The sequence below is a fragment of the Diceros bicornis genome, chromosome 14 (genome assembly GCF_020826845.1).
Source record: "Diceros bicornis minor isolate mBicDic1 chromosome 14, mDicBic1.mat.cur, whole genome shotgun sequence".
Classification (NCBI taxonomy): domain Eukaryota; kingdom Metazoa; phylum Chordata; class Mammalia; order Perissodactyla; family Rhinocerotidae; genus Diceros; species Diceros bicornis.
Window position 1 is genome coordinate 41,854,407 of NC_080753.1, and position 107,812 is coordinate 41,962,218.

At 44.4% G+C, this 107,812-nt stretch overlaps 2 protein-coding genes and 1 long non-coding RNA gene across 4 annotated transcripts; all 3 read right to left on the reverse strand.

Annotated features, from left to right (window-relative positions):
- Positions 1 to 33,964: 33,964 nt before the first annotated feature.
- Positions 33,965 to 106,946, reverse strand: LOC131414023 (butyrophilin subfamily 3 member A3-like). Of its 2 annotated transcripts, none has more exons than XM_058555065.1 (11): positions 106,851 to 106,946; positions 105,759 to 105,900; positions 101,847 to 101,936; positions 101,243 to 101,590; positions 99,538 to 99,819; positions 97,808 to 97,987; positions 97,611 to 97,631; positions 97,495 to 97,521; positions 96,567 to 96,593; positions 96,081 to 96,107; positions 33,965 to 34,685 (listed from the first exon to the last, which is right to left on the reverse strand). In XM_058555065.1, exons 3-11 carry the CDS (start codon positions 101,923 to 101,925, stop codon positions 33,982 to 33,984), a joined length of 1,695 nt encoding a protein of 564 aa, XP_058411048.1. In that variant the 5' UTR covers positions 101,926 to 101,936; positions 105,759 to 105,900; positions 106,851 to 106,946; the 3' UTR covers positions 33,965 to 33,981. The 2 variants fall into 2 exon arrangements, with proteins under 2 accessions (XP_058411048.1, XP_058411047.1); XM_058555064.1 differs by lacking the exon at positions 33,965 to 34,685 and adding an exon at positions 92,374 to 94,527.
- LOC131414034 (butyrophilin subfamily 3 member A2-like) lies at positions 37,548 to 46,725 on the reverse strand. The gene is given in 8 exon segments (XM_058555070.1): positions 37,548 to 37,677; positions 37,767 to 37,787; positions 37,964 to 38,143; positions 39,696 to 39,977; positions 41,401 to 41,748; positions 42,005 to 42,135; positions 45,078 to 45,226; positions 46,514 to 46,725. Coding segments are annotated over 6 exon segments (951 nt in total). The 5' UTR covers positions 42,084 to 42,135; positions 45,078 to 45,226; positions 46,514 to 46,725; the 3' UTR covers positions 37,548 to 37,636.
- LOC131414040 (uncharacterized) lies at positions 57,479 to 62,280 on the reverse strand. Its single transcript, XR_009222095.1, has 2 exons — positions 60,552 to 62,280; positions 57,479 to 59,085 (listed from the first exon to the last, which is right to left on the reverse strand). It is a non-coding gene; the product is annotated as an uncharacterized LOC131414040 (long non-coding RNA).
- Positions 106,947 to 107,812: the final 866 nt, after the last annotated feature.

Consider the following 107,812-nt stretch of genomic DNA (forward strand, 5'->3'; position numbering starts at 1 on the left):
AGGGGGAGGAGGATCCCAGGGGACATGAGGGCCTGATACTTATTAGCGTACAGTTCTACGGCCCAGAATCCATTTTGAGGTGACTCTGTGATTCCCCACGTCCATTCTGTGTCTTCCTCACAAACCCCAAGCTCCCAATAAGTCCTGTCGCCCACTTCTCCCTCCCACTAACGTCTCCCTGAAAAGGAGGACTCGTGGGCCAGCACATAAGGGTCAGGAAAAAATTTTCCAGGTGTTTTAGGGAGATCATCCTGTGTGTTATTCCTCCCCACACTTCAGCGATCTTCAGACAGAAAGCGTTCAAAGTAGGCAGTGTCTGGGTCCAGAGTCACGTTAGCTGCAGAAAGAGCACAAGACAAGAGAGAGCCAGGTCAACTCTGGCATCCCAGGGCCCTCAGTGATGGGAAAGAGGGGAAAAGAAGCTGACCCTCACCCACGAAGTCCCATTTCTTCCTCCTCAAAACAGCTAGAGTGATAAGAACCTCCCCAGATGTCCTCAAGGACAGGTTTCAAAGAGCCACCGGGACAGCTTAGAAACTTTTACGAGAAGATCATCCAAATTCCTGAAATCCAGGGGTCCCAGGTGCCTGGAACAGGGGTGTCTAATCAGGAATCCCCCCTTCCCACCCTATCCTCTCCTCTCCCACAGCATTTTGTACAAATCCCTCACGTGTCATCACTGCACTGTTATTGTTTGTTTCATGTTTCTCTCCTCTACTAAACTAGGACCTGAGAAAGTAGAGACTGTGTGTGTTCATCACTGCATTCTCACTGTCTAGCACTGTCAGTCCCTGGCTCCCAACTGGTGCTTACTAATGTCTGCAGAGTGAAGGAATGGAGAAGGTCCTGCAGAGAGCCTTCAGTCGCCCCTCTCTGCCAACCTGAAGCCCCAGGGGATCATGCACAGGGGCTATTTGACCAGGGCATTTTGGCCAACTGTGTAGGATCCCTGATCTAATCAATACCCATTGTTAACAGGCTTTCCCAGAATCTTGTAGCTTAGAAGAATTATGTGGGAGAAACTCTTATGTGTTCACTAAACGCTAGTCCCTGTTTTCCTGGCAACACAGCAAGACGACATTTCTCAGCCTCTCTTGGGTACCCAGGAGGAGAGTTGGCCCCTTCCAGGCCTGGCCCATGAGAAACTTTCTGCACAGTATTTCTACCCCTTTTCCTCTATCTGCTGCCTGAATGCAGAGCAGAGTGATGCCCTAGAAAATCTGTGTGGAGCAGAGCTCTCACCTCCCCGTATGATCCGTCCTGAACTCTGAAGAGATGGAAAAATACACTTTGTTATGTTTAACTAATTAGACGATGGGGTTGTTTCTTATAACAGTTAGCCTACCCTGACCATACAAGCCATAAATGAAATCAGGTCCTTTTACAAGGCTGTTTCTGTGGACAGTTTTCCTATGTGCTGGATACTGAGGACTCACAGATGGTAACACACAGTCCCTGTCCTTTCAAGGAAATCAGTCTTGAGACAAACCAAGAAGCAAATAATACACTTCAAAGAGAAAGTCTATAAAATCCTGTCAGTTATTCCCTCCAAAAGCCCTCAAATCTGCCCTGTATTTGTTTCACTTTATAATTGATTGCTTTTCTCTTAAGTATGCTTATGAGTCAGTCTCTAAAGCTCAAACTATCTCTTTGGTGGTTCATCTGGAGCCCACACCACAGACCCAAGCCCCTCTTTGCAGCATCAGGACTTCCCTGCCTGGCCACGCAGTAAAACCAGCCTATCCTCACTGTGTCTCTAATTTTATATTTGTTTTCCATCAAGTTCAGCACTCACCTTCATTTTGTCAAATCCAATCTTCAATTGTCAGTTCCCAACTTATTCCAATTCTCAGTAACATTTGACATAAACATTTTCTCCTTCTTGATATAGTTTCCACAGATTCTGGCATATATACCCTCCTGGGATTTTCTTCTTGTTCCACTGGTTACTTTTCTCAGTCTCCTTTGCTGCATCTTCCTTTTCCCAACCTCTGAATGTATTTTGATCTTGTGTTCTTTTCTCTCTGAACACTCTCCCTAAGGAATTTCATCTAATCACAGGATTTTAAATACCAAATGTGCATACATAACTCCCAAGTCTCCAGCTCCAGTGTCTTCCAGGCACTCCAGATGGATATATCCAGTTGCCTACTTGACTCCAGTCTAAAAGAGAACTATTAATTTCCTCCTATAAAATCCCTATTATTCCACCCAGGTGCTTGGGCCAAAAACTCAAGCAGGACCTATCAAATGGACCTGTCAGTAAGTCTTTTTCAAATCTTCCTTCAAAAGATATTCCAAATCCAACAACTACTTTTCACCATCTTCATCAAAGCCACCATGATATCTTGCCTGGAATCCTGCTGTAGCATCCTAACTGGCTTCCTTGCTTCCCATCTTGCCTCTCTATAGTCTACTCTCAACACAGCAGCAGCCAAAGTGATCTTAGAAAAACGTAAATCAGCTGATGTTAGTCCCCAGCTCAGAAGCCCACAATGGTTTCCTATCACACTTAAAATAAATCCAAAGACATCACCATCGTCTGGAACATGTTTCTTGATGTGATCTTAGCTTATCTCTTGCACCACATCTCCTGTCATCTCTAGGCCCACTCACATTGCCCCTTCAAGGCACACGGGCCTCCTTTCAGTTTCTCAAGCACTCTGGATCTTTCCCAACTTGGGATCTTTGTATCTGCCGCCTACTCTGCCTGGAAAAGGGGAAGCCTTGTGTCTTAATATTTTGATTCCTTCTTATCTATTATGTCTTATCTTAAATGTCATCTCCTGAGAATGACCCTCCCAGATGTCCCTCCTTTATTAAGTGTTCCCTCTTCATTCTCTATTCCTGCATCTGGTTAGTTTTCTCTATGGCCTAGCATATGAAAAGCACTTAGTAAACACACATTGCATAAATGAGGCCATAATAAGAGAAAAACAATACATTACAAAGGATTGTCTGAAGCAGAGCAATGCAGGGAGAGTAGAAGATGAAGTTAAGGGCTACTTAGAAGGAAGAACTGACAGGATTGCCTAGCCTATTAGAATGGGATGATAAAGCAAGGAGTCCTGGATGACTGAAGTTCTTGCTCGGGCCATTGAGTAGATAATTGTGCCATTAATACAAATAGCAGAGAAGGAGAAAGAGTGAGAGCGTATTGGAGAGGTGGGGAGAATGTTGAATTTAACTTGGTCTGAAGTGCCGTGAGACAATTTTTATAGACAAATTTTAGGGGGCTGGTGGGAAGTGGAGTTTAGGAAAGAAATCGAAATAGAAATACAGGAGTACTCCATATGTAGGTTTCCCAAAGAGCACATAGAGGGACCCAGAAAACACTGAGTAATACCCCCACGTAGGAGGTAGACAAGGAAGAAGAGTCAGCATGTCTTGAGTCAGAATTAACCAGCTGTGAGACCTTGAACAACTTACATGAAATTACTGGGCCTTCTTCATGTTAAGCATAAGGGACCAGAGTAGGTCTATTCCAACTCTACACCATATGAACATGGGCATGTGGGACCAGACTCCCTGGGCTTGTGTCCCAGTGTCACCACCTCCTGGATGTATGATTTGGAGCAAGGTTTTTACTCTTTTTGTAGATTAATTTCCTCCATTGTAAATGGGCAGAATAACAGCACCTACCTCTTAGGGCTGTTGTGAGGATCAATAAATGGGAGAATATACATAAAATTGTCAGATCTATGCCTGGGGCATGGTGGTAGCTGCTCAATAAATGTTAGCTATTTAAAAAAACAATTTACAAGACTTTCTTTAGCCCTCCTTTCTAGGGTTCTCCATGGGGGAACCAATTATGAAGTGGTCCCTCTGCTCTGAGGAGAGATGTGCTTAGGTGGACAGAGTTGCTGGGTCTCCTCTAAGATGCACATGACCCACTTGAGACTGAATGTCATTTGAGTGGAAGCTTTTTAGTTGTACCCTTAGGCCTATGGTGCTGAAAATGTCGAGGAGTAGAAAAATCCAAGGGAGACAGTAGAGGGGGAGTGCTCTGCAAAAGAGAAAAAAAAAAAAAAAGGTCTAAACTGATGGAAAAAGGTGCAGATGCTGAAGTGGGATGGGGCAGAACTTGGTCTTCATGCTGCGTGGATCTTCCCTGGGCCTCCATCCATGGCTCACACAGCCAGGCCACTATTTGGAGCTGTAAGACGTAGAAAGAGCACTAAGACATTTGCTTACAGAGTTCTGGGCCTGAGACCTTAGGAATGAGATGGCCAGTCACCAGCATAGGAACAAGCTTTTCTCCAATCTGCAACAGAAAAAAGAGAGGTGAGTGCTCCTTGGCCAGATCCAGACCTTTCTTGGCCTTTTCTGTGCCCTGGCTGCCTTCCTTTCCCTTCCTTGGTGCCCTCTTTACTCATATCCAGCACATGTCTAGCTGCCTCTCATCATGATCCTCACAAGGATATGTCCTGGGAGAGGGAGGCAAGAGGAAATAGAATCTGCTCTTTCTCCTGCTTGGTCCCTGAGCATGGACTTGGACTCCACCGGGAGCTCCTTACTCATCTCTTTTCGCTCCCTAAATTAGATGGCTTTGTGCCTCAGTATCTGAAAAGTATCAATATCTGCAAACTCATGTGAAGATTATCATTACATGGGACACAGCCCTGGACACAGGACATAACTATGTCGGATTCACCCTTCTCTTCCCAGTGACCATGGCCCACTCACTCTCCTGGTCAGGAACTTGATCCCATCTTCTCCTTCCTCTTTTCCAAGCCTTAATACAGTGTCCTGCATCCGCAAAGTGTGGCCAATGGCCTGGAAAGCTGTGTCTTTGATTTAGTTAGCAAAATGTAGCTAGTCCTTATTGGAAAGCCAGATGGTAGCAAGCAGGGACACCAGGTAGTAAGATGCTGTAACACTCCAGGATAGAAATGATGAGGGCTTTAAGCAAGACTCTGGCCTTGGGGTCAGAAAAGAGAGGAGTGCATTTGATTACTACTATTAATAACAGCTAAGACTTACATAGAACCTACTATGAGCTTGGCTTTGTGCTGCGGGCCTTACCCATATTAACAACACTAAGAGGTAGATGCTCTTATATAACACATTTTACACGTGAGGAAGCTGAGGTCCAGAGAGGTTAAATAACTCACCCAAGGTCACACAGGTGGTTACTGGCTGAACTGGATTGGAGTCCAGGCAGTCTGGCTCCAGAGTCTGTGCTCTAAGCACGAACTTGAAGGAAGTGCAAATAGTAGCACTTGGCTATTAGTGAGATGTGGTAGATGAAGCAGAATGAGAGGAGTTGAAAATGATTCTTAGATGGTGTCATTCACTCAAACAAAGAGGGAGGGCAGGGCTGGTGGGAGTTTATTTTTGGATTCACTGACTGTGAGATGCCTTCAAGGCCAGTAAAGGAGGGTGTCCAGTATGCATTGGGCTGAGGAAGTGGGTGGGGCTGGAGATAGAAACCCAGGGGCTGGTGGGGGAGCAATGGTCAGCTTATAGGGTAGAGCCCTGAAAATGGATTGGACCCTGCAGGGAGTGTGTGTAGTATGAAAACAGAGCCCAGTACTGAAGCCTGAGGATGATCAGCAGTTATGGAGCAAGAGGGGCAAGAATTCTGAGAAGGAGCTCCCCAGGAGCAGGGAAAGAACCAGGAGAGGGCACTGGGAGTTGGTGAGGCAGATGCCAAATTAGGGAGGACGACCTACTCAGGGAAGTCGATGAAGAAAGGAGAGAGAAATGCATGTGGATTTAGTGACTGGGAGGCCATTGGTGACCAGCAGGAACCATTTCTATGGTGTGGTAGAGGAGAGGGCAGTTATCATGGAAGAGAAGAGAGTGGAGGCCACACATGTGTTCACTTTGCTGAGACCTTCGTTGTGTGGAATTAGAGCCCTAGAGAGGAGTGAGGAGGAGCATATTGCCCAGGGAAGGGAGGAGGAAGGAGCTGGTGAAGATGGAGAAGCTTGTGCTTGTTCTAGCTTGTCGTGTGGCTGAAGACTCCAGTGCAGCCATCCAAGGTCACCCTTCTTGTAGCTCACACTCTTGGGTAATCTATTCCCCTTGACTCTGGGATGAACCTGTGACCTGCTTCTACCCAATAAAATAGGCAAAGGTGATGGGCAGTCACTTCCGTGAAGACATTGTTGTATAAGAATCTGTCTTGCCAGCTGACCCACTCTAGAGGCTCTCTCCCTTCCTGGATTTAAAGAAGAAAGCTGTCATGGTAGGACGCCAACATAGCAAGGAGCTAAAGGTGGCCTCTGGGAGCTGAGAAGATCCTCAAGCCAACACCAGCAAGAAGTTGGAGCCCTCAGTCATACAGCTGTAAGGAAATTAATTCTGCCAACAACCTGAGTGAGCTTGGAAGTGGATTCCTCCCCAGTAGAGACTACAGGTGAGGAGACCACAGCCTGGCTTTGCAGCCCTGTGAAACTCTGAGCAGGGAACAAAGCTAAGCAGTGCTTGGGCTTCTGACCCACAGAAACTGTGAAATAATAAATGGTTGCTGGTTTTTTATTTTATTTTTGTTGTGAGGAAGATCAGCCCTGAGCTAATATTCATGATAATCCTCCTCTTTTTGCTGAGGAAGACTGGCTCTGAGCTAACATCTATTGCCAGTCTTCCTCCTTTTTTTCCCCAAAGCCCCAGTAGATAGTTGTATGTCATAGTTGCACATCCTTGTAGTTGCTGTATGTGGGACGCGGCCTCAGCATGGCCAGAGAAGCGGTGCGTCGGTGCGCACCCGGGATCCCAACCCGCGCTGCCAGTAGCAGAGTGCGCGCACTTAACCACTAAGCCACGGGGCTGGACCTGGTTGCTGTTTTAAACTACTAAGGAGGTGGTAATTTGTTATGCAGCCATAGATAACTAATATATAAGGAAGGAAAACAAGACAGTGAGGTCAATGATGAAGATAGAAGCAAAAGGAATAATTTATGTCTCTAGCCCTGACCACTTGCATGGTCCGTACACTTGGTTATCCAACTGCCTACTTTACATGTCCACTTGTACCTAATAGGCTCTCAACCTTGACAGAGCCAAAATTGAACTTCCCATTCTGTGGGCTTTCAGGTTTCTATCCCGCCGTCCTTCCCCACAGCCCAGTCTCAGTTTAGCAGCTGAAGTAAATTCTTAAAACCTTAGTCAGATTCAGTCCCTCCTCTGCTTAAAACCTGTGGCTTAGAGACAAAGCCAAGGCCAGCATGTTGGTGTTCAAGGCCAAATCCCTCTGTTACTGTCCCTTCTGATGCTCCTGGTCACTCCCTGTCCTCCAGCCACACCAGCCTCTTTCTATTCTTCAAACACGCCACACATACTTCTTTCTCTAGGCTTTGGCACTGCTGTTCTCTCTACTTGAAATGCTTTTCCCCCAGGTGGTCTGTGACTTGCTCCCCTACATCATCACCACCCTATTGTAAATTGCAACTTCTGATGCGATGTTCCTTACTCTAATTGATTTATCTCCTGAGCACTTATCATCATGTGCCACACCATATATTTTACTATTTATTTAGTTGTCTTGTGTGTGTCCCTCCACCAGAAGGTAGGTTCTTGGAAAATGGGGAATTGCTGTTGTGTTCACTTTTGTGCCCCGGCGCCCAGCATAGTAACTGGCACATTGTTACCGCTCATGGATCTTTATTGAGTTAATAAATGAATGAATGAAAGGGCTGAATAGAGCAGCCCAGAGGGAAGCTGGAGAGTGAGGGGTCCAGGATGAGTGTGAAGAAATAGCCTCAGACGGGAGAAAGGACATGTGCTCTGTTGAAACCAGAGGAAACAGACCTGGAGGGGCAGGTGCAGATGGTGGGGCAGGAAGTGTGGGACCTCCCCCTCTATCTTCTCTCTGAGGTGGGGGGTTGCATCACCATCAGAGACGTGGGGAAAGGATGTGGTGATGAGGATAATGGCTAATGTTCACTGATCACAGCTATGTGGTACATTCTGTACTGGGTGCTCTCCACACCTTGTCTCATTCCTTAACATCTGCTCAGAGTAGGGTGTAATTACCTCAATTTCTAGGTGATGATAATAGGTTCAGAGAGGTTAAGGAACCTGTCTCCATTTGTCTGAGTAAGTAGGATAAACAGGGGCCAAGCAGGTGTGTTAAACAGGCAGAGGAAATGGGCACAGACGGGTGAAACTGAATGATGGGTTTGGGGCACTGCAGGATGTGTGATCAGGCCAGTGCAGGATGGCACATGGCAGGGAGTGTCCAAGGTTGGACAGAAATAGGAGGACTGGACTGTTGAGTGCCTGCGATGCAAGGATAAAATGTCTAGTGATTGGATTTTATCTTTTAGGGTGGTGTTTGTTCATCTGAGTTATGTAAAAAACTTGCTTAGACAAAAACTAATTTCTAGATACATCTGAAAATATATCTTCAATCTCCTGAGGGAACCAATTTGAAATACAACATTAAAAGTTAAAATCTGGGGCCGGCCTGGTGGCACAAGCAGTTAAGTGCACGCGCTTTGCTGCAGCGGCCCTGGGCTCGCCGGTTTGGATCCCGGGCGCGCACCGACGCGCTGCTTGTCAAGCCATGCTGTGGCGGCGTCCCATATAAAGTGGAGGAAGATGGGCACGGATGTTAGCCCAGGGCCAGTCTTCCTCAGCAAAAAAAAAGAGGAGGATTGGCAGATGTTAGCACAGGGCTGATCTCCTAACACACACACACACAAAAATGTTAAAATCTGCCAGTGGGGCGTTCATTTGTCACTGATGGGATTATAAACATAGCAGTGAGCTTGGAAACTGAAACCACTCAGTGATAATTGATTACAAGGATGTTAACCAGGTGATACAGAGTTGGCTTAGGTTGTGTTTGTTTAGATTCAAATTTGACATTAAGACAATTTTTCAAAAAAATTTGAAAATTCTTTTAGAATTTACAAAGCTCTATAGCATCTCCCTCCCCAGTAAGACTGCAGAGGGCAATAGGAAGCCACAGGCGGTTTGGGAACTCAGAGGAATGTAGTCAGATGTCTGTTTTAGCAAGTATACTCTGAAACTCTAGACTACGGACAGTATTGTATTAACTTTTAAAAAGCAATGCGTTGTTCATGCTGGTTGCTTTTCAGATTTCTTGTCTGTTTCCTGGTATTTATTTAAACTAAAAGTCTTAATAGGAAAAGGACAGCAGTAGCTCTTGGAGGAAGGGAAGCAGAAACCAGAGAGGTAGAGTGGTTTGTTGGTGAAGCTGTGAAGAGAAGAGCTGTGGTAAACTGAGTCCCAGGGATCTGTGATAAAAGAAGAGAGGAAAATTGAGGAAGGCGGTGCATGCTGAGAAGGGGCCCTGGGCTAAGCAGTAGAAAGGACTTGCCCTGAGGGGTAGGTGGGAAAGGAGCCCACCTGGGTGTGTGGTGGCAGCCTTGAGGAATCAAGGGTACACAGGAGGAGGAGCAGGCTGACAGGAAAGGATATGGAGTTCAGCTTTGGACACAGGTTTTAAAAATCTTTGGGGCACCCGTGAGGTGTGAGCCAGAGATATTGGGATTATACGGAGAAATCCAGATTGTGTAGAAGTGAGCAAAGCCTCAGGGGAAAGAATCAGGTTAAAGGCACATATTAAATGAGGAAGATGAAGTCTTCAATTAAAAACAAAAATTCCATTTTACTCACCATCCACTTTCTGGGCTTTTCTCCAGGTTAAAGTTGAACAAAGAAACCTCATGAGATAACTGGCACCTGAGAGGGTCCCAAATCATACACAGAGGAGAGGGAAGCACAGAACTTACTGAGCTCTCTTTGGAGTTTCTCTGCAAAAGGACAAGAAGTAATCAGTACCGTCTGTCGGGGGAAGAGGGAGAATCTCCCTGTGCCCTTTTCCTTAAGGTTCTTATGGCTGTCCAAATAATCAACAAGACAGGTTAGCAGGAGAAAATAATACCAAGTTTAATAACATGTATACATGGGAGAAAGCAGGGACACTGCGTTTCTCAACACAATAGCAGAAATTCTCATCTTAAATACCATGTTTAGCCAATGACAAAGGAGGATGTTTGGGGTGGGGGGAGTCAGTTACAGGAGATTACCACTAAAGCACAGTAAACAAGAGTAAGGTTATTATGCAGATTTAAGGCCTCACCTTCCACATTGATAAGCCTCTAGAAATGAGGCCATGCCCCCCTCTTCCCAAAACAGAGAGGGAGATAGCTTTACAAATGGAGATTTCTCTTATAAATGTAAATGATTGTCTGGCAACTCCTCGCAGGGCCATTCAGAGAATGTGACCAGAGAGAGAGAACTTCTGATAAGAGGGCCTTGTTGGTGCCTTTTCTATTGTAACCTCTATCCTACATTATCTTTACAGCCATCATGATAGATCAGTTCCAGGAAGGAGCCACCATGTCAAATTCTTTAGGCAGTTAGTGGGGGAGGTCAAATGGGTGCACAGTAGCCCCCTCTCTCTGCCTGCAGAGACAGGTCAGCTGCAGATCCAGCAAACACTGCTGCTGAGATGGGAGAAGGGAAAATCCAGGGAGGCCATGAGAACTAGAAACGGGCTAGTGTGTGGATGTAGCAGGAGCCAGAGTGGAGAGCTGCCCCAGGAAGGACATCCAGGGGGCCTGGGAAAGACAGAACCCTGTCAACAGGAGCTCCCTTGAGCCCAGATAAGGCCATAGGCTAGGTAAGGTTTTACAATCTTCCTTCTCAAGGTTCTAGATTGGTGTTTAAAGCAGATAGTTTCATTCAATAAGCATGCCTCACTGTGTGCCAGGGATTGTCTGAGGAGCCAGGGGTGCAATCAATAGAACACAGATCCTGCTGGCCAGGAATTCACAGCCAACTCATTCAAACAGCAAATAATTACCATTCACTATGTGCCGGAAATCATTTTAAGTGGTTTGTTTATTTATTTATTTATTTATTTATTTATTTATTTATTTATTTATTTATTTATTTTGTGTGTGTGTGTGAGGAAGATCAGCCCTGAGCTAACATCCATGCTAATCCTCCTCTTTTTGCTGAGGAAGACTGGCTCTGAGCTAACATCTATTGCCAATCCTCCTCCTTTTTTTTCCCCCAAAGCCCTAGTAGATAGTTGTTATGTCATAGTTGCACATCCTTGAAGTTGCTGTATGTGGGACGCGGCCTCAGCATGGCCGGAGAAGCGGTGCGTGGGTGCGCACCCGGGATCTGAACCCGGGCCGCCAGTAGCGGAGCAGGAGCACTTAACCACCAAGCCACGGGGCGGCCCCTCTAATTGGTTTATACACACGTGAACTCTTGAGTCCTCACAACAACCCTCGGAGGCAGGCACTGTTCCCCTCATCACCACCATCCTCATCACGCTCATTTTACAGATGCAGGAAGTGAGGCAGAAACAGACAAAGTGACTTGTCACAATTAGAGAAGAGTGCCTCTTTCTAGACTTTGAAATCAGGCTATTTGGCACCAGAGTCTTCTGGTGATGAGAGGCCAGGGACACTTCCAGGAGGGGGTGGCCTCTCAGGTGTGACTTGGAGAAAAACAAAGAGAGAAAGGCTAATACAGATAACACCCCAGTTAAAATTTGAATTTCAGATAAACAACAAATAATTTTTTTGTTTAAGCATGTGCCATCGGCGGGCCCCGCGGTTTAGCAATTAAGTGCGCGTGCTCCGCAGCTGGCGGCCTGGGTTTGGATACCGGGACGCACCGACGCACCCCTTCTCTTGCCATGCTGAGGCTGTGTCCCACATACAGCAACTAGAAGGATGTGCAACTATGACATACAACTATAAACTGGGGCTTTGGGGAAAAAAAAGCAGGAGGGTTGGCAATAGATGTTAGCTAGGAGCCGGTCTTCCTCAGCAAAAAGAGGAGGATTAGCATGGATGTTAGCTCAGGGCTGATCTTCCTCACCAAAAAAAAAAAAAAAAGTATGTGCCAAATATTGCATGGGACAAATTTAAATGGGCATTCTGTATTTTTATTTGCTAAATATGGCAACACTACCCATCATTCAGGCTTTTCTTTGTATAAAGATTGCTTGTCAGGGGTTGATGGTGTGGAGAAGATGAGACTGTAGAGCCAGATGGGGGCAGGTCATAGAGAGCCTTGGACACCATGCTTAGTATTTTATACTTTATTCTCATAGAAGGATTTAAAAGGGGAGGAGATTAGAGGCCCAGATTAAATGTGTGCTTTATGAAGGTCTCTCCCAGGACAATGTGGAGGAAGGATAGGAAGGAAATAAGAAGCAGGGAAGCTACTGTGACAGTCCAGGGGAGAAATTACAGTGACTTGGACAGAGGCCAGGGGGCTGAAGAGGAGGGGTGGTTCCAAGAGGTAGTAAAGAGAAAGAAATAGGGCTGGCTTCACAGGGGTGTCACCTGTGCAGTTGCACAGGACCCTGCACTCAGAAGGGCCCCACACTTGTCTTAATGCTCTGCTGTTGCCATCTTGATATTCTTAATAATTTCATCTGTGAACTTGTGGGTTTTTTTTTTTTAAGATACTTCCGTAATTCTGGGGTGAGCAAGGGATTTTTTGTGTGTATGTGTGAGGAAGATCAGACCTGAGCTAACATCCATGCCAATCCTCCTCTTTTTTACTGAGGAAGACCGGCTCTGAGCTAACATCTATTGCCAATCTTCCTCCTTTTTTTTTCCCCAAAGCCCCAGTAGATAGTTGTATGTCATAGTTGCACATCCTACTAGTTACTGTATGTGGGATGCGGCCTCAGCATGGCCGGACAAGCGGTACGTCGGTGTGCACCCGGGATCAGAACCCGGGCCGCCAGTAGTGGAGCGTGCACACTTAACCACTAAGCCACGGGGCGGGCCCCATTGTGGGTTTTTTAATTAAGATAAAATTGACACATAACATTATATTAGTTTCAGCTGTACAACATAATGATATTTGTATATGTTGCAAACTGATCACCACAATAAGTCTGGTTAATAACCATCACCACACATAGTTACAAATTTTCTTTTTCTTGTAATGAGACATTTTAGGAACTTCTCTCTTAGCAACTTTCAAATATACAATGCAGTAATGTTACATTACAGCCCCATGACTTATTTATTTTATGACTGGAAGTTTGTAACTTTTGAATCCCTTCACCCATTTCATCTACTCCCCACTCCCTCCAGTGGCAACCACCAATCTGTTCTCTGTGAACAAGGGGCCCCACATTGTCATGGTGCACTGAGCCCTGTAAATTATGTAGCCAGCCCCGGATAGAAATGGCACTTTCTAGAGGTGGAGTAGAGAGAATGAGTTTTCTGTCATGACTCTAAGGTCCTGGTTTGGTGACTGTGGTGACAGTGCCACTGCTGGGTCAGGGGAGCCAGGAGGAAGAGCAGGGGAGACAATGACGGCAGCTCAGTTTATGTTGCATTTGACGTGCCTGTGGGACATTTAGACACACACCTGAGGCATAAGCTTTTTCAAGTTAGTGTTATTGTTTTCTTTGGATAAATACCTAGAGGTGATATTGCTGAATCATATGGTATTTCTCTTTTTAATTTATTGAGGAAGCTCCATACTGTTTTCCATAGTAGCTGTACCTATTTACGTTCCCACCAACAGTCACAAGGCTTCCCTTTCTACACATCCTCACCAACACTTATTGTCTAATCATTTTGGTGATGGTCATTCTAAGAGGTGTGAGGCGATTTCTCATTGTGGTTTTGATTTGCATTTCCCTGATGATTAGTGATGTTGAGTGCCTTTTCATGTACTTGACGGCCATCTGTATGTCTTCTCTGGAAAAATGTCTATTTAGTCCCTCTGCCCATTTTTAAATTGGATTGTTTGGTTTTTTGCTGTTGAGTTATACGAGTTCTTCATATATTTTGGATATTAACCCATTTCAAACATATGATGTGCAAATGTTTTCTCCCATTCAGTAGATTGCCTTTTCCTTTTGTGGGTGGTTACCTTTGCTGTGCAGAAGTTTTTTAGTTTGATGCACTCCCACTTGATTATGTTTGCTTTTGTTGCCTTTGCTTTTGGTGTCAAGTTCAAAAAATCATCCCCAAGATCTATGTCGAGGAGCTTACTGCCTACATATTCTCCTAGGACTTTTATTGTTTCAGTTCTTACGTCTAGGTCTTGAATCCATTTTGAGTTAATTTTTGTGTATCGTGTAAGATAATGATTCAGTTTCGTTCTTCTGTTTGTGGTGGTCCAGTGAGCATGTGTTTTAAGTGAAATCCAATGGACCAACAAAGCATGTTTATGAGGAAAGGATCTATTCACAACATATGTGTTAACCTTTCCTAGCCACTCCACACGCATATAGCATTTATGATGCCCCATGAGCACAGATTTCCAGTGGATCCACATGCTTAGGAGTTCAGCAAAACTCAGGGTGTGTACAGGGTAAACCAGTTACATCTACAACTGAGTAAATGTAATAGTTACATAAAATGCTGACAGCCCCTAGAAGTCCGTCTTCCCTTTTAAAGGAAACCTTGCTTCAAATGCAAAAAGAAGTCAATGGAGTTCTAAGAAACATAATACTATCACATCCTTTCATGTGTTTCTTCCCTGTATTTGCCAAAAATTTGTGATGACAATAAGGACATAGATGGTAAGGAAAAGATAACGAAACCCATAGTTCCTTCCACTCTTTCCTTGCTCTTCAATACCTAAGAAAGTGTCGGTAGAATGTACACATACCAAGAAGAGAAATGAAAACAGTTGAGTAAGTTTTGTGCAGGGTTTCCACTGTTCTGGTAAGAATGGGATATGTGTACAAGCTGTGAAATACAATCGATGCAAGTTTAGTTATTGCTCATGCATCAGATGCTCTTATATTTGCATTTAAAACTAACATTGCACACTATAAAGATGAACAGTAAATTCGTGATAATAGTTCAAAGTTCTAATGTTTCTTTGATTAGCACAGTAATAACTAGCAAATAAAAGCCACTAGAAAGAAGAGAAAAGCTTTCTATTTTAGTAGTTTTAAAAGCACTTATTCCTGCTCTGTGAACAAGGGGTCCCACATTGTCATGGTGCACTGAGCGCTGTAAATTATGTAGCCAGCTCGGGATAGAAATGGCACTTTCTAGAGGTGGAGTAGAGAGAATGAGTTTTCTGTCATGACTCTAAGGTCCTGGTTTGGTGACTGTGGTGACAGTGCCACTGCTGGGTCAGGGGAGCCAGGAGGAAGAGCAGGGGAGACAATGACGGCAGCTCAGTGTATGTTGCATTTGAGGTGACTGTGGGACATTTAGACACACACCTGAGGCAGATGGAGAACAGGACTGGGCTTGAGAGAGAAAGATGGGTTATCCACAGAAGGGGGCCTCACAAAAATGGCAAAGACCATTTAGGGAACAGAGAGCGGGAAAAGAGCTGTGAGGGGAGACCCCAGATGAAATGGGGAGCAGCGTGGAAGGCAGAAACTGAAGTTAGGGCAAGATGTTCCCATGACACTCCAGGTGCAAGAAATGTCATGTTTCTTAATTTTCCTAAACAAATTAAATTCTGTCCTGGCATCTCATTTGAAAGATTGGCAAGAAGCTGTCTACCTAGACATTTTGCGTGGCTCCGTGTTCCTCTGCTGATGGAGCAGTACTCTCGAGGTTTACACAGTTCTGCAAACTCCTTTGGTTTCACAAGATTACTACCAAGCACCTTAACTGAGAAAGGAACAATGTGTAGGCAGCCTTCTTTCCTCTTTCCTGCCCACCTCTCTTGCTGCCCATCTTCTACTGCAGGCATCAGAGGTGGATTTAGAGTGATGCAAATAAAACTTAAGTTTCAGAGCCTCTTCCAAGGGGCTGTACTTAATTTATATGCATAATTTTGTATATTTTCCTTAAAAAGGGACCTAAAATTGTATAAGCTTCAGGGCATCAGAAGGCACATTTTTTAACTTAGATACTGCATAATGTATACACTGAAGCCCCAGACACACCGGTAAGGTCGTGTGCTCTAGGCCTGGGCGTCTTGATTGCAATGTGAATATTACAAAATTCCTCTGACGCCATTTTCATCAGAGCTATTTAGGGAGGGGCTACCAAGCTGGGGAAAGTGAGAAAACTTTTGAGATATGACCTCCCTGAAGAACTGTTGCTATTTCTATCTATTCTAGAACATGCAAGGTATACATATATTGCTAAAAGTATTGCCAGCTGCTGCAACAAATATCTTCCAAATGTCAGAGGCTGAACCCAACAGTAACTGAGTTCTTGCTCACATCATCATCATGAATGCAGGTGCTCCTGGCTGGCAGGCAGGTTTCATGGTGTGACTCCTTTCATCTGACTCCCCACCTCCGAGAGTACAGAGTCCTCTGCATGTAGCCAGAAAGAAGGAAGAGAAAGGGCCCACCTCCTAAAGGCTTTGGCCCAGAGGGGACACACCTCACTTCCACCCATGTTTCATTGGTGAGAAACAGGCCATGGACCCACCTGGATGCAAGGGGTGCTGGGCAATGTATTCCCTGGCTGGACATCTAATTACCAGTGATGTCTCTATATTACGGAAGGACAAAACATGCATTTTGGTGGACAGTTAGGTTTCTCAGCCTCAGTGGGGAAAGCTGCTATTCAGACCACACATCAAGAGCAAATCCCACTTTCCAATTACACTGGGAAGTGCAAATAAATGCTGCAGACTATCTCTTCCGCTTCTTTTTTTATTTCCTGTGGGGCTATTGTTAGCCAAAAGAGAAGCGCTCTCCAGAAATGTTAGTCTCAGCGCCAGGGATGGTAATTTCTAACTGACAGAGTCAGAGCACTTGTAAAGGCTGCTCCGGACACTGAGTAAAGCACATATCTTTAAACCCTATTAGTGTTTGTTTCAAACATAGACTGTACCTGAGGCCAATTTGTGGAATTGGGTAGTTTGACTTCAGGATATCCAGTCTCCTCTTGGTGCTCAGTTTCAGATGCCCAGGGCCTGCTGACTTTTTAACTCTATTGCTTAACAGACAAGCTTCTTCAAGGCAAGGCCCTTATCTATTTCATATTTGCATACTTGAAAGAATGAACTTATTGCCTGAAAGACAGGGTTAAGGTGCCCAAACCATTGATTAAATAAAAAGAGAGAGAGAAAGAAAGAAATTATCATCCTCATTTGCCTTAAAACACATTTGTTCTACTTCCTTTACATTGCATTTGAAGTCTTTTATTTCTCATCGTGGAATAAAAGGCTCTCTCCTTCCTTAAACAGACTTCAGGCAATAGGAAGTGGGGGGGAGTCTTCTGGTGCAAAGGAGTCTTCTCATCCCAGGATTATCCTTTATCCACATCCTGCCCTGGAGTTAATCCTGTTTTCAACACTTTCTCTTAATGCAGAGAGAGTGAGAGCAAGAGCCCTTCCTCCTCATGTTCTTTCCCCACCTTCTTGCTTAGCAAGATGATTAAGCTGCTCTGATTCACAAAATAGGGAACCTCAGACCTCAGACAAAATAGTCCCCCACTCAATCAGTGGCAAGAAGTTACCATTATTATAAGAAAAAAAAATAGGGGCTGGTTCCAAGGTGTAGTAGTTAAGTTTAGCATGCTCCGATTCGGCAGGTCGCGTTCATGGATTCGGATCCCAGGCCTGGAACTACATCACTCGTCAGCCATGCTGTGGCGGCAACCCACATACAAAACAGACGAAGATTGGCACAGATGTTAGCTCAGGGCAAATCTTCCTCAGCAAAAATAATAATAATAATAATAATGGTAATAACATTTACTCTGTACTGGGTGTATGTGTATTAGACAGATTTCTATTCCAACGATGCCTCAGAACAAACACCAAACATCTCAGGAAATTATATCAACACTTATTTTTCTTCTTCATGGGTCTGTAGGGTGACTGGAAAGCATCTGGTCCCAGGTGAGCTCATCTGGGCTTGGCTGACCAGGTTGGATTCCAGGCTGGAGGTTGGGTTCTGGTCAACTCCAGAGGTCTCTTCATTCTGGGACCAGGAGCTACAAGACATGTGCTTCTCCCAGTGCTGGCAGATGGTACAAGCCATGCAAGCACATTTAGAGCCTCTATTTCACCGACATTCCATTGACCAAACAAGACCCATGGCCAAGCCCAAAGTCAATGAAGTGTGACGCTGCAAAGACTCATGGCTGACAACAGGAGAACTGGGGGCAGTGAGTATCCACCACAGAGTTCTATCCACCACAGGAGAGAGCCCTGACCACTAAAGTATCATGTGCTAAACATAGAAAACCAGAAATACACATCTGCACACAGACATACAAGCACATAGAGCATACATAATCCCACCATCAAAGGAAATGCAATTGAAATACTTTTCTCGGGGTCTCCTACCATTCACCCAGATGCTCCAGCCAAAACCTAAAAGTCATCCTTGCTTCTATCCTCCTCTCTTCCAGCATCTAATCCATCAACAAGTCCTATCTCCAAATAAATCCCAAATCCATCACATTCTGCAATTCCACGTTCACCACCATGGTCCAAACCTGCATCATCATCTCTTGCATGGACAACAGCAATTGTTTCCTAATTGGTCTCCTTCCTACACACTTGCTCCTGCTCTAGGCCCCCACCACAGGGCAAACTCAGCATGTACCCAACATACACAGACACACCATGTACCCACCACACAACAGACAGAACACGTACCCACCACACCACACATAGAGTGAACTTTATCATGTCAGGCTCCTACCTATATCCTCCATTTGTCCTTGTCATTCAAATAACATCCAAGTTCCTCACAAGACTCCAGAGCACTGCTTCTCTAACTGTAATGGGGATATCAGTCACCTGGGGAGGGATCTTATTAAAATGTAGACTGACTCAGTGAGTCTGGGGTGGAGCCTGAGTTTTGGCATTTCTAGCGAGCTTGGTGCTTCTGGTTCACGGACTCTAGTGGAAGACCCTGTATGATCTGGCCCACCCCTTCCTTTCAGCCACATCCCCTCACAGGCCTTCTCTCTGTTCCTCTCCCCCAGAGATCTCTTCCTGCTCCAAGGACTCTGCTTCCTCTGCCTGGTGCTCCCCTCTCAGCTCTGCGCCTGGCTTAATCCTTCTTGTCATTCATGTCCATGATGAAATCAACCATCACCTTCTCAAATAGGCTCTTCCTGACCACCCAAGCCCCCAAGCCCCATCTTGCTTGGGATTTTCTCAACCTCAGCACTGTTGACAGTGGGGAGCTGTTCTGTACATTGTAGGATATTTTGTAGCATCCCTGGACTACCTCCGGCATTGCCATTTAGTGTGTGTCATAGTCAGTAGTGTGTAGGAGATGGGAATGAAAACTAGTTTTATTAACTGCTGATTACTGGCTTATTCTTTTACAGGCACTGTGCTACTGTTTTGTACAGGCATTGTCACACGTGATCCTGGAAACATCCCTTTTCAACGGTAAATGATGCACTCATTCTACAGATGAGACACCTGGGGCTCAGAGAAGCTGAGTAACCTGCCCCAGGTCACTGAGAGAGGAAGGAGTTGCTGAGATTTAAAGCCAGAGGTCTTATCCCCAAGTTTCTGCTCCTAACCTTTGTACTGTTCTGAATCTGCATGATAACAGAGAAAACAGCGGACAATTATTCAGGTTATAGATATTACAACAGAAACAAACCACGAAGGAAAACACTGTGACTTTATGGGAGGGACGCAGCAGTGTGCTATGCCGCCTGCTGGCTGTTTGTGAGCATGACGCAGCGTAACAGTTGCATTTCCACCAGACTGTCAACGCGATGCTTTTTTTTGAAATTTTCTTTTTTTACTTTTTTTTTATTGCGGTAACATTGGTTTATAACATTATATAAATTTCAGGTGTACATCATTATATTTCAGTTTCTGTGCAGACAACATCATGTTCACCAACCAAAGACTAATTACCATCCGTCCCGGTACATGTGTGCCCATCTGCTCCTGTCTCCTCCCTCCACCTTCCCCTCTGGTGACCACCAGTCCGATCTCTGTATCCATGTGTTTGTTGCTGTTGTTGTTAAACTCTAAGCTTACTCTTCAAAAATGACCAGCAGAAGAGTTCAACAAGGATTTGCTGAGTGAATGTGTATCATTCGATACATGTCAGATTAATTTGTGGGTAAATTTTAGTTGAATCATAAAGTGTGGGATTTAGAAAGAATTGTAAAACTCAGCTAATTTAGTTGCCCACAAAGTGCAGAACAACTACTGGCAGCCATCAGATTTCTGCTTTAACATTCCCCATACAGGCAGCTCACTACCTCACAACATGGACAAAGCTAATCGTGAGAAAGTTTTTTCTCCCACAGGGCAAAAGCTGCCGTTCTGTGCCTTTCACATTTTGTTTGTAGTTCTGCTCTGTGGAGCTAAACAAAATTAATCCAATCCTTCAAACATTACAGCTCCAAATATTTTGATTACAGTAATAAACTCTCAATTTCTCTTTGCATTGTTCACATTTATGGAGCACTTGCTAAGGCCTACAATAACTCCTTTGTTCCTCACCTGAACCGTATGAGGTGGGGGGCTGTTGTCCCCTTGTCACAGATGGGGAGACTGCTCACAACCCTCCCTGACCACCCCCTCCCCACCGCTGCTCTTTATTTCTCTTCCTGATTAATTTCTCTCCATAACATTTAGGTCATCATCTGACATGCTATATATGTTACTGATTTATTTTCTCTCGAACTCTCACCAGCGTGCCTACTCCATGAGGGCAGACTTTTTTTTTTTTAAATTACTTTATTGAGGTCATATTGGTTTATAACATTGTGTAATTTCAGGTGTATATTATTATATATCAGTTTCTGTATGGACTGCCTCGTGCTCACCAATAGTCTAGTTTTCATCCATCACCATACATATGTGCCACTTTATCCTTTTCACCCACCCACCACCCCCTTCCCCTCTGCTAATCACTAATCTATTCTCTTTATCTATGTGTTTGTATATCTTCCACATGTCAGTGAAATCATACAGTGTTTGTCTTTCTCTGTCTGGCTTGTTTTGCTTAACATAATACCCTCAAGGTCCATCCATGTGGTTGCAAATGGGATGATTTTGTCTTTTTATACAGCTGAATAGTATCCCGTTGTGTATATATACCACATCTTCTTTATCCATTCATCAGTTGATGGGCACTTGAACTGCTTCCATATCTTGGCTATTGTGAATAATGCTGCAATGAACATAGGGGTGTGTAAATCGCTTTGAATTGTTGATTTCACATTCTTTGGATAAATACCCAGTTGTGGGATAACTGAATCATATAGTATTTCTATTTTTACTTTGTTGAGAAATCTCCATGCTGTTTTCTATAGAAGCTTCACCAGTTGGCATTCACACCAGCAGTGTATGAGGGTTCTCTTTTCTCCACATCCTCTCCAACACTTGTTATATTTTGACTTGGTAATTATAGCCATTCTAACAGGTGTGAGGTGATATCTCATTGTAGTTTTGATTTGCATTTCTCTGGTAGTTAATAATGTTGAACATCTTTTCATGTGCCTGTGGCCATCTGTATCTCTTCTTTGGGAAAATGTCTGTTCATATCCTCTGCCCATTTTTTGATCAAGTTGTTGGTTTTTTTGTGTTGAGTTGTATGAGTTCTTGATATATTTTGGAAATTAGCCCCTTCTTGGATACATGATTTGCAAATATTTTCTCCCAGTTTGTGGGTTGTCTTTCCATTTTGTTCATGGTTTCCTTTGCCTCGCAGAAGCTTTTTAGTCTGATGTAGTCCCATTTGTTTATTTTTTCCTTTGTTTCCCTGGCCTGAGTAGACATGATATTCAAAAAGATGCTGCTCTATCCTGTTGCCTCTGTGTCTGAGCTCTTACATGAGGATCACACTTTCTGGTGACATGTTATTCAGAATTCCCACAGAAATTGATTTAATAAAACTGTAAAACATAGTAAAGGTTCATTCATCTTGACATCCCCCAAATGTTTCTCTTCATTTCATCATGAAAGGTAAATGCATATTTTTTTTTTTTTTTTTTTTTTTTTGGTGAGGAGATCAGCCCTGTGCTAACATCCGCCAATCCTCCTCTTTTTTTGCTGAGGAAGACGGCCCTGGGCTAACATCTGTGCCCATCTTCCTCCACCTTACATGGGACGCCGCCACAGCACGGCTTGCCAAGCAGTGCGTTGGTGCGTGCCCGGGATCCGAACCAGCGAACCCCGGGCCGCCGCAGCGGAGCGCGCGCACTTAACCGCTTGCGCCACCGGGTCGGCCTCGGTAAATGCATATTTTTAATACCCAATATTTCAGATTGAAAATAAAATAAAATGTGGGTAGGAATTATTATCCAACTGGGTAGTTATTGCCAGGAGAATATGAAACAGTATCTGTAACACACTGTAACATGTAAAGTACCCCACAGATGTCACTCACTGCTGTCCAGAAAGTCACCTTTTCCCTTCAGTAACTTACTTTCCCCTCCCCCGCTCTTTCCACCTCATTCCTCCTCCAGCCCTCCTCCTCCCCCTTTCTCCTCCTCCCCCTCCTTCCTCTCCTACGTCCTCTTTCCCTTTCCTCCCACTTGACCCCCTCCGTCTCCTCCTCCTTCCTCTTCTCTCCTCTTTCCTCTCCCTCTCCTTCCCCCTCCTGTCCCTTCTCCCCTTCCCCTCCCCCTGCCCCTCCTCCCTCTCCTTCTCAGACGATAATCTTGAGGTTTCTCCGCCCCCTGGTGGTCAGTGTGCGTCACTGCATGAGCTGTGTGCCTAGCCAACAGTCTCCTCTCTCAAAGGATGTAGAAGGAGAGGCCTCTAAACAGGAAGTCAAGGGCTGTGCACAGACGCGGCTTTCCCCCCGCAAAAACCTTATAACAGATTTGGAAGGTCCCGTGAATAGGTTTGAATTCTGTATGCCACAAACTCAGGACTTAAATTTGTATATGAACTGAGGTTTGTTTCAGTCCCCAACCCCTTTTCTGCTTAATGGCAGGACCTTGATCTTAGTCAATCAGGCTACACCTAAGTCAGTGGGCTTTGACTTGATTCAGGACTTCATCAATTAATTTTGGGGGTCCCCGTTTCCTCAACTGTATCTCAGTTTGGGGTGAAGAGGAGAGCTCTGTCTTGTCCACGTTCCTGGAAGGGTCACAGGCTCTCCATTGTCATCTGTCCCCTCGGGCATCTGCCTCCACATCCTTGTGCCCTGGTTTCTCAGCCTGGAACCGCGCACATCCCCGCTTCTTTCCTGCGCATCCTGACGAGGTGTCCTCGGGCCTCTGTGCCCCTCAGCCACGTCCACACCCAGCGAGCGACCCGGGAAACCTGCGGAGCTTCCCTTCCAGCCTGTAGTTCCGCCTCAGGCCCGTCCTCAAACCGCTGAGTCCCACTAAGTTCCTACATCTCTGTTCTAATGTCATCTCAAAGCATTTTTTTTTCCTACTGTGACCCACAGTAAGACATACATTTTATATCGTAGCTTAAGACACACATTCAAATTTATATATGCTGTATGCTTTTATAGTTCCATTCTGTTCTAATTGATTTTTTAAAAAATGTTGATCACTATTCAGTATATTGATTTCATAATCCATTAATGGACCAGGACCTACAGGTTGAAAAGCACTCTTCTGTGATTAATATCTTACGATGCAAACATTATGCCTCAAGTCCTGCAGGTCTCTGCTTTTGTTACCCAAAAGACAGAGTTTTGAGTCTAGAAAATTTACTTACAAATTACAGTTTTTGACCTGGGTTTTTAAAAATAATTTTGAAAATTAAAAATGCAGTTATTTCTCTTCATATTACTGCTGTAAGAACCCTTTTGTTTGGGCATGAGGCAGAGCAGCGAGTTTCCTGATGCAAAAGGATAAACACACGGGTTAGCATTTCTTGGTATTCTTTTGCCTACCCCTCCCCCCATATCTATAAAATACCACACGCCACACTCCTATGTCAAATCATTGTATAGTTGTGTACTAGAGTCCCAGGGCTGCACAAAGTGCCACCAACTGGGTGGCTTAAACAACAGAAATTTATCATCCCGCAGTTCTGGAGGCTAGAAGTCTGAGATCAATGTGTCAGCAGGGTTGGTTCCTTCCGAGGGTGATGAGGGAGTATCTTCCCCAGGCCTCTTCCCTGGCTTCTGGTGGTTTGCCTGCAGTCTTTGGCATTTTTTGGCTTGTAGAGGCATCACCCCAAGGTCTGCTTTCGTTTTCACATGGTGTTCTCCTTGAGAAACTTGTCTTTCTACCTCATCCCGTGGAGAAAGAAGCTGGGTCAGTTCTGTGTTTCCTGCTAAAGGCAGTAGATCTCAGAAATTCCATGTCAGTGTCTGTTAGAAGGACCTCTCTTGATTTAAGTCAACTGTGATCCCATCTCCTCTGGAGAGTCTCATCTCTGAGCTCTTTCATTTAACATTATTGTTACTGCACAAAAACGGGGTTCTCCTACCCCATGCACTTAAAAGAGCCAAATAATTATAACATCAGCTTTTGGGAGAGAAATCAGCTTTATTCTGAGAGATTTATCTGCACGGAGACAGGGGGCATGTGCCCTCAGATCTGTCTCCTTGATTCAGAATTTGGGGCAAAAGGGAGGAGATTAGGGAAAACAGGCTGGTCTGTGGAAACACTAGTGGGACCGGTTTTGATTGGTGGGCTTCTAGCATTTATGGTAAGGTTCTAAACATTTATGACAGAGTTCTAAACATGTATGGGGAGGTTTTAAAATTTATGGTAAGGGGGGAAGGAATTTTAACACCAGATCTTCCTGAATGACAGACCTCACTTCTGATGAGTTCAACTTTTAAGTTCTGGTCATGTCTTGGTCCTTTGGTTCCGTAGGGAGGAGAATCTTTTGTTCCTTGGTCATTTCAGGTCAAGATTTCTTCTTTTGCACATGCTCTTACTACCGAGCAATGGGCTCGCTCTGCTGACTGTGATCTCAGCCAATTAATCACAACGAATTAGGGTCAAGAAACGAAGTTTTAATTCAATTAGCCAGTATAATTGGGCAGATGACAGACTAATGTCTCAAAAAAGCCATCTTCCAGGGTTGTAGAACCTCGAGGCAGTTATACAGAGAAAATGGGCAGTGAGGAGGGGGTCCAGGGATGTTGGTCTCCAGGCGTGACGGGCTCCAGGTATCACATTGTTCCATTCTTCGGTTAGCTGTGGTGGATACCTTGTAGGTGTGTTTCCCACCTGTGGTCAGCCAGTTCCTGGAGAGAAACTCATAGAAGAAAGTTTTAATTTATCAAGCTATTGGGGATTACATACGTAAGTGGAGGCCATAAATCAGGAGAGCATGTGAATTTTTTTAGAGTATGTGCAGCACAGTGAGTAGTCACACAGAGGAGGGGGCGGGGCCTTTTAGCATAACAAGATGGCCTCACTTACGCTCACTTACACTCTGGCTTCGTGATTTGCAAATTTTCTGAAAGGCAATTCTTAATCATTCTGTTGATGTGATGGGATCCATGGAAATGGTCCTGGAGGGCCTGCGGTTACATTGTAACTATACATGAGCAAAGGAAGAGATATAAAGACCAAGGTTAAAGAATGGTAGTAGGTGTGGGAGAATGGGCTTGGGGCTCAGAAGACGCTAACTGATTCCACACTATCAGGTGTCTGATTGCTTTTTCGGTTTAAATAGTAAGGAAGATTTTTCTCATTTAACAAGAAGTTCTGAGGTGGGACATGGGGAGGATATGGTGAGGCGGCACTCCACAGCCATCCTGCCTCCTGCTAGTGGTCTTTTCTGTACTGGAGAAGCAAGAAACTACAAACTACATTTCTCAGGTTCCATGTAGCTATGATTTTGGAAAGATTTAGCTTTGTGAGATGCACTCACATGGGGTTTTGAGGATGGAAATGAGGCAGGGGGTGCATTTCTGCAGTTTCAAGTGTTGTTTTGAAGTCAAGTACCTGAGAGTTATTGTAAATATTCAATAAGATTACCTTTCAACCTTGTTCCTAATGGAGACATGGATGAAAAGAAGTTAATCTTGTCAATTTGCTGTTTTCTTGTTTAAACAGAGGGATGACTCAAGGGTCACAAGGATTCATGAGCTTCTTTTATAGAAGAAAGAGAATGCCCTCAAGGAAGTTACGATCACCAGATAACCAGCCCCCAGCTGCCATTGATGCCCAGAAGTCAGATTGGCCAAGAGCTTATGTGGAGTGAAAGAAACACAGATTACACCTTTGTTTCTCTGAAACTCCTCTGGCCAAGCCCCTTAGCTCTATAAAACCCCTGCTTTCTTCTCTTGTTAGGGCAGATTTGAGAGACTATCCTCCTGCCTTATGGAATTGGCCAATTCGAATAATCCTTTCTCCATTTCCAAGCACCAATGTCTCAGTGATTGGCTTACTGCGCATCAGGCACAGGAACTTGAGATTAAGAGGTTTGGCATCGGTTTGGTTTTCCTTTGAGGTGTTAGCAGAGGCCTCTGTGACCCATGATTGACTTTGTAGGAGTTGAGAGGCGAGCTGGAAGGCATCTGTTTTGCTGGTGTGGATGGTAGCAGATGCTGCTCGGTTCTGGAGCTGGCAGCAAGCAGAGCTTCCTGATGGTGATGGTTTTCTTGGTTGTGGCAGTGGCATTGTAGTCCTGATTGTAGCAAAGCCAGCAGCTCCCATCGTGGCTCAATTCTGCAGCATAGCTTTGGGAGTCAGTTCTGAATGGTCAGTATAGAGAGTACCTTGTAATAAATCCTTTCCTACCTACGCAAGCTAAAGTCATTTTGTTCTCTGCAACTGAACTCTGCCCAACACAGGGGACAACTCCAGGGCAAGTCATCAAGGATCCAGGTTCTTTCCATCTTTATACTTGCAGGCTTAGCAAGTCAGATTAGCTCTCCTCACGGTCACAAGATTGCTGCAGTTGCCCCTATGATCATATCCAGACCTAGTAACATCAAACAAAAGAATTTTTTTGTTTGTTTTAATTGTTTTTTTAACTGAAGCATCCCCTGAGTCTAGAAAAGTGCCTGTCACATAGCAGGCCAATAATAAATATTTGCTGAATGAATGAATGGGTCACTAGAACCACAAAAGGGCCTGTTTACTTTTCTGCTAAGAGGATATAATAGCCTACACTGCCCCCAAAATGGAAAGAATGTTTCTCATAAAGTACCACACACACACACAACACAGGTTGAGTTTTCATATTCTAATGCTTTTGCTTCTAACAAAGCAACTCAAACTCAGCTAAGGGGAAAAAAAAGTATGCATTATATTATTATAGGGATACACTGGTAACTTGTGGAACTCAAGAATAGAGCTCCAGCTGGGCCACCAACTATGGCTGGGGACCCCGCAGAGGCAGAGAGACAGGCAGGCCAGCGGGCCTGGCAGTTGTTGCTGGAGGCCACCAGACACTCTCGTCACTGCTAGGCGCTCGTGTCTACTGGCTGCACAAGCTTGGGCCTTGGGCAGCAGTGCACATGGGACAGCAGGTCCTCTGTCTGCCCAGAACTGCACTGCCCCTTGACACTCTGGAGACGGTTCCAACACCCAGAGAGGAGCAGCTGCCTCTGTCTCCAAGAGAATGCTTTCCACCAGCCCAGGGATCTAGAACGTTTTTTTGTAAAGGACTGGATCTTGTATATTTCCAGCTTTGCAGGCCACATGGTCTCCGTCATAACTACTCCTGTAGCACAGCCACAGATGAATGGACATGGCCATGTCCCAATAAAACCTGATTTACGGGCGCTGAGTCACAAAAATAAGTAAACGCCCCGTCTTCCTCCTTAGCAGAGGGACTGTGGTTTTTGACCAATGACGTCTCCAGCCCCACTTGACTTCTCCTTCCTCCTGGGTAAAAATTACTGAGATACCCAGTCACTGAACCACCCCGCTTCCTGACAACACCCAGTCCAGAACTGATGTCTGATTTCCTTACACCTTCTGAGAGTAATAAGCTTCTCCCAGCTCCCTCTTAGCTGGGTGCCCCATGGTTCATCTAGTGGGCACTCTCCCTGATACAGGGAGTTAAATAAACTGAACTCTGATCACAGGGGTTTTCTTAGAGGTCTTTCGTCAGTGGACTTTAAAGTGTCAGTAGCCTCACTTTACAGCAGAGACAATTAAAGTGAAGAGTCCTCAGGGAGTCTGTCCTCTGAGGTAGGATTTCATACAAGAGACTGCCTTACCTGCCTACGAGTAGCAGATGGTCTGGGCCGAATTTAAAAGACATTGTCTGAGAGAGCAAAATGAACTGGCTGCCAGGACAGGAACTCACATCGAAAATCCTAGAAGGAGGGGCCAGCCCCGTGGCATAGTGGTTGAGTTTATACATTCCGTGTCGGCAGCCTAGGGTTCACCACTTCGGATCCTGAGCGCGGACATACTCGCAGTTCATCAAGCCATGCTGAGGTGGCATCCCAAATAGAAGAGCTACAACTCGACAACTATGACACACAACTATGTACTGGGTATTTGGGGAGAAAAAAGAAAAAGAGGAAGATTGGCAACAAATGTTAGTGCAGGGCCAATCTTCCTCAAAAAAAAAAAAATCCTAGAAATTCATTGGTCCAAAGCACAAACTCTGATGAGAAGATTCATTTGAAAAATTTTTCAAACAATTTTTTTGTAAATGTAATGCTTTGATCATAGCTGAGAGGGGTATTGTGTCAGTCAAATTGCCTGTTGTCAGATTCATACCCCACCTTTCCCTTGCTCTGCTCTGTGTCACAAGGATCTACATTTCCCAGGGTCCCTTGCCCTCTGGCTTCTGGGTTAGCCAATGGCAGGACTGACAAAAGATTGGCATGCAGGAGGAAGGCAGAAACCAGGATGTTTCTCCTCCCTCCCTGCTTCCTGTAGCATTTTCTGCCTCAGCTGCATCCATTCTCTGGAGATCCTCCCTCTGGCATCCCAGCTCCTGCTGCTCATCCCCGGGGCATCCGCAGTCAACGTTCCAGCTCCCGCTCTGGGCTCTCAAGCCACCTCTTCCCACTGTCCCCCCACGTTTAGGTAGTTTTCTGCTTTTGCTAATCTCTGGGTTACCCTCCTGTGAGTCCCCATCCTGGCAGCCAGGAAGCTTACCCTCTCCTTGGGACTCTGCCTTTCCCTCATCAGGTTCCCTTCCTCCACTAACCACTCCACACCCACCCCAGAGCTGTAGCACTTCCCCTCCCTTTCCTACTTTCTAGAATTCACTTCTGCATTTCTTTTCTCCTCTGACTCTCAAATGATGATCTTCTGCTCATCTCTCTTGTCTCCAACCCCATCATGGGCACAGTCACAACCAGAGAACAAACTGTGCCGAAAGCAGAGAAAAAAAGTTTCTTAGCCTCCTGTAACTCATAGTGTGTGGGGCTGCTGGTCCCGGGACCCAGTGCACTCTGACCACAAAGTCCCAAGATTTTCAGTGAATGGTTTAGAGCACATGATTGTCTGGCTGTGGGTCACCAGCCAATGGTATCCGTGAGCCTACTTTTTCCCAGTTACTAGGTACAATATACAAAAATCTTTAAGATTTAAAATTGCACAGTTGCAAATAGCCTTTTGAGATGATCTGGCCCTTTTATTTCCTTTTTCTGTTTGCAGAAACAGTGTTTCCATTTTTTTTTTATTTATTTTTTTCCCTAAACCTTGAGATTCCCTGCAGATTGTGGGGTTGCTGCTAACTAGGAAGAGAGGTCTGGTGTGTAGAAGTGTGTATGGAGTAGAAGACGGTGTTGGGTGGTGGGGAGGTGATGAGGTAAACATAAGCAACCCTCTTTCCTTAGCCAAAGGAATCTTGTCCAAGTTGTTCTCCTTGTGGGGGCCGTGGAGAGATGTGGGGGCCGTGGAGAGATAAGGGGGAACACTGGGGGGGTTGGAGGGGTAGAGAATAAAGCAAGATTGCAGCTGCAGGAGTAGACTGTAGACTGTGTCATTCATTCAAAAACAATTGAGGGAGAGATGCTGAGGATACTGAGAGGCAAAACATCTTTCTCTCAGGGAGATGGCATTCTAGTGGGGGTGGGAAAATGGCAGCAAACAAAGACTTTCTAGTTGGGCTTCATCCTCTGCCTGTAGACGGACTGGTTGAGTCCAACACTGTAGCCAGGTACCTGAGGGGTACTGTAGATAGCAAACCAATTTGCTGGTTTGCTTGTTTAACTTAAGAGGTGACTCAGAGTTCTCAAGGATTTGTGAATTTGTTTTCCAGAGGATTTGTGAGTTTGTTTTGCAGAAGAAAGAGCATGCCTTAGGGAGGTTGCGATCACTGGATGGCTGGCCCTCAGCAGCCCTGAAGCCCAGAAGTCAGATTGCCCAGTGACCTCTTTGTTTCTCCAAAGTTCCTCCTGCCAAGCCCATTAGCTCTATAAAACCCCCATGTTTCCTTTTCTTGTGGTGGCGGATTTGAGTGAACCCAGGCTCCCATCTACTTGTTTTAGCCAATTCAAATAAATCTTTCTCCATCTCCAAGCACTGACATCTTAGTGTTTGGCTTCCTGTGCATCAGGCACATGAACTTGAGATTGATAGGTTCGGTGTCAACACCCCCTACACACACACAATGCTCCCCTCCAATGTCCCACAGACCACAATCAGGTCATTGTATAGATTTATTCTAGAATAATCTTCCTGAGATGCATTTCTTCACATTTCCCTCAAGAATCATAATGCTTCCCCTGGAGGCCTCCAATTCCTTTCTAATTCAACTCAAAACTGTGCAGTTAACATACTACCAATTAACACACTAGCAATGTCTCCACAGTTTCCTTCAAGGACTGGGTTGCTCTTAGGAAGAGACAGAAGAGGGGGCAGTGAGAGTGTAAGAGCCTGGCCTGCCTGCAGCCTCTATCTGAAGAAAATAAGACCCAGGGGTTCTGGGGAAGTTTCTTCCAGAAGTATCCAGTGAAGCCAGGCCACAACCCCTGTCATAGCTGACCTGAGTCAGAGAGAGCATGAGGAGGACCCACTGAGTGGGTCCTCTACCCATGAGGTAGCTTAGCAGGAAACCAGGTCCAACTGGGTTGTGCCACTTCATATCATGACAACCAATCTAAATCATTCTCTGTCTTGAGAGGAATAAATCTAGAGAGTTTGTTCCTTTCTTTGAGTCACCTTCAGCTGTAGATCCTTTCCAGGTGAGGCCAAGATATCTTGGCACTCAGAAAAGATATTTCTACTCTGTCCTGTTCAAATTCCAAATTACTGACTCCTGGAATCAGTGAGCATAGAAAAATAGTTTTGTTGAGTTGTTAATTTTCAGGGCTGTAGCAATAACCAACACATGTATCTTGCTGCAAGAGAACAAATTTCTCAGAATAAACAGCATCAATAAAACTGGGCCCCCAAAGGCACTGGAACAAGGATGAGAAAGCTGTCCTAACTCTTTCCATCTTGAACCATTCTCTTTGCACATCTACAATGGTTTTGCTTTGGTCTAATCTCTCTGTAGGTCACCTTCCTTGTGCTTCTCTAGACCACTCTGTGGATGGAAAATGCCTTCCCACAGCTCCCATGCATACCTGCTACTAACCAGGTATAGCTACTTACATATCACTGAGCCATTCAATCAAAATGTGCAAGGTATTCCTTCTGGCCTAGTCTGGGTCAGGTGTCCATCCCAGATCCAGTCCATGTCAGGGGGCAATGGGACCACGTTATACGGGCATATATTGGAAGACAGGAAGTCATGACTGCTAAATGGATAGAGGTGGAAAGAGGGCAGACAGGTCTTAACAGGCATTCACTATATTCTCGGAGAAAGAGCCTTGTAAAAAAATATGCTGTTGATGCCCAATCTCAAAGTCCCTTGTTTCACTATGGGTAGACAGTTTCTGGCAAGGTAACAATTTCTCAGGTGCCTGCCTTTCTTCTCCACCTTCTCCATCAGCAATAATGTTTCCTCCTTTGCATATACACAGCCCAACCTGGAAGAGCAGAGGAGTTAACACCCTCAGGAGCAACCTCAACCAATAGAGGAAGGAAGTTGTGAATGAATGTCCCAGGCTCCCCACCCCTGCTAGGAGGATTCTGAGGAATAGCCCACAATTTCACGTTTTCTCAGAGTGCCCTGGGTGGGACCTAGCCCAGTTGACCACATGATAACCAACTAATTAACGTACCCTCTATGCCATTTTTCACCTAGTTGGCCTTTCCCCTTTCATTTATTTCCAAACTTGGGTTTCCTGGGATCGCTTTCCAGATGGACTACCTGAACCCAAGTCCTTGACACAGAGTCAGCCCTTGGGGAACCCAAACTAAGAGATGGGATAAGGTAGAAATTTCACCACACACTGTATCCAACAGTGAGAATTATCTTCTCTGGAAAGGTACACTCTGACTTGCATACCTGATTCTAGTAAGTGAAGAAAAGGCTACAGACAAAATTTCTAAAAATCCACAAGCATTTCCAATCGTGGAGGCCCTTAGTCTACACAGGGTGCTACCAGGAGGAAAGACTCCTCCTCCTTCAGAGTGAGCGAGACTGTGACTATGATAAGTGTAGTAGGCTAAACAGTCCATACCATCATCTCTGCAACCTGTGAATACGATTCCTTACATGACAAAAGGAACCTTACAGATGGAATTAAGGTTTTGGACCTTAAAGTAGGCAGATTATCCTGGATTCTTAGGAAAAGTATCCTGGATTAACCGAGCGGACTCAATCTAATCACATGAGTCCTCAAAAGTGGAAGAAGGCAGAGGAATCAAAGAGATTCAATGGAGGAAAAACGAGGAAAGATGCAAAGATTGAGAGGAACTCAATCTGCCATTGCTGCTTTGAAGACGGAGGAAGACCATCACAAACCTAGGAGGGCAGCAGCATGTAGAAGCTGGGAAGAGCCCTCAGCTGACATCCAGCAAGGAATGGCAACCTCAGTTCCACAACTGCAAGAAACTGAATTCTGCCAAAAATATGAATGATCACGTAAAAAGATTCTTCCTCAGGGCCTCCAGAAAGTAACTCAGTGCAGGCACCTTGATTTTAGCTCGGTGAGACCTGTGTGGGACTTCTGACCTACAGAAAATGTGAGGTAATAAATTTGTCTTGTTTTAGGTCCGAAAATTTGAAATAATTTATTATGACAGTGACAGAAAACTAATAAACTAAGGATTTTTTGAAAATGTTGCAATGAAGTAAACTGTGAAACTGTGATGAGTAAACTGTGGGGGCGTAAAATCTAGAAAAAGTTCAGTGGAAGAGTAAAGACTATTAACAAATTTATTGAACAAATGTAACTTGACAACCACATGCCTGGTAGTGGGGAGACAGTGGTGAACAATAATAGTGATTCTAATGAAGAGTAGCCTTTCCCTGTATCCATCAAATGAAAGGAACATCCGTTACCATCAGTGAATGATCAGGAGTGGAAGTATCCCTTTCCTGGAGATGGATTCCACAGTGTGATAAAAATACCACTAAAGTTCATCTAGCTTCCTTCCTCCCAAATTCCTATTCCACAAACAATCTTTAAGTGTTAAGTAAGGCTTCCCTGAGACGTTCAAGTGGGAGGATTGGTTCTGGCTCCATGATCACGCATCACATTGACAGTGGGTGCACATGTGACCATTATTAGTGAAGGGTTTGGCCTCTGGTCCCCTCACATCCTGCGTGATGCAGTCCCTGTGAATTCACTCACTGCACCACGTCCCCCTGCAGACTCAATCCAATGAAGTGCTGGACCTATGGCTCTGACAATCGACCTTGAAGGAACCAAGTGGAGTGTGGCCTCCATAGTCACTCACAGTGATCCTCATCCTGAGGTGCTCTGGGGAAGGAACCTCAGGGCTGCACATGGTCCCTTCCCCTGGGGGCTATGGGGCAGAAAAAGGACAGCCTAGGATGTGCAGGTGGGACAGGGGCCAAACGTCTCGCAGCAGCACAAATTTCTGTGTAAATTATATAATTTACTTAACCTGGCTCTGCCTCAGTTTCCACATTATCGAAATAAGACTACCTCACAGTGTTGTTGTGAGGATTAAATGAGTGAAATTCACTAAAAGCATTTAGCACAACACCCAGTACATTTTACGTTATCTTTTGAGTTAATTATTGTTGTTCAAATCCCAGCTGTCTTTCACTTGCTGAGTCACCTTTGGAAAGTTAATTCAATTTTCTAGATCCTATTTCCTTATCTACAGAAAGGAGAAAATAAAGTGGTATCAAACTCAACTGTCAAGTGGAATAATGGAATTAATATTAGTGAAGTGCTTCACATAGTGTGTGCATTTAGTAAGTATTTTATTGTTGTGATGAGTTGCTGTTAAAGAGGAGACACTCAGCTCCAGGCTGGGCAGGAGAAAGCAAGCAGGATACTTCAGCCTGAGGGTCCCCATTCCCATCAGCAGAGCTTGGGTTCACTGGGGTCTCCAGGGAAACATCAGACACTAGGTCAGTAACAAGGGAACTCTGCACTCCTGTCTGCGCTGGGCAAATGGTCAAGGCAGTTAGATCCCTTGTCTTAATTCTGAAAACAGGGCACACAGGCCCAGAGAAGGAGGTGTGCAGGAAGCTGTAGATATGAGATCCATCCAAGGCATTGTGGAATGAGACCTCACCAGTCTCATAGTCCAAGAAAACTCCCACTTTTTGAAGGGGGTTGGCAACTTCCAGGATGGTCTGGGAGTAAGTGAGAGGATGATAGCCTATCCACTTGGACAGCCCCAGAAGCCAGAATCCATTCTCAGGTGAAATTTTAACCCATTTTTTCCTCTCCACATCCTCCTCACACACCCCGACATACCACTCTTCCCTGTCCCCCACCACCACCTCCCAGAAATGTCTCCCTGACGTGAATCTGTTGCGGCCAAGAACACAGTAATGCATATCAAATCTCTTCAGGTTGGGTGGCAGATTCCGTCGTATGATTCCCTGCCACAGGCTCCTCCGGTCCTCAGAAACACGAAGTTTGGGATATGCTGTGTCCGGATCCAAAATCACATCCACTGCAGAAAGTTTAAGGATTGGCTGTGGAGTCAGCTTTGTTCCTAGACCTCAGGGCCTCAGCTTTCAAAACGTGGGTCTGGCTGAGCAGGTCTGATTCCAGAGCCTGGTGTCCCCAACCTGCCCTAAATGTCACCCCCTCAGCAATACCAAAAGAAAGGCTCAGGGGTCTTGTGTTCAGTAGAGTAGAGTGCTGAGGGTCAGGGTCTGCCTAATCCAATATCTCAATCTGGCTCCTTCCTTCCATCTTTTTCCTACTTCCCTCCCCAAAATGACTCTGCCCACCTGTGCTTTATAGTCACATAGATTTTCATTTCAATCCCTGCTCTACCACTCATGAACTGAGAAAATTTGCTCTCCTGCAGTCTCTTTTTCCATAGACCCAACTTACATAATACCTTTTAGCCTCAATTTCCTTATTTGAAAAATGGGGATAAAAATACTAATCTCTAGGGTAGAAAAAGGTCTTTCATATGTAGCCCAGGGCCGGGTGTGGAGAAGTGCCTGATATTATAATAGCATAATAGCATAGGCCTTCTCTGTGCTAGAGGCCATGCTGGGGGCTTTTCTGTGCTCCCAGATCCACTCTCCAAATTTCTCTACCCTCTTCTGGGCCCCAGGAATGTATCCTCTATGGACAACGTCACTGGGCTTTCTTGACTCTGGTTACTTGTTGGGTTTGGCCAATGGGAGGTACTAGCTGAAGATTGGAAGGAGAAAGTAAGAGATGCACAGCATTTAATTCCCCTGCTTCATCCCTGTCAACCTCAGATGGTGATGCTCTAACAAAGGCATGACTCCTCTCAGACAGCCGTGTCCTTGAGCTACAGCTTCCTCTGGGCTCCAGTAACTGCTCCCTCGCCCTATTCCTTCAAGTCTAGGGTGGTAACAGCTTCTCACTAGTGTGAGCCATGAAGCACTTCACATTCCCTTGTTGATTTCCCTTAACCCCGCTCCTGCCTTTCTAAAGAGTTCCTTCCTGAACTTTCTTCAATTGTCCAAATTGAACGTCATCTCTTTTTTATATTTTTTTATCAAAGCACATTCATTACCTCATTTACTCTTTACCTCAACTCTCACATAATAGAGATTACGATCATCATTTAAAAATGAGGTGACTAAAGTTCAGAAACATTAAGTAACTTGGGGACACACAGCAGCAGGAGGTGGCATAAGAAGCTTGGGCGAAGCAAAGATCTTTGCTCATTGCCTTCTCTACTTGAACATTCCACATCCTCACTCTCCCTGCTGTATTAGTTTGCTCTGCCTCTCCTTTCCCTCAGCTCTACCCCTTATGCCTCTTCCTTCCTGTGAAGATCTGTGGAATCCCAGGAGAGCAATTCTCCCTGCTTCTCTGGGCTCTCAGCGGGAGCTGATGAGCACACCTTTGTGTGGGAGTTGGGCACACCTTTGAGGTCAGGGCATCAATTCATCCATCCAGAACTCACCCTGTCTTGGAGACTTTTCTTCCCAGAATCTCATGAGTTGGGGAAGAAAAAGGGAATGTCTTCCCTCAGCTTGTTGTCCTAGGGAACATACAGTGATTCACTCACCAGCTTGGAAGAGGGCCATCTTTGATTCTGAAAGGCAGGAGACATGGGTAAGGAAAGGGCATTATTTCTGTTCTTGCCCCCACCATTCTCCTCAGTAAGCCATTTCTCTTTCCCTTTCGTCAGTCTCTTCCAATGTCCAGCTTCCTTCCTCTACGGCTCTGCTGCATCAGGCATAGAACCTCTCAAAAATGGTGGACTTCCCTCCTTCAGTCATGCTGGGGCTGCAGGCGACATGTCCAGGCCTTGCTAGGGTGTGGGCATGTGTGCTAGCATGGTGAGGGGTGGCAGAAAATGCCCAGACACTGTGTCTGGAAGGTCCTATCTGAGGCTGCAGAGAAGTGTGGGTGGTATCCCCCACAGAAAATGAGTCGTTGGGCTAGATCTGATTATTCCTTCTGGGAATGCCAATGGGTCACACAGCAGAGAAAAGATTTAAATGTTTAGTACACGTGTGCCAGGAAACTCAGAGAACATCAGGGTCACTCACCTCCATAGGTCTGAGACTTCTCTCCACCTACAATAGAAGAAAGGTAGAGATGTCACCGGAACTGTGTCTTTTCTGAGTCATGTCCTTTCTCTTCTTTTACACCTACCTAATATTTCCCTTTGACCTCCACCCCCACCCTTACTACATTCTCCTTGGGCCTGTTCAGTACTGTCCTCCTCTCTCCTCCTTAATATCAAGTCTGAGAACATCAATTGCATGCTGATGATACCACAGGCACCATGTAAGTGCCTTCCCAGCTGAGACCCGGCAGATCTATTCTGTATGTATCTACACTCCCATACCTGGGCGCAGGTGTCACTGTGTGTACACGACTATGTGTGTGTGCACTAGAATCCATCTGTCTCAAGCTGTATTACGTCCTGCCTACTTTTGAAAGAACTGGACAACTTAATGAGGAAATTTCACATACTGTTTTTTATTAAAAGCAGTTCTAATAAATCTATCACAACTGAGCCATTGTGGCTATTTCTTTTTTAAAATACACTTTTTTCCCCTTCCCTGTTTTTCTCATTCTTTTAATTCTTACATTCTTTGTTTCCTTCTCAGCAGCCTACAGATTATGTAAAGCAATTAGTTAGGTTCCCAGCATAGGGAAGGCCCTTCATCTAGAGAGTTCCATCCCCCTGCTCCTCCTTTCCTTTCAAGTGCACCCTGGATGTTCCCTGGTGCCTTGCTGGGCTGGAGAGTCTATGGGCCCCTCCTGGAGAGAGATTGAGGGCCCTTTTCTCTATTAAAAAAACACAACTCCTTGTGCTTCCCCAAATCAGAAACCCTTCTTTTTCCCTCCCTAAAGGCATCAGGGACATTTCTCAGCCCTGGGCAGATTTAAGGATGAGGACAGAGCAGGGAAATATCCCAGCACAGAGTCTTAGATGTGAATTCAGAGATAATGTCAGAGGCACTCACCAGCCATGAGTAGGAACTCTCTCTTCTCTACAATGGAAGAAATGTGAAGAGTCATTAAGATGCTTAAAGCAGCGATACCCAGACATGCCAGGGTCCCTGGGGGAATCAGAACTTACCGAATTCACGCAGGAGCTTCTCTAGAAAATAAGCAGGAAAAAAAATTATTGTTATGGGGATCCATCTGGGAGAACTTCTGGAACATAAACCTTACAAATGACCCAGTGAAGGGTTGGGTGCACGGGGTTGGGCAGGGTCAGGTTCTTGGGTTCCCTCCCATAAACCATCGCAATAGCTTCCCTTCCTGGTCCGATACCTCTTGCCCTTCGTTCTAAATCCTTTTCTGCTTCTTCTCTCTCTTTTTCCCGGGATAGAACCTGTTTCTCCTTCTACTTTTGCCAGAGGAAGTAACCCATCCCTGCGAGAAGCAGCAGCAAGACAGGTAGGGTTCCAGCCAGGGTTGCCATCCAGGTACTGGCCCTCCAGAAGAAGGGGTCTGCAATGGAATGGAGCTTTAGCCTCTCACCCCCAGGGCAGGGATCACAGAGTTGGTCTCAGGACATGAATGTTCCTTCTCCTTCTAAAGTATCAGGGAACTTTAGATAAGACTTCGGTAAACTCTTACTATAACATAACGATATTACTTGTCTTGAACTGTCTGCTTCTCACATCTGAATATGAGTTACTTGAGCATCACAATCTTATGTGTTTTCTAATTTAGTTTTTCATATGTTACATTTACGTGGTTCAAAGATCAAAAAAATATAAAAAGTCATCCAGGTCTCCCATCCATTCCCTCCTCCCTTTCCCCATTTATTAACTTCTCATTAATCAGCTTAATATGGTGGGTGGTTAAGAGTAGGAACTTAGGAGCTGGAGAGCCTGGGTTCAAATTCTGGCTCCTCCACTGGACTGGCAGTGTGATCTTGGACTAATTACTTAACCACTCTGTTCCTGGCGTCCTAATCTGTAACATGGGATAATAATAGTACCTCACTCATAAGGTTAAAAAAATTCAATTGATGCTTATAAAGTGCCTGACACATAGTGAGTGCTATGCAAGTGTGTATTAAATTTTAAAAATATAAATATATTCTTATATTTTCTTGTTTACACCCAAGATAGCATTAGATACAAACTGCTCTGCATCTGGCTTTCTCTTTATCTTAGAGAACCTGCCATATTAGTACAGAGAAAATGTCTGTGTTTTCTCTCCCAGCTGTGCAACATTCCATTGCATGCCAGTTTCCCATTGATGGACATGTTCATAGTTCCTAACTTTTTGCTATTATAATTACTGCTGTAAGAAATCAACTTTTCATGGTTTATTTCATAAAAATGCAAGCATTTCTGTCAGAGAAATTCCCAGAAGAGAGATTTTGGATCAAGAAATATGTGGTTTGGAGAAATACTGCTATATTGCTGGCATTAGAAGTTAATGCCAATTTATACCAAAAATATACCAAATTATACCAACAAATGTCTAAGAGTAACAATCTCCCCACAATCCTGCCGTCATAATATGTGATCTGCCGCCTTGGTTTTGTTTTCTTTTCTTTTGTTGACAATTTCACAAGTAGAAAATATTTTAACACGTTCCTCTATTGAGAGAGATGAGACATCATCTCATGTGTTATTTCCTTTTCTGTGAACTAATAATTCATGTACTGTGCTCATTTTTCTACTGGCTTGTTTTATATTTTAAGGAGAATAGTTCTTTCTGTAAGATATGAGTTGTACATGTTTTTCCCATTTTGTCATTTGTCTCTGCTTAAGAGTCTGATCTTTACCATTTTCCCCCAATTCTCACTGCCTGTCACAGTTTCTGCCACGTAGGACTTAGGCAGTAATATATGTGACAAAAATACAGCTTTATGGGGAAAAGAAACATCCAGAAACATGCCTGGAGTAAGAAAGAGGCTCAAGATCCCTGCTCTGTGCCTCATATTCACTACAGAGAGCCAAGACAGCAACAGAGAATCACACATTCTCCTTCTTTCAATAGCCATAGCCCAGCACCATTTACCTGAGGCTAAGCAGGTACTGACCTCCAATGGAAATCCTGGCGGTCTTTTCCTGGCTGAGGAGGGGATTTCTGATGATACAGGATACCCCTTCCCCAGAGCTGTCTTTCACGATCACAGATGATGCGATTATATACAAGCCTTCTCCATCTGCAACCGAAGATGCTGCCAAAGCCGGCATGTCTTCTCCTGTGGCATCTCTCCACTCTATTTGGAGCTGAGGATACCAACCGGTGGATGTGCACTCCAGACGGATCCCTCCATCCTCATAACCCCTCATTTCAATGTGAAAATCAGAACCCAGGGCTGTGGAAGGATAAATGAGCCTGAATTCTTTGGAGCCTCCTTTATCAGGGAAAGTCTCAACAAGAATTGAATGACACACTCACATTAGGTAATTCAAGAGGGGTTTCATTAAGGAGCTGTTTACAAAAGCATGGTCATGGTGAGGGGAAAACTACATGGGATAGAGAAAAACACCAAGACCAGGAACAGTGGAGCTGTTACTACCCACCCCAAAACCCAAAGGGAGGAGGAGAGGAAGCCATTTTAAAGACCTAAAATAAGATGGCAATGTAGAGAGGGCTTTCTTAAGAGGAACGGTGATCTTCAGGAAGCGAATGCAGCCAGCTAGAGGTGGTCCTGCAGGGAACAAGCCATGAGGATAAGTGCCTAGTCCTCTCTCTCCTCTCACCCTCCTTCCATCTTCTGCTATGGCTCCCCATTAGCCAAACCCAGCCAGAAGCCACAGGGCAAGAGAGTGATCTGAGAAAGAGAAATGCAACCCTTGACGTCTGGACATCTGCCTGGTCTTGGTGATCTCCTGTTGAACATAAGCAACTTCATTGAACATCAACATCAGACAAGGGCACTTTGTCACTATGATGGGTCAAGACAAAAACATGACCACTCACACAATCGTGTTTGAATATAGAGAAAAATATGAACACTGTCCAAACCACAATCATGACCAAACATTTCCCTATCCTGGCTATGAGTGACTGCTGCTCCTTGACCAATTACAATTTTAACCTCACTCTAGTCTTCCTCCAAGATAAGACGTCTTAAGACAGCCACCCACAGAATCACACCCTTCACCTTCCTGACAGCTTCCAATCCAGAGAAAGCCCCACTTCCATTTACCCTCTCCCAACTCCAAACTAACAGAAGCCCAAGTTCTATACCAAGTCTTCTCTAACACCCTCTTACTGAGACACCCCATGGTTCCCACAGGACATGCATTCTCCCCCCGCTGCAAGAAGTATAAAAACAACTTGGTCAACTCCGGGTGTGTTCCTAGGGGCCTGTCGTGGGACAACATTGGCAGCACAGATGCTGTCCCATAGGTCAGCCTCCCAGGGCCCACAGCAACATGCACCTGGATAGACTACTGAAGCTACCTGGAACACAACTGAATCCAAACACCTGTGTGCCACCACGGAGGAGATGTTTCCTTATCCTTCCTATCCTCGATCTTCCACTTCCCTGCTTAGACCGTGGTGGCCAGCATGAGGGAGCTCTTTACTTGACGTTATAGGGTACAGGGGGAATTTTTCCTGGAGGAATACCTGTGCCTCTCCCAAGCGCCTAGAGAAACAAAGAGGGAAGGCAGTGGAGGCAGATCCCGGTTAATAGCCAGGATGCTCTGAGGGGGATTAGGAGCATGAACTCCGCCTCTGCCCCCAGGTCCCACAGCAGAACGAGCTCAGAATAAAACTAGGAGACTCACCTGCAACCTCCAGCTCCACCATGGCTTTTTCAGAGAAGTTTTCATCTTGGAAATAACACAGGTAGCTTCCGTTGTCAGAGGCTCTGACATCGTAAATTCGGAGAGTAGCCTTCCCTTCAGTGATGCCATCTCTTAAAATAGAAGTTCTCCCTCGATACTCTGCCATCTGTTGCTCTTCTACTTCCTGCCCGTTTGCATACTCATATACTACCTGCCCAAGGCTGGATCTCACCCACATCAGCTCCATGGTCTCTGCGCTCATCTTGGGGGACACATGACAGGGCAGATCAGCGTCTTCACCCACCATGGCGAGGATGGGCCCAAAGGGTCCAATCACAGAAAATTGAGCTGGTCAGCAAAAGGAGAAGCTCCATCAGAGGGAGTTGGGGCCATGAGGGTAAGAGCGAGGGGTCTTAGGCAGGGAGGTGAGATATGAAAAACCTAGAGAGGAACAGGATCCAAACAGAAGTACAATTTGTCTTAATGGCATTTGCGCCTTCAATCTGGGATGGGACTTCCAGGTATGAGATGTTGTCAGAGGTTCTGACTGGATGCTAATAGGTAACTGTCTCCTTCAGATGCATGAAAGCAGAATGTTTCCTACCTGAGCAAGGGGTAAGCAGCTGGACCAAGACGAGGCAGACAAGGAGGTCAAGCAGAGGGAAGTCTAGGGAACTTGCCATTTTCCTCTGTGCTGCAGAGAGACCCCAAAAAGAGTCAGGCAGAAACTACAACCTGGAAGAAGATGGCGAATTCCACATCAAACCTCCACCTCCCCAGAGCCAGCTCAGAGTGAAATACACAGTTGCTAGTGTGGTGACTCAAGATCTTCCTCTGCCAAAATGTCTGCTTGGGAGTCTCTTAACGTTTGAGTTTCAAAAGGGAAAATCACTCATAAAAATATGTAATGCTAATGCCAAAAATATGTGCATACATTTAACATATAAATGTTATGTGTGTAGTGTTAAATGTACATGAATTATCCCTAACCCATCAGGAAATCCTAGGCTCTACTGGCCAAATATGTCAGAATCCTTCCGCTTTCCCACACTTCCACTGCTACAGCCAGGTCCAAACCTCCGCCGCCACACTCTGATAATGCAGGACCCTCCACTCTGGGTCCCCTGATTCCACCTGTGTCCCCTACAGTCTATGTTCAACACAACAGCCAGAACATTCCTTGAGTCACATCATGTCACCCCTCTGCTCAGCACCTTCCAGTGGCTCCCAGTTCACTCAGAGTAGATGCTGAAGTCCTCACAATGGCTAACATGGCCCTCCAGGACCTGCACCTCTCACTTCCTCTCCCCTGCTCTCCTCGTCTGCTCCAGCCACACTGGCCTTCTTGCTGGTCCTTGAACAGGCCAGGACAGAGGGCCTCAGCCCTGACTCTTCCCTCTGTCTGGAACCATTTCCCCCCAGACACCCACAACGCTCACTCCCTCACCTCCTTTAAATCTTTTCTCTAAAGTCCGTTCCTCCATGAGACCTTCTCTGACCACAGGATTATGACAAACTGCTCCAGTCCTCCTGTGCCTGATCTCTTTCCCCGTTGAATTTTCACCATCTAACGTACCATGTTTTTACCATCTGTCTCCATCTGCTCGAATGGAAGCTCCACAAAGCAGAGATATTTATATATTTTGTTTCCTCATGTATATCAAGCCCGCACAACAGTGTGTGGGTCACACGGAACACTCAGAAAATATTTGTTGAAAGAGTGAAGGGATGAGGGGTAACATATTAACCTGTTAATACTCAATAGCATTTTAAATCGGTTTAGATGATCACATTAGCTAGTTGTCATCTGACAGGAGGGGAGGTGGAGACTTGTGAGACAAGCATGTGTCTCTATAATGACATGCTCTTTTGGTTTGGCTTAGAGAGCAGAGCTTGACCTCTTGTGCTCCCACTGGGACTTGCCTATATTAATGGATTTATTCCTAATTTTCAATGAGGTGGTTTCAAGGAGTCAGCATGTCCTGATATGCATGTAAGAATGTTACTACTCTGTGCCTCAGTGCACTCTTTTCACAACTGTTCCTTGTGGGAAAACATCTCTGAGAAGGAAATTTTTTATTTCCAGTCTTCACCAATGAAGTGTGAAGTGTTTACCAATGCTTCCAGTGTTCACCAGTGCTCTTTGGCAGATGGCCTCCTGGGTCACCCGCAACAGATAAGTTCCTCGTCTTAGTCTTTCCACTGCTCGAGAAGTGCCTTTTCGAGGCAGAGATGTAAAAGCTGACAGTTGCAAAGTAGGGGCAAATATGTCAAGCTAAGAGCACACAGCAGCCCAACAAAGCTCAGGCCTCTAGGAAGTGCTGAGGTCCTCTTGGCTCAGAGGCAGGGCCCCTGTGACTCCCCACTCACAGCCCAGTGCTCCCCACTCTATCGTGGCTCAGAAAAGTACCTCCACCATCTTTTACGCATGGTCTGTGGCATCACTGTGAACCTTCGTGTTAAGGGAAGTGTGGGGCCCTTGCCAGCTGGCAAGGCTTGATTCTAGCTGGAGTTCTAGCTTGGCTTCCATTCTAACTACCCCAGAGTTGGCTGCATCCCTATATAGTGGAGGGTCTGAGAGCAGGCCTAGGTGGATTACTCAGAGACAGGACTGAGATCACTGGACCTAGCCCCCTCCTTTCTCCCTTGGTCCTCTCCCATCACGTATCTTCTCCTTCCCTGAAGATGTCAGGTGGAATGGGGTGCTGATAAATGACTTGAGAGTGTGCCCATCTGGGCAGCAACACTGCGGACTCCTCTAAGCCCCAACCCATGGCCGTGACTAAGTTAAACCCACGCCCCCATCAGACTCAGGTTAAGATCTAAGCAGACTCCTGGTGGACACTCTGGAGTCAGTCAGAGGCTGAACCCACCACTTCTAAATCAGAAGGCTAGTGAACGGGAGAGCTGGGAACAAGACCAGGCCTCACCCATCTTTTCGTTCATTTGTTCATCAAATATTCACTGAGCACACACTATGTGCCAGGCCCACTATATGTTAGATGTAGGAACAAAAAGCATGTGGAAACTAGGTAATGGCTCTATGGTTCACAAGCTGTGTGATCTTAGCCATGTGACAAAACCTATTTGAGCCCAGTCACTCATGAAAGAACGTGAAATATAAACTTTAAAATGTGCATTAATGGTCCAGCAATTCTACTCCAGATATCTGGTCCAGCAAAGCACTTCCCTGGGTCCAGAGAGAAGCATGTGTAAGGATGACAGTGCAGCACTATTTTTAAAAGTAAAAAAGTGATCAACAGGGCTGGCCCTGTGGCGCAGCAGTTAAGTGCGCAACTCTGATTTAGCGACCCAGGGTTCGCAGGTTCAGATCCTGGGCATGCACTGAAGATGGGCACGGATGTTAGCTCAAGGCCAGTCTTCCTCAGCTAAAAGAGGAGGATTGGCAGATGTTAACACAGGGCTGATCTTCCTCACAAAAAAAAAGGTCTAAAGGGACACATGCTACACTGAGAATTGGGGATTGAGTGAAAGATACTTTTGTCCTTTGCACCCTATACTTTGAAAATTATTTGAATGTGTTAAATTTTAAAAGTTTTCATGTATAACTTAATTAAGGATTGTTACAAATAATTATAGTGACTGCAACATACTAGTTGTTCAGAAAATACCAACTCCTCCAAAACAAACCAGCATGAGGCCCGCAGTCACGGTACCTGCAAGTCCGGGAACTGCCGGGGGACAAGGGAGCAGGAGTCTGTGCAGCTGGCTCTCCTTCAGACCCTTGTCTGAAACCTGGACACACCCTCAGACAGAATACTGCCTTTCAGCTCGTCCTCTGCTCGTCAAACTGCTCTCGATGCTGCTAGAGAGAGGACAGTATTATCATTAGTACAATAGGTAACAGCTTCTCTACTGTCCTCAGAGTGGGGAATATGTTTTTACTTATTTTTTAGGTTATTTATTGTTTTATCCAATATAAAATTGCTTATAAACAATTTTAAGGTGAAGGAAAATATAAAAGAATAAAATTCAAATAATCTGTGATAGTAATCATATATTTTGCTTTATGGGAATGTAAATATTTCTGGAAGTATTTTGGCCATATGTTTGTACCAAATGTCATCAAAACACTTCATTTTTTGACCCCAAATTCCATTTGCAGAAGTTATTCTTAAAGAAAAGAAATCAGATGTCACCACAAAGATTTATGTTTAAGGCTGTTTATCATAGTAAAATCTACTATAGCAAAATGTACATACAATTTAAATATTCAATTTGAATCCAATTTTATTACAATTATAAACAAAAACTCTTTATTAAAAACATGATTCCTCGTGACTGTATGGAAATCCCCTGCGATCAGACCATGTGTTAACTGTCCTCCAACTGTTGCATATGTATGTGTATGTAGTATCGGAGGCTGGTTCAGATTTTTCTAAACTGTAACTAATTCTGTAAGAAACAGTGTTACATATAAATGTTTAAAGCACATCTCTCGGGCCGGCCCCATGGCTTGGAGGTTAAGTGTGAGCGCTCCACTACTGGCAGCCCGGGTTCGGATCCCGGGCACGCACCGATGCACCGCTTCTCCAGCCATGCTGAGGCCCTGTCCCACATACAGCAACTAGAAGGATGTGCAACTATGACGTACAACTATCTACTGGGGGGCTTTGGGGGTAAAAAAAGGAGGAGGATTAGGCAGTGGATGTTAGCTCAGAGCCGGTGTTCCTCAGCAAAAAGAGGAGGATTACCACGGATGTTAGCTCAAGGCTAATCTTCCTCACAAAAAAAAACAAAAACAACAACAACAACAAAAAAAATAAATAAAGCACATCTCTCTTGAGAATTTCTTAGGATATATCCCCAGAGATGACCAGCAGATATTACAAGAGTCCTTTGCTCCTTTCCTTTCTGACCACAGGAAGTTCTTAAGAACGTGCAGTTGGGAAGTTTCTTCGTTCAAGTTGTCTCCCTCCCACCAGATTTCCCAGTGCAAGTCCTTACCTTTTGCATTGCCTCTCGCCCACACATCCCTTCACCACATACACAAGCACCAAACCCCTTTCTCTGGGTGTACCCACTCTCAGCTTTTTAGCCTCTCTCTTTCTAGTGCCTGAGGCCCTAGCTGTTACAAATTTCCCCCACTTACACTTTGGCATTCCCATATGAAAATCAGAGCCCATAGAATGAAGGTAATCAACAGTTCTCCATTATGGTTAATAGTCTGCTCTGGAAGAAAGGGAAAAGAAAGAAAGGCTGCTCACTGTGACAAACAGGAACAGAGTCTCTTTTTGGAAGAATTGGTCTTTCAATTGGCTCGGGTGGTGTTGCTCATCAGTTGCTGGGCAGAAACCAGTGCGGAAGGTTAGAATGAAAACTGAAACTATATAGGATTGCAAATAATGAAGAAAAATTACAGCCCTGATTACCACACTGTTTGTGTCTCTCTGTGTTTACCTATTTTAGTCATTCATGTGTATGTTTGTGTATAATCAGTATTTCATTATATACACCTGTTATGTCTTTTATATCACAATAGATTTATCAGCAGAGCTAAGCAGAAAAATTACAAGATTTTAATGTGTGAAGAGAGGAAGACGTGCATTATTACAATGTTTCTGTGGCCATTTGCTAACATCCGTGTACATGTAGGTGGGCACACGGAGGAGGACGTCCTTTACAGCAGAGGCAAATGGAGGTATGTACAGAAAGAAAACCAGACCCCCTCCACCTTTTCAGCACCTCTGAACCTCAGGTCTCAGATCCACGACCACATCATATAATGTTCATGCTCCAGAGGCAGCACTGCCAGTGACTGATGGGCACGTCTCACATTTTTCAGAACCTTCTTATTTGGAGTGTTGCTGAGCAGCTTCCTTCGCCCTCTGTGCCTTATTTGTGCTACATTCTTGTTTTCATGTGTATTTGTTTCTACTCTGCCTACAGGATTCTGTATTGTCTGAGGTTAGACTCCGCATAGTCTGTGAATGTTGTTTCTGTACGGTGCCTTTTGGAAAAACTGGTCCTACTGTGGCCTAGGGCCTCTCAAGACACTTTAGTGTCATCTCAAGGTGGCGATTAAGCTCCTGGGGCTGTGATATGACCTTGGCTGATGGAATTTGATAATATTCCAAGTTTGAATTTAGACTCTGTGGTAGACAATGTTGATTGCTTGTGCAATACCTATTCCCTGCTGTTTTTTAGTAATCAAACTCAGTTTTGGGAGGTCCTGCCATGTGCCCATTCCTCTTACAGATAGGAGAAACCAAGCGACTAAGTTTGAGCCAATGATTTGTAGGTGGAAGTTGTTGGGCTGTGTTTCTCAAGAGAGGTCTGTACTTTTCCCACTTCCTCCTTCCTTTTAGAACATGGTCCTTGGAGCTGGAGTGCAGGGACCATTTCATGACCATGAGGCAACCTTGAGAATGGAAGCCACCTGCTGAGATGGCAGAAAATAAAGATGGAGGGAGTCTGGGGTATGGATGCTTCTCTGAGCTCCCAGACCAGCTGTGGACTGCTGCCCTCTGAATTCATTTTACGTGGAAGGAAAACAAACCCTTGTTTTGTTCAAACCCGTGGTACTTCTGGTCTCTGTTATCAGCAGCAAAATACAATTTTCCTTTCCCCACCCCCAACTAACAAAAGTTTACCATGAAACTTTTTAAACATATAGCAAAGTTGAAAGACATTTTCAATGAACACCAAATATACCTATGATGGTGCTCAGGGCAAGCTGCCCCAGGAAGCACCACTCTGGTATGCGGATTATTTCGAGCTGAAGACAATAAGGACTCCGAGAGCTCAGGAAAAATATTTGAGTTTCCCCTCCCAAACTGCCTAAAGAATTTAAAACCAAAAAAAATCTGTTTTAGGAAGGGGTTATTATCATGACTGCTATAAAAGATAATTTAGGATAGAGGTTACAATAGAAAAGGCACCAACAAGCCCATCTTATCGGGAGTCCTGTCTCTGGCCACATTCTTTGGATGGCCCTGCAAGGAGTTGCCAGACAGACATTTACATTTATAAGGGAAATCTCCATTTGTAAAGGTATCTCCCTCTCTGTTTGGAGAAGAGAGGGGGATGAGCTCATTTCTAGTGACTTATCAATGTGGAAGGTGATGACTTAAATCTGTGTAATAAACCTTACTCTTGTTTACTGTGCTTTAATGGTAATCTCCTGTAATTGACTCCCCCACCCCCAAAATCCTCCTTTGTCATTGGCTGAAAATGATATTTAAGATGAGAATTTCTGCTATTGTGTTGAGAAACGCAGTGTCCCTGCTTTCTCCCATGTATACATGTTATTAAACTTGGTATTATTTTCTCCTGCTAACCTGTCTTGTTGATTATTTGGCCAGCCAGAAGAACCTTAAGGGAAAGGGCAGAGGGAGATTCTCTCTCTTCCCCCGACACCTACTATCTAGATTCTACAGTGAACATTTTACTATATTTTCCTTATTATAATTAATCCTTCTGTTCATCCCTTATAATTAATCCTTCTGTTCATCCCCTATTCATCCTTCTTTCTTTGTTTATCTATTTGATGCCTTCTCAAGTAAGTTGCATGACAGTGTCAAGATAGTGGCATAGGCAGACTCTGAACTCACCTCCTTCCATGGACACAATGAATTTACAGCTACTCCTGGAACAATCACCTCTAAGAGAGAACTGAAAATTGGATTTAAAAAAAAACGACAACAAGAGTCGGTGCTGACTGTGGTGGAAGTGGCAGAAATTCCTTTCTGGAGAGAAAAAAGCCAGCCTCTAGCTGTGAGGCTGCACAACTGTCCGAAGTAACCTTAGGTTGTGAAGCCTTCCCTGGAGGAGTAGGGGATCTGAGCAGGGGAGCATTACCACAATAAGCAGTGCGGGGGAAGAGGGAGAATACCCCTTTGCCCTTTCCCTTAAGGTTCTTATGGCTGGCCAAATAATTAACAAGACAGGTTAGCAGGAGAAAATAATATCAAGTTTAATAACATATATATATGGGAGAAACCAGGGACACTGCGTTTCTCAACACAATAGCAGAAATTCTCTTCTTAAATACCATGTGCAGCCACTGACCAAGGAGGATGTTGGGGGTGGGGGGAGTCAGTTACAGGAGATTACTACTAAAGCACTGTAAACAAGAGTAAGGTTATTATGCAGATTTAAGGCCTCACTTTCCACATTGATAAGTTTCTAGAAATGAGGTCATCCCCCCCTTCCCAATACAGAGAGGGAGATACCTTTACAAATGGAGATTTCCCTTATAAATGTAAATGTTTGTCTGGCAACTCCTTGCAGGGCCATCCAGAGAATGTGGCCAGAGAGACAGAACTTCTGATAAGATGCGCTTGTTGGTGCCTTTCCTATTGTAACATCTATTTTACATTATATTACAGCCATCAGATAGAAGATCTGTTCCAGGAAGGAGTTACTATGTCAAATTCTTTAGGCAGTTAGTGGGGAGGTCAAATGTCTGTCAGAGCAAACAATCAAGGTAAAGAGATATATTCCAGGGTGGCCAAATCTTGATCTCCCACAGCAGTTTTTAGACTCAGCACAACTGAGACAAGTGTCATAATACCTGGTCTTGCTGGCTATTAACAAGAACTGGAAATATCCCCAGAGAAGCTATCAGACAAAAGGGAAGAAAAGCCTGCTCTTAAAAGGCACATGCACAAATGCACCCATTTCAGAAAGCAACCTAAAAACACCAGAAAGAAAGTTGCACAGTCTTTTGGTGAAAAGAGACTCACCTGATAGTCTCTGGGTGCATGTTGGTGACAGGTAAGATCTCTTCAGACACTGAGACATTGGTGGTAGCCATTATTGTGACCTAGTACAGGCGTGCTGACACAAGTGTTGGCAGATGCCATTGGAGTCCTTCCCCTGGCCTGTTAGCACAGGGGTCTGCCCCACCCACTAGAGCACCAATTTAATGTAGCTCAGCCAGGGCAGGCAGCCCACACTAGGGCCTGGCCCCACCCAACAGCAAGCCCTTAGGCAACTTGTGAGCCTACATATGCACAGTGCCCGGAACTTCTGCAAGCGGGGGAGTAGGTCTGCCTCTGTGGGGTAAGGCATGCATGAGGGGCAGGCCTGTTTTGCTGGAGTGTGTGGAGTCTCTGCAGTGGGATGACTGGGTCCACTTCAGTGGGTCAAGGCATGTCCACAGGGCAACACTTTGTTGACGTGGTGTGTAGGCCTGCAGGGAGTGGGATCTGTCAGCTATAGCAGACTTGTGCTTCCCAAACTGCCACATAGGTGATTGGCCCTGTGGGGGGAAGAGGGAGAATCTCCCTCTGCCCTCTTCTTTAAGGTTTTTATGGCTGGCCAAATAATTAACAAGACAGGTTAGCAGGAGAAAATAGTACCAAGTTTAATAACATGTATACATGGGAGAAAGCAGGGACACTATGTTTCTCAACACAATAGCAGAAAATCTCGTCTTAAATACCATGTTCAGCCAAGTACAAAGGAGAATGTTTGAGGTGGGGGGAGTCAGTTACAGGAGATTACCACTAAAGCACTGTAAACAAGAGTCAGGTTATTATGCAGATTTAAGGCCTCACCTTTCACATTGATAAGTCTCTAGAAATGAGGCCATCCCCCCTCTTCCCAAAACAGAGAGGGAGATAGCTTTACAAATGGAGATTTCCCTTATAAATGTAAATGTTTGTCTGGCAACTCCTTGCAGGGCCATCCAGAGAATGTGACCAGAGAGACAGAACTTCTGATAAGATGGGCTTGTTGGTGCCTTTTCTATTTTACATTTATCTTACATTATCTTTACAGCCATCATGATAGATGATCTGTTCCAGAAAGGAGCCACCATGTCAAATTTTTTAGACAGTTAGTGCGAGAGGTCAAATGTCCCTCAGAGAAAACAGTCAAGGTAAAGAGATTTATTTTACGATGGCTAAATCTGGATCTCCCACAGCCCCATCTTTCAAAGCCTGAAACAATTGAGTACTACCATGCCTGGGGGCGGCCCCACTCAGCTGCGACCCTGAGAAAGATGACAATAGCTTTTCAGGCCAGAGGCCTGCAGCAATTGTAAGCCCCTGAGTCTAGCAAACAGCCATGCTGGGGGCCTACTCACTTAACAGAAAAACTGCAACAGGAATATGCTATTAGACCTTGGAGCCAACTGTGCTGGGGTTCCCCAAATCAAATAAAGTGACTGAAAGGACCACAGTGTCCTTATGCAGCTGAGCATTACAAGAAGCTGGCCAAGGGGACAGCCTAACCTCCCCAGGCACCTGCAGCAAGACCAACCCTGCCACAACAGAAGGAAACACATGGCCACACAGGGGACACTCCTGGAACATTTGGAATTGGTGACAAGTGGGAAGCACATTGCTGGGCCTCGTAAGGCATCTTTTACATAAAGCCAACTCTCCAAGATTGTGAGATGTAGCTGTCCTACCTAATACACAGATTTAAGCACAGAGAAAGAGGCAAAATGAAGAGACAAAGGAATATTTTCCAAGTAAAGGAACAGGACAAAATCCGAGAAAAAGAACTAAACAAAACACAAATAAACAATCTACCTGACAAAGAGTTCAAACAAACAGTCATAAGGAAGCTCACTGATCTTGGGAGAAGAATGGATGAACTCAGTGAGAACTTCAACAAAGAATTGGAAAATAGCAAAAGAACCAATCAGAAATGAAGAATATAATACTGGAAATGAGAAATTCACTAGAGGGACTCAGTAGCAGAGTAGACGATACAGAAAATGGATCAGCGAGCTGGACAAAAGACTAAAGGAAATCACCCAAGCTGAACAGATAAGAGGAAAAAGAATTAAAAAGAATGAGGACAGTATAAGGGACCTCTGGGACAACATCAAGTGCACTAACATCCATGTTATAGGTGTCCGAGAAGGACAAGAGAGAGACAAAGGGGTGGAGAATATATTTGAAGAAATAATAGCTTAAAACTTTCCTAACTTAAGGAAGGAAACAGACATCCAGGTACAAGAAGCACAGAGAGCACCAAACAAGATAAACCCAAAAAGACCAACTCCAAGACAGGTTATAAATAAAATGTCAAGAATTAGAGATAAAAAGAGAATCCTGAAAGCCGTAAGAGAAAGGCAACAAGTTACATACAAAGGAAACCCCATAAGGCTGTCAGCTGACTATTCAGCAGAAATCTTACAGGCTAGAAGGAAGTGACATGATATATTTAAAGCACTGAGGAAAAACCTACAGCCAAGAATACTCTACCTGGAAAGGTTATCATTAGGAATAGAAGGAGAGATAAAGAGTTTCCCAGACAAGCACAATGTAAAGGAGCTTATCAACGAGAAACAAGCTTTACAAGAAATGCTAAAAGGACTTATTTAAGTGGAAAAGAAAAGACCACAAGTAGAAATAAGAAAATTGCCAAAAAAAAAAAAAACATTAAAATCACTGGTAAAGGCAAATATACAATAAAAGTAGATCTAACACCTACGAAGCTAATATGAAGCGCAAAAGACAAAAGTACTAAAATTATCTATTTCCATAAGAAGGTAATGGATATATGTGTACACACATCAAAAAGCTTAGATATGATCTTAAGAACATAAAATGTGGGAGGAGGGGAGTAAAATAGTAGAGATTTTAGCAAGAAGTCAAATTAAAGAGACTATCAATTTAATATAGATTGCTATACATGTACATTATTATATGCAAACCTTACAGTAATCACAAACTAGAAACCTACAATAAATACACAAAAAATAAGAGAAAGGAACCGAAACATAATACTAAAGAAAGCCATCAAGCCACAAGGGAAGAATTCAAGAAAAGAAGAAAGGAACCGAGAAGAACTACTAAAACACCCAGCAAAAAGTAATGGAATGGCAATAAGTACATTCTTATGAATAGCTCCTTTAAATGTCGATGGACTAAATGCTCCAATCAAGAGGCATAGGGTAGTTGATTGGATTAAAAAAACAAGACCCATATATATATGCTGCATACAAGAGACACACTTCAGACCTAAATACGCTCACAAACTGAAAGTGAAGGGATGGAAAAAGATACTCCATGCAAATGGCAATGAAAAGAAAGCTGGGGTAGCAATACTTTTATCAGACAAAATACAGGTTTTAAAACAAAAACTGTAACAAGAGACAAAGAAGGGCACTGCATAATGATCAAGGGAACAATCCAACAAGAAGGTATAACACTGGTAAATATATATGCACCCAATGTAGGAGCCCCTAAATATATAAAACAATTATTAACAGACATAAAAGGTGAAATAGACAGTAACACAATAATAGGGGACTTTAACGCTCCATTTACATCAATGGGTAGATCATCCAAACAGAAAATCAGTATGGAAACATTGGCCTTAAATGACGCATTAGACCAGTTTGACTTAATAGATATATACAGAACATTCTATCCAAAAACCACAGAATACACGTTCTTTTCAAAAGCACATGGAACATTCTCCAGGATAGATCACATATTAGGCCACAAGACAAGTCTCAATAAATTTAAGAAGATTGAAATAATACCAAGCATCTTTTGTGACCCCTACAGTATAAACTAGAAATCAACTACAGGAAGAAAATAGGAAAAGCCACAATATGTGGAGGTTAAACAAAATGCAGCTGACTAACAATTGAGTCAATGAAGAAATCAAAGGAAAAATCAAAAAATACCTACAGACAGGTGCTGGCCCAGTGGTGCAAGCAGTTGGGTGTGCACGCTCTGCTGCGGTGGCCCGGGGTTCACCGGTTCGGATCCTGGGCGTGCACCGACGCACTGCTTGGCAATCCATGCTGTGGCGGCATCCCATATAAAGTGGAGGAAGATGGGCACAGATGTTAGCCCAGGGCCAGTCTTCCTCAGCAAAAAAAAAAAAAAAAAAAGAGGAGGATTGGCAGATGTTAGCACAGAGCTGATCTCCTCACAAACTAAAAGCAAATACCTACAGACAAATGAAAATGAAAATACAACATGCCAAAATTTATAGGATACAGCAAAAGCAGTACTAAGAGGGAAGTTTACAGCAATACAGGCCTACCTCAACTAACAAGAAAAATCTCAAATAAACAGTCTAACAGTGCACCTAAAGGAACTGGAAAAAGAATAACAAACAAATCCCAAAATCAGTAGAAGGGAGGAAATAATCAAAATCAGCAGAAATGAATGAAATAGAGACTAAAAAAGCAATAGAAAGGATCAATGAAACTAAGAGCTGCTTCTTCAAAAAGATGAACAAAATTGACAAGCCTTTAGCTAGTCTCACCAAGAAAACAAGAGAGAAGGCTCAAATAAATAAAATCAGAAATGAAAGAGGAGAAATTACAATGGACACATCAGAATACAAATGATTATAAGAGAACACTATGAAAAGCTATATGCCAACAAATTGGACAATCCTGAAGAAACAGATAAATTCTTAGAATTATAGAATCTTCCAAAACTGAATCACGAAGAATTAGAGAATTTGAGTAGACCAATCACCAGTAAGGAGATTGAAACAGTAATCAAAAACCTCCCCAAAAATAAAAGTCCAGGACCAGATGGCTTCCCTGGTGAATCCTACCAAACATTCAAAGAAGACTTAATACCTATCCTTCTCAAGTTCTTCCAAAATATTGAAGAGGAGGGGAAGCTTCCTGACTCATTCTACAAAGCCAACATTACCCTGATACCAAAACCAGACAAGGACAACACAAAAAAAGAAAATTACTGGCCAATATCACTGAGGAACATCGATGCAAAAATCCTCAACAAAACACTAGCAAATTGATTACAATAATATATTAAGATGATCATACACCATGATCAAGTGGGATTTATTCCAGGGATGCAGGGATGATTCGACATCCACAAATCAATCAATGTGATACACCACATTAACAAAATGAAAATAAAAATCACATGATCATCTCAATAGATGGAGAGAAAGAATTTGACAAGATACAGCATCCATTTATGGTAAAAACTTTGAATAAAATGGGTATATAAGTAAAGTACCTCAACATAATAAAGGCCACATATGACAAACCCGCACCTAATATAATTTTGAAAGGAGAACAACTGAAACCTATCACTCTAAGAACAGGCACCAGACAAGGAAGCCCACTTTCACCATTCTATTTAACATAATATTAGAAGTCCTAGCCAGAGTAATCAGGCAAGAAAAAGAAATAAAAGGGATCCAAATTGGAAAGGATGAATTGAAACTGTCACTATTTGCAGATGGCATGATTTTATATATAGAAAACCCTAAAGAACCCACCAAAACACTTTTAGAAATAATAAACGAACACAGTAAAGTTGTAGGATACAAATCAACATACAAAAATCAGTTGTGTTTCTATACACTAAAAACGAAGTAACAGAAAAAGAAATTAAGAATACAATCCCACTTACAATCGCAACAAAAAGAGTAAAATACCTGGGAATAAACTTAACCAAAGAGGTGAAATCTGTATAGTGTAATCTAGTGTTTATAGTTTTACTGAAAACTATAAAACACTGTTGAAAGAAATAGAAGACACAAAGAAATGGAAAGATATTATCTCATGCCTATCAGAATGGCTATAATTAACAAGACAAGAATTAGCAAGTGTTGGACAGGATGTGGAGAGCAGGGAACTCTCATACACTCTTAGTGGGAGAGCAAACTGGTTGCAGCCACTGTGGAAAACAGTATGGAGATTCCTCAAAAAATTAAGAATACAACTGACATATGATCCAGCTATTCCACTGCTAGGTTTTTATTCCAAAGAATGTGAAAACATGAATGAGTAAAGATATATGCACCCCTATGTTTGTTGCAGCGTTATTCACAATAGCCAAGACTCAGAAGCAATCTAGGTGGCCTTCAAGGGACAAATGGATAAAGAAGATGTGGTATAGATATACAATGGAACACTACTCAGCCATAAAAAAAAGACAAAATCATGCCATTTGCAAAACCATGGATGGACCTTAAGGGTATTATGCCATGCAAAATAAGTCAAACAGAGAAAGATAGATACCCTATGATTTCACTCATATGTGGAAGAGAAACAAACACATAGATAAGGAGAACAGATAGGTGGTTACCAGAGGGGAAGGTAGTGGGGAGAGTGAAAGGGGTAAAGGACACATATGTATGGTGACAAATAAAAACTAGACTATTGGTGGTGAAAACGATGCAATCTACACAGAAACTAAAATATAATAATGCACACCTGAAAAACTTTACACAATGTTATAAGGCAATATACCCTCAATAAAATAATTAAAAAATAAAAATAAAAAAACTCAAAGTTTATCAAAAGCTTTGCTGCTGGAAATCATATCAATAAGAAGGATCCATTCCATTCTTCACTGGAGGATTCAAGTTACTTTGACACAGAAAAGCAGCCTTGATTTCCCACCCAGATGCTGAACTTCAGATAAGGGGTTTCTGGGTACAACACTTTGTATCTCTTAACTTTATAGTTTCCAAGGAAATAGGGCCCAAGGTCGACTTCTCATTCAGACCTTAAATGAAACCCTGGGAGAGAAATGTATATGAAATGGGGCAGTAAAAATTCATTAATTTAGCAAATTTTAATTGAGATCCTACCATCTAGTAGGCATCAGGCACTGAACTTAAAATTGGTGAGGAGAGGTAGCATAAGGAAATAGTTAAACCATAGACTCTGAAGCCAGGTTGCCAGGGTGAGCTTTACTAGCTGTGTGACCTTGGGCCAGCTACTCATTCTCTCTGTGCCTTAGTTTTCGTATCTGTAAAATAAGGATAATAATAGCATCTGCCTTTTGGCGTTGCTGTTGTGAGGATGAAACGAGATAATTCAGGCAATATTCTTACAACAGTGCTTCATGCAGAATAAGCTGTAAAAATGTATGTTAAGTAAAAAATAGATTTGGTCCTCCTTCTCAGAGCCGATACGTTGGAGTTTTCTTTTGAGGAGAGTGAGATGTCTGGGACTGATGCTAAAGCAATGCAAAACTGAAGGGTGGGCCTCTACCGTTAAACTTAGATGATCGTGATCGATACCGAAATGGATGCAGAGACTTCTTTCCTGCAGGAAATAGATAGGTGTGTGCATATACTTAATAAAATTTCCAGTCCATTTGCACAGCAAGTGCACTTTCAAGAATTTATCCTGATAACCAATGCCATTTGGAAATTTATTCTGTGGAAGTAAACAGAGCTATGCAATACAATTTACATGCAAAGATGTTATAGAAGCATTATTTGTACAGCAAAGAAAGAAAACCATCTCAATTATGAATAGTATAAGATTAGCGTCTAATGTTTAGTTTTTGAAAAGAAGCATGTCATGGAACAATATAGATAGAAGGTCCGATTTTCATTAGAAAAACTGTGTGTGTATGTGTGTGTGTGTGTGTATTTGTATAACCCTAGAAAAAAGTTAAAGAATATGTACTTAACTGTTGATGAAGTAAAATATTTTAAAGGTAGGAAGTTATTCAGGGAAAGGAGCAGTAAATGAATTCACAAACCAGAAAAGAAATCTTGAAAAATCTGGAGTGAAAGATGTCATTGAAAGGGTCCCTGAAATTTCTTGACAAGGAATGACTGGATTTTCAGAGGTGGTAGGATGTGGCATCAGGTGTAAGAATGTTGAATGTAGCATCAAGTCCCGGAACAGCAGGGTGATCTGGAGAAGATACTTTCCTCTGTGCTGTTTATTTAGTATCTCTCAGGGTTGCATGTGGTCAAAATGAAATAAAGTCCTTGAATGAAAAGACTATGAAAACAGCAAAGCCCCTTCCAGATCTAGCTTCCTGCATTCAAGACAACCACTGCTTGTGGGCCTTGGCCTTTCTTTTCTTTATGAGGATCCAGGAGATCAAGGTCAGAGATCACTGTCCAGGCCACTAGTCTTTACTGTTTCCATCAGTATTTCTTGTCTCTTGAGGTTCCTTTTTCAGTTTCCAGCTGGGGTGGCAACACCAGACACACTTCTTAACAAGACTTGGTAGGGCTGGATTGTCCTTCTGGCCCTCTGTACTGTTTAGCCCTGGAGCATATAAACTGTCCCCTGCTATGTCCAGTCCCATGGAGAAATGGGCAAGAATGGCTGCAGCTCTGAGAGCAAAGGTCAGAAGTGCTCCACCTACACAGCTGGCTCTGGTGGAGCTCTGGGACAGTTGTCCCTAGAAGCAGCTCCTCAACTCCGTGCCCAGTTCTCCCCTGGAGGTTCAACTGAGAGAAAGTCTGGGGACTGATGGCCTCAGAGGAAGGTGGTCAGAGGGGTCGTGTGATAGAACCAGAAGAATAAGAAAGGCCAGATGGGCCCAGAGAAAGAGATCTGGAGGAAGGTGTAGATGTGGGACCCATCAGCCACACTATAGAAGGAGATATCCCCAGCCTCATAGTCCAAGAAAATCCCCACCTGTCTGGGTGGCTTGCTCAGGAGGAGGAGGATCCCAGGGGACGTGAGGGCCTGATACTTATTAGCATACAGTTCTACGGCCCAGAATCCATTTTGAGATGACTCTGTGATTCCCCACGTCCATTCTGTGTCTTCCTCACAAACCCCAAGCTCCCAATAAGTCCTGTCGCCCACTTCTCCCTCCCACTAACGTCTCCCTGAAAAGGAGGACTCGTGGGCCAGCACATAAGGGTCAGGAAAAAATTTTCCAGGTGTTTTAGGGAGATCATTCTGTGTGTTTTTCCTCCCCACACTTCAGCGATCTTCAGACAGAAAGCATTCAAAGTTGGCAGTGTCTGGGTCCAGAGTCACGTTAGCTGCAGAAAGAGCACAAGACAAGAGAGAGCCAGGTCAACTCTGGCATCCCAGGGCCCTCAGTGACAGGAAAGAGGGGAAAAGAAGCTGACCCTCACCCACGAAGTCCCATTTCTTCCTCCTCAAAACAGCTAGAGTGATAAGAACCTCCCCAGATGTCCTCAAGGACAGGTTTCAAAGAGCCACCGGGACAGCTTAGAAACTTTTACGAGAAGATCATCCAAATTCCTGAAATCCAGGGGTCCCAGGTGCCTGGAACAGGGGTGTCTAATCAGGAATCCCCCCTTCCCACCCTATCCTCTCCTCTCCCACAGCATTTTGTACAAATCCCTCACGTGTCATCACTGCACTGTTATTGTTTGTTTCATGTTTCTCTCCTCTACTAAACTAGGACCTGAGAAAGTAGAGACTGTGTGTGTTCATCACTGCATTCTCACTGTCTAGCACTGTCAGTCCCTGGCTCCCAACTGGTGCTTACTAATGTCTGCAGAGTGAAGGAATGGAGAAGGTCCTGCAGAGAGCCTTCAGTCGCCCCTCTCTGCCAACCTGAGGCCCCAGGGGATCATGCACAGGGGCTATTTGACCAGGGCATTTTGGCCAACTGTGTAGGATCCCTGATCTAATCAATACCCATTGTTAACAGACTTTCCCAGAATCTTATAGCTTAGAAGAATTATGTGGGAGAAACTCTTATGTGTTCACCAAACACTAGTCCCTGTTTTCCTGGCAACACAGCAAGACGACATTTCTCAGCCTCTCTTGGGTACCCAGGAGGAGAGTTGGCCTCTTCCAGGCCTGGCCCATGACAAACTTTCTGCACAGTATTTCTACCCCTTTTCCTCTATCTGCTGTCTGAATGCAGAGCAGAGTGATGCCCTAGAAAATCTGTGTGGAGCAGAGCTCTCACGTCCCCATATGATCCGTCCTGAACTCTGAAGAGATGAAAAAATACAATTTATTATGTTTAACTAATTAGACGATGGGGTTGTTTCTTATAACAGTTAGCCTACCCTGACCATACAAGCCATAAATGAAATCAGGTCCTTTTACAAGGCTGTTTCTGTGGACAGTTTTCCTATGTGCTGGATACTGAGGACTCACAGATGGTAACATACAGTCCCTGTCCTGTCAAGGAACTCAATCTTGAGACAAACCAAGAAGCAAATAATATCACTTCAAAGAGAAAGTCTACAAAATCCTGTCAGTTCTTCCTTCCAAAAGCCCTCAAATCTGCCCTGTATTTGTCTCACAGGATCCTTTATAATTGATTGCTTTTCTCTTAAGTATGCTTATGAGTCAGTCTCTAAAGCTCAAACTATCTCTTTGGTGGTTCATCTGGAGCCCACACCACAGAGCCAAGCCCCTCTTCGCAGGATCAGTACTTCCCTGCCTGGCCATGCAGTAAAACCAGCCTATCCTCACTGTGTCTCTAATTTCATATTTGTTTTCCATGAAGCTCAGCACTCACCTTCATTTTGTCAAATCCAATCTTCAATTGTCAGTTCCCAACTTATTCCAATTCTCAGTAACATTTGACATAAACATTTCCTCCTTCTTGATATAGTTTCTTTCCACAGATTCTGGCATATATACCCTCCTGGGATTTTCTTCTTGTTCCACTGGTTACTTTTCTCAGTCTCCTTTGCTGCATCTTCCTTTTCCCAACCTCTGAATGTATTTTGATCTTGTGTTCTTTTCTCTCTGAACACTCTCCCTAAGGAATTTCATCCAATCACAGGATTTTAAATACCAAATGTGCATACATAACTCCCAAGTCTCCAGCTCCAGTGTCTTCCAGGCACTCCAGATGGATACATCCAGTTGCCTACTTGACTCCGGTCTAAAAGAGAACTATTAATTTCCTCCTAGAAATTCCCTATAATTCCACCCAGGTGCTTGGGCCAAAAACTCAAGCAGGACCTATCAAATGGACCTGTCAGTAAGTCTTTTTCAAATCTTCCTTCAAAAGATATTCCAAATCCAACAACTACTTTTCACCATCTTCATCAAAGCCACCATGATATCTTGCCTGGAATCCTGCTGTAGCATCCTAACTGGCTTCCTTGCTTCCCATCTTGCCTCTCTATAGTCTATTCTCAACACAGCAGCAGCCAAAGTGATCTTAGAAAAACGTAAATCAGCTGATGTTAGTCCCTAGCTCAGAAGTCCACAATGGTTTCCTATCACACTTAAAATAAATCCAAAGACATCACCATCGTCTGGAACATGTTTCTTGATGTGATCTTAGTTTATCTCTTGCACCACATCTCCTGTCATCTCTAGGCCCACTCACATTGCCCCTTCAAGGCACACGGGCCTCCTTTCAGTTTCTCAAGCACTCTGGATCTTTCCCAACTTGGGATCTTTGTATCTGCCGCCTACTCTGCCTGGAAAAGGGGAAGCCTTGTGTCTTAATATTTTGATTCCTTCCTATCCATTATGTCTTATCTTAAATGTCATCTCCTGAGAAGGACCCTCCCAGACGTCCCTCCTTTATTAAGTGTTCCTTCTTCATTCTCTATTCCTGCATCTGGTTAGTTTTCTCTATGGTCTAGCATATGCAAAGCACTTAGTAAACACACATTGCATAAATGAGGCCATAATAAGAGAAAAACAATACATTACAAAGGATTGTCTGAAGCAGAGCAATGCAGGGAGAGTAGAAGATGAAGTTAAGGGCTACTTAGAAGGAAGAACTGACAGGATTGGCTAGCCTATTAGAATGGGATGATAAAGCAAGAGGAGTCCTGGATGACTGAAGTTCTTGCTCGGGCCATTGAGTAGATAATTGTGCCATTAATACAAATAGCAGAGAAGGAGAAAGAGTGAGAGTGTATTGGAGAGGTGGGGAGAATGTTGAATTTAACTTGGTCTGAAGTGCCATGAGACAATCTTTATAGACAAATTTTAGGGGGCTGGTGGAAGTGGAGTTTAGGAAAGAGATCGAAATAGAAATACAGGAGTACTCCATATGTAGGTTTCCCAAAGAGCACATAGAGGGACCCAGGAAACCCTGAGTAATACCCCTACTTAGGAGGTAGACAAGGAAGAAGAGTCAGCATGTCTTGAGTCAGAATTAACCAGCGGTGAGACCTTGAACAACTTACATGAAATTACTGGGCCTTCTTCATGTTAAGCATAAGGGACCAGAGTAGGTCTATTCCAACTCTACACCATATGAACATGGGCATGTGGGACCAGACTCCCTAGGCTTGTGTCCCAGTGTCACCACCTCCTGGATGTATGATTTGGAGCAAGGTTTTTACTCTTTTTGTAGATTAATTTCCTCCATTGTAAATGGGCAGAATAACATCACCTACCTCTTAGGGCTGTTGTGAGGATCAATAAATGGGAGAATATACGTAAAACTGTCAGATCTATGCCTGGGGCATGGCGGTAGCTGCTCAATAAATGTTAGATATTCAAAAAAAACAATTTACAAGACTTTCTTTAGCCCTCCTTTCTAGAGTTCTCCATGGGGTAACGTTTATGAAGTGGTCTCCCTGCTCTGAGGAGAGATGTGCTTAGGTGGACAGAGTTGCTGGGTCTCCTCTAAGATGCACATGACCCACTTGAGACTGAATGTCATTTGAGTGGAAGCTTTTTAGTTGTACCCTTAGGCCTATGGTGCTGAAAATGTTGAGGAGTAGAAAAATCCAAGGGAGACAGTAGAGGGGGAGTGCTCTGCAAAAGAGAAAAAAAAAAAAAAGGTCTAAACTGATGGAAAAAGGTGCAGATGCTGAAGTGGGATGGGGCAGAACTTGGTCTTCATGCTGCGTGGATCTTCCCTGGGCCTCCATCCATGGCTCACACAGCCAGGCCACTATTTGGAGCTGGAAGACGTAAAAAGAGCACTAAGATCTTTTCTTACAGAGTTCTGGGCCTGAGACCTTAGGAATGAGATGGCCAGTCACCAGCATAGGAACAAGCTTTTCTCCAATCTGCAACAGAAAAAAGAGAGGTGAGTGCTCCTTGGCCAGATCCAGACCTTTCTTGGCCTTTTCTGTGCCCTGGCTGCCTTCCCTTCCCTTCCTTGGTGCCCTCTTTACTCATATCCAGCATCATGATCCTCACAAGGATATGTCCTGGGAGAGGGAGGCAAGAGGAAATAGAATCTGCTCTTTCCCCTTCTTGGTCCCTGAGCATGGACTTGGACTCCACCGGGAGCTCCTTACTCATCTCTTTTCGCTCCCTAAATTAGATGGCTTTGTGCCTCAGTATCTGAAAAGTATCAATATCTGAAAACTCATGTGACGATTACCATTACATGGGACACAGCCCTGGAGACAGGACAGAACTATGTCGGATTCACGCTTCTCTTCTCAGTGACCATGGCCCACTCACTCTCCTGGTCAGGAACTTGATCCCATCTTCTCCTTCCTCTTTTCTAAGACTTAATACAGTGTCCTGCATCCGCAAAGTGTGGCCAATGCCTGGAAAGCTGTGTCTTTGATTTAGTTAGCAAAATGTAGCTAGTCCTTATTGGAAAGCCAGAGGGTAGGAAGCAGGGACACCGGGTAGGAAGCTGCTGTAACACTCCAGGAAAGAAATGATGAGGGCTTTAAGCAAGACCCTGGCCTTGGGGTCAGAAAAGAGAGGAGTGGATTTGATTTTTACTATTAATAACAGCTAAGACTTACATAGAACCTACTATGAGCTTGGCTTTGTGCTGCGCGCCTTACCCATATTAACAACACTAAGAGGTAGATGCTCTCATTTCCCACATTTTACACGTGAGGAAGCTGAGGTCCAGAGAGGTTAAATAACTCACCCAAGGTCACACAGGTGGTTACTGGCTGAACTGGATTGGAGTCCAGGCAGTCTGGCTCCAGAGTCTGTGCTCTAAGCACGAACTTGAAGGAAGTGCAAATAGTAGCACTTGGCTATTAGTGAGATGTGGTAGATGAAGCAGAATGACAAGAGTTGAAAATGATTCTTAGATGGTGTCATTCACTCAAACAAAGAGGGAGGGCAGGGCTGGTGGGAGTTTATTTTTGGATTCACTGACTGTGAGATGCCTTCAAGGCCTGTAAAGGAGGGTGTCCAGTATGCATTGGGCTGAGGAAGTGGGTGGGGCTGGAGATAGAAACCCAGGGGCTGGTGGGGGAGCAGTGGTCAGCTTATAGGGTAGAGCCCTGAAAATGGATTGGATCCTGCTGGGAGTGTGTGTAGTATGAAAACAGAGCCCAGGACTGAAGCCTGAGGACCACCAGCAGTTATGGAGCAAGAGGGGCAAGAATTCTGAGAAGGAGCTCCCAGGAGGAGGGAAAGAACCAGGAGAGGGCACTGGGAGTTGGTGAGGCAGATGCCAAATTAGGGAGGACGACCTACTCAGGGAAGTCGATGAAGAAAGGAGAGAGAAATGCATGTGGATTTAGTGACTGGGAGGCCATTGGTGACCAGCAGGAACCATTTCTATGGTGTGGTAGAGGAGAGGGCAGTTATCATGGAAGAGAAGAGAGTGGAGGCCACGTGTGTGTTCACTTTGCTGAGACCTTCATTGTGTGGAATTAGAGCCCTAGAGAGGAGTGAGGAGGAGCATATTGCCCAGGGAAGGGGGTAGGAAGGAGCTGGTGAAGATGGAGAAGCTTGTGCTTGTTCTAGCTTGTCGTGTGGCTGAAGACTCCAATGTGGCCACCCAAGGTCACCCTTCTTGTAGCTCACACTCTTGGGTAATCTATTCTCCTTGACTCTGGGATGAACCTGTGACCTGCTTCTACCCAATAAAATAGGCAAAGGTGATGGGCAGTCACTTCCATGAAGACATTGTTGTATAAGAATCTGTCTTGCCAGCTGGCCCACTCTAGAGGCTCTCTCCCTTCCTGGATTTAAAGAAGAAAGCTGTCATGGTGGGAGGCCAACATAGCAAGGAGCTAAAGGTGGCCTCTGGGAGCTGAGAGGATCCTCAAGCCAACAGCCAGCAAGAAGTTAGAGCCCTCAGTCCTACAGCTGTAAGGAAATTAATTCTGCCAACAACCTGAGTGAGCTTGGAAGTGGATTCCTCCCCAGTAGAGACTACAGGTGAGGAGACCACAGCCTGGCTTTGCAGCCCTGTGAAACTCTGAGCAGGGAACAAAGTTAAGCAGTGCCTGGGCTTCTGACCCACAGAAACTGTGAAATAATAAATGGTTGCTGGTTTTCTATTTTATTTTTGTTGTGAGGAAGATCAGCCCTGAGCTAACATTCATGATAATCCTCCTCTTTTTGCTGAGGAAGACTGGGTCTGAGCTAACATCTATTGCCAGTTTTCCTACTTTATTTCCCCAAAGCCCCAGTAGATAGTTGTATGTCATAGTTGCACATCCTTGTAGTTGCTGTATGTGGGTCGCGGCCTCAGCATGGCCGGAGAAGCCGTACATTGGTGCGCACTCGGGATCCGAACCCGGGCTGCCAGTAGCAGAGCATGCACACTTAACCACTAAGCCACGGGTCCGGCCCTGGTTGCTGTTTTAAACTACTAAGGAGGTGGTAATTTGTTATGCAGCCATAGATAACTAATATATAAGGAAGGAAAACAAGACAGTGAGGTCAATGATGAAGATAAAGAGAAGCAAAAGGAATAATTTATGTCTCTAGCCCTGACCACTTGCATGGCCCATACACTTGGTTATCCAACTGCCTACTTTGCATGTCCACTTGTACCTAATAGGCTCTCAACCTTGACAGAGCCAAAATTGAACTTCCCATTCTGTGGGCTTTCAGGTTTCTATCCCGCCGTCCCTCCCCACAGCCCAGTCTCAGTTTAGCAGCTGAAGTAAATTCTTAAAACATTAGTCGGATTCAGTCCCTCCTCTGCTTAAAACCTGTCACTTAGAGACAAAGCCAAGGCCAGCATGTTGGTGTTCAAGGCCAAATCCCTCTGTTACTGTCCCCTCTGATGCTCCTGGTCACTCCCTGTCCTCCAGCCACACCAGCCTCTTTCTATTCTTCAAACACGCCACAGATACTTCTTTCTCTAGGCTTTGGCACTGCTGTTCTCTCTACTTGAAATGCTTTTCCCCCAGTTGGTCCTGTGACTTGCTCCCCTACATCATCACCACCCTATTGTAAATTGCAACTTCTGATGCGATGTTCCTTACTCTAATTGATTTATCTCCTGAGCACTTATCATCATGTGCCACACCATATATTTTACTATTTATTTAGTTGTCTTGTGTGTGTCCCTCCACCAGAAGGTAGGTTCTTGGAAAATGGGGAATCTGTTTTGTTCACTTTTGTGCCCCAGCGCCCAGCATAGTAACTGGCACATTGTTGCCGCTCATGGATCTTTATTGAGTTAATAAACGAATGAGTGAATGGACTGAATAGAGCAGCCCAGAGGGAAGCTGGAGAGTGAGGGGTCCAGGATGAGAGTGAAGAAATAGCCTCAGATGGGGGAAAGGACATGTGCTCTGTTGAAACTAGAGGAAACAGACCAGGAGGGGCAGGTGCAGATGGTGGGGCAGGGAGTGTGGGACCTCCTCCTTCTATCTTCTCTCTGAGGTGGGGGGTTGCATCACCATCAGAGACGTGGGGAAAGGATGTGGTGATGAGGATAATGGCTAATGTTCACTGATCACAGCTATGTGGTACATTCTGCACTGGGTGCTCTCCACACCTTGTCTCATTCCTTAACATCTGCTCAGTGTAGGGTGTAATTACCTCAATTTCTAGGTGATGATAATAGGTTCAGAGAGGTTAAGGAACCTGTCTCCATTTGTCTTAGTAAGTAGGATAAACAGGGGCCAAGCAGGTGTGTTAAAAGGCAGAGGAAATGGGCACAACAGGTGAAACTGAATGATGGGTTTGGGGCACTGCAGGACGTGTGATCAGGCCAGTGCAGGATGGCACATGGCAGGGAATGTCCGAGGTTGGACAGAAATAGGAGGACTGGACTGTTGAGTGCCTGCAATGCAAGGATAAAATGTCCAGGGATTAGATTTTATCTTTTAGGGTGGTGTTTGTTCATCTGAGTTATGTAAAAAACTTGCTTAGACAAAAACTAATTTCTAGATACATCTGAAAATATATCTTCAATCTCCAGAGGGAACCAATTTGAAAATACAACATTAAAAGTTAAAATCTGGTGCCGGCCCGGTGGCGCAAACAGTTAAGTGCACGCGCTCTGCTGCGGGGGCCCTGGGTTCGCCAGTTCGGATCCCGGGCGCGCACCGACACACTGCTTGTCAAGCCATGCTGTGGCGGCGTCCCATATAAAATGGAGGAAGATGGGCATGGATGTTAGCCCAGGGCCAGTCTTCCTCAGCAAAAAAAAAGAGGAGGATTGGCAGATGTTAGCACAGGGCTGATCTCCTCACACACACACACACACACAAGTTAAAATCTGCTAGTGGGGAGTTCATTTGTCACTGATGGGATTATAAACATAGCAGTGAGCTTGGAAACTGAAACCACTCAGTGATAATTGATTACAAGGATGTTAACCAGGTGATACAGAGTTGGCTTAGGTTGTGTTTGTGTAGATTCAAATTTGACATTAAGACGATTTTTCGAAAAAAATTGAAAATTCTTTTAGAATTTACAAATCTCTATAGCATCTCCCTCCCCAGTAAGACTGCGGAGGGCAATAGGAAGCCACAGGCAGTTTGGGAACTCAGAGGAATGTAGTCAGATGTCTGTTTTAGCAAGTGTACTCTGAAACTCTAGACTACGGACAGTATTGTATTAACTTTTAAAAAGCAATGCATTATTTATGCTGCTTGCTTTTCAGATTTCTTGTCTGTTTCCTGGTATTTATTTAAACTAAAAGTCTTAATAGGAAAAGGACAGCAGTAGCTCCTGGAGGAAGGGAAGCAGAAACCAGAGAGGTAGAGTGGTTTGTTGGTGAAGCTGTGAAGCGAAGGGTTGTGGTAAACTGAGTCCCAGGGATCTGTGATAAAAGAAGAGAGGAAAATTGGGGAAGGCGGTGCATGCTGAGAAGGGGCCCTGGGCTAAGCAGTAGAAAGGACTTGCCCTGAGGGGTAGGAGGGAAAGGAGCCCACCTGGGTGTGTGGTGGCAGCCTTGAGGAATCAAGGGTGCACAGGAGGAGGAGCAGGCTGACAGGAAGGATATGGAGTTCAGCTTTGGACACAGGTTTTAAAAATCTTTGGGGCACCCGTGAGGTGTGAGCCAGAGATATTGGGATTATACGGAGAAATCCAGATTGTGTAGAAGTGAGCAAAGCCTCAGGGGAAAGAATCAGGTTAAAGGCACATATTAAATGAGGAAGATGAAGTCTTCAATTAAAAACAAAAATTCCAGTTTACTCACCATCCACTTTCTGGGCTTTTCTCCAGCTTAAAGTTGAACAAAGAAACCTCATGAGATAACTGGCACCTGAGAGGGTCCCAAATCATACACAGAGGAGAGGGAAGCACAGAACTTACTGAGCTCTCTTTGGAGTTTCTCCGCAAAAGATCAAGAAGTAATCAGTACCGTCCATAACACAGCAGCCCGGTCTACTGGGCAAAGGGGCCTCTGGGAGACCTCTTCTTGGGCTGTGTGTGCAGTGAGTCCTGGGAGCTGTCCCAGAACTAGGAACACTGGGGCACAGTCAGGGTCACAGGTAGGGAAGGAAATGGAGCACAGTTGGTGGTAGTGAGTGAGGAAGAACTGCATTAAATCCCTCACTGAGAATCACCTTGAATCACCTAAAGAATTTCACTTCTTTGGCTAAGATGCTTTAACGGACTTGTCTAAGCTCAGAGCTAGTTGGTTTTCTTATTTCTAGACTACTATCTTCCCCTGGCCCCAAGCTGCTTCTGCTTAACTCTGAGAGTCAGATGTGGAGGCTTCCCCCAAGACACACACACACACACACTTGCCCCTCAACAGAGAATTCTTGGCCTTCCCATCACCTTCTTGCATGAAAACTAGAGAGTTCTCTGAAGTGAGGAAGATCACAGAGGAAGAGGGGAAGAATCTCTCATTCATTCCTCCATATTTTGCTCCTTCCTGGGAAAAGATCACACTTCAGAATCCTCATTGTTCCCTCTCTCTAAGACCCCAATAACAACACACTGTGGTTATTCAGTGCTCCCTCTGCTCTAGGGGCTGTGTGCATTTCCATGGCTCATGAAAACCCCTAGGGGGTGAGTTTTTGTTTATCCTTCTCATTGCACCAAACGTGCCAAGGAGGTATTCTGATCCCAACTTTTGTAGGAACCTGAGGCTGAGAGAAGTTCAATGACTGGATCAGAGTCACTCAGTTAGTGAGCAGCAATGCCAGGGTTGAACCCGGCTCTGTCTGCATGTGAAGCCTGACCTCTGAACAGTTTCTGCTGTGCAGCAGGCCCTGCCCTCTTTGCCTTGGCCTGCCCTGACCGTCCACACTGACCTTGGGGAAGCAGGAGATCAGCTCAGACTGGCCAGTTATGGGGTGAATCTGCTTCTGCATAGGCCCCTGATGACCACAGCCAGCCAATGAGAGCAGGAGATACAGAGACAGCCAGCTGAGAACCATCATCGAAAACTGACAAATTCCACCACCAAAGATCAGGAGGTCTCTGTCCTCCCCCCAGAGTTTATTTTCCCCAAGAGTGTAACATGGAAGGAGTAATATGGTTTTCTTGTTCCCTCTAAGGCTTTCCTTCACACTTACCTCACATAGAATGTTCCTTGTCCTTCTCCTTCCCCTGTCTTCTAGAACTCAGAGTTGAGTGATACGAAATGTTTATTCTCTGGAGTTTGTCACACTTGGGTCACAGCAGCAGACGAGCCTGGCTCACAGGCTGGACCAGGAGAGGCCAGGCAGGGGAGTGCACAGTAGCCCCCTCTCTCTGCCTGCAGAGACAGGTCAGCTGCAGATCCAGCAAACACTGCTGCTGAGATGGGAGAAGGGAAAAGCCAGGGAGGCCATGAGAACTAGAAACGGGCTAGTGTGTGGATGTAGCAGGAGCCAGGGTGGAGAGCTGCCCCAGGAAGGACACACAGGGGGCCTGGGAAAGACAGAACCCTGTCAACAGGAGCGCTCTTGAGCCCAGATAAGGCCAAGGGCTAGGTAAGGTTTTATAATCTTCCTTCTCAAGGTTCTAGATTGGCGTTTAAAGCAGATAAGTTCATTCAATAAGCATGCCTCACTGTGTGCCAGGGATTGTCTGAGGAGCTAGGGGTGCAATCAATAGAACACAGTTCCTGCTGGCCAGGAATTCACAGCCAAGCCATTCAAATAGCAAATAATTACCATTCACTACGTGCCGGAAATCATTTTAAGTGGTTTGTTTATTTATTCATTTATTTATTTATTTATTTATTTATTTATTTACTTTTTGTGTGTGTGTGAGGAAGATCAGCCCTGAGCTAACGTCCATGCTAATCCTCCTCTTTTTGCTGAGGAAGACCGGCTCTGAGCTAACATCTATTGCCAATCCTCCTCCTTTTTTTTTTCCCTCAAAGCCCCAGTAGATAGTTGTACCTCATAGTTGCACATCCTTCTAGTTGCTGTATGTGGGATGCGGCCTCAGCATGGCAGGAGAAGCGGTGCGTGGGTGCGCACCCGGGATCTGAACCTGGGCCGCCAGTAGCGGAGCAGGAGCACTTAACCACCAAGCCACGGGGCGGCCCCTCTAAGTGGTTTATACACATGTGAACTCTTGAGTCCTCACAACCCTTGTAGGCAGGTACTGTTCCCCTCATCACCACTATCCTCATCACGCTCATTTTACAGATGCAGGAAGTGAGGCAGAAACAGACCAAGTGACTTGTCACAATTAGAGAAGAGTGCCTCTTTCTAGACTTTGAAATCAGGCTATTTGGCACCAGAGTCTTCTGGTGATGAGAGGCCAGGGACACTTCCAGGAGGGGGCGTCCTCTCAGGTGTGACTTGGAGAAAAACAGAGAGAGAAGGCTAATACAGATAGCACCCCAGTTAAAATTTGAATTTCAGATAAACAACAAATAATTTTTTTGTTTAAGTATGTGCCATCAGCCGGCCCTGTGCTTTAGCAATTAAGCGCGCATGCTCCGCCGCTGGCGGCCTGGGTTTGGATACCGGGCACGCACCGACGCACCCCTTCTCTTGCCATGCTGAGGCTGCGTCCCACATACAGCAACTAGAAGGATGTGCAACTATGACATACAACTATAAACTGGGGCTTTGGGGAAAAAAAAGGAGGAGGATTGGCAATAGATGTTAGCTCAGAGCCAGTCTTCCTCAGCAAAAAGAGGAGGATTAGCACGGATGTTAGCTCAGGGCTGATCTTCCTCACCAAAAAAAAAAAGAAGTATGTGCCAAATATTGCATGGGACAAATTTAAATGGGCATTCTGTATTTTTATTTGCTAAATATGGCAACACTACCCATCATTCAGCGTTTCTTTGTATAAAGATTGCTTGTCAGGGGTTGATGGTGTGGAGAAGATGAGACTGTAGAGCCAGATGGGGGCAAGTCATAGAGAGCCTTGGACACCATGCTTAGTATTTTATACTTTATTCTCATAGAAGGATTTAAAAGGGGAGGAGATTAGAGGCCCAGATTAAATGTGTACTTTATGAAGGTCTCTCAGGACAATGTGGAGGAAGGATAAGAAGGAAATAAGAAGCAGGGAAACTACTGTGACAGTCCAGGGGAGAAATTACAGTGACTTGGACAGAGGCCAGGGGGCTGAAGAGGAGGGGTGGTTCCGAGAGGTAGTAAAGAGAAAGAAATAGGGCTGGCTTCACAGGGGTGTCACCTGTGCAGTTGCACAGGACCCTGCACTCAGAAGGGCCCCACACTTGTCTTAATGCTCTGCTGTTGCCATCTTGATATTCTTAATAATTTCATCTGTGAACTTGTGGGTTTTTTTTTTTTTTTTAGATACTTCCGTAATTCTGGGGTGAGCAAGGGCTTTTGTGTGTGTGTGTGTGAGGAAGATCAGCCCTGAGCTAACATCCATGCCAATCCTCCACTTTTTTACTGAGGAAGACCAGCTCTGAGCTAACATCTATTGCCAATCCTCCTCCTTTTTTTTCCCTAAAGCCCCAGTAGATAGTTGTATGTCATAGTTGCACATCCTACTAGTTCCTGTATGTGGGATGCGGCCTCAGCATGGCCGGACAAGCGGTGCGTCGGTGTGCACCCGGGATCAGAACCCGGGCCGCCAGTAGTGGAACGTGTGCACTTAACCACTAAGCCACAGGGCCGGCCCCATTGTGGGTTTTTTAATTAAGATAAAATTGACACATAACATTGTATTAGTTTCAGGTGTACAACATAATGATATTTGTATATGTTGCAAAACGATCACCACAATAAGTCTGGTTAATATCCATCAGCACACATAGTTACAAATTTTCTTTTTCTTGTAATGATACATTTTAGGAACTTCTCTCTTAGCAACTTTCAAATACACAATGCAGTATTGTTACATTACAGCCCCATGACTTATTTATTTTATGACTGAAAGTTTGTAACTTTTGACTCCCTTCACTCATTTCATCCATTCCTCACTCCCTCCAGTGGCAACCACCAATCTGTTCTCTGTGTCTACATGAGTTCAGGTTTTTGTTTTTTTTTTTTGTTAGATTCCACATACAACTGAGGTCATATGGTGTTTGTCTTTGTCTGACTTATTTCATTTAGCTTAATGAGGTCCATTTATGTTGTTGCAAATGGAAAGATTCTCTTCTTTCTCATGGCTAAACAATATTCCATTATACATATACCACATTTCCTTTCTTCATTCGTCCATTGATGGGTACTTTGGTTGTTTCCATATCTTGTCCATTATAAATAATATTTCAATGATTACAGGGGTGCATAAGCTTTTTCAAGTTAGTGTTATTGTTTTCTTTGGATAAATACCTAGAGGTGATATTGCTGAATCATATGGTATTTCTCTTTTTAATTTATTGAGGAACCTCCATACTGTTTTCCATAGTAGCTGCACCAATTTACGTTCCCACCAACAGTCACAAGGCTTCCCTTTCTACACATCCTCACCAACACTTATTTTCTCTAATCATTTTGGTGATGGTCATTCTAAGAGGTGTAAGGCGATATCTCATTGTGGTTTTGATTTGCATTTCCCTGATGATTAGTGATGTTGAGCACCTTTTCATGTACTTGACGGCCATCTGTATGTCTTCTCTGGAAAAATGTCTATTTAGTCCTTCTGGCCATTTTTAAATTGGATTGTTTGGTTTTTTGCTGTTGAGTTATATGAGTTCTTTATATATTTTGGAATTTAACCCATTTCAAACATATGATTTGCAAATGTTTTCTCCCATTCAGTAGATTGCCTTTTCATTTTGTTGGTGGTTACCTTTGCTGTGCAGAAGTTTTTTAGTTTGATGCACTCCCACTTGATTATGTTTGCTTTTGTTGCCTTTGCTTTTGGTTTCAAGTCCAAAAAATCATCCCCAAGATCTATGTCGAGGAGCTTACTGCCTACATTTTCTCCTAGGAGTTTTATTGTTTCAGGTCTTACGTCTAGGTCTTGAATCCATTTTGAGTTAATTTTTGTGTATCGTGTAAGATAATGATTCAGTTTCATTCTTCAGTTTGTGGTGGTCCAGTGAGCATGTGTTTTAAGTGAAATCCAACGGACCAACAAAGCATGTTTATGAGGAAAGGATCTATTCACAATATATGTGTTAACCTTTCCTAGCCACTCCACTCGCATATAGCATTTATGATGCCCCACGAGCACAGATTTCCAGTGGATCCACATGCTTAGGAGTTCAGCAAAACTCAGGGCGTGTACAGGGTAAACCAGCTACATCTACAACTGAGTAAATGTAATATCTACATAAAATGCTGACAGCCCCTAGAAGTCCGTCTTCCCTTTTAAAGGAAACCTTGCTTCAAATGCAAAAAGAAGTCAATGGAGTTCTAAGAAACATAATTCTATCACATCCTTTCGTGTGTTACTTCCCTGTATTTGCCAAAAATTTGTGATGACAATAATGTCATAGATGGTAAGGAAAAGATAACGAAACCCATAGTTCCTTCCACTCTTTCCTTGCTCTTCAATACCTAAGAAACTGTCAGTAGAATGTACACATACCAAGAAGAGAAATGAAAACAGTTGAGTAAGTTTTGTGCAGGGTTTCCACTGTTCTGATAAGAATGGGATATGTGTACAAGCTGTGAAATACAATCGATGCAAGTTTAGTTATTGCTCATGCATCAGATGCTCTTATATTTGCATTTAAAACTAACATTGCACACTATAAAGATGAACAGTAAATTCGTGATAATAGTTCAAAGTTCTAATGTTTCTTTGATTAGCACAGTAATAACTAGCAAATAAAAGCCACTAGAAAGAAGAGAAAAGCTTTCTATTTTAGTAGTTTTAAAAGCACTTATTCCTGCTCTGTGAACAAGGGGCCCCACGTTGTCATGGTGCACTGAGCCCTGTAAATTATGTAGCCAGCCCCGGATAGAAATGACACTTTCTAGAGGTGGAGTAGAGAGAATGAGTTTACTGTCATGACTCTAAGGTCCTGGTTTGGTGACTGGGGTGAGAGTGCCACTGCTGGGTCAGGGGAGCCAGGAGGAAGAGCAGGGGAGACAATGACGGCAGCTCAGTGTATGTTGCATTTGAGGTGACTGTGGGACATTTAGACACACACCTGAGGCAGATGGAGAACCAGGACTGGGCTTGAGAGAGAAAGATGGGTTATCCACAGAAGGGGGCCTCACAAAAATGGTAAAGACCATTTAGGGAACAGAGAGCGGGAAAAGAGCTGTGAGGGGAGACCCCAGATGAAATGGGGAGCAGCGTGGAAGGCAGAAACTGAAGTTAGGGCAAGATGTTCCCATGACACTCCAGGTGCAAGAAATGTCATGTTTCTTAATTTTCCTAAACAAATTAAATTCTGTCCTGGCATCTCATTTGAAAGATTGGCAAGAAGCTGTCTACCTAGACATTTTGCGTGGCTCCGTGTTCCTCTGCTGATGGAGCAGTACTCTCGAGGTTTACACAGTTCTGCAAACTCCTTTGGTTTCACAAGATTACTACCAGCACCTTAACTGAGAAAGGAACAATGTGTAGGCAGCCTTCTTTCCTCTTTCCTGCCCACCTCTCTTGCTGCCCATCTTCTACTGCAGGCATCAGAGGTGGATTTAGAGTGATGCAAATAAAACTTAAGTTTCAGAGCCTCTTCCAAGGGGCTGTACTTAATTTATATGCATAATTTTGTATATTTTCCTTAAAAAGGAACCTAAAATTGTATAAGCTTCAGGGCATCAGAAGGCACATTTTTTAACTTTGATATTGCATAATATATACACTGAAGCCCCAGACACACTGGTAAGGTCATGTGCTCTAGGCCTGGACGTCTTGATTGCAATGTGAATATTACAAAATTCCTCTGACGCCATTTTCATCAGAGCTATTTAGAGAGGGGCTACCAAGCTGGGGAAAGCGAGAAAACTTTTGAGATATGACCTCCCTGAAGAACTGTTGCTATTTCTATCTATTCTAGAACATGCAAGGTATACATATATTGCTAAAAGTATTGCCAGCTGCTGCAACAAATATCTTCCAAATGTCAGAGGCTGAACCCAACAGTAACTGAGTTCTTGCTCACATCATCATCATGAATGCAGGTGCTCCTGGCTGGCAGGCAGGTTTCATGGTGTGACTCCTTTCATCTGACTCCCCACCTCCGAGAGTACAGAGTCCTCTGCATGTAGCCAGAAAGAAGGAAGAGAAAGGGCCCACCTCCTAAAGGCTTTGGCCCAGAGGGGACACACCTCACTTCCACCCATATTCCATTGGTGAGAAACAGGCCATGGACCCACCTGGATGCAAGGGGTGCTGGGCAATGTATTCCCTGGCTGGACAACTAATTACCAGTGATGTCTCTTTATTACAGAAGGACAAAACATGCATTTTGGTGGACAGTTAGGTTTCTCAGCCTCAGTGGGGAAAGCTGCTATTCAGACCACACATCAAGAGCAAATCTCACTTTCCAATTACACTGGGAAGAGCAAATAAATGCTGCAGACTATCTCTTCTGCTTTTTTTATTTCCTGTGGGTCTATTGGTAGCCAAAAGAGAAGTGCTCTCCAGAAATGTTAGTCTCAGCGCCAGGGATGGTAATTTCTAACTGACAGAGTCAGAGCACTTGTAAAGGCTGCTCCGGACACTGAGTAAAGCACATATCTTGAGCCCTATTAGTGTTTGTTTCAAACATAGACTGTACCTGAGGCCAGTGTATGGAATTGGGGAAGTTTGACTTCAGGATATCCAGTCTCCTCTTGGTGCTCAGTTTCAGATGCCCGGGGCCTGCTGACTTTCCAACCCTATCTCTTATCAGACAAGCTTCTGCAAGACAACGCCCTCATCTATTTCACATTTGCATACTTGAAGGAATGGACCTAGTGACTGAAAAACCGGGGTGGGTGCCCAAACCATTGGTTGAACAAAAAGAGAGATAGAGAAATTATCATCATCATTTACATTAAAAACTCATTTGGGGGCCGGCCCCGTGGCGTAGTGATTAAGTGCGCACTCTGCTGCTGGCGGCCCAGTATGGATGGTGGGTGCACACTGAGGCACCGCATGTCAGGCCATGCTGTGGCGGCGTCCCTCATAAAGTGGAGGAAGATGGGCACGGATGTTAGCTCAGGAACAGTCTTCCTCAGCAAAAAGAGGAGGATTGTCATGGATGTTAGCTCAGGGCTGATCTTCCTCACAAAAAAAAAAAAAAAAACCTCATTTGCCATACTTCTTTTCCATTGCATTTGAAGTCTTTTCTTTCTCACCAGTGGAATAAAAGGCTCTCTCCTTCCTTAAACAGACTTCAGGCAATAGGAAGCAGGTGAGAGTCTTCCGGTGCAAGGGAGTCTTCTCACCCCCTGGATTATCCTCTATTGAAATCATGCCCTGGAGTTCATCCTGTTTTCAACTCTCTTTGTGGGAGGGAGAGCAACAGCCCTTCCTCCTCCTGTTCCTTCCCCACCTTCATGCTTAGCAAGATGATTAAGCAGCTCTGATCCACAAAATGGGAAACCTCAGAACCAGCCAAAATAGTCCCCCAAATAATCAGTAGCAAGGAGTTACCATCATTATTAAAAAATATTAACGCCAATAACATTTACTCTGTCTTAGGTGTACGTGTATTAGACAGATTTCTATTGCAATCACGCCTCAGAACAAACACCAAACATCTCAGGAGATTATATCAACGTTTATTTTCCTCCTTCATGGGTCTGTAGGGTGACTGGGATGCAGCTGCTCTGGGGTGGGGTCACCTGGGCTTGGCTGACTAGGTTGGATTCCAGGCTGGAGGACAGGCTCCTGTCAACTCCAGAGGTCTCTTCATTCTGAGACCAGGAGCTACAAGACACGTGCTTCTCCCAGTCCTGACAGATTGCAGAAGCAAAGGAGCCAAGCCAAACCATGCAAGCATATTTAGAGCCTCTATTTCACTGACATTCCATTGGCCAAACAAGTCACATGGCCAAGCCCAAAATCAATGAAATGTGGATTGCAAACACTCATGGCTGACAACAGAATTGGGGGCAGGGAGCCCGTCCACCACAGGAGAGAGCTCTGACCCCAAAGGTAACACGTGCTTGATACCAGCTCAATACAAGGTTGATGTAAGGGAAGCCATATTGTAGAGGGGAAACCATGCTGTGACTTGGAATGACCTCTGACTAACTTTGGACTTTATGGCCCCTCCCAGCTGCTAAAAGTTGATAACTTTGTTCTTTTGAGTTCCTTAGGAATGTGATGTGATGACCACCAGGCAGAGAGTCTATGCTGGTAGCCATCTTCAATGACAACTGAAAGATCAGGGTAGAAGGCATTGCTCCAGTCTCTGACGCATATCAAGTAAAACAAAGGACTGCCAGGAACTAAGGCCAGATGGATACCCCAACCCTGGGACCAGATGCCTCTCCCCACTCGGAGACCAGCCTTAATATAACTGGCCTGTAGTCTTTGTGCTGTAAGACGGTTCTTTGAGACGTTAGTCGGCCATCTTACCCCTTGCTAGCAAGCTGTAATAAATTGCCCTTTCTTTTCCACCACCTTGCCTCTTGACGATTGGCTTTTGTCTTGCGGCAAGCAGATGGTGCCCTTTGTGTGGTAACATGCTAAACGCACAAAACCAGAGATACACACACATGCACATGCACACAAGAACACAGAGCATACATAATGCCACCACCAGAGGAAAGACAATCAAAATACTTTTCTTCTAGTCTCCCACTATCCACCCAGATGCTCAAGCCAAAACCTAAAAGTCATCCTTGCTTATGTCCTCCTCTCAGCCCCAGCATCTAATCTATCAACAAGTTCTATCTCCAAATAAATCCCAAATCCATCACATTTTGCAACTGCATGGTTACCACCATGGTCCAAACCTGCATCATCATCTCTTGCATAGACAATGCAATTGTTTCCTATTTGGTCTCCCTCCTCCACACTTTCTCCTGCCCCAGGAACCCACCACATTACAGACACAGCCTGTACCTACCTCACAACAGACACAGCATGTTCCCACCACACAACAGTCACAATATGTACCCACCACTCAGCAGACACAACATGTACCGACTACACAACAGACAGAACATGTACCCACCACACCACAGATAGAGTGGTCTTGACCATGTCAGGCTCCTACCTATGCCCTTTAATGGTTCTTATAGGTGAAATAACATTCAAATTCCTTATCATACTGTGGAGCAGTGCTTCTCTAACTGTAATGGGGATATCAGTCACCTGGGGAGGGATCTTATTAAAATGTAGACTGACTCAGTGAGTCTGGGGTGGGGCCTGAGTTTTGGCATTTCTAGCGAGCTTGGTGCTTCTGGTTCACAGACTCTAGTGGAAGACCCTGTATGATCCGGCCCACCCCTTCCTTTCAGCCACATCCCATCACAGGCCTTCTCTCTGTTCCTCTCCCACAGAGATCTCTTCCTGCTCCAAGGACTCTGCTTCCTCTGCCTGGTGCTCCCCTCTCAGCTCTGCGCCTGGCTTAATCCTTGTCATTCATGTTCAATTCAACCATCACCTTCTCAAACAGGCTCTTCCTGATCACCCAAGCCCCCAACCCCATCTTGCTTGGGATTTTCTCAACCTCAGCACTGTAGACAGTGGGGAGCTGTTCTGTACATTGTAGGATATTTAGTAGCATCCCTGGACTACCTCCGGCATTGCCATTTAGTGTGTGTCATAGTCAGTTGTGTGTAGGAGATGGGAATGAAAACTAGTTTTATTAACTGCTGATTACTGGCTTATTCTTTTACAGGCACTATGCTACTGTTTTATACAGACATTGTCACACGTGATCCTGGAAACATCCCTTTTCAACGGTAAATGAGACACCTGGGGCTCAGAGAAGCTGAGTAACCTGCCCCAGGTCACTGAGAGAGGAACGAGTTGCTGAGATTTAAAGCCAGAGGTCTTATCCCCAAGTTTCTGCTCCTAACCTTTGTGCTGTTCTGAATCTGCATGATAACAGAGAAAACAGCGGACAATTATTCAGGTTATAGATATTACAACAGAAACAAACCACGAAGGAAAACACTGTGACTTTATGGGAGGGACGCAGCAGTGTGCTATGCCACCTGCTGGCTGTTTGTGAGCATGACGCAGCGTAACAGTTGCATTTCCACCAGACTGTCAACGCGATGCTTTTCTTTGAAATTTTCTTTTTTTACTTTTTTTTTTATTGCGGTAACATTGGTTTATAACATTATATAAATTTCAGGTGTACATCATTACATTTCAGTTTCTGTGTAGACAACATCATGTTCACCAACCAAAGACTAATTACCATCCATCTCAGTACATGTGTGCCCTTCTGCTCCTGTCTCCTCCCTCCACCTTCCCCTCTGGTGACCACCAGTCCGATCTCTGTATCCATGTGTTTGTTGCTGTTGTTGTTAAACTCTAAGCTTACTCTTCAAAAATGACCAGCAGAAGAGTTCAACAAGGATTTGCTGAGTGAATGTGTATCATTCGATACATGTCAGATTAATTTGTGGGTAAATTTTAGTTGAATCATAAAGTGTGGGATTTGGAAAGAATTGTAAAACTCAGCTAATTTAGTTGCCCACAAAGTGCAGAAACCCTCTCAACTACTGGCAGCCATCAGATTTCTGCTTTAACATTCCCCATACAGGCAGCTCACTACCTCACAACATGGACAAAGCTAATCGTGAGAAAGTTTTTTCTCCCACAGGGCAAAAGCTGCCGTTCTGTGCCTTTCACATTTTGCTTGTAGTTCTGCTCTGTGGAGCTAAACAAAATTAATCCAATCCTTCAAACATTACAGCTCCAAATATTTTGATTACAGTAATAAACTCTCAATTTCTCTTTGCATTGTTCACATTTATGGAGCACTTGCTAAGGCCTACAATAACTCCTTTGTTCCTCACCTGAACCGTATGAGGTGGGGAGCTGTTGTCCCCTTGTCACAGATGGGGAGACTGCTCACAACCTCCCTGACCACCCCCTCCCCCCACCGCTCTTTACTTCTCTTCTTGATTAATTTCTCTCCATAACATTTAGGTCATCATCTGACATGCTATATATGTTACTGATTTATTTTCTCTCGAGCTCTCACCAGCATGCCTACTCCCTGAGGGCAGACTTTTTTTTTTTAATTACTTTATTGAGGTCATATCGGTTTATAACATTGTGTAATTTCAGGTGTACATTATTATATATCAGTTTCTGTATGGACTGCATCGTGCTCACCAATAGTCTAGTTTTCATCCATCACCATACATATGTGCCCCTTTATCCTTTTCGCCCACCCACCACGCCCTTCCCCTCTGCTAACCACTAATCTGTTCTCTTTATCTATGTGTTTGTATATCTTCCACATGTCAGTGAAATCATACAGTGTTTGTCTTTCTCTGTCTGGCTTGTTTTGCTTAACATAATACCCTCAAGGTCCATCCATGTGGTTGCAAATGGGATGATTTTGTCTTTTTATACAGCTGAATAGTATCCCATTGTGTATATATACCACATCTTCTTTATCCATTCATCAGTTGATGGGCACTTGAACTGCTTCCATATCTTGGCTATTGTGAATAATGTTGCAATGAACATAGGGGTGTGTAAATCGCTTTGAATTGTTGATTTCACATTCTTTGGATAAATACCCAGTTGTAGGATAACTGAATCGTATAGTATTTCTATTTTTACTTTTTCGAGAAATCTCCATGCTGTTTTCTATAGAAGCTTCACCAGTTGGCATTCACACCAGCAGTGTATGAGGGTTCTCTTTTCTCCACATCCTCTCCAACACTTGTTATATTTTGACTTGGTAATTATAGCCATTCTAACAGGTGTGAGGTGATATCTCATTGTAGTTTTGATTTGCATTTCTCTGGTAGTTAATAATGTTGAACATCTTTTCATGTGCCTGTGGCCATCTGTATCTCTTCTTCGGAAAAATGTCTGTTCATATCCTCTGCCCATTTTTTGATCAGGTTGTTGGTTTTTTTGTTGTTGAGTTGTATGAGTTCTTGATATATTTTGGAAATTAGCCCCTTCTTGGATACATGATTTGCAAATATTTTCTCCCAGTTTGTGGGTTGTCTTTCCATTTTGTCCATGGTTTCCTTTGCCTTGCAGAAGCTTTTTAGTCTGATGTAGTCCCATTTGTTTATTTTTTCTTTTGTTTCCCCGGCCTGAGTAGACATGATATTCAAAAAGATGCTGCTCTATCCTGTTGCCTCTGTGTCTGAGCTCTTACATGAGGATCACACTCTCTGGTGACATGTTATTCAGAATTCCCACAGAAATTGATTTAATAAAACTGTAAAACATAGTAAAGGTTCATTCATCTTGACATCCCCCAAATGTTTCTCTTCATTTCATCATGTAAGGTAAATGCATATTTTTAATACCCAATATTTCAGGTTGAAAATAAAATAAAATGTGGGTAGGAATCATTATCTAACCCAGTAGTTATTGCCAGGAGAATATGAAACAGTATCTGTAACACACTGTGACATGTAAAATACCCCACAGATGTCACTCACTGCTGTCCAGAAAGTCATCTTTTCCCTTCAGGAACTTACTTTCCCCTCCCCCGCTCTTTCCACCTCATTCCTCCCCCAGCCCTCCTCCTCCCCCTTTCTCCTCCTCCCCCTCCTTCCTCTCCTCCCTCCTCTTCCCCTTTCCTCCCACTTGTCCCCCTCCATCTCCTCCTCCTTCCTCCTGTCTCCTCTTCCCTCCCCCTCTCCTTCCTGCTCCTGTCCCTTCTCCCCCTTTCCCTCCCCCTGCCCCTCCTCCCTCTCCTTCTCAGATGATAATCTTGAGGCTTCTCCGCCCCCTGGTGGACGCTGTGCGTCACTGCATGAGCTGTGTGCCTAGCCAACAGTCTCCTCTCTCAAAGGATGTAGAAGGAGAGGCCTCTAAACAGGAAGTCAAGGGCTGTGCACAGACGCGGCTTTCCCCCGCAAAAACCTTATAACAGATTTGGAAGCTCCTGTGAATAGGTTTGAATTCTGTTGCCACAAACTCAGGACTTAAATTTGTATATAAACTGAGGTTTGTTTCAGTCCCCAACCCCTTTTCTGCTTAATGGCAGGACCTTGATCTTAGTCAATCAGGCTACACCTGAGTCAGTGGGCTTTGTCTTAGTTCAGGACTTCATCAATTAATTTTGGGGGTCCCCGTTTCCTCAATTGTATCTCAGTTTGGGGTGAAGAGGAGAGCTCTGTCTTGTCCACGTTCCTGGAAGGGTCACAGGCTCTCCATTGTCATCTGTCCCCTCGGGCATCTGCCTCCACATCCTTGTGCCCTGGTTTCTCAGCCTGGAACCGCGCACATCCCCGCTTCTTTCCTCCGCATCCTGGAGAGGTGTCCTCGGGCCTCTGTGCCCCTCAGCCACGTCCACACCCAGCGAGCGACCCGGGAAACCTGCGGAGCTTCCCTTCCAGCCTGTGGTTCCACCTCAGGCCCGTCCTCAAACCGCTGAGTCCCACTAAGTTCCTACATCTCCGTTCTAATGTCATCTCAAAGCATTTTTTTTTCCTACTGTGACCCACAGTAAGAAATATATTTTATATCGTAGCTCAAGACACACATTCAAATTTATATATGCTGTATGCTTTTATAGTTCCATTCTGTTCTAGTTGATTTTTTAAAAAATGTTGATCACTATTCAGTATATTGATTTCATAATCCATTAATGGACCAGGACCTACAGGTTGAAAAGCACTGTTCTGTGATTATTATCTTACGATGCAAACATTATGCCTCAAGTCCTGCAGGTCTCTGCTTTTGTTACCCAAAAGACAGAGTTTTGAGTCTAGAAAATTTACTTACAAATTACAGTTTTTGACCTGGGTTTTTAAAAATAATTTTGAAAATTAAAAATGCAGTTATTTCTCTTCATATTACTGCTGTAAGAACCCTTTCATTTGGGCATGAGGCAGAGCAGCGAGTTTCCTGATACAAAAGGATAAACACACGGGTTAACATTTCTTGGTATTCTTTTGCCTACCCCTCCCCCCATATCTATAAAATACCACACGCCACACTCCTATGTCAAATCATTGTATAGTTGTGTACTAGAGTCCCAGGGCTGCACAAAGTGCCACCAACTGGGTGGCTTAAACAACAGAAATTTATCATCCCGCAGTTCTGGAGGCTAGAAGTCTGAGATCAATGTGTCAGCAGGGTTGGTTCCTTCCGAGGGTGATGAGGGAGTATCTTCCCCAGGCCTCTTCCCTGGCTTCTGGTGGTGTGTCTGCAGTCTTTGGCATTTTTTGGCTTGTAGAGGCATCACCCCAAGGTCTGCTTTCATTTTCACATGGTGTTCTCCTTGAGAAACTTGTCTTTCTACCTCATCCCGGGGAGACAGAAGCTGGGTCAGTTCTGTGTTTTCTGCCAAAGACAGTAGATCTCAGAAATTCCATGTCAGTGTCTGTCAGAAGGACCTCTCTTGATTTAAGTCAACTGTGATCCCATCTCCTCTGGAGAGTCTCATCTCTGAGCTCTTTCATTTAACATTATTGTTACTGCACAAAAACGGGGTTCTCCTACCCCATGCACTTAAAAGAGCCAAATAATTATAACATCAGCTTTTGGGAGAGAAATCAGCTTTATTCTGAGAGATTTATCTGCACGGAGACAGGGGGCATGTGCCCTCAGATCTGTCTCCTTGATTCAGAATTTGGGGCAAAAGGGAGGAGATTAGGGAAAACAGGCTGGTCTGTGGAAACACTAGTGGGACCGGTTTTGATTGGTGGGCTTCTAGCATTTATGGTAAGGTTCTAAACATTTATGACAGAGTTCTAAACATGTATGATGAGGTTTTAAAATTTATGGTAAGGGGGGAAGGAATTTTAACACCAGATCTTCCTGAATGACAGACCCCTCACTTCTGATGAGTTCAACTTTTAAGTTCTGGTCATGTCTTGGTCCTTTGGTTCTGTGGGGAGGAGAATCTTTTGTTCCTTGGTCATTTCAGGTCAAGATTTCTTCTTTTGCACATGCTCTTACTACCGAGCAATGGGCTCGCTCTGCTGACTGTGATCTCAGCCAATTAATCACAACGAATTAGGGTCAAGAAACGAAGTTTTAATTCAATTAGCCAGCATAATTGGGCAGATGACAGACTAATGTCTCAAAAAAGCCATCTTCCAGGATTGTAGAACCTCGAGGCAGTTATACAGAGAAAATGGGCAGTAAGGAGGGGGTCCAGGGATGTTGGTCTCCAGGCATGATGGGCTCCAGGTATCACATTGTTCCATTCTTCGGTTAGCTGTGGTGGATACCTTGTAGGTGTGTTTCCCACCTGTGGTCAGCCGGTTCCTGGAGAGAAACTCATAGAAGAAAGTTTTAATTTATCAAGCTATTGGGGATTACATATGTAAGTGGAGGCCATAAATCAGGAGAGCATGTGAATTTTTTTAGAGTATGTGCAGCACAGTGAGTAGTCACACAGAGGAGGGGGCGGGGCCATTTAGCATAACAAGATGGCCTCACTTACGCTCACTTACACTCTGGCTTCGTGATTTGCAAATTTTCTACCATATGATCCAGCTATTCCACTGTTGGGTATTTATCCAAAGAACTTGAAAACACCAATTTGTAAAGGTACATGCACCTCTGTGTTCATTGCAGCGTTATTCACAATAGCCAAGACTTGAAAGGCAATTCTTAATCATTCTGTTGATAAGATGGGATCCATTGAAATGGTCCTGGAGGGCCTGCGGTTACATTGTAACTATACATGAGCAAAGGAAGAGATATAAAAACCAAGGTTAAAGAAGTGTAGTAGGTGTGGGAGAATGGGCTTGGGGCTCAGAAGACGCTAACTGATTCCACACTATCAGGTGTCTGATTGCTTTTTCGGTTTAAATAGTAAGGAAGATTTTTCTCATTTAACAAGAAGTTCTGAGGTGGGACAGCCATCCTGCCTCCTGCTAGTGGTCTTTTCTGTACTGGAGAAGCAGGAAACTACAAACTACATTTCTCAGGTTCCATGTAGCTATGATTTTGGAAAGATTTAGCTTTGTGAGATGCACTCACATGGGGTTTTGAGGATGGAAATGAGGCAGGGGGTGTATTTCTGCAGTTTCAAGTGTTGTTTTGAAGTCAGGTACCTGAGAGTTACTGTAAATATTCAATAAGATACCTTTCAACCTTGATCCTAATGGAGACATGAATGAAAAGAAGTTAATCTTGTCAATTTGCTGTTTTCTTGTTTAACCGGAGGGATGACTCAAGGGTCACAAGGATTCATGAGCTTCTTTTATAGAAGAAAGAGAATGCCCTCAAGGAAGTTACGATCACCAGATAACCAGCCCCCAGCTGCCATTGATGCCCAGAAGTCAGATTGGCCAAGAGCTTATCTGGAGTGAAAGAAACACAGATTACACCTTTGCTTCTCTGAAACTCCTCTGGCCAAGCCCCTTAGCTCTATAAAACCCCTGCTTTCTTCTCTTGTTAAGGCAGATTTGAGAGACTATCCTCCTGCCTTATCGAATTGGCCAATTCGAATAATCCTTTCTCCATTTCCAAGCACCAACGGCTCAGTGATTGGCTTACTGCGCATCAGGCACAGGAACTTGGGATTAAGAGGTTTGGCATCAGTTTGGTTTTCCTTTGAGGTGTTAGCAGAGTCCTCGGTGACCCATGATTGATTTTGTAGGAGTTGAGAGGCAAGCCGGAAGGCATCTGTTTTGCTGGTGTGGATGGTAGCAGGTGCTGCTCGGTTCTGGAGCTTGCAGCAAGCAGGGCTTCCTGATGGTGATGGTTTTCTTGGTTGTGGCAGTGGCATTGTAGTCCTGATTGTAGAAAAGCCAGCAGCTCCCTTCATGGCTCAATTCTGCAGCATAGCTTTGGGAGTCAGTTCTGAATGGTCAGTATAGAGAGTACCTTGTAATAAATCCTTTCCTACATAGACAAGCTACTGTCATTCTATTTTCTGCAACTGAATTCTGCCCAACACAGGGGACAACTCCAGGGCATGTCATCAAGGATCCAGGTTCTTTCCATCTTTATACTTGCGGGCTTAGAAAGTCAGGTTAGCTCTCCTCACGGTCACAAGATGGCTGCAGTTGCCCCTATGATCATATCCAGACCTAGTAACATCAAACAAAAGAATTTTTTTGTTTGTTTTAATTGTTTTTTTAACTGAAGCATCCCCTGAGTCTAGAAAAGTGCCTGTCACATAGCAGGCCAATAATAAATATTTGTTGAATGAATGAATGGGTCACTAGAACCACAAAAGGGCCTGTTTACTTTTCTGCTAAGAGGATATAATAGCCTACACTGCCCCCAAAATGGAAAGAATGTTTCTCATAAAGTAACACACACACACAGAACACAGGTTGAGTTTTCATATTCTAATGCTTTTGCTTCTAACAAAGCAACTCAAACTCAGCTAAGGGGAAAAAAAAAAAAGAATGCATTATATTATTATAGGGATACACTGGTAACTTGTGGAACTCACGAATAGAGCTCCAGCTGGGCCACCAACTATGGCTGGGGACCCCGCAGATGCAGAGAGGCAGGCAGGCCAGCAGGCCTGGCAGTTGTTGCTGGAGGCCACCAGACACTCTCGTCACTGCTAGGTGCTCGTGTCTACTGGCTGCACAGGCTTGGGCCTTGGGCAGTAGTGCACATGGGACAGCAGGTCCTCTGTCTGCCCAGAACTGCACTGCCCCGTGACACTCTGGAGACGGTTCCAACACCCAGAGAGGAGCAGCTGCCTCTGTCTCCAAGAGAATGCTTTCCACCAGCCCAGGGATCTAGAACGTTTTTTTGTAAAGGACTGGATCTTGTATATTTCCAGCTTTGCAGGCCACATGGTCTCCGTCATAACTACTCCTGTAGCACAGCCACAGATGAATGGACATGGCCATGTCCCAATAAAACCTGATTTATGGGCGCTGAGTCACAAAAATAAGTAAACGCCCCGTCTTCCTCCTTAGCAGAGGGACTGTGGTTTTTGACCAATGACGTCTCCAGCCCCACTTGGGGTAAAATTACTGAGATACCCAGTCACTGAACCACCCCGCTTCCTGACAACACCCAGTCCAGAACTGATGTCTGATTTCCTTACACCTTCTGAGAATAATAAGCTTCTCCCAGCTCCCTCTTAGCTGGGTGCCCCACGGTTCCTCTAGTCGGCACTCTCCCTGATACAGGGAGTTAAATAAACTGAACTCTGATCACAGGGGTTTTCTTAGAGGTCTTTCGTCAGTGGACTTTACAGTGCCAGTAGCCTCACTTTACAGCAGAGAAAATTAAAGTTTAAAGTGAAGAGTCCTCAGGGAGTCTGTCCTCTGAGGTAGGATTTCATACAAGAGACTGCCTACCTGCCTACGAGTAGCAGATGGTCTGGGTCGAATTTAAAAGACATCAGCTGAGAGAGCAAAATGAACTGGCTGCCAGGACAGGAACTCACATCGAAAATCCTAGAAGGAGGGGCCAGCCCCGTGGCATAGTGGTTGAGTTTATACATTCCGTGTCGGCAGCCTAGGGTTCACCACTTCGGATCCTGAGCGCGGACATACTCGCAGTTCATCAAGCCATGCTGAGGTGGCATCCCAAATAGAAGAGCTACAACTCGACAACTATGACACACAACTATGTACTGGGTATTTGGGGAGAAAAAAGAAAAAGAGGAAGATTGGCAACAAACGTTAGTGCAGGACCAATCTTCCTCAAAAAAAAAAAAAAATCCTGGAAATTCATTGGTCCAAAGCACAAACTCTGATGAGAAGATTCATTTGAAAAATTTTTCAAACATTTTTTTTGTAAATGTAATACTTTGATCATAGCTGAGAGGGGTATGGTGTCAGTCAAATTGCCTGTTGTCAGATTCATACCCCACCTTTCCCTTGCTCTGCTCTGTGTCACAAGGATCTACATTTCCCAGGCTCCCTTGCCCTCCGGCTTCTGGGTTAGCCAACGGCAGGACTGACAAAAGATTGGCATGTAGGAGGAAGGCAGAAACCAGGATATTTCTCCTCCCTCCCTGCTTCCTGTAGCATTTTCTGCCTCAGCTGCATCCATTCTCTGACTGGAGATCCTCCCTCTGGCATCCCAGCTCCTGCTGCTCATCCCCGGGGCATCCACTGTCGCCGTTCCAGCTCCCGCTCGGGGCTCTCAAGCCACCTCTTTCCACTGTCCCCCCACGTTTAGGTAGCTTTCTGCTGTTGCTAATCTCTGGGTTACTCTCCTGTGAGTCCCATCCTGGCAGCCAGGAAGCTTACCCTCTCCTTGGGACCCTGCCTTTCCCTCATCAGGTTCCCTTCCTCCACTAACCCCTTCACACCCACCCCAGAGCTGTAGCACTTCTCGTCCCTTTCCTACTTTCTAGAATTGACTTCTGCATTTCTTTTCTCCTCTGACTCTCAAATGATGATCTTCTGCTCATCTCTCTTGTCTCCAACCCCATCATGGCCACAGTCACAACCAGAGAACAAACTGTACAGAAAGCAGAGAAAAAAGTTTCTTAGCCTCCTGTAACTCATAGCGTGTGGGGCTGCTGGTCCTGGGACCCAGTCCACTCTGACCACAAAGTCCCAAGATTTTCAATGAATGGTTTAGAGCACATGATTGTCTGGCTGTGGGTCACCAGCCAATGGTATCCGTGAGCATACTTTCTCCCAGTTACTAGGTAGAATATACAAAAATCTTTAAGATTTAAAATTGCACAGTTGCAAATAGCCTTTTGAGATGATCTGGCCCTTTTATTTCCTTTTTCTGTTTGCAGAAACAGTGTTTCCATTTTTTTTTTATTTATTTTTTTCCCTAAACCTTGAGATTCCCTGCAGATTGTGGGGTTGCTGCTAACTAGGAAAAGAGGTCTGGTGTGTAGAAGTGTGTATGGAGTAGAAGACGGTGTTGGGGGGTGGGGAGGTGATGAGGTAAACATAAGCAACCCTCTTTCCTTAGCCAAAGGAATCTTGTCCAAGTTGTTCTGCTTGTGGGGGCAGTGGAGAGATAAGGGGGAACACAGGGAGGGGTTGGAGGGGTAGAGAATAAAGCAAGATAGCAGCTGCAGGAATAGACTGTAGACTGTGTCATTCATTCAAAAACCATTGCAGGAGAGATGCTGAGGATACTGAGAGGCAAAACATCTTTCTCTCAGGGAGGTGGCATTCTAGTGGAGGCGGGAAAATGGCAGCAAACAAAGATTTTCTAGTTGGGCTTCATCCTCTGCCTGTAGACGGACTGGTTGAGTCCAACACTGTAGCCAGGTACCTGAGGGGTACTGTAGATAGTAAATCAATTTGCTGTTTTTCTTGTTTAACTTAAGAGGTGACTCAGAGTTCTCAAGGATTTGTGAGTTTGTTTTCCAGAGGATTTGTGAGTTTGTTTTGCAGAAGAAAGAGAATGCCTTAGGGGAGGTTGCGATCACCAGATGGCTGGCCCTCAGCAGCCCTGAAGCCCCGAAGTCAGATTGCCCAGTGACCTCTTTGTTTCTCCAAAGTTCCTCCTGCCAACCCCATTAGCTCTATAAAACCCCCATGTTTCCTTTTCTTGTGGAGGCGGATTTGAGTGAACCCAGGCTCCCATCTACTTGTTTTGGCCAATTCAAATAAATCTTTCTCCATCTCCAAGCACTGACATCTCAGTGTTTGGCTTCCTGTGCATCAGGCACACGAACTTGAGATTGAGAGGTTTGGTGTCAACACCCCCTACACACACACAATGCTCCCCTTCAATGTCCCACAGACCACACTCAGGTCATTGTATAGATTTATTCTAGAATAATCTTCCTGAGATGCATTTCTTCACATTTCCCTCAAGAATCATAATGCTTCCCCTGGAGGCCTCCAATTCCTTTCTAATTCAACTCAAAACAGTGCAGTTAGCATACTACCAATTAACACACTAGCAATGTCTCCACAGTTTCCTTCAAGGACTCGGTTGCTCTTAGGAAGAGACAGAAGAGGGGGCTGTGAGAGTGTAAGAGCCTGGCCTGCCTACAGCCTCTATCTGAAGAAAATAAGACCCAGGGGTTCTGGGGAAGTTTCTTCCAGAAGTATCCAGTGAAGCCAGGCCACAACCCCTGTCATAGCTGACCTGAGTCAGAGAGTATGGGGAGGACCCACTGAGTGGGTCCTCTACCCATGAGGTAGCTTAGCAGGAAACTAGGTCCAACTAGGTTGTGCCACTTCATATCATGACAACCAGACTAAATCATTCTGTCTTGAGAGGAATAAATCTAGAGAGTTTGTTCCTTTCTTTGAGTCACCTCCAGCTGTAGATTCTTTCCAGGTGAGGGCAAGATATCTTGGCACTCAGAAAAGATATTTCTACTCTGTCCTGTTCAAATTCCAAATTACTGACTCCCGGAATCAGTGAGCATAGAAAAATAGTTTTGTTGAGTTGCTAATTTTCAGGGCTGCAGCAATAACCAACACATGTATCTTGCTGCAAGAGAACAAATTTCTCAGAATAAACAGCATCAATAAAACTGGGCCCCCAAAGGCACTGGAACAAGGATGAGAAAGCTGTCCTAACTCTCTCCATCTTGAACCATTCTCTTTGAACCTCTACAATAGTTTTGCTTTGGTCTAATCTCCCTGTAGGTCACCTTCCTTGTGCTTCTCTAGACCACCCTGTGGATGGAAAATGCCTTCCCACAGCTCCCATGCATACCTGCTACTAACCAGGTGTAACTGGTTACATATCACTGAGCCATTCAATCAAAATGTGCAAGGTATTCCCTCTGGCCTAGTCTGGGTCAGAGTCCATCCCAGATCCAGTCCATGTCAAGGGGCAGTGGGACCACGTTATATGAGCATATATTGGAAGACAGGAAGTCATGACTGCTAAATGGATAGAGGTGGAGGGAGGGCAGACAGGTCTTAATGGGCATTCACTATATTCTCGGAGAAAGAGCCTTGTAAAAAAAAATGCTGTTGATGCCCAATCTCATAGTCCCTTGTTTCACTTCGGGTAGACAGTTTCTGGCAAGGTAACAATTTCTCAGGTGCCTGCCTTTCTTCTCCACCTTCTCCATCAGCAATAATGTTTCCTCCTTTGCATATACACAGCCCAACCTGGAAGAGCAGAGGAGTTAACACCCTCAGGAGCAACCTCAACCAATAGAGGATGGAAGTTGTGAATGAATGTCCCAGGCTCCCCACCCCTGCTAGGAGGATTCTGAGGAATAGCCCACAATTTCACATGTTTTCTCAGAGTGCCCTGGGTGGGACCTAGCCCAGTTGCCCACATGATAACCACTAATTAATGTACCCTCTATGCCATTTTTCACCTACTTGGCTTTTCCCCTTTCATTTATTTCCAAACTTGGGTTTCTTGGGATCGCTTTCCAGATAGACTACCTGAACCCAAGTCCTTGACACAGAGTCAGCCTTTGGGGAACCCAAACTAAGAGATGGGATAAGGTAGAAATTTCACCACACACTGTATCCAACAGTGAGAATTATCTTCTCTGGAAAGGTACACTCTGACTTGCATACCTGATTCTAGTAAGTGAAGAAAGGGCTACAGACAAAATTTCTAAAAATCCACAAGCACTTCCAATCGTGGAGGCCCTTAGTCTACACAGGGTGCTACCAGGAGGAAAGACTCCTCCTCCTTCAGAGTGAGCGAGGCTGTGACTATGATAAGTGTAGTAGGCTAAACAGTCCACATCATCATCTCTGCAACCTGTGAACACGATGCCTTACATGACAAAAGGATCCTTACAGATGGAATTAAGGTTTTGGACCTTAAAGTAGGCAGATTATCCTGGATTCTTAGGAAAAGTATCCTGGATTATCCGAGTGGACTCAATCTAATCACGAGTCCTCAAAAGTGGAAGAAGGCAGAGGAATCAAAGAGATTCAATGGAGGAAAAACTAGGAAAGATGCAAAGATTGAGAGGAACTCAATCTGCCATTGCTGCTTTGAAGATGGAGGAAGACCGTCACAAACCTAGGAGGGCAGCAGCATGTAGAAGCTGGGAAGAGCCCTCAGCTGACATCCAGCAAGGAATGGCAACCTCAGTTCCACAACTGCAAGAAACTGAATTCTGCCAAAAATATGAATGATCAAGTAAAAAGATTCTTCCTCAGGGCCTCCAGAAAGTAACTCAGTGCAGGCACCTTGATTTTAGCTCGGTGAGACCCATGTGGGACTTCTGACCTACAGAAATGTGAGATAAAAAATCTATCTTGTTTTAGGTCCTAAAATTTGAAATAATTTATTATGGCAGCGATAGAAAACTAATAAACTAAGGATTTTGTGAAAATGTTGGAATGAAGTAAACTGTGAAACTGTGGTGAGTAAACTGTGGGGGCATAAAATCTAGAAAAAGCTCAGTGGAAGAGTAAAGACTATTAACAAATTTATTGAACAAATGTAACTTGACAACCACATGCCAGGTAGCGAGGAGACAGTGGTGAACAATAATAGTGATTCTAATGAAGAGTAGCCTTTCCCTGTATCCATCAATTGAAAGGAACATCCGTTATCATCAGTGAATGATCAGGAGTGGAAATATCACTTTCCTGGAGATGGATTCTACAGTGTGATAAAAATACCACTAAAGTTCATCTAGCTTCCTTCCTCCCAAATTCCTATTCCACAGACAATCTTTAAGTGTTAAGTTAGGCTTCGCTGAGACGTTCAAAGTGGGAGGATTGGTTCTGGCTCCGTGATCATGCATCACATTGACAGAGTGGGTGCACATGTGCCCATTATTAGTGAAGAGTTTGGCCTCTGGTCCCTTCACATCCTGTGTGATGCAGTCCCTGTGAATTCACTTTCTGGACCATGTCACCCTGCAGACTCAATCCAATGAAGAGCTGGACCTATGGCTCTGACAATCAACCTTGAAGGAACCAAGTGGAGTGTGGCCTCCATAGTCACCTACAGTGATCCTCATCCTGAGGTGTCCTGGGGAAGGAACCTCAGGGCTGCACATGGTCCCTTCTCCATGGGGGCAATGCGGCAGAAAAAGGACAGCCTGGGACGTGCGGGTGGGACAGGGACCAAACTTCTCCCAGCAGCACAAATTTCTGTGTAAATTATATAATTTACTTAACCTGGCTCTGCTTCAGTTTCCACATTATCGAAATAAGACTACCTCACAGTGTTGTTGTGAGGATTAAATGAGTGAAATTCACTAAAAGCATTTAGCACAACACCCAGTACATTTTACGTTATCTTTTGAGTTAATTATTGTTGTTCAAATCCCAGCTGTCTTTCACTTGCTGAGTCACCTTTGGAAAGTTAATTCAATTTTCTAGATCCTATTTCCTTATCTACAGAAAGGAGAAAATAAAGTGGTATCAAACTCAACTGTCAAGTGGAATAATGGAATTAATATTAGTGAAGTGCTTCACATAGTGTGTGCATTTAGTAAGTATTTTATTGTTGTGATGAGTTGCTGTTAAAGAGGAGACACCCAGCTCCAGGCTGGGCAGGAGAAAGCAAGCAGGATACTTCAGCCTGAGGGTCCCCATTCCCATCAGCAGAGCTTGGGTTCACTGGGGTCTCCAGGGAAACATCAGACACTAGGTCAGTAACAAGGGAACTCTGCACTCCTGTCTGCGCTGGGCAAATGGTCAAGGCAGTTAGATCCCTTGTCTTAATTCTGAAAACAGGGCACACAGGCCCAGAGAAGGAGGTGTGCAGGAAGCTGTAGATATGAGATCCATCCAAGGCATTGTGGAATGAGACCTCACCAGTCTCATAGTCCAAGAAAACTCCCACTTTTTGAAGGGGGTTGGCAACTTCCAGGATGGTCTTGAAGTAAGTGAGAGAATGATAGCCTATCCACTTGGACAGCCCCAGAAGCCAGAATCCATTCCCAGGTGACATTTTAACCCATTTTTTCCTCTCCACATGCTCCTCACACACCCCGACATACCACTCTTCCCTGTCCCCCACCACCACCTCCCAGAAATGTCTCCCTGACGTGAAGCTGTTGAAGCCAAGAACACAGTAATGTATATCAAATCTCTTCTGCTTGGGTGGCAGATTCCGTCGTATGATTCCCCGCCACAGGCTCCTCCGGTCCTCAGAAACACGAAGTTTAGGATGTGCTGTGTCCGGATCCAAAATCACTTCCACTGCAGAAAGTTCAAGGATTGGCTGTGGAGTCAGCTTTGTTCCTAGACCTCAGGGCCTCAGCTTTCAAAGCCTGGGTCTGGCTGCGCAGGTCTGATTCCAGAGCCTGGTGTCCCCAGCCTGCCCTGAATGTCACCCCCTCAGCAATACCAAAAGAAAGGCTCAGGGGTCTTGTGTTCAGTAGAGTAGAGTGCTGAGGGTCAGGGTCTGCCTAATCCAATATCTCAATCTGGCTCCTTCCTTCTATCTTTTTCCTACTTCCCTCCCCAAAATGACTCTGCCCACCTGTGCTTTATAGTCACATAGATTTACATTTCAATCCCTGCTCTACCACTCATGAACTGAGAAAATTTCCTTTCCTGCAGTCTCTTTTTCCATAGACCCAACTTACATAATACCTTTTAGCCTCAATTTCCTTATTTGAATAATGGGGATAAAAATACTAATCTCTAGGGTAGAAAAAGGTGTTTCATATGTAGCCCAGGGCCGGGTATGGAAAAGTGCCTGATATTATAATAGCATAATAGCATAGGCCTTCTTTGTGATAGAGGCCATGCTGGGGGCTTTTTCTGTGCTCCCAGATCCACTCTCCAAATTTCTCTACCCTCTTCTGGGCCCCAGGAATGTATCCTCTATGGACAACATCACTGGGCTTTCTTGACTCTGGTTACTTGTCGGGTTTGGCCAATGGGAGGTACTAGCTGAAGATTGGAAGGAGAAAGAAAAGAGATGCACAGCATTTAATTCCCCTGCTTGATCCCTGTCAACCTCAGATGGTGATGCTCTAACAAAGGCATGACTCCTCTCAGACAGCCGTGTCCTTGAGCTACAGCTTCCTCTGGGCTCCAGTAACTGCTCCCTCTCTCTATTCCTTCAAGCCTAGGGTGGTAACAGCTTCCCACTAGTGTGAGCCATGGGGCACTTCATATTCCCTTGTTGATTTACCTTAACCCCGCTCCTGCCTTTCTAAAGAGTTCCTTCCTGAACTTTCTTCAATCGTCCAATTTGAACGTCATCTCTTTTTTATTGTTTTTTATCAAAGCACATTCATTACCTCATTTACTCTTTACCTCAACTCTCACATAATAGAGATTACGATCATCATTTAAAAATGAGATAACTAAAGTTCAGAAACATTAAATAACATGGGGACACACAGCAGCAGGAGGTGGCATAAGAAGCTTGGGAGAAGCAAAGATCTTTGCTCATTGCCTTCTCTACTTGAACATTCCACATCCTCACTCTCCCTGCTGTATTAGTTCGCTCTGCCTCTCCTTTCCCTCAGCTCTACCACTTATGCCTCTTCCTTCCCGTGAAGATCTGTGGAATCCCAGGAGAGCAATTCTCCCTGCTTCTCTGGGCTCTCAGCGGGAGCTGATGAGCACACCTTTGTGTGGGAGATGGGCACACCTTTGAGGCCAGGGCATCAATTCACCCATCCAGAACTCACCCTGTCTTGGAGACTTTTCTTCCCAGAATCTCATGAGTTGGAGAAGAAAAAGGGAGTGTGTTCCCTCAGCTTGTTGTCCTAGGGAACATACAGTGATTCACTCACCAGCTTGGAAGAGGGCCATCTTCGATTCTGAAAGGCAGGAGACATGGGTAAGGAAAGGGCATTATTTCTGTTCTTGCCCCCACCATTCTCCTCAGTAAGCCATTTCTCTTTCCCTTTCATCAGTCTCTTCCAACGTCCAGCTTCCTTCCTCTACAGCTCTGCTGCATCAGGCATAGAACCTCTCAAAAATGGTGGACTTCCCTCCTTCAGTCATGCTGGGGCTGCAGGTGACATGTCCAGGCCTTGCTAGGGTGTGGGCATGTGTGCTAGCACGGTGAGGGCTGGCAGAAAATGCCCAGACACTGTGTCTGGAAGGTCCTATCTGAGGCTGCAGAAAAGTGTGGGTGGTATCCCCCACAGAAAATGAGCCGTTGGGCTAGATCTGATTATTCCTTCTGGGAATGCCAATGGGTCACACAGCAGAGAAAAGGTTGAAATGTTTAGTACACGTGTGATAGGAAACTCAGAATCATCAGGGTCACTCACCTCCATAGGTCTGAGACTTCTCTCCACCTACAATAGAAGAAAGGTAGAGATGTCACCTGAACTGTGTCTTCTCTGAGTCATGTCCTTTCTCTTCTTTTGCACCTACATAATCTTTCCTTTTGACCTCCACCCTCACCTTTACTACATTCTCCTTGGGTCTGTTCAGTACTGTCCTCCTCTCTCCTCCTTAATATCAAGTCTGAGAACATCAATTGCATGCTGATGATACCACAGGCACCATGTAAGTGCTTTCCCTGCTGAGACCTGGCAGATCTATTCTGTATGTATCTACACTCCCTTACCTGGGTGCAGGTGTCACTGTGTGTACATGACTATGTGTGTGTGCACTAGAATCCATCTGTCTCAAGCTGTATTACGTCCTGCCTACTTCTGAAAGAATTGGACAACTTAATGAGGAAATTTCAGATACTATGTTTTATTAAAAGCAGTTCTAACATATCTATCACAACTGAGCCATTGTGGCTATTCCTTTTTTAAAATACACTTTTTTCCCCTTCCCTGTTTTTCTCGTTCTTTTAAATCTTACATTCTTTGTTTCCTTCTCAGCAGCCTACAGATTATGTAAAGCAATTAGTTAGGTTCCCAGCATAGGGAAGGCACTTCATCTAGAGAGTTCCATCCCCCTGCTCCTCCTTTCCTTTCAAGTGCAGCCTGGAGGTTCCCTGGTGCCTTGCTGGGCTGGAGAGTCTGTGGGCCCCTCCTGGAGAGAGATTGAGGGCCCTTTTCTCTATCAAAAAAACACAACTCCTTGTGCTTCCCCGAATCAGAAACCCTTCTTTTTTCCCTCCCTAAAGGGATCAGGGACATTTCTCAGCCCTGGGCAGATTTAAGGATGAGGACAGAGCAGGGAAATATCCCAGCACAGAGTCTTAGATGTAAATTCAGAGATAACGTCAGAGGCACTCACCAGCCATGAGTAGGAACTCTATCTTCTCTGCAATGGAAGAAATGTGAAGAGTCATTAAGATGCTTAAAGCAGCGATACCCAGACATGCCAGGGTCCCTGGGGCAATCAGAACTTACCGAATTCACGCAGGAGCTTCTCTAGAAAATAAGCAGGAAAAAAAATTATTGTTATGGGGATCCATCCGGGAGAACTTCTGGAACATAAACCTTACAAATGACCCTGTGAAGGGTTGGGTGCACGGGGTTGGGCAGGGTCAGGTTCTTGGGTTCCCTCCCATAAACCATCGCAATAGCTTCCCTTCCTGGTCCGATACCTCTTGCCCTTCGTTCTAAATCCTTTTCTCCTTCTTCTCTCTCTTTTTCCCGGGATAGAACCTGTTTCTCCTTCTGCTTTTGCCAGAGGAAGTAACCCATCCCTGCGAGAAGCAGCAGCAAGACAGGTAGGGTTCCAGCCAGGGTTGCCATCCAGGTACTGGCCCTCCAGAAGAAGGGGTCTGCAATGGAATGGAGCTTTAGCCTCTCACCCCCAGGGCAGGGATCACAGAGTTGGTCTCAGGACATAAATGTTCCTTCTCCTTCTAAAGTATCAGGGAACTTTAGATAAGACTTCGGTAAACTCTTACTATAACATAACGATATTACTCGTCTTGAACTGTCTGCTTCTCACATCTGAATATGAGTTACTTGAGCATCACAATCTTATGTGTTTTCTAATTTAGTTTTTCATATGTTACATTTACGTGGTTCAAAGATCAAAAAAATATAAAAAGTCATCCAGGTCTCCCATCCATTCCCTCCTCCCTTTCCCCATTTATTAACTTCTCATTAATCAGCTTAATATGGTGGGAGGTTAAGAGTAGGAACTTAGGAGCTGGAGAGCCTGGGTTCAAATTCTGGCTCCTCCACTGGACTGGCAGTGTGATCTTGGACTAATTACTTAACCACTCTGTTCCTGGCGTCCTAATCTGTAACATGGGATAATAATAGTACCTCACTCATAAGGTTAAAAAAATTCAATTGATGCTTATAAAGTGCCTGACACATAGTGAGTGCTATGCAAGTGTGTATTAGATTTTAAAAATATAAATATATTATTATATTTTCTTGTTTACACCCAAGATAGCATTCAATACAAACTGCTCTGCATCTGGCTTTCTCTTCATATTAGAGAACCTGCCATATTAGTACAGAGAAAATGTCTGTGTTTTCTCTCCCAGCTGTGCAACATTCCATTGCATGCCAGTTTCCCATTGATGGACATGTTCATAGTTCCTAACTTTTTGCTATTATAATTACTGCTGTAAGAAATCAACTTTTCATGGTTCATTTCATAAAAATGCAAGCATTTCTGTCAGAGAAATTCCCAGAAGAGAGATTTTGGATCAAGAAATATGTGGTTTGGAGAAATACTTCTATATTGCTGGCATTGGAAGTTAATGCCAATTTATACCAAAAATATACCAAATTATACCATCAAATGTCTAAGAGTGACCATCTCCCCACAATCCTGCCATCATAATATGTGATCTGCCGCCTTGGTTTTGTTTTCTTTTTTTGTTGCCAATTTCACAAGTAGAAAATATTTTAACACGTTCCTCTATTGAGAGAGATGAGACATCATCTCATGTGTTATTTCCTTTTCTGTGAACTAATAATTCATGTACTGTGCTCATTTTTCTACTGGCTTGTTTTATATTTTAAGGAGAATAGTTCTTTCTGTAAGACATGAGTTGTACATGCTTTTCCCATTTTGTCATCTGTCTCTGCTTAAGGGTCTGATCTTTGCCATTTTCCCCCAATTTTCACTGCCTGTCACAGTTTCTGCCACATAGGACTTAGGCAGTAATATATGTGACAAAAACACAGCTTTAGGGGGAAAGGAAACATCCAGAAACACGCCTGGAGTAAGAAAGAGGCTCAAGATCCCTGCTCTGTGCCTCATATTCACTACAGAGAGCCAAGACAGCAACAGAGAATCACACATTCTCCTCCTTTCAATAGCCATAGCCCAGCACCATTTACCTGAGGCTAAGCAGGTACTGACCTCCAATGGAAATCCTGGCGGTCTTTTCCTGGCTGAGGAGGGGATTTCTGATGATACAGGATACCCCTTCCCCAGAGCTGCCTTTCACGATCACAGATGATGCGATTACATACAGGCCCTCTCCATCTGCAGCTGAAGATGCTGCCAAAGCCGGCATGTCTTCTCCTGTGGCATCTCTCCACTCTATTTGGGGCTGAGGATACCAACCGGTGGATGTGCACTCCAGACAGATCCCTCCATCCTCATAACCCCTCATTTCAATGTGAAAATCAGAACCCAGGGCTGTGGAAGGATAAATGAGCCTGAATTCTTTGGAGCCTCCTTTATCAGGGAAAGTCTCAACAAGAATTGAATGACACACTCACATTAGGTAATTCAAGAGGGGTTTCATTAAGGAGCTGTTTACAAAAGCATGGTCATGGTGAGGGGAAAACTACACGGGATAGAGAAAAACACCAAGGCCAGGAACAGTGGAGCTGTTACTACCCACCCTGAAACCCAAAGGGAGGAGGAGAGGAAGCCATTTTAAAGACCTAAAATAAGATGGTAATGTAGAGAGGGCTTTCTTAAGAGGAACGGTGATCTTCAGGAAGCGAATGCAGCCAGCTAGAGGTGGTCCTGCAGGGAACAAGCCATGAGGATAAGTGCCTAGTCCTCTCTCTCCTCTCACCCTCCTTCCATCTTCTGCTATGGCTCCCCATTAGCCAAACCCAGCCAGAAGCCACAGGGCAAGAGAGTGATCTGAGAAAGAGAAATGCAACCCTTGACTTCTGGACATCTGCCTGGTCTTGGTGATCTCCTGTTGAACATAAGCAACTTCATTGATCATCAACATCAGACAAGGGCACTTTGTCACTATGATGGGTCAAGACAAAAACATGACCACTCACACAATCGTGTTTGAATATAGACAAAAATATGAACACTGTCCAAACCACAATCATGACCAAACATTTCCCTATCCTGGCTATGAGTGACTGCTGCTCCTTGACCAATTACAGCTTTAACCTCACTCTAGTCTTCCTCCTAGATAAGACGTCTTAAGGCAGCCACCCACAGAATCACACCCCCCACCTTCCTGACAGCTTCCAATCCAGAGAAAGCCCCACTTCCATTTACCCTCCCCCAACTCCAAACTAACAGAAGCCCAAGTTCTATACCAAGTCTTCTCTAACACCCTCTTACTGAGACACACCATGGTTCCCACAGGACATGCATTCTCCCCCTGCTGCAAGAAGTATAAAAACAACTTGGTCAACTCCAGGTGTGTTCCTGGGGGTCTGTGGTGGGACGATATTGGCAGCATAGATGCTGTCCCACAGGTCATCCTCCCAGGGCCCACAGCAACATGCACTTGGACGGACCACTGAAGCTACCTGGAACACAACTGAACCCAAACACCTGTGTGCCATCACGGAGGAGATATTTCCTTATCTTTCCTATCCTCGACCTTCCACTTCCCTGCTTAGACCATGGTGGCCAGCATGAGGGAGTTCTTTACTTGACATTATAGGGTACAGGGGGAATTTTTCCTGGAGGAAACCCTGTGCCTTTCCCAAGCGCCTAGAGAAACAAAGAAGGAAGGCAGTGGAGGCAGATCCCAGTTAACAACCAGAATGCTCTGAGGGGGATTAGGAGCATGAACTCCGCCTCTGCCCCCAGGTCCCACAGAGGAACGAGCTCAGAATAAAATTAGGAGGCTCACCTGCAATCTCCAGCTCCACCAGGGCTTTTTCAGAGAAGTTTTCATCTTGGAAATAACACAGGTAGCTTCCGCTGTCAGAGGCTCTGACATCGTATATTCGGAGAGTAGCCTTCCCTTCAGTGATGCCATCTCTTAAAATAGAAGTTCTCCCTCGATACTCTGCCATCTGTTGCTCTTCTACTTCCTGCCCGTTTGCATACTCATATACTACCTGCCCAAGACTAGATTTCACCCACATCAGCTCCATGGTCTCTGCACTCATCTTCGGGGACAGATGACAGGGGAGATCAGCGTCTTCACCCACCATGGCCAGGATGGGCCCAAGGGGTCCAATCACAGAAAATTGAGCTGGTCAGCAAAAGGAGAAGCTCCATCAGAGGGAGTTGGGGCCATGAGGGTAAGAGCGAGGGGTCTTAGACAGGGAGGTGAGATATGAAAAACCTAGAGAGGAACAGGATGCTAACAGAAGTACAATTTCTCTTAATGGCATTTGCACCTTCAATCTGGGATGGGACTTCCAGGTATGAGATGTTGGCAGAGGTTATGACTGGATGCTAATAGGTAATTGTCTCCTTCAGATGCATAAAAGCAGAATGTTCCCTACCTGAGCAAGGGGTAAGCAGCTGGACCAAGATGAGGCACACAAGGAGGTCGAGCAGAGGGAAGTCTAGGGAACTTGCCATTTTCCTCTGTGCTGCAGAGAGATGCCAAAGAGTCAGGCAGAAACTATGACCTGGAAGAAGATGGCGAATTCCACATCAAACCTCCACCTCCCCAGAGCCAGCTCAGAATGAAAGACACAGTCACTAGTGTGGTGACTCAAGATCTTCCTCTGCCATAATGTCTGCTTGGGAGTCTCTTAACTTTTGAGTTCAAAAGGGAAAATCACTCATAAAAATATGTAATGCTAATGCCAAAAATATGTGCATACATTTAACATATAAATGTTATGTGTGTAGTGTTAAATGTACATGAATTATCCCTAACCCATCACGAAAGCCTTGGCTCTACTGGCCAAATATGTCAGAATCCTTCCACTTTCCCACACTTCCACTGCGACAGCCAGGTCCAAGCCTCCACCATCACACTGATTAATGCAGGACCTTCCTCTCTGGGTCCCCTGATTCCACCTGCGTCCCCTACAATCTATGCTCAACACAACAGCCAGAACATTCCTTGAGTCACATCATGTCACTCCTCTGCTCAGCACCTTCCAGTGGCTCCTACTTCACTCAGAGTAGATGCTGAAGTCCTCACTACGGACAACATGGCCCTCCAGGACCTGCACCTCTCAATTCCTCTCCCCTACTCTCCTCGTCTGTTCCAGTCACACTGGCCTTCTTGCTGGTCCTTGAACAGGCCAGGACAGAGGACCTCGGCCCTGCCTCTTCTCTCTATCTGGACCCATTTCCCTCCAGATATCCACAAGGCTCACTCCCTCACCTCCTTTAAGTCTTTTCTCTAAAGTCAGTTCCTCCATGAGACCTTCTCTGACCACAGGATTATGGCAAACTGCTCCCATCCTCCTGAGCCTGATCTCTTTCCCCGTTGAATTTTCACCATCTAACATACCATGTTTTTACTGTCTGTCTCCATCTGCTTGAATGGAAGCTCCACAAAGCAGGGATATTTATATATTTTGTTTCCTGATGTATATCAAGCCCACACAACAGTGTGTGGGTCACACGGAACCCTCAGTAAATATTTGTTGAATGAGTGAAGGGATGAGGGGTAACGTATTAACCCGTCAATACTCAATAGAATTTTAAATCGGTTTAGATGATCACATTAGCTAGTTGTCATCTGAAGGGAGGGGAGGTGGAGACTTGTGAAACAAGCATGTGCCTCTATAATGACATGCTCTTTTGGTCTGGCTTAGAGAGCAGAGCTTGACCTCTTGTGCTCCCACTGGGACTTGCCTATATTAATGTATTTATTCCTAATTTTCAATGAAGTGTTTTCAAGGAGACAGCATGTCCTGGATATGCATGTAAGAGTATTACTACTCAGTGTGCTTCAGTGCACTCTTTTCACAACTGTTCCTTGTGGGAAAACATCTCTGGGAAGGAAATTATTTATTTCCAGTCTTCACCAATGAAGTGTGAAGTATTCACCAATGCTTCCAGCGTTTACCAGTGCTCTTTGGCAGATGGCCTCTGGGCTCACCAGCAATTCATAAGTTCCTCGTCTTAGTCTTTCCACTGCTAGAGAAGTGCCATGTCAAGGCAGAGATGTAAGAGCTGGCAGTTGTAAAGTAGGGGCAAATATGTCAAGCTAAGAGCACACAGCAGCCCAACAAAGCTCATGCCTCTAGGAAGTGCTGAGGTTCTCTTAGCTCAGAGGCAGGGCCCCTGTGACTCCCCACTCACAGTCCGGTGCTCCCCACTCTATCGTGGCTCAGAAAAGTGCCTCCACCATCTTTTAGCCATGGTCTGTGGCATCACTGTGAACCTTTGTGATAAGGGAAGTGTGGGGCCCTTGCCAGCTGGCAAGGCTTGATTCTAGCTGGAGTTCTAGCTTGGCTTCCATTCTAACTACCCCAGAGTTGGCTGCATCCCTAGACAGTGGAGAGTCTGAGAGCAGGCCTAGGTGGATTACTCAGAGACAGGACTGAGATCACTGGACCTAGCCCCCTCCTTTCTCCCTTGGTCCTCTCCCATCATGTGTCTTCTCCTTCCCTGAAGATGTCAGGTAGAATGGGGTGCTGATAAATGACTTGAGAGTGTGCCCATCTGGGGAGCAACACTGCGGACTCCTCTAAGCCCCAACCCATGGCCGTGCCTAAGTTAAACTCACGCCCCCATCAGACTCAGGTTAAGATCTAAGCAGACTCCTGGTGGACACTCTGGAGTCAGTCAGAGGCTGAACCCACCACTTCTAAATCAGAAGGCTAGTGAACGGGAGAGCTGGGAACAAGACCAGGCCTCACCCATCTTTTCGTTCATTTGTTCATCAAATATTCACTGAGCACACACTATGTGCCAGGCCCACTATATGTTAGATGTAGGAACAAAAAGCATGTGGAAACTAGGTAATGGCTCTATGATTCACAAGCTGTGTGATCTTAGCCATGTGACAAAACCTCTTTGAACCCAGTCACTCATGAAAAAAGGTGAAATATGAACTTTAAAATGTGCATTAATGATCCAGCAATTCTACTCCAGATATCTGGTCCAGTAAAGCACTTCCCTGGGTCCAGAGAGAAGCATGTGTAAGGATGACACTGAAGCATTATTTTTAAAATTAAAAAGTGATCAACAGGGCCGGCCCTGTGGCGCAGCAGTTCAGTGCGCACACTCTGCTTTAGCGGCCCAGGGTTCGCAGGTTCATAAATATTTATTTATTTAGTTAGTTAGTTAGTTAGTGTGTGTCTGTGCGTGCGAGGAAGATCAGCCCTGAGCTAACATCCATGCCTATCCTCCTCTTTTTGCTGAGGGAAGACTGGCCCTGAGCTAACATCCGTGCAGATCTTCCTCCACTTTATATGGGATGCTGCCACAGCATGGCTTGACAAGCGGTGTGTTGGTGCGCGCCCGGGATCCGAACCCCAGCCGCCAGCAGCAGAGCGCATGCACTTAACGGCTACACCACGGTGCCGGCCCCAGGTTCACAGGTTCAGATCCCGGGCACGCACTGATGCACTGCTTGTCAAGCCATGCTGTGGCAGCCTCCCATATAAAGTAGAGGAAGATGGGCACAGATGTTAGCCCAGGGCCAATCTTCCTCAGCCAAAAAAGGAGGATTGGCATCGGATGTTAGCTCAAGGCTAGTTTTCCTCAAAAAAATAAAAAAGAGATCAACAACTTAACGAGCCACCCACAGGAGACTGGTTAGTTAAATAATGGCTCATCCCTATGATGGAGTTCAGTGTGACATTTAAGACTAATTTATACCCACTAACCCACATAATCAAGATATGTTAAGTGAACAAAAAGCACACTGAGGAACACAAGTAATGATTCTACTAAAAAACAAAAACAAAACTATAAATTTGTATATGTAGGTTTATATAATTGCCTTAGAAAAGGTCTAAAGGGGGGGCCAGCCCCATGGCCCTGTGGTATAGCGGTTAAGTGCACGTGCTCCTCTGCTGGTGGCCTGGGGTTCGGATCCTGGGCGCACACCGATGCACCACTTGTCAAGCCATGCTGTGGCGGCGTCCCATATAAAGTAGAGGAAGATTGGCACAGATGTTAGCCCAGGGCCAGTCTTCCTCAGCAAAAAGAGGAGGATTGGCAGATGTTAGCTCAGGGCTGATCTTCCTCACAAAATAAAGAATAAAAGGTCTAAAACGATACATGTTACACTGAGAACTGGGGATTGAGTGAAAGATACTTTTGTCCTTTGTGCCCTATACTTTGAAAATTATTTGAATGTTTAAAATTTTAAAAGTTTTCATGTATAACTTAACAATTAAAAATTGTTACAAGTAATTATAGTGACTACAACACATTAGTGGTTCAGAAAATACCAACTCCTCCAAAACAAACCAGCATGAGGCCCCCAGTCACAGTACCTGCCAGTCCGGGAACTGCCGGGGGACAAGGGAGCAGAAGTCTGTGCAGCTGGGCTCTCCTTCAGACCCTTGTCTGAAACCTGGACACACCCTCAGACAGAATATTGCCTTTCAGTCCATCCTCTCCTCTTCAAACTCTTCTCTGTGCTGCTAGAGAGAGGACAGTACTATCATTATTATAATAGGTAAGAACTTCTCTACTGTGGTCAGCATGGGGAGTATATTTTTATTTTTTAGGTTATTTATTGTTTTATCCAATATAAAATTGATTATAGATAATTTTAAGATGAAGAAAAATAAAAAAGAATAAAATTTAAATAATCTGTGATGGTAATCATATATTTTGCTTTATGGGAATGTAAATATTTCTGGAAGTATTTTGGCCATATATTTATACCAAATGTCTTAAAAATGTTTCAACTTTGACCCAAAATTCCACTTGTAGGAATTACTCTTAAAGAAAAGAAATCAGATGTTAACACAAAGATTTATGTTTAAGGCTGTTCATCACAGTAAAATCTACAATAGCAAAATGTAGATACAATTTAAATATCCAATTTGGGTCCAGTATTGTTACAATTATAAATAAAAACTCTTTACTAAAAACATGATTCCTAGTGACAGTATGGAAATCCCCTACGATTGGACAATGTGTTGTTTAACTGCCCTCAAACTGTTGTATATGTATATGTATGTTGTATATAGAGGTTTGTTCAGGTTTTCTATATTACAAATAATTCTGTAATGATCATCTTTACATATAAATCTTTAAGGCACATCTCTTCTTAGAATCTTTTAGGATATATCCCCAGAGATGACCAGGAGAGATTACAAGAGTCCTTTGCCCCTTTCTGACCACTAAGTTCCTAAGAACATGCAGTTGGGAAGTTTCTTTATTCAGATTGTCTCCCTCCTACCAGATTTCCCAGTGCAAGTCCTTACCTTTTGCACTGCCTCCTACCTGCACCCCACGTCCCCTTACCACACACACAAGCAACAAATCCCTTTCTCTGGGCGTACCCACTCTCTGTTTTTTAGCCTTTCTCTTTCTTGTGCCTGTGGCCCTGGCTTTTACCAATTTCCCCCACTTACCCTTTGGCACTCCCATATGAAAATCACAGTCCACAGAATGACAGTTAGCAACAGTTCTCCATTATAGTTAACAGTCTGCTCTGGAAGAAAGGGAAAAGAAAGAAAGGCTGCTCACTGTGGGAAAAAGGAACAGAGTTCCTCTTTGGAAGAATTCATCTTTTGATTGGCTCAGGGGGGTGTCTCTCATCAGTTGCTGGGCAGAAACTAGTGCAGAGGATTACAATAAGAACTGAAATTGTATTGGAGTGTACAAAATGAAGAAAAATTACAGTCCTGATTACCACATTCTTTGTGTCTCTCTGTGTTTACCTATTTTAGTCATTCATGTATATTTTTGTGTATAATCAGAATTTCATTATATACACCTGTGTTATGTCCTTTATATCATAATAGATTTATCAGCAGAACTAAGCAGATAAATTACAAGATTTTAATGTGTGAAGAGAGGAAGATGTGCATTAATTAAAATGTCTCTGTGGCCGTTGGCTGACATCCGTGTGCGTGTAGGTGGACACACAGAGGAGGAGATCTTTTACAGCAGAGACAAATGGAAGTATGAACGGAAGGAAAACCAGATCCCCTCCACCTTTTCAGCACCTCTGAAACTCAGGTCTCAGATCCACAACCACATCATATAATTTTCAGGTTTCCAGAGGCAGTGCTGCCAGTGACTGATGGGCACGTCTTACATTTTCAGAACATTCTTATTTGGAGTGTTGCTGAGCAACTTCTCTCACTGTCTGTGCCATATTGTGCTACATTTGTATTTTCACATGTATTTGTTTCTATTCTTCCCACAAGATTCTGTATTCTCTGAGGTTAGACTCCGGATAGGCTGTGAAGGCTGTTTCTGTAAGGTGTCTTTGGGACAAACTGATCCTACTGTGGCCTAGGGCCTCTCAAGACACTTTAGTATCATCTCAAGATGGTGATTAAGCTCTTAGGGCTGTGATGTGACCTTG

Coding starts and splice junctions, on each gene's coding strand:
- LOC131414023 (XM_058555065.1), bottom strand. CDS start 101,925: ATGGCAAGTTCCCTAGACTTCCCTCTGCTCGACCTCCTTGTGTGCCTC. Junction 97,988..99,537: donor CGCCAGGATTTCCATTGGAG/GTCAGTACCTGC, acceptor ATTCCATTGCAG/ACCCCTTCTTCTGGAGGGCC. Junction 97,632..97,807: donor TTTAGAACGAAGGGCAAGAG/GTATCGGACCAG, acceptor CTTATTTTCTAG/AGAAGCTCCTGCGTGAATTC.